At 42.7% G+C, this 144,179-nt stretch overlaps 1 protein-coding gene across 2 annotated transcripts; it reads right to left on the minus strand.

Moving 5' to 3' along the window:
* Nucleotides 1-6,505: 6,505 nt before the first annotated feature.
* Nucleotides 6,506-66,230, minus strand: LOC147449211 (uncharacterized). Of its 2 annotated transcripts, XM_086521752.1 has the most exons (3): nucleotides 65,096-66,224; nucleotides 64,488-64,886; nucleotides 6,506-7,050 (listed from the first exon to the last, which is right to left on the minus strand). In XM_086521752.1, exons 1-3 carry the CDS (start codon nucleotides 65,984-65,986, stop codon nucleotides 6,967-6,969), a joined length of 1,374 nt encoding a protein of 457 aa, XP_086377878.1. In that variant the 5' UTR covers nucleotides 65,987-66,224; the 3' UTR covers nucleotides 6,506-6,966. The 2 variants fall into 2 exon arrangements, with proteins under 2 accessions (XP_086377878.1, XP_086377877.1); XM_086521751.1 differs by lacking the exon at nucleotides 6,506-7,050 and having other exon boundaries at nucleotides 64,245-64,886; nucleotides 65,096-66,230.
* Nucleotides 66,231-144,179: the final 77,949 nt, after the last annotated feature.

Consider the following 144,179-nt stretch of genomic DNA (forward strand, 5'->3'; position numbering starts at 1 on the left):
GCTCGTCTTTATGCAAGTCACAATGAGGCTAAAATTGTATTGTTTTCGTAAAGAACTGGAGTCAAAGATAATGCATGAGGAAGATGACATGGAAACTTTCCTTGCTGGTATCAAGGATATTAATGAGCAACTTATTTTTGCATTTTTTATAGTTCCCTTGTGCAGATTGTTCTTGATGCTTTGTTAGATTCTTACCACACTTTTGCTAGTACTTGGAAACTTATGACCCAAGGAAATCCTGAAGTTGTCAAGTTTGATGCATTATGCACATTGTTGTTGCAAGAGTTACTGTTTAGAAAAAACAGGGCTAAAAAGCATACAATTGACATGCCTTTATTGCTACTCAAAGAAAAAGTGGTAACAGCAATGTAGTCACTTCTTATGGTTCTTCTACAAGTGGAAAGGCACATGTTCCTAATGCTTCTGCTGGAAGCACTTCGTTTGGAAATTTTGGTGAAAAGGGCAAAAGGAACGTGTGTTGCCATTTATGTAAAGACAATGATCACTTGATCAAGCAGTGTCCAAAATTGAAGGTAAAAGAGGCTAAGAAGAAAGAGGTTGGTTCCACTTCAAGTGTAGCTATTATAGAGTCTTCTATGAAAGAAGATTGTGATGCTAATGTAGATGCAGAATGGGCTTTTAGTGCAGAGTGCACTAATGATCCTTCTCTCCATGATGCATGTATGCCAGTAGTTGTAGATGCTCATGTGTGGTATTTTGACAGTGATGCTACAAAACACATTACCTCTCATCGTGACTTATTTACCTCTCTCGAGGTTGTCCCTCATAGGAATACAGTCACTTGTACTAACAATGCCTCTTATCCGGTCTAAGGAGTTGGAAAGATTTTGCTAACTGCTACGAATGGTAATTCTTTCACACTTGTTGATGCACTTTATGTACCTAGGATCAAAAAGAACCTTTTGTCTATATTTGCACTTGCTAGACTTGGTCTTGTTGTCAGATTTGTGGTGATAGATGTATTGTTCGTTATCTCAGTTTTGGGATGAAATTGTTGCATCTGGCATTTTATGCCATGGGCTATATAAGATCACTTTGTATGACAACTGTGGGCAGAATTTTGCAAATGCAATTGTGGATTCAAAGGTTGTTTCAGATGCAAAACTTTGGCTTGTACATTTTGGACATCTGAATTTTTCGAGTTTGCTGCGTTTGCAAAAATTTGATATGGTTGCTTCTTTGCCACCTCTTGAAGCACTTGTGAAGTATGTTTGTGAAGGCTGTATTTTGAATAAGATAAAGCATTCAAAGCTTTCAAAGGATGGTTCAATTAGGGCTACATGCAAGTTGTAGCTTGTGCATAATGATGTTTGTGATCCCATGCAAACTCCATCCTTGGCAATTACCTTTACTTCATGACTTTCATTGATGATTACTCTAGGCATGCATGGGTGTATCCGCTTAAAGCTAAGTCCGAAGTGTTTATGTGCCTCAAGAAATTTTTAGCTATGGGAAAATGTCTTTAAATGTACTATGGACACCCTTCGTTCAGATCGAGGAGGGGAGTATATGTCTCTTGAATTTAATGCATTTTTGGCTAGTCATGGGATAAAACACCAATGTACAATGCGTATACACCTCAACAAAATGGTGTTGTTGAAAGGAAAAACATGTCATTTACGAAAATAGCACGATGTATAGTCAAGAGTAAAGCTTTGCCACATTCGTTTTGGCTCGAGGCTATTATGTATGCTACTTATGTATTTAACATGTGTCCTATGAAAGCTTTGCAGTCTATGGCTCCATATGAAGCATGGCATGATAGAAACCCATCTATTGATCGCATGCGCATTTTTGGTTGTTCAGCTTATGCTATGGTGCCACAACTCAGCGTAAAAAATTGGATGATAAGGTTGTCAAATGAATTTTTTTTTGCTATAGTACCGAAAGCAAAGGTTACATATTGTACCATCCACAAACTAAGCGTATCTTGGTTTCACGGGATGTTGTATTTGTGAAAGATTTTGTTCATCCCTTCATATAGTAGAGACAGTAATGTATCTCACACTACATTTACGACAGTTTGTTGCCTCTTTTCAATGGGTGAAATTTGAATGTAAATTCGAATGAGGCAAATGTACAGCCTATAGGGGTCTTTGAAAATGTTACAGATCACCCTATTACTGATGCAAATGTACATGATATACTTGATGTGGAAAGGGTTGAGAATGAGGAGGCTAGAGGTATGCCAAAATGGCTAGTGCATACCTTGCGTGATAGTAAATTGGATGTACCTTTGTCTAGTTGTACTGGTTCAGGTTCTCACCATGTATCTTACGCATCAAATTGTCATGCTTTGTATCAAATCGTACTGGTTCAGGTTCTTGCCATGTATCTTACGCATCAAATTGTTATGATTTGGTTGTTTCCAATTTATGTGATGTTGAGGAACCTCTATCTTTTGATGAAGCACAAAATTCAAAAAAGTGGATGGTTGACATACAAATGGAATATAATGCACTTATAGAAAATGACACGTGGACTTTATGTGATTTGCCTCCTGGCAAAAAGGCCATTGGTACAAAGTGGATTGACAAGTTGAAATGCAAGCCGGATTGTAAGATTGCTCTCTATAAGCCTCAACTTGTTACAAAGAGTTATGCACAAAAAAAAGGCATAGATTCTTAATAGACTCTATAGCTTATTTTGAATAGGATGTACATCAATCAGATATTGTTATTGCTTTCTTGAATGGTGATATATTTAAGGAAGTTTATGTAACGCAACCTCGGGGTTATGTCTTTAAAGGGCGGGAAGATAAAGTGTGCAAATGTAAGAAAGCTTTGTATGGGTTGAAGCAATCTCCTCGTGCTTGGTATGAGAAAGCTAACACTCATTTGGTTAAATGAGGCTTTTGTAACAGTTCAACAAAAAGCACTTTGTATGTAAAGTGTGAGGGTGATGTACTTCTCATTGTTGTTCTATATGTGGATGATTTGTTGATCATTGGTGAGGCATATATTGCTGAATTTGAGGCTGATTTGAATGCTACTTTCAAGATGAAAGATTTGGGGCTGTTGCATCATTACTTGGGCATACAATTTAAGCAGCGTGATAGCGGTATTTCCTTGTGTCAGACAAGTAACATAGAGACATTGCTATGTAAGTTTGGACTTGAGGATTGCAAACATATTGCCACTCCCATGGAAACATGTTCAAAATTGAGTCTTCATGATGCTGGTGATCCTGCCGATGTCACTTCTCACAGGCCAGCCAATTTATGCAAACCCCTGGTCTACGCATTGGCAGGCTGTCAAGCAGATCTTTCGCTACGTCAGTGATACTTTATATCTTGAGTTGTTTTATCCCAAGGGGGGATCATTGCCGCCAGATTTACGTGCTTTTTCAAACTCAGATTGGGCTAGTTCTTTTGACACACGAGTGTCCACAATTGGTTTTTTTTTCATGCCTGACAATCCATGCATATCATGGTTGAGCAAGAAGCAACCTATTGTGGTCACTTCCAGTTGTAAGGTTGAGTATAGGGTAGTCTTCACAGCTACGGTTGAGTGTGTATGGCTCAGATGCCTTATGGCTGATTTGGGTGTTGGACAGGACACTGCCAACATCATCTATACTGGCAGCCAGAGCACATTGGCAGTTGCAAGGAACCCAATTTTTCATGCTCGCAAAAAGCACATTGAAATGCATTATCACTATGTTAGGGAGAGACTCTCAGCAGGAGAGATCAGCTTGGCTTGTGTGCCAACACAAAACAACCTTGCCAATCTTTTCGCAAAGGCATTGTCTCGTGAGAAGTTCATAGCTTTCCGCAAAGCTTTGGGCTTACTCCCCTTTGTGGACTGATCATGTCCTCAAAGCATGTCACTTCCCTATACTCTATATGCCAGCTCTCGTTCATCGCATCACTCCCAGAGGGGATTTGTTACCATCATATGTGGTAGTGATGCGTGTATAGTGATGTGTGTGAACACACTTAGGACCACCGAGGCATTCTTTCCCTCATCAGGAGACCTTTCCCCCCGTGCATTGTATATACGCCCATCACTCTAGGGGTAACTTATCTTTCCATTGCACACTAAGTTATACTAGTCTTTGTTGTGTGCCTTGAGCTTCTTTGTCGTCTTCAAGTTGTGTGTGTTTCCCGACAATTCTATTTCCAACGGCGCCCTCTCCATGTTGCGGACTTTGCCCAAGACCTGTAGCTCTGCATTTTGGCATCATCGCATGCTCTAACAGAGAGCCCCGAGAAAAACATCGTATCTCCCATTAGCACTAACATCCACCAACCTAAAACAACCATAACTTTTTGTTCACGACCTTGATTGATATTGTCACTTCCGACTAGCTCCATACATTGCATACCATCTTTGAGAAGCTTAGCGAGCTTAGAAAAACACATGATCGCACCTCAATGGCACGCTTACTGAGGCAAAAAGTGATATAGAACTCGCCCACGACAAAACTTTAACTACTCATATCTTGGCCATTTGAACTCCGATTGCTGATCCGAAAAGATCGACACGCTGCATAAATCAATCACTTCATGTCTATCAACTCTCCTACGCTATGACCACCATGTTGTAATGTTCAATTGGGCGAGAATCTGCAAAGCACCCTTTCCTTCAACTGGCGAATCCTGAGTTGTACACCTCCGATTGACATGCCGTTTGAACCAGCCTATAGAGCACTTGGAAAGCCACCTCTTGTAGAGCACTTAGAAAGTCACGTCCAGCACTTCCATTTCAACACTTCAAACCCTTTAATCACCTTTTGCAAGGCCCTATAACAGAGTATCTTGGTTCAAATAACCCCAACAAACATGCACATCTAGATCCATTTGTGCAACCTTGACCTTCATACTTGCTTTACCATCTTAGCATGCACCTGTAGCTACCCATGGCCTTTCTTTGCCTTCTTCATAGCACAGACTCACTTTAGTTGCACCATCATTGCCCAACCCCCATGCTCCATGAGAGGTTGCATCTCGCTAGAAACCTTACCTTTGTATTTGGCAAAAAACAACCTAGAGCTTTCTTGCCATTCCTTGACATAGCCATATTGGGCATATCCTACAATTAACCCTAATATCTCATACATAAAGTGACAATGGTAGCTATGGTGGTTCGTGTAGGATGAGATCACAATGTCCACTTGGTGTTGGGCGATTTCTTGCTGCGAGCAAGGCCACATAGTGCAAACATATATTTTGATAAAACGTGAGCCTTTTAATAAATAAGGTTTCTCTACAAGGATAATATGAGGACATTTGAGGTGAAATTCACGTTTCTGATTATCCTAGAAAAGAGGGCATGTTGTGACCATAAAGTGCCTACACTAAACTTTTGCATTGAGCTTATAACCCTCGACCTTTCATTTAACCTTGGTTAAGGTGCCTTACTACCACAAATGAAGCTCCATTTTGTCGTCCAAACTCCGAGGGCCAACTAGAATCCTAGCACCTGCCCCTCTCGATCGTTGCTCCATTAGAACCCAGACCAAGTGTCCACTGCCAGTCCTCAAATTTCCTCCTTGGGTCTGGCCATTATTATCCATTCAATTCCTGTTGAGAAGCTAGCTTGTATATTTATATGGTGATGGTGGAACATTGGGTCTAGGAGGGCTTGGGTTTAAACACAAGGTTCCTCTTTCAAACCATTGTAAGGTGATTGCCCTCTACTGCCCATTTTGACAGAATTCCGCAAGAAAACGGACAAGCATGCAACACATATAAGCACAAACCTGTCCATCACACACAAAAGCCCATATCATATCATATGGAATAGTGCATAATCACGCAGCCTTCAAGATTTCTGCTAGTTTGAAACCAGAACATTCTTGCCCAAATTCCTTGCACCCACTCTGAGGGGCCACCAAGTAGATTGCTGGGTATTACAAACACAAACACAGGTTTCAAACTTGCAATGTAGAGTACTTGTGCCACTTTCACCGCGTCGAGTTCCTAGGTCACTCTTTGGACACAGAAAATTATGGTCAAAAGTATTCGGATGTCCAATTCTAGACTACATGGTACCGCCACTTGATCACAAGGCCTATCTCCACTTCCAAATAGTAGCCATGTAACTAGGTGGTAAGACAAACCACGTACCATAGGCAATAGTGGTCGAGTTTGCATGACCACCACAATGGAAGCATGCTCTAAACAATGGAGACACTTCCACAGAATCCTTCTAATTGGGTGTCCGAGGATGAAACCCCCCATGACAAAAACACACCAAGTGAAACACGGGTGAACACAGGTGTCCCTTTCTATATGGAAAGTCCACAGAGCCTTAACCCACAAGTTACGACCTTCAAGTTATAAAGCCTGAAGGCTTAACTATAGATCAAACTGAATAATATTATACCTAGGCGTTACTAGTCCAGATTCGCCCCAAAAGGAAGTCATGAACTTATGATAAGTCATATACAAAACCCCAACCATCAGCCCCATCATGCAATTTTATCAACCAAACACTACAACCACCCAACTGCTGTAATCTCCTATGATTTGAAAAATTGCTGAACACAACAAACCCTACCCTTTGTACCAATACTATGTAGAAAATGTCACCATATCCACAATCTCAGGACAAATACAACTTCTTGAGATGGCACTGTATTGACAAGCCAAAAGTTTATGTTAGAAATGATGGTTTCCTACTTGTTTCCGGTCGTTGCTACTTGCCCTTCGCTAGATAGAAACAGACCTTGTATCCTTTGTTCTGCAGTGGTGGATTGGATCCACTACCCAAAACTAGCAGCTACTGTGGTAAACAAAGGTCGGTACATGGAATCAAGGAATCTTCCAATAAAGGCATCTTCAAGGACTCGTTCTATGACACGTTTCAATTTGATTATCAAAGCAGAGGGCCACTTCAGGTATGAACATGAAATTAGTAAGGGGTTGCTCCACACACCGGTTAAATCAGTTGTTACAAAACTCATCATTGGAAAAACACGAGTTCACAGGGTCACAGGAGGCTACTCCACAGCCGCATGGTTCACAATCAAATCTTGCAGCAGCTTCTCAACTTCTTGAGCCCGAATATTCGATGTCTTTGGAATCTGTACAACATCAAATTAAACGTGAGCACGATAAGCAGCAATAAATGCACCTGCCAGAAGAACAGATAAATGTTTTTCTACATTTTGATCCAATATCAGTAAAACATGGCCGAATAGCTTTTTTACACAACCTCGATTGATACTTGTTGTTGATAGTAATCATGAGGTTTCTGTAAAGTATATGATTCTGTCATACAATATACAATAGAGAGGGCGTGCAGCATGCCCTATTGTTTTTCATAGGTTCTGAAGAGATGTGACCTTTTTATTTGCTCGTATTAATGAGCCTCAATCGCATACACATACTTTGAATATGCTACCAACAACGATGAGGTAACTATGCCCTTGACTAATGAGAGATTGCTTCTCCTAGCATAAATAGGTTCTGCATCTACTTATCATCCCATAAAATCAGAGAGCTATTTTCAAATTTCTCCCCACATCCAAGTGAGAGAGTGAGAGAGTCGACGGGAAACGAGGGGGCCATGGGGCTAGCATGCTATGGCAGCTCTACCCTGCATTCCCCTTTTTTGTACTCTGCAGATCTCCTCACATGCCTTCAAGTTTTTATTTTCACAAAAACAGGGCTCTATTTCTATCACTGAAAATCCATAAGGATGCCCCAAGTAGGCCTGTCCCCACAGCAGCACAAAGCTGTATATGATGAGCAGCCCAGACACTGAAGCCATATGGGCAATCTAACAGCAGAAAACTGATACAATTGAAGTTACAAGGGCTGATAAGCTGAAAACTCGAAGAACCGCCATGGCAAAACCCCTCCTGAAATGCCCTGGCCACCTACAAAGGAGAAAGAGAGACTCTAGGCTCTAGCTGTCACAAACTGGTGACATGGCTGCTTTGTTCACACACCTGTGCCCTGCAGGAACCTGCCCCGTGTACACACCTGCCCTGCAGGAACGTGCCTCGCAGAAATGATGACACGTGGCAGCAGCGGACACCCCCGCAGATCGTGTCGGAAATCGAGGGCTGCTGATGTGGCAGGCAGCGTACGAAAAAAAGCAGCAGCGGCAGCTTTTTGGCTTGCTTTTTCTACGTAAAAAGGGCTGGAAAAATCCTACGCAAGGAATTGCTTTATTTTGGAATTGCATTATTTACCAAGGCTTGAGAGAAATTGCCAATATTTTTAAAGTGCTTTTGATTTACAGCTTTTGGGGCTCTACTTTTGGTATCCCTTGTAAAACCTTGATAAGTGTAGGCAAGCCTCCCACTTCTCAGAGCATCTGGACACAAGAGTCTGAGAGTGAGAGCCTCCCACTCCCTTGTACTTTGAGTTGCAGATTAATACAAAAAAAGGGGCGCCAATCTTTGGGGCCAATATCTCTAGGCATGGAACTCCGTCGGGCCGTGTCGAATCAATTGTGAACTGTGAACTGTTTTGAAGCGAAATTCCTGTCGATCGCGGTAGAATCTTGACTTGGAGTGTCCAAGTCAGTTACAATGGTATCAGAGCGCGGCCGATTTCTCTCCTACCGGGAAATCCGATCCTTTTCACACGGCACTTATGGATTCAGACAAAGATCAGTTGACTTCCTCTGCATCCGGAGATGCGGGAAGAGATCACGAAGAAGATTCACGCAAGGAGTACGGCCCGCCTCGGCCTACTCAGGCGGAGCTTGAAGAGATGGAGCGTCGACAATTGATCGACGATGCAACAAAGATGATGCTAAATTTTGCGAAGGACCCGAAATTTGCAAAATTTATGACTCATTCCTCTTTCGAGGAGGTGCATTCACAGTGGTGGCAAACCACAGAACCACCCCTCAAACCGGCACTCAAGAAACAACCTTCTCCAAGGATGTTTACAGAGCAAGAATTAGAAGAGGTGGTTGATACACGGATTTCTCAGCTTTTTGACACGCAGAACAAAGCCAAAAAGCACGACAAAGGCACGGGTTATTTGGGTCGTCTATGTACTTTTGCCTCAGCAAGAAAGCAGAAGAAGCATGTGCGATTTGAAGGAGTACCCAATTCTTCTTCTTCTTATTCTTCTGACAATACTTCTAGCTCCTTTGACTCGAGCGAAGAAGACAAAAAAGGGAAAAAGCGAAGCAAAAAGCAAAGCTTCGGAAAGGGCAAGAAAAAGGCAAAGAAGTGTAAGGTGCAGCAGAATGAATGTTGTTCTTTCTCGAGATGAGTGCTCCATAATATGCTCAAGGTTCCTTTTTGATCTTAGGGAAGGGAGAGCCTTCTGTTCTTAATGAGAGAGTGCAATGATCATAAACAAAGTGAATGGACACTGTGCGTGCAAGTGTATGAGATTGAGAGATAGAGAGAGAAGAGAAATACGACACCAAGGACGATGTAAAACCCTCCTCCGAAGGCCCCACTCTCGTTGGCGAAAGTGGTCTACGATTGATTGCACAAACTGGTACAAAGTGGATGCATGTGACTGATGCAAGTCTAGGCTAGGTCGATGTCGACGACGGGGATGACGAGACCGACGTTGTGGCTGAAATCTGATGCTCTTTATCTGCTGTCCAAAAACGCTGCTGGCTGAATTCTGCTACTGCTGAAAACACCAAGGAAAAACGCTGGGTTGCTGGTCTTTATCGCTAAAATTCTGCTGCTGTCGTGAGGCTGAAATGGCTATGGAAAGAGGGCGACAAAGGCCTGCTGAAAACGCCCAAGGGCTGAAATCTGTGGCGACAAAGGCTTGGATGGAAAACGCTAGGCCTGAGGAGTCTTCTAGCGATGCTGCTATGATGAAAAACGCTACTGCGGAGAGGGTATGGCGAGGGTGGCTGATGCTGAAAACGCCAAGGGCTGAAGTTCTCTGGCGCTAGTTGCTTCTGATGAAAACACTAGATATGGGGGATCGCTTGCTGTGAAGGAATCGCCCAAGGGGTGGGAGTCTTGCTGAGAGAGAGGGGGAGCTTGCTGCCGAGGGCATGTGTTCTCCTTGCTCATCTGCCAAATAGTGCTAGCCTTGGTTTGCTTATATATTATCTTACCCAATTTGCCCTACTCAGTTCCCAACAAAAGTCACTTAAAATAATAAGTGAAAATTGTCAAAAATAGGGAAAATAGGTAAAATACATTGGAAAATTCCCCTGAAGGATTCTGACGAGAATGCTTATGATCATGCTGTGTGCAACCAGAGGATATGCATCTATACTAAGTGCCTGGGCATGCACGGTCTGCGAACAGACTCACAAAAGTGCCAGTACACTTCTAATCTAGACTGATTGGACTGACGGAACCCTTGTTATGAAGTAGCTTGTCCACGAACACATAGGGTTGGATGTGTCATGTGACAAGAAGTTTAAATCTCGCCCAATTGTTGATAGTTCTATAGAGGACTCGTCTTCGGATAGTTCGGACTTTGGCGACAGCAACTTTTATGCAAAGAAGAAGAATTTCTATAAAGTCAACCAGTATGACTTTCTGGAGAATAAAAGCAAGAAAGTCCGAGAGTTTAAAGAAGGTGGACAGTCAATTGAATTTGACACGTTTTCTGGATATCGAGATGCTTCGAAGGCTTTGGCCTTCATACAGCAGTTTGACATAGCTTTCTCTGGAGGGCATTACTCAAAGCACTCCAAGATCCGGATGGCTACCTCTTACTTCAAAGGAAATGCTCGAACTTGGTGGTCCACGCTTCTATTGAACAAGCCAGTGCCAGTTAAATGGCTGAAATTTAAAAGGCTTTTTATTCCTTCTTGGCTGACTCGAGAGTACGAACGCGACATACAAACTGCTTGGAACCATCTTCGGATGACCGAGAAGGATACATTGGACGCATATTGCGAGAGATTCTGGAGCTCTTTTCTACCAGCCTCTTCATTTAAGAAGATATCATTCAAAGAACAGATTGAGCGGTTTACCTTGGGACTTCCTACAAAGATCCGAGATCGCTGCTTAGAGCAAAAGTCAGATTCCATTCAGGAACTGATGAGTCATGCATAACGGGGTTTTGCCATTCATTCAGGCAGTTTGACCTACCCCACAGATGAAATCATGACGCAAAGGACCGAACAGACTTCGAACAATGGAAGTAGAAAGAGGAAGAGCAACCCAGAAAAGAAAGAAAAGGATGCACGACCCAAGCTCACTCTTTGAGAGAGAGCTCTCTACATCAAAGAGAAGAAGTGCTTTGGATGTGGGGAAACTGAGCATATCTCCGCGAAATGCCCTAAAAAGGCACCGAAAGAACAGAACGACAAGGATGAAGACAGGCATGAGGGTTCGAAAGCAGTTGAGGAACGTGGACGGAAAGGCAAGATGAAAGCAGGACTGGTTCCAGATTGCATGGGTACTGACCCAAGCACGATTGACGAGAGTACAGAAATTTGTCGAGCATGGGGCAAAGTGAAAGACCAAGAAGCCGTGATCTTCTTTGATGGAGGAGCCAAGGCCAACTTCATTTCACCTAAATTGGCAACGCGGCTCGAGATCACACCCGATCCGATGGGACCACTAGCAGAGGCAGTTCTAGCAGCACCCAACAGGGACGTAGCCATTACACCTGTCATTGGCAAACTTCGGTTCCATTGTCAGAGGTATTTGGGGCATGAGGACTTCTACATAATGCCCTTGGAAGGTTGTGATGTCCTCTTGGGAATTCCTTGGTACCATAAGGACAACGACGTGGTCGACTATCGGGCGAGAAAAGAGACTTTGACTACAAAGAAGGGCCGAACCATTGTACTTGATGTAAAACTTAAGGACGAGTCTGTCCCTATTGTATCAGCTTCGGTCGTTTCAAAATGAATGAAATCCAGTCTGTTTGTTTACTCGATCTTTTTGAGAGAGTTGAATGATGAGAATAGGACAAATATGTCTGAACTTGATAAAGAAGGCCAAGATTTTCTCCACACTCATGCCGATTGCTTTTCAGAGGGTCTGCCAGGCGAGTTACCACCCGCTCGTCCCGAGGATCATACTATTGATCTGATACCAAGAAGCACACCAACGAACCGGCCACCTTACCATGTGAGCCGAGCCCAGAACGAAGAAATTTTGGACCAAGTGAAAGACCTCTTGGAAAAGAGTCTTGTCCAGCCTAGTACTTCACCGTACTGCTCTCCAGTGTTGTTGGTTTTGAAGAAAGACGGATCTTGGAGAATGTGCATCGATTACAAAGCTCTCAACAAAATCACCATCAAGAACAGATTTTTGATTTTTAGGATCGATGATATTCTTGACCGACTACAGGGATCCTCGTGTTTTAGCAGGATCGATTTGAAGTGTGGATGTCATCAAATCCGAATCGCGCCGGGAGATGTCTACAAGACAGCTTCTCGAACGACTTTTGGGTTATTTGAGTTTTTGGTGATGCCTTTTGGCCTAACCAATGCTCCAGCCACATTTAACCGGATGATGGACAAGATGTTTCGAGAGTACAGACTATTCGTTGGCACTTTCTTTGATGACATCATTGTTTTCTCCAAGGATGAGGCAGAACATAGAGAACATCTGCTACAGGTCTTTCAAGCATTACGAGATTACAAGTTGGTGATTAATGCAAAGAAAAGTGAATTTTTCCTACCCGAGATACACTTTTTGGGACACATTGTCTCAGGAGCAGGAGTGCAAATGGACCCGGCCAAGATAGAGATTATCCGTGATTGGCCCGATTTGAAGAATGTCCATGAAGTTAGAAGCTTCTTGGGCTTGTGTTCGTACTATAGGTGGTTCATTAGAAAGTTTGCAGAGGTTGCTTCCCCTCGAAAGGAGTCCCTTTCTCGTGGGGACCCATAGAGGTGACTGCCTTTCAGACATTGAAAGAGAAATTGACTACAGGACCCGTTTTGACTTTGCCGGATTTGCAGAAGTCATTTGAAGTATATTGTGATGCTTGTGGTCGTAGTCTGGGTACGGTCTTAATGCAAGAAGGCTATGGCATTGCCTACGAGAGCTGATTGTTTTCAAGGCCGGAATTGACAGCACAAATATATCAAAAAGAGCTTCTGGCGGTTATCCATGCTCTTACTCAGTGGCGACATTACCTACTCGGAGCCGATTTTACGGTCTTCACAGATCACCAGAGTTTACGCTACTTCTTGTCACAAAAGTAGCTATTGGAAAAGCAGATGCGGTGGGCGAACATCTTGTCACAGTTTCACTTCCAGATTGTCCATGTACAGGGACAGAAGAACTTGGTGGCAAATGCTGTCCCGGAAGCCGTTGGTTCTAGCTATTTCCGCAATACACCATAGAAGCTTCGAGGATATGGTCGAGCAGTATGTCACAAATACAGATTTAGCAGATGTATTCGGTTGAATACAGAATGGGAAGGTAGTAGCCGCATATTCCATTCAGGATGGCTACTTGATGAAGAAAACGATGTTGTGCGTCACACAATCGTTGAGGGAAAAGGTTATGACCGAATGCCACTGTCCACCTTTTACGGGTCACCGCGGTATTGATACCACCCTGAAAGGTGTGGAGAGATACTTCTTTTGGCCGAGACTCAAGAAGGACGTGGACGATTTTGTACGCAGTTGCTTGGTATGCCAGAAGGTCAAGTTTGACAGGCATAAAGCACAGGGATTGTTATAGCCTTTACCCATACCCATACCCACCCACCCCTGGGAAAGCAATGGATTTCATTTTTGATCTCGAACTGGAATTTCCAATAACATGATATTGATTTGTCCTTGACTTGTTTAAGTGCAGGAGCTGATAGACGAAATGACTGCAGCATTTTGATCTTAATGATCTCGATAGACATGGTTGCAACAGGGATTAGTCAATCGGGCATCTATGAGGTTCTGAGTGGATCTAGATGCGATTGCTAATTGTGCTGCCGATAAATCATGGTCTAAGATCCGAATGAATTTTGAATGTGATTTGTCATGTGATGTCATGTGATGTCAAGTGATGTCCTGTGATATCGTCTGATGTGACTGTCGATTGGTACATGTGCTAGATGTGTGTTCCTAGTCGTCGGTACTAACAGTCAGCGTCTGCTAAGACAGTTTATGGCTTCTGTTTCTTTGCAGGAGTAATTACAATGCTTTCAAGAGAGTAATATGTCACAAACTGGTGACGTGGCTGCCTTGTACATACACACCTGCCCTACAAAACCTGCCCCATGTCCACACCTGCCCCGCAGAAATGATGACACGTGGCAACAGTGGACACCCCAGCAGATCGCGCCCGAAATCACGGGCTGCTGACGTGGCAGGCAACGTACGGAAAAAAAACAACAGCAGCAGCTTTTTGGCTTGCTTTTTCTACGTAAAAAGGGCTAGAAAATCCTACGCAAGGAATTGCTTTATTGACCAAGGCTTTTGAGAGGAATTGCCATTATTTTTAAAGTGCTTTTGATTTACAGCTTTTGGGGCTCTGCTTTTGGCATCCCTTGTAAAACCTTATAAGTGTGGGCAAGCCTCCCACTTCTCAGAGCATCTGGACGCAGAGTTTGAGAGTGAGAGCCTCCCACTCCTTTGTACTTTGAGTTGCAGATTAATACAAAAAGAAATACTGAAAGGGGCGCCAGTCTTTGGGGCCGATATCTCTAGGCACGGAACTCCGCCGGGCCGTATCAAATCAATTGTGGATTGTGAACGGTTTCAAAGTGAAATTCTTGTCGTGTCGCGGTAGAATCTTAACTTGGAGTGTCCAAGTCAGTTACATTAGCATCCTTAAAAGATCTGCGTCCCAAACCCTCTGGAAAATTATCACGAAAGGAGGGGACAATCAAGAAGCTTGCAATTGGTGAGTGACTGCATCAGGTAATAGCCAACCACAATCAACGTAACCGCGAAACGTTTCAAGGCCGAAACGTTTCACTCTGAAACGCGGCGTTTCACCACGAAACGTTTCAGTCCAAAATGAGAGAAGAGTGAAACGTGAGACTGAAACGTGCGTTTAGCGGCTTTGAAACTAAAACTATGGTAACTTGTTGTTAGTGAAACGGCTAGTGTTTCACTTGGTGAGTGAAATGTTTCAAGGCCCGAAACGTTTCACCTACCCTTACCTGCCGAAACGCGTTTCACGGTGACGCTGACCACAATGTGGGCCAGAGAATCCAACCAGCATCGAACTGCCACTCAAAAACAAAGGATGTGAAGAGGCTATTGGTGAACCAAGGTCACAAAAGAAGAATGCATCAAAGGTAGCGGTATCAAGGCTCTCTGAAGTAAAGCACACCCTCGATGAGAACCTCATACCATACCAGTACACGAGCTCAAGGTGGCTGTTGAAGAACCACTAAGAAAAACCACCACAAGGGGGCACAACATGAACCAAGGAAACTGTCATGAGGCTGTGGCAACCACTAACCTTAGTTGCTGGTTTCTTTCCCTTGATTTTTATTTAATTTTTGGGACTCTCTTTTTGAAGTCACAAACGGCCAGACATCGCATGGCCAGTGTGAAATGGCCAACGACCAAGAGTTTCATTGAAGGACAGGTTGCCACAAGTTGGTTGGGTCAATTGGCACTGAAATCAGAGCAGTAGTAGCAGAATGGCTAGGCTCAGTTCAAAGTCATTTAGGCCCCACGCGACACCTATCAATTGGTGGGCACTAGGAAACTAAACGAAAAGAGTAAAGTGGACACATGGCAGTAGTAGACCAACAAGCAGAGCCCACACACTCGCTCCAAAAGCTCATCCCGAGAGGGGGTGTCACAAGACGGACATCATGTGCCAATGAAAAAGAACAAACTGAACGGACTTTTAGCACTGTAATAACAACTGAACTGAGAGAGAGAGAGAGAGAGAGAGAGATTAGAATAGAATACGTTTTGAACAAAAAAAGAAGCGCTAGAATAGAAAACGTTAGGAGATGTATTGTACGTGTTGCTAAATTGGCTTTATCTAACAGAAAAATAAATTCTAAATGAATTATTGGATTTATAAGTGAGAGGGTTTTCTCACTTGGAACACCAAGAAACTAATTCTAGATGAATTATTGGAATTTTAAATGAGAGGGTTTTTCTCACTGGAGACATCGGAGTACAGAGTATTCCTAGTGCGTCATTAAAAGTAATGACGGGAGCACTGAGAACAGGAATATTTGTAAGGCCACCAAGAACGGATAGTTCTTATGCATCACATCGGATGGGTGACAGGGAGCATCGGGAAGAAGTATCCGACCATCCGGGAACGGACATCTCTGATGCGTCATAGGATGGGTGAAATAGAGCATCGTGAAGGGGATTGTACCGTAAGTTCGGTAGGAAAGGACTAGGTGATGGGTATTCCTGATGCGTCACAAGGTGGGTGACGAGTGCATCGGAAAGGGGATATCCATGGTCGAGAGGAAATCCGAACTGGAAAGAGGAATACGCGTAAAGACGCAAGCACAAGAATAAAGATGGGTTCAGAGAAGCTTTTCTTAAAAAGCGAAATATTTTAACGAGTTTTCCGGGAAGAGCAAACGCTTTCCCACGAGGAATCTATGTTTGCATTGCATTCGTGCATGTGGTTGCATCCAGGGACGCCTGGGAAGTGTTGTGAAAGCATTGTTTTTAACTTATAAGGTTTTATTGAGTTTTTGGGCAGGTTCAGACCAATTTTAAAAATATGCCAGCTGTCCACTTAATAAGTGGGCAGCCACTTAGAAAATAAAGCAACAAACCAATCAGCGAATTCTCTCTCCCTATTTCGAGTAGAACAGGAAAAAAAAAAACGAAATTAAAATTTAAAAAAAAAAAAAAAACGGCCGCGATCTCTTCGCGAGCAGCTATTCGTGCTGTGGTGAAGGAGCTATAAAAGCTCCACATGCCCTCATTGAAGGGAGGTTGCGAGCGCCAGCAAGAGAAGACTCTGCCGCCAGAAGACGCGAGAGATCGCGAGACTAACAAGCACGGAAGTCGCTTTTCCCGCGCAAGAGCGACAGGTATCTATTGTGGATTCGCCATACGAATTGTTGTCATGTGTTTGCAGGTACTTCATCGCGAAGGAGAAGCGAGAAGGCTTCGGCCTACGCTTGGGAATTCCGGAAACGGAATTCAGAAATTGTCTGCGGAGTCTCAACTCCTAGTACAGACGGAAACAGGATTGAGAGCTTGTCTCTCGGATTTCCCTTACGGGAAGGAACGACCATCGAGTCAGAGATTTAGAACGGAGGGGTTTTCTCCCGTTCTTGTGCTTGTAAAAAGATTCTCCCTAATAAAGAATACTCTTTAAGGGGGGGGGACCAACCAATCTTTTGGTCCCAGTACTGTGTCGATCTTCTCTCTCTCTCTCTCTCTCTCTCTCTCTCTCTCTCTCTCTCTCTCTATTTATTTCTCTCTATATCCTTTGGCTTCAGTATTAAGTGATAAATTCTATTTACCCGAGTATATTTTATATTGTTATGCGCTCCCGTTTGTGACAGTACGTTTCAGTACGGGACATCCCGTATTCTAAATAAAGTACGCATATTATAGCTACTATGGATGACCATGTGCAGTTCTAAGAGTTTTATGCGCCCTTGCCAAGGCAAGAGTCTTTTGTACAAGAAACGGATTAGTAAATTGCTAATCCCCCAAAGGTATACACAGTCACATTGCGAAGGATTGCAATAACGGAGAGTTTTCTCACGTGAAAACTCCTCCAATTCTTATGTGTAAAGCAGCAGCGAGTTTCAAAACTCACTAAGTGGGGTGTGAAGACAAGATCACAATCAAATAGTCAAGATCGATGTTGCATGTCTCAGAGTGTGTGTGTGTGTGTGTGTGTGTGTGTGTGTGTGTGTGTGTGTGTGTGTGTGTGTGTGTGTGTGTGTGTGTGTGTGTGTGAGAGAGAGAGAGAGAGAGAGAGAGAGAGAGAGAGAGAGAGAATACTACAGAGTCAAGACACTTTGTGTGCAGCTATCCACAAGCGCAAGCATGTCAGCAACAATCGAGTGATCCCAAGGGTAAGACAAACAGTCCATTCGAAATTTCACAGTAGGGGAAAATTTGCACACAACATGTTTTTTTGGCACATTCTTTTACAAAGCAACGGAACATGTTTTTATGTCACACTAGACACTTCTAGAAGGCTTTCGCGATAATGTACTGGTCACAAAATTCTCTTTTCCTCCCACATGCACAACTTGCAAAATGTTTGTCCATCACGTGTTTTTCACATAGCTTAGTGTATGTAAGAGAGGATAGCACAAGGTCTAATGATCTATTTGGAAAACAAAAATAGCATCTAGCAAGTAAACATAGTTGCAAGGAGTTTGGAAAACGAAGAATGGAAACCGTCGGGAAATGGGAGAACCGGAGTTTTAGTCCCGAGAAGAAATGACGAAACACGAAATGAAAATTTAAGTGATGTTATAGAAAAGATATGCAAAACATTATCATTCATCCTTAACCTTTTATAAAGATGGCCATCCAAAGCGCGAAGAAAGCTAAATATCATCTAAAAAGCCCCACTCTGCTCTATCCACAACAACGAATTATCACAAGTCACATCGAAGCTTAACGCGTATTACACTTGCACCATCCATCTATCTGTGGGTGAATTCAACAAAAAGAGTACAAGTACTTGTTAACATCCATGAGAGAAGTTGGGGGGGGGGGGGGGGGGGGGGGGGGTTCGCTTTAGCACCAAGAGCAAGCCCTATATAAATTGCTCACGCAACAATATGCCCCAATTGTGTCTTCGTGAAAAATTTTCACGTGCAAACCCAATCATAGGTAATCTGAACAATTTTGGCTCTCAAAATGCAATTATAGGACTAAGAGTCAAAAAAAAAAACACCCTGAGAAACGAGATGAAACGGCAGAACGTTTCGGGGGGGACAGAAACAGAGTTTCGTGCAACCATGCAAGTAAAGCTTCCATCTAGAAAGCACATGGATAACCCCCAATAACTAATAAATTTATAAGTTCCTCTCTGCCCTAACAAATATCTACTTTTGGATGCAATTACTGAGCCATCTTGCATGAGGACTACATCAATGCTTCTACATACAACTACTAGGCTATCTTGCATGAAGATTGCACCAATGCTACTACTTTTGTATGTAACTACTCAACCATCTTGCATGAGGACTCCACCAATGTACTCCCACATGGATCACACAAATGACTTACTTAAGATCTATTAAAATAAGTACGAGGAGCCAAAGTCGACTTTTCTTTCAAAGTTTTGCAAGCGCTTAGTCAATCCATTGGAAAATAACCCCTTTTCTCTAAAGTATGACGTGTTTAAGCAATCTCTACATTATGACGAATGAATCTCTTGTAACAAGAACAAAATCGTAGAACGTTTCATGTGTTGTTCTTAAGTCCAACCATGTCTTGACTGATTCCATTTTAACAAGATCCATATGCAATTTGTCTTTTGAAATAATGTGCATGTTAAACACGAACTCTTCCAAAAGAATTCACACTTCTTTTTATTGATGAATAACCTATTGCTATGTATATACCTTCATAAGTTCAGAATAGTCCGAACTCACGAATTATAAGAGGGAATAAAGCACTCATAAAACTATAAAAGCAAGGGACACAAGAAAAGAAAAGAAAAACAAAAACAAATAAACAAACTAACTAAATCACTTTGTTTGCTACGAAACAAAACTAGATAAAACAAAACATTTAAAAAGGTTTTTAGAAAAGGCATGTGTAAAATAAGTTGACGCAACTTACTTGGCTTAAAACAAGTACTCAACTTTAAGCAAAAAAGGATAAGACATCTTAAAAACTTAATCCTAGAAATCAAACTCCACATTACAACTTCTAAAGGAACACAATCTTAAGTCCTCAAGTAAGTTAAATATGAAGTCGTAAAATGAATACTACTACAAACCTACAAAGAGCAAAGATCCAAACTTGACAATATGTAACCTCAACTTCGTTGCTTGTCCAAACAAGAAGAATAAGATTATCACCTTTATCATGCATAGCTTGGACAACAGCTATGACATCCCTACTCACGTCGTCAGTGCCCAAGAGTAGGTGCAGGTTTGTATAGAGGTCATTCATGCTTTGAACGTACTCTACAAAACCAACGAGTTGAGTTTCTATCACCCTCCAGAGGTGATGGGCATACTCAGCCATAATAAAGGCTAGCATTTGTCAAGCTATAGTAAAAATACTAGGAGCGCTAGAGATCAAAACAACAACATAATGTGTTATTAAGTCAAACAATAAGTGGGCTTTTTAGCTCCCCACTTCTATTGAATTTACTACTTAATATCTTGAACATTCCAAAGAAAGAAACATTAAAAATAAACTTACTACGATGCAAAAATGAACGAACGTTTTTCATGATTCTTTTGAATGAGTATCCTTTTTCAACTAGTAAAGAGATAAGATGGCAAGATTGAACAACAAAAGCAGATTTACAAGAACAAAGACGAGAAAATCTAAATAGTTGAGAGCAAATTACATCGTACTTAGCTACAAGAGAAATGTTTGAAGAAATGTAAGGCATACAGGAGATATTTAGATTGACATATTCTGGTTTAAGGCGCTTATCATAGATATCTACTTCTAATCCCAAGGGAGTCTAAAAAATTTTAAGGTCTAAAAAGGTGCAACAATCACTATTTGTGGCACAGTTAAGTTCAAAACTCCTTAGGATAAATTCCTCCACCTACAGAACTCGAATTCAAGTACATAAAATCTTGAAAAGAAGGAACACCAGGAACAAAAAGATCATCTACAAAGCGTCTCACATTACATAACTTGTGCAAAAATACTGAGCAAGTGTTAGCAAGGACAAAACGCTCCATAAAATCAAACTCATCAGTAAAAAGATAGAAATTACAAGAAAAACAGCACAATTGGTGTCCATAAGGATACTGTTTGCTAGAAAAGAGAGTCACCAACGGTTATATATAAATTGTCCAAAAGAAAATCTAACCAAGATATAATGTCAATGTCATCTACATTCCTGGTGAATCTCTTTCTTCCTTTGTCTACATCTACATTCTCTTTAGCCATAAGAAGTCAAAGTTCAAGGCTGACTTTTCTACTAGCAATGCTTTGTACATATCCTTCTCAAGCTTGTACGCAAAAACTTTTGAAATAAGAGGCTTGACTCTAAATTTAAGGTCCTCCAAATTTAGCTTCGTGTATAGCGTGGTAAAGTCAAAAGTTTGGAGACATAAAGGAGACGATTTCTCCTTAAGGCTTCTTGAAGAGTTCAAACACTTTATAACAGGAATTACACCTACTGAATCATTGAAAATCCAGCTTGAATCGGTAGGTATGTCTACTTCCTTTAGCATATTTTTTCACAATTCATTTGCGCTAGGTCAATTGGCTTTCAAACAATAACTAAGCCATTTGGAAACCTCGGTCAAAGAGGTGTTACAAGAAGCAGCTATAAATCTAGGCTTTATAGGGTTCGTGTGGAACTTCCAAACGGTATATAAAAAAGGTAATTTAGGCGGACACTTGAAACCAAAAGATAACCTCTTGCATCGAAAGATCACAATCATTGTAAATCTGAGAGTTTACTTCACCTAACAAGCATTCTAAATAGAACTTTTTGCACGTAACAAAGTTATTAGAGCACTTATCTATGTAGGAGATTACAGTGTAGTTATAAGAGCACTGTAGTCAAACGTTCCTTACGCTCCTCTTCCCTCTTGGAGTATCAACCATGTCGTCGAAGAATGCACCAACAAATCTCTGTGTAGAGAAACAATTCTATCCATCATCCTCTTAGAAGAAGGAGCGTTCGTAAGACCAAAAGGCATGACAAGAAACTCATAGACCCCAAGTGTTGTTCTAAACGTAATCTTATGTACATCTTCTCATTTGATGGGTATTTGTTGGTATCCACTTATAAAATATATCCTACTAAATATAGATGCTCCCTCCAAACGCTCAAGAATGTCATCAATCCATACCAATGGTATCCACTCTTTAAATATATCCTACTCAATATAGATGCTCCCTCTAAACGGTCAAGAATTTTGTCAATCCTTGGTATTGGAAACTTGTTCTTGATGATATTCTTGTTCAACCTGCGGTAATCTATGCACATATACCAAAAACAATCTGTTTTTAGTACTAGTAGCTCAAGTGAACAAAAGGAAGATCAAATTAACCGAATCAAACCCTTCTCTAAAATCCCATTCACCTCGCTCATAATCTCTTTTTACTAGCCTACACTAGTGACTAACCCTACATGGAGACCCCTGACACTAATTCTATGTTGTGATCATTCAACCTTTCACAAGGTAACTCCCATAGCAAAGACACAAAAAAGACAATCATGAAAGCATCAAGAAAGCTATCCTTTCCTTATCTAGCGAAGACAAAAGAGAATTAACTTAGTCTACAAACCAAGTAGACATAAATGAGGAGTGAGTGCATTAGAGAGTCGACCTCTGCCTCTCCGTGTCTCATAATTTAGTTCTCTTTCAGCTTAAGTATGTCTAGTCAATTCTAAAAAAATCATTAAAAAGCAGAAATCCATATGATGCTTTCTAAAATCCAGGTGGAAGCGGGAGGAGCCACCTGCCCCAGGGGAGTCGGGGGAACCGGGGGCGGCGTGATCTCTCTCAAACTCTCTCTCTCGAATCATGTCTCTTGAAACAGCGAAGGCGTTGGACGCCTATGAGTGCAGACTTCTCCCTTTCTCACACCCAAAGTGATAAGCAGTCTGAATAGTAGACAAGTTGAGCCCGCAGGGACAGTAGTAGAGAGAAGGGGTCTCTCTCTCTCTCTCTCTCTCTCTCTCTCTCTCTCTCTCTCTCTCTCTCTCTCTCTCTCTCTCTCTCTCTGAAAGGAGGCTTATTCTATTACTTGAAAATCTCCCAGAACGCCCAAATGCTGCCTATTTGAGAGCAAGTACATCACTGGTTACATAGCAGGCTTGTAAGCATCAAACAAAAGACTGTACAAACGAAGATACAAGTAGGCACATGGCCACACTAAGAAGACTGAGGCCAAAGGAAAAAACCTCTCCTATAGAGTAAAAAAAGCCATGCACGCTAAGTGGAGTGGAATGTCAATAGCCTCTGAAAGATAGGCACTTCAATCAAAAGCCGAGTCCTACAAATCAAGAACCAGTGCCACCAAAAGCCACCAACGGTGATATAAGGTGTAGCGGAAATGAATATTGAACTATGCTCAAGATGAGTGCTCCGAACTATAGTCTATGCTCAAGGTTCCTTTTACTTACAGAAGGGAGAGTGCAATGATCACAAACAAAGTGAATGACACTATGAATGAAGGTGCTGAGAGAGAGAGAGAGAGAGAGAGAGAGAGAGAGAGAGAGAGAGAGAGAGAGTCACGTGACACATCCAACCCTATGTGTCCGTGGACAAGCTACACAACGACAAGGGTTCAGTCAGTCCAATCAGTTTAGATTAGAAGTGATCTGGCACTTTTGTGAGTTTATTCGTAGACCGTGAATGCCCAGTCACTTAGTGTAGATGCATATCCTCCGGTTGCACACAGCATGATCATAAGCATTCCCATCAGAATCCTTCGGGGGAATTTTCCAGTGCATTTAGCCTATTTTACCTATTTTTGACATTTTTCACTTATTATTTTTGAGTGACTTTTGTTGGACAGTAGGTAGGGCAATTTTGCTAAGTTTATATATAAGCAAACTAGAGTTAGCACTATTTGGCAGAAGAGGCAACAGGAGCCAAGCTCAGCAGGCAACTTCTCAACAGGACCTTGGTGGTTTCCCTCCAAGCAAAGAACCCCATTTCCTCCAACAAGAATCCATCGCCATCCACAAACATCCCCAGAGTTTTGCATCAAGCATCATCGCCCAAGCAAGCCTCAACATTGGCGTTTTTGGCATCAGATCCTCCCGCAAGCAGATCACAGCAACTAGCGTTTTTGGACCAGCTGCCCTAGCGTTAAACGTTGCAGATTGCAGTGTTTTCAGCCACAGCAGCGCAGTGATTTGCAGAAGTAGAAGACCTTCAAGATCTGCCTAAAAAAGTGGCAGATTCAGCCCGGAAAGACCATCAGTTTTCAGCCTTTAGGAACCTCTGTTTTCAGCCCTAAACCTGCAGAATTTCAACGACAAAGACCCACAGAAATAGTCCCAAAAATCAGCGTTTTTGGACCCGCAGCAGCAGATTTCAGCCCATAGCGTTTTTGGACAGCAGTAGAAAGATTGCAGATTTCAGCCCTTAGGTCGGTTTCATCTTCACCGTCGTCATCGCCGACATAGCCTAGACTTGCATCAGTCTCATGCATACCATTTGTACCAGGTTGTGCAATCATAAGTAGACCACTCTGGCCGACGAGAGTGGGGCCTTCGGAGGAGTGTTTTACAACGTCTATGGTGTCGTATCTCTCTTCTCTCTCTATCTCTCAGTCTCATACACTTGCACGCACAGAGTCCATTCACTTTGTTTGTGATCATAGCATTCTCTCATTAAGAATGGAAGGCTCTACCTTCCATAAGAACAAAAGTAACCTTGAGCACAGTTTGGAGCATTCATCTTGAGCAAAGCGCAAACATTCATTCCGCTGCACCTAACAGAAGAATACGACACCAGACTGTTGTCAAACCCTCCTCCAAGGGCCCCAATCTCTATGGCGAGAGGTCTATGCTATTGATTGCACAAATCTGGTACAATGGTTTGGATGAAATGGAACGGCGACGAGACGGGCTGAAAACTGAAAACGCTAGGGGTGAAATCTGCTATCTACTGAATTCTGACACTCTGTCGGCGAAGACGGCGATGGCGACGACGTGACGACGATGCGCTAAAAACGCAGATGGTGAAATCTGTGAACAGCAGGCTGAAACTGAAAACGTTGGCTGACCTGACCGTGCGGGGAGGATCTGCTGCGGAAAGGTGAGATCTGCGAGGTTTGGGGTTGCTACTGTGGAGTCTAAGTGCTATAAATAGGAAATGCTGAGATTCTATCGCCAACTTGCAAAAGCACCAGGCTGATCTTGGAAATCTGCTAACGCCAGGCAATCTGCTGCAGAAACACCAAGGCTGATCAGTTGTAGAAAAACGCTGGCTGGTCTTGATGGCTGAAAACGCTAAGGAAATCTGCCGGTCTTGCTGAGAAGGTGCATTGCAAGTGTAGATACTTCTTCTGCCTCTTCTAGCTTTCTTATATCTCAACTTATCAAAAATTCCCTACCCAGTTTCCCAACAAAGTCACTTATTAATAATAAGTGAAAAATGGCTAAAATAGGGAAAATGGGTTCTGTGCACTATAAAATGCTCATGATGGGTTCTGACTGTAACGCTAATGATCATGCTGTGTGCAACCAGAGGATATGCAACTACTCTAAGTGTTTGGACATGCACGGCCTGCGCACAAGCTCACAAAGGTGCGAGAACACTTCCTAAGCTGACCTGACCCTAGAGCTGAAGTAGCTTGTCCACATACACATAGGGTTAGATAGTGACGTGACATCTCCTCCTTTTCAAAGTGAGGTACTGGTACCGAACTGTATGGCGTCGAGGGAGATCGTCAACAATGTCTGGAATCCTGGGAAGGACTCTTCGCTGGCCCACTCTGATGCGTGGGTCATGCGATACTTGAACTTCACAAAGGTCTGCAATGCTTGCTTCTTTGGACCGCGCCGAAAGCGACACAAAGTGATCTGTGGCTGCTTCAATACTCCAACTTCACCTATGGACGTAGGTCCACCTTCATCAAGAATCTTCGAGGAGGAAAATTCATGAAACCACTTCCAACACAAACTCATGAACATACCTATTCCATGTAGAGTGACTAGAAAAATACTACTCTTCCGAAGAGACTGTGCATGCAATGAAGATGAACAAAGTTACAGTGTGTCAAACCATTCACCAAAAACACGCAAAAAATGGGGTCGAAATCTTGACTTTCTGATCTAAATCTATCAACTATGGCAAAACATTACTTGGGCTCGCTACTGCTGCTCGCCCCCCCCTTGCTGCGCCATCGCTACCCCCCCCCCCCCCCACCCGCTGCCCCTACACTGTCCCCCCACCCCCTTCAACCCCTGCGCGTTGCCCCTCAGCCCACCCGCTGCCTCCCCCTATCTGCGCGCTGCCCCAAAGGCTGCCCGCAGCCCGTTGCCTTCCTCTCGCTTTGCCTTCCCCATTCCTTCCCCCCGCTCGCTGCTGCTTGTGCACCCGCACATTGCACAGCTGCCCTCTTCGTCCTCGCCATCCCCCCATCCCCCCCCCCTATCCTCTTCGCTCCCGAAGGCCCTCTGCACCTGGCTCGGCAGCACTTTCTCTTCAGAAAAAGTGCCTGGCTGACTTGTTTGCAGGTTTTTTCTTCACCGCCCGCTTCTTCGACTCAGCAGTAGACACAGATGGAGGCTCCAGCTTCACCACAGAGGGACTCGCCTGAAGCCCCCTCGCCCGACCCCGCTGAGCCCACCATTCGACTTGCTCTTTCGCCGACAGAGCAAGCGAGCCTTGCCGCAGAGGTAGAACGCTTGCAGGCGACTTCTGTCATCTGCAAGGTTCTCGGCACTCGTCCTAGCAGAGGAGAGCTGCGAGACCGTCTCCAGGCCCGCCTCCTCGCAGAGGTGGGCAAGATCTTGGATGTCCAGATTCTCGGACGGGGGCACTACCAGATTGAGTTGGAGACTTTCTAGATGGCCTCCAAGGTCATAGCTATGAGTCCATTGGCCATCCGAGCATCACGTGCCCACTTTCGACAGCGGCGACATGGTTTTGACCCGACTTCGGATGTGCTAGTAGAGGAGGCGGACATCCCCATCTCAGTCTGCTTTCCGGGTTTATGGAGGGAGTACCTTCCACTTCTCTCCAGGATTGGCTCCGCCATCGGGACTGTCCTGGAGACACCTTGTACGGCAGCATCAGTAGCTGCCAAGGCGGCTGGCATCCCTTCAGTTCGAGTTTTGGTCAGAGATACCCACACGCTCCCGAAGGTCATCCTTCTACCTCGGGTGAGTGGGGGTTGGTTTAGACAGAGTGTGGAGTACTCGGGTCTCCCGAACCGGTGCTTCATTTGCAGACAAATGGGCCACCTAGCGAAGGTCTGTCCACGGAGGAGACCACGACCCGCACCTCAGCCTTGGCCCCAGCCTGCCAAGGCTGGGCCGCAGCCATAGCCAGCGACATAGCTCACAGTTTCAGCGCCACCCTCCGAGCCTGGGGCTCCAACAGAGGAGGGGTGGCAGCAGGCCCGTGGCCGTCGACGCCAGGGGCCACAGCGACAGCCTGGCACTCAGAGTGGCCCTCAGGTGCCTACTCAGCAGCAGTGGGTTCCCACGGGGAACCGCTTTGGTCGTTTTGAGCAGGAGGAGCCCCCTACGCCAGCCTCCACCTCCGCTTAACCCTCGCCAGCCGCTTCGCCTTCCGATCTCCCCTCCTCCTCCTCATCCCCTGCCCCGCCCTCTACTCTCGTCCACTCCCCCCCCCCCCCCCCCCCCCCCCCCCCCCCCCTTCTCCCCCTCCTCCTGCTTCAGTACCACAGTCGACTCAGGAGACTGGTCCCTCGCCGGCGGCTAGGAGATCTCTTGGTAGCGCCTTTGCCACGAGTCGCCTAGCGAGAGAGGGTCAGCCCTTCATGCGGCCCCCTCTGCAGATTCAGACATCTTCTCTTGCAGCTATCCCTCGTGGTTTGACGAGCATTGACCTCCGACGCCGCTGGGATTTCTTTGATTACGGGTTCACTCGCTTTCTCGACGATTCCGCAGCAGACCACGAGGCAGCCTGCTTCAGAGTCCACGCTTTGTTTCTCGCCGCTAGGGGGACAGAGGCCTTGGACTCAGCAGTTGGTTTCTCCTTCCCCCTCTGTGGTAGGACTGAGACAGAGTGGTCCCTCGACTCAGTGGTGGGATGGTTGCATACACAGGTTCTTGAGTTCTCTCACCACATGGGAGAACTTGGCGTTACAGACTTGCTGCAGACTTTGTGGCCATTGGCCAAGTTTGCGGTGACACCCCCAGACTCAGCAGGATGTAGACACATTGTGGTGTACTTTTTTGCTGATACGCAGTGTTTGCCTTGCTATGTATACATCCATGAGGACTCCTAGACAGAGGAGGTTGCTTTACGCACGGCTCACTCTGCTTAGGCTTGGACCAGGCACTCACTGCAGTCTCGCCTATCTAGAGGACGCTCGGATGCGGATTACTCCCCATCCAAGCCAACCTCGAAGATAGCTCGTCTTGTTGCTGCGGCAGCATCTGTTCTCTCTCGCTCCCCATGAGGATCGTCTCGTGGAACGTGCAGGGACTAGGCGGGCCCCAGTTTCAGCGACAACGGGGCCGATTGCGTCAGGAGCTTCAGCGTTGACTTGTGGGAGGAGAGATTGATCTCCTTATGCTTCAGGAGTACCATTTGTCTGAGAGCCGCATTCGGCGATGTGGTCAGATTTTGCGTGGACGCTATGATACCTTTTGGTCAGCTGCTTTTGGACCTGGAGGCATCCAGGGAGGGGTATGTATGACTATTGCGGACTCATTGCAGCAGGCCATTGTGGGCAGAGGGATAATTGTGTCAGGCAGGGCTCAGTGGATTACTATGCAGGTTCAGGGTGGCCATGTGGGTTTCCTGAACATCTATGCGCCCAATGTGGCGAGTGCTCGTGCAGAGTTTTGGTCACAGATTGTTGAGTCTTTGCCACAAGCTGACCAATGGTGTGTAGGAGGGGACTTCAACATGTTGGAGGACCCTTTTGACAGGATCGGAGGCAGCCATGCTACTGTGCATGGAGTCGAGTTAGCAGCTTGGGAGAGGTTGTGTATGACTTTGAGGGTCTCGGATACATGGCAGCATTCTGGCTTTGTGACGCCTCCAGAGAGTCTTGCCTTCTCTAGATCGGACCACAGAGTGGGAGGAGTGAATCTATCGCGCATAAATCGCTTCTACACTAGTGACCACTTCAGTGACTTGGGGGGATCAGTGGGCATCCTGGCAGGGACATCCTTCTCGGACCATGCACCAGTGATCCTCACAGTGGCAGACAGGCAGAGGAGTGGGAGCACGATGCTTCGCATCCCAGAGCGGGTCTTGTTGGACTCAACACTCAGAGAGAGGGTCAAGGCTCTATGGACAGAGGGCAAGGACAGCCAGGCTCCACCTGCAGACAGAGTGGCCTCAGGCCTAGCTCGTCTTAGCCACTTCTTTCTCCAGGAGTCTCTGGCTCGACGGGCTACAGCGAGAGAGGAGGAGCAGCGTCTCAGACGAGGCATTGCTTCACTACAGAGGATGCAGGAGCAACATCCAGACAGTCCATGGTTGGAGGAGCAGTTACAGCAGGCTCGACAGGAGCTTGCTTGCACAGAGGAGAGGCGCCATGAGTTTGCCTTTCACCGACAAGCATCTCAGTGGACTCAGGTGGGTGACAGAGTGACAGGTGCTTTTTTTGAGACAGTGGGACCTCGGCACTCGCATGCCAAGGTCAATCAGTTGAGGAGACCAGACGGGTCAGTTGTTTGTGAGCCAGAGGATATACGTGCAGTTGCTACTGACTTTTACCGTGAGCTACTGTCGGCTGAGCCCGAGTCAGAGAGACAGGTTGCATGCAGGGAGCAGGTTTGGGCACAGATGCCTTGTCTTGTGACTGAGGAGATGCGCCAGAGGCTAGAGATACCTCTTCAGCTTGAGGAGCTGCACACGGCTCTTAGGGCCCTCCCTCGTGGTAGCTGTCCAGGTGAGGATGGGCTGACTCCCAGCTTCTTCTTAGAGTACTGGGACCTGCTTGGCCCAGATCTTTGTAGTGCCTTTCAGTACATTCTGCACACAGGAGTGATGCCGGATAGCATGAGTGAGGGCCTGATTTATCTCATTCCAAAGGAGCGTGGCTCCTTGGATGAGATTCGACAGTGGCGCCCCATCACCATTCTCAACTCAGCCTACAAAATTCTTGCCAAGGCTCTGAGTTTGAGGATTCAGCCACTTTTGGAGAGCCTTATACATGGGACTCAGACAGGTTTTGTCAAGGAACGCAATATTCTTGACAACATCTTCACTTTTTGGGAGGCTTCTGCCCTTGCACGGCTCCGTGGGGAGGACCTTGTGATTCTTCTTCTCGATTTTGAGAAGGCATACGACAGAGTTGACTGGGACTTTCTAGAGGGCATGCTACGCAGGATGGGCTTCTCAGATGCTTGGATCAGAGGGGTGTCAGCTTTGTACAGACAGGCTCACAGTCAGGTGCTGTTGGCAGGAGGTAGAGGTGAGCGCTTCATGCTCACACGTTCCGTCAGACAGGGCTGTCCTCTTGCCCCTTTTCTCTTTCTGTTCTATGCGGAGGCGATGAGCAGATTTTTGGTGTCACAGCAGGTTGGTTTGAGAGGCTTAGCACTCCCTATACGGGGAGATGAGCTTCTGGACGCTGAGTTTTCCGACGACTCAGCCTTGTACTTAGAGGGCCAGGAGGCCAATCTACACAGATGTGAGCAAGCTTTGGAGACCTTCTGCTGTGCATCGGGCGCATTGATCAACTGGAGAAAGACAGTGGCTTTCTCGGTTGGCAGTGCTCCTGTGCCAGATTGGATGCCAGGAGAGGGTTTTAGGTGGATTCCTCCAGGGACTGCAGTTCGGTACTTGGGTTGTCAGGTTGGTCTGGACTTGTCCCCCGAGCAGCAGATTGCTCCTCTTCTCCTGTCCATCAGGAGAAAGCTGTTACATTGGAGCTCAGCACGACTTTCGCTGGCTGGTAGAGTAGTAGTTGCCAACCAGGTGTTGTTGGCGACTATGTGGTACATCACTTCTTGCTGGATCTTCTCGAGTTCTTGTATCAGCCAAGTAGAGAGGCTAATCAGGAACTTCCTTTGGTCAGGTCGCGATACTCAGATTGCCCGAGCCAAGGTGGCTTGGTCGGTCATCACACTTCCTTGTTCTCAGGGAGGGCTTGGGATCATTGATCCTGCACAGCAGAGCAGAGCCCTTCTTGGGAAGTTTGTCGTCAGAGGACTTCTTCCAGGCGAGGAGCCCTGGAAGGAATTCTTGTTGCAGAGGCTTCGTGCCAGGGTGCCTCAGTCAGGAGGTCCTTGGCAACCTTCGACCAGATGGATCTTTTCAGAGCTACGCCGAGTTGGTTTGAGCAGGAGACTGGAGGACAGATTCGCTGTGAGTTTGCTTCGATCTTGGGAGCTCTTACGGCGTGGCCTAGAGCAGAGACAGCCGACATGCACGGAGGAGCGCCTACGGCAGCCCCTCGTCTGGAACCCCATGGTTAGCACTCAGACTCGCATAGTTACCCGGAACGGGAAATCGGAACGGGGAACGGGGAACGGGGAACGGCAACATGCATGATATGCCATTCCCTGTTTCGGATACTCACGTTTGAAACACGGAACGGGGATTCGGAACGGGAAATTGGGATGGGAATGGGGAACGGGGACCTGAAAATGGCCATTCCCTGTTACTATGACTCAGAGAGGCCACTTGGTTGGGAGTCGGCCTCATGTTTCTTGGGGTCCCATGGCGGCAGGTCCAGCGCGTTCTCTAGGTGACTGGCTAGAGTTCACAGGTTTGTCAGAGGAGGTGCAGGCTGTCCAGCTGCAGGGCATGAGAGGGGTGCAGGACATCTCAGAGTCAGTTCCAGCTGAGTGACTCACGCCTCTCGAGCCAGTAGCACCCCGGTGGATGGGAGCCTTCACACGACTGGAGGTTCTCATTTCAGTCAGGGCTTGCTCAGAGACTGTCCCAGCCCTGTTCTTCGAGCTTCAGGGTAGGGGACGATTACAACAAGTTGCAGTAGAGGCCCCGCAGGTAGCAGAGTGCTGTTTCCAGAGGATCCGAGTAGTGGGCATCTGTGGGAGGACTTGCGTCATAGACCCTGACCCAGCAACTCTTGAGACTGGACACTGGAGGCTATGGGCTTGGGAGTGTTGTCCACAGGCACGAGTACAGTGGGATCCTGGTGAGTGGCTATGGAGGGACCCCTTCTCTTCTGCCGACCGCCCAAGAGTCCCCTTCTTTCAATACACTGTTCAGCTTGGACTTCATATACTTGCAGCACAGAGAGAGGCCCGCCCCGCTGCAGCACGTCATTGGCAGGAGGAGGGCCTCACAGTCGAGTTCTTGGCAGCTTTTTGGCAGAGGCTGTGGGACTCCAGACAGCCGAGGCGAGTCCCCTTGTTCCAGTGGCTGGTTGCACACAGAGCCACAGCAGTAGGGAGCTGGTTGGTGCATAGTGGTCTCTCGGCCGCATGTGCAGCCTGTGACCAGTTGGTGGAGAGTCAGCGTCACTATCTTTGGGACTGTCCCTCGGCCCAGCAGGTGTGGCTACATGTTCTTCAGCTGATGCCTGCCCTCTCCACGGCTCGACAGTACACTTGGGGGGCAGCGGCTTGGTCCACCCTCACGGGCCCAGCACTTCAGTTTGAGCTATCTTCCACCAGCAGGATGGTAGTGATACAGGGGGGGCGACCTACACTCCAGCCTGCTACAAAGATTACTCCACAGGAGTGGTGCAGTGAGAGAGAGGAGTGTTGGGAGCTCATCGGCGGCCTAGCTCTCTGGTTCATCTGGCGGGCCCGCTGTTTCCGCATCTTTGAGGCTCGTCCTGTGCCACCAGCAGAGACTGTTCGTGACTTTTGGCTAGAGCTGATCCATACTCTCAGAGGACAGCTTGAGGTACTACAGGGCAGCTCCGACCGCATGCGGGAGCGCCGCGAGGCTTTTCTTCGACTCTGGCGCCCTGGGCCTTTCTACACCATAGTCCAGGGGGTGCTCAGATGGCACTACTGTCCACCTGTGTGGCTCTTCCCTCCTCCCATCTCTTGATTTAGCCTCATTGTATATATGTTGTTTTTTCATTGGGAGAGTCTCCCCATCATGCTTGTTGTAGCCCTCTCTCGCAGAGGTGGATGTAGCCCTATGGGCAGTTTTCATTAACTAATAGAAGGATCTTTTTCTCAAAAAAAAAAAAAAAACTATGGCAAAGCACAACGGAAATGCCGATGCTTGATGGTCAATCTTTCTTGTGCTCTTACTGAGACTGTGTCACATGCCAATGAAGAGACATGGAATGTGAATTCCTTGAATGCAAACTGTATTTCTTTTCGAGAGAAATCTGCATACATCCGTACTCATCGATGAGTGAATCATGTGCATCGTACAATACGACATGCGTGTGGAAAGGGAACACATAAAGACGGTGACGAAAATACAAAAAACCGTCACGAACGAAACACTCGAACAATGCGTGCTGACTAATCATGCAAACACACAATACTTCCAGAGTGGGTTCATTACACCTCGACTTTAGAGCCAAGATCGATCCTTCGTGACTGATCGAATCTACGATGAGGTTAGCTTCACTGGAAAAAACATCATTTAAACCATCACCCTTGTGAACAATCACATCTTTATCATGCAAATCATCATCCTTGTGAATAATCATATCTGTATCATGCAAAACATGTGTCTCGAGCTTTGGAAAAGAAAAGACTGAGAGAGTCTTCTTCTCCTGTTTCTTTTCAATCTTCACCTGCACATTAGAAATAAGAGGTAAAGAATGAACAACTTCCTTCCCACGAATGACAATGGGAGAGTCACTTTTGGCATTGAAAGTGAGAGTATTGCCTGCCTAATCAATGAGAGGGTTATACTCACGAAACCATCAAATGCCGAGAATCATATCACAACCTGAAAGAGGAGACACTACAAAGTTTCTGCAGAAGTGTCACGGGGACGTGGCAACTGTTAACTATGTCACGAGGACATGGCAACTGCTAACTTTAGTTGTTGGTTTCTTTCCAAGGGGTTTTGTTTTATTTTTGAGACCCTCTTCTTGAAGTAGCAAACGGTCAGACATTGCATGGCCAATGTGAACGGTAGTTTCACCCGCAGATGGTTAGTAGTCGGCACTGGAATTCGTATGGTAAGAGGATGTCTAGGCTCAGAGCAAGATCATATAGGTCCCCCCGTCGCACTTAGCAAGTTGGTGGATACTAGGAAGTGAACTCAATAAAGGCCTAAAGTCAAGGTGTGACTACCAACTAAAAGTATCCGATAGTTGGGCCACATTGCATTTTTGGATGCGGTCCCAATGAGGATAGATGGTCAGAAGACCAGTGGGAGCCCAACCGAAGCATCTCCTAAAATTTAGGAAACTGCTATTTTGGGCCGAGAAATGTGTTCGCGTCATTACCTTCGGTATGACTAGGGGAACATTTTACAACTCTGCCGCAGAGTAAACTGGGCAACCGGTCAGGATATTTTTAAGCGACGAACCCGAAACGGGAAAATGCTTGTAAATGCGCCGAGTGGCACATTTCTGTGCATTTGCCTCTCGAGGGAAAAATGGGCGCTGAATTTTAAGCTGGGAGAGAGCCTCTTTTGCATTCTGTCACAGGTTAAGAGCTATGGAGTGCTTCCTTTCCCTCTTATGTACACTGCGGTGCCAGGAGTGATGCCCTGCACGCTACGCACTGCCCTCTCTCTCCCCTACGAGCAGTATGTTATGCCCCACTAGTGTCTCTTAGCCTAGATTGTGCGGGGCAGCTTGTAGGAGATCACAGGTTTTATTCCCTCTCTTAAAGAATAAAGAAATACCGAAAGGGCCACCAATTTTGGGGCCTACAGGTTGTCGGCGTCTGCTCGGAGCATTCTAGCTCCCGAGCCGTGTGTGTACTTAGGTGTTAATCCTCATTACAGGTTACCTTTGCAAAGTGCTCTGTGTGTGTGTCTAAAGTAAAGAATTTCGGGTGAAAGCCAACGTCGACCGCCCCACGGGCCGGTTTCATGGTTCCGTTGCCGGGACATCAATCACTTTTTCCTTAAAGAGTGAGCCTGGATTGTTTTGGGTAAAGACACAAAGTGCAGGAACGCGGGGATTACACTATGGCCGACAAGGGGAAGGGAATTATGGAAGTGGGTTCCTCTTCAAAGAACAGGCAGGAGATTCCTATGGTTTTTGAGATTGGCGAGAGCTCACGGCCACGTCAGTTTGTACCTCCTGTCAACGTGAATGTCCCTCCAGTAGTACAGGGCTTTATGACTGGGCAACTTGAGGATGATGCGTTCAAGACTCAGTTAGTTGCCGCGGTGAATGTCTTTTCGCAGCTGGTGCAGAATCCGAGATTTATAGAATTCTTGCAAGCGCCACCAGTGCAACAGCAAAATAGGCAACCTACGCCGCGTACGGAGCTTGTTGATGCTCAAGCCGAGGTACTTCATGTGGCGCAGGAGGAAAGGGTACACTCGCATGTTGCGGAGTCGGGGGCTCCAAAGCAAGTTCCTCCCGTGCTTGAACAGGTAGCTAGAACGCCTATTCCACAAGTTCTGCCAGTTCAGCCCGCCACCTTTCAGAGCCAGCATGCTGTCTTGAATGAGAGGGAGCTGGATACCAGGCTATGCACTCAGTTTTTCCACCACCCACGGTACATCCTGGGTATTTCGGGGGTGGATCAGTGTTCCAAAGTATGGCTGGTTATGCGCCTGGAAGTCAGCCGTACATGCCAGGAACAGTCTTCGGGGGTATGCAAGGCATCATGCCAAACCCCATGTATGGTAGTATCGGCATACAGCAAGGTTTCCACTGCAACCAGGCCCAGTTTGGGGTGCCACAGGGTCATTTTGGCATGGCTGGTTTTTCTGGACAGCAGACAGATATCACACCTCTGACGCAAAATGTGAATGGCCAAGATGTGCCGATCATGCCTACTACAGTGCCGATGTTGCAGACCATTCCGTATGACAACTTGGGGGCACTAGAGAAGCCGAAGGCTTACAAAGAAGGTGGTGCAGCGGTAAAGTTCGGTACCTTCAGTGGTTTCGAGCATAAGACGAAGGCTCTTACTTTCCTCCAGCAGTTTGATACAACTTATGCGGGAGGGAATTTTACAGAGGCCTCGAAGGTCAGGAAAGCTGCCACTTTCTTTGTAACTAAGTCAGACTTTATAAATAATTAATTTATTTACGTGAAAAGAATTATCTAATTAGTTGTGTGCACATCAGAATAGATTTAGCAGTTCTGGGACCTCAGGTGCGCCCAAGTTTGGTCAATGCACCTCAGGGAGACCCTAGCAGAAAATACCCTGAAGCCCTAGCGATTGGGAAATCGGGTCTTCAATGAAGGGGTAGATAGTAGCCTCAGATTTCAGGCTCAGAAAATTACGCGCGCTAGTGCAAGCAAAAGAATGCGATGGGGTCCTTAGACTATTAACCCTAAGGCTTGATTATTTTACGACCTTAGGATAAGTTAGTTAAAAGTATTCTTAAGTGATTTTGCACTGGACCAAGTGGCCGGACAAGTGCAAACAGGTAATGCCAGAGCATTGCTGGTACGGCAATGCGCTAGGGAGGGAGCAGATAAAGTTTTCATTTGTTGCATCTATGTGTGCAATTGTGCACTTAATTGCACATTTCATTAACTAGCATAGGATTTTTAAAGTCAAAAGTTGAATGGTTTTTAAATTTTAAAGTAAGTGTGCCAAGTGGCACACTTTCCCATGCAATCTCTCTCTCTCTCTCTCTCTCTCTCTCTCTCTCTCTCTCTCTTCATGCTAGCACCCCCTCTTCTGGGAGGCTATAAGAGAGCAGCCCCTCCCCCTCTTGCCAGGTTGGCAGTGCACTACCCCTCCCAAGTTGACCATCCTCTACGCAGTGAAGCTCTCCATTGAAGCTTGAGAGCAGCACCTTGTGGTGTATGTGGAGCCTCTGAGCACCCATCACCTAGAACAAGGCCTCTCATGGTTGCTTGCAGCTTTGGGAGAAGTTTCATCACGTAAAGTAGTAGAAAACTCTCTTTCTCCCTTGTCTAGCTGCTGCAAATTCCCTGTTTTCAGCCCCTAATCACTTGTGTTAGGGTGAATTTCAGCAAAGTCTTAATAGAATCTCATTCCCCACTACCTACTCTACACATACACCAAGTTTGGAGCATTTCCATCGCGAAAAGGACCTCCAATTTGGCATTGGAACACGCTCAGGTAACAATTTCTAGTTATGTGCAAAAAATTACAGCAAGCGTGTGTGTGTGTGTGTGTTTTGCATGTTTCTGTGGTTGGTTAATTGCAGGAATGATTACGTCCAAAGTGGCATAGTTAGCGGAAGATAGACCCTCATTCGTGAGAGCTTCCGATGAGTTTTGTGGAAGGTAGACTCTCCCCTACGAGAGCTTCCCAAAATCTCGCAGAAGAGGATAGATCCTCTCAGTAGTCAAAGAGCAGTTCTTCTACTCTCTCAGTCGGAAGCAGAAAAAGGACAAGAAAGAATAGAGGACGGGCTTTCGCCCCGTTCCTGTGCTTGTAAAGATTCTCCCTTAGTAATAAAGATATTCTCTTTATGGGGGGGGACCAGCCCATCTTCTGGTCCCCAATGAAGTGTCAAGCTTTCTCTCTCTCTCTAATTCTCTTGAGTATTTGAAGTGCAATTAAACGTCAGTTTACGCTTCCGTATTTTGTGACAGTGGTATCAGAGCAAGGTCATCTCTCTCTTCCTTAAGGGATTGACGACTCTTGGCACTCTGCAAAAATGGGAGGACGCGAGATAGAGTTCTCTCTCCTTCAACAGCAGGTGGAAGAGTTGCAAAAAGCTCTCTCCCATCTAGAAGTCCAAAAGATTCTCCATACTCTTGAGAAAGGGAAGGAGAAAATGCCGATGGGATCGGGAGAAATCCCGCAGAACCCAAAGGCGCCAGAACCAAGGAAAGATCCTTTGATTGGAACCTCCCACATGCACGAGAGGCACAGGAAACCTCCAGAACGTCATGTGCGGTTTAAACCAAAGGTTCAAGAGCAGGACCCCCCTGATTCCCCTCAGTTCTCTTTCATGAAGGATCTGGATGACATCGTTGCTCCGAAAGACATGTTTCTTGACGATCCGTCGCAGCAAGAAGTGCATTCAAGGGAAAAGACTCATGTCCATAAGGAGTCTAAGCATAGAAAGAAGGAGCACCATAAGAAGAAGCACCACAAGCAAAAAACATTCAAGTCGGGAGACAAAGATGTGAAATTCGACACCTACAATGGGCGGCGTGATAATGACAAAGCGTTGGCTTTCATCCGCCAATTCGAAGTTGCATTTGCTGAAGGGAATTTTAAAGAAAGATCCAAGCTTCGCCATGTTAGTATGTACCTGAAAGGCACCGACAGCAGTTGGTGGTTAACCCTTATCCTGGAAGATCGCAAACCCCAAGATTGGACTGCTTTCAAGGAGGAGTTCTACGCGCAGTTCCTTCCTCCAGACTATGAGGAAGAGGTAAAGAAATAATGGGATCGACTTTCACAGTCGGAGAACGAAACTGTTCCACGCTATGTGGATAGGTTTTGGGACGTTCTGTTGAAAGTCACCCCATTCAAGAAGATTGACGATTCGGAGAAGATGCGCAAGTTTGAAGCAGGTTTGCATGAATTCTTGCAAAAGGCTATGAAGCTTTACCCTCGAGGTAACTTGCAGATACTTATGGAATCAGCCCGCATAGCTGATGGAATACATGACAAGGGTACTCCCAGGAAGATGGAGCAAAGCACTTACCATGCCAAGCAGAAGGCTCTCCACGAGCAATCTACCTCTACTTCTTCTTCTCAAAAGAAGAAAAGAACCGCCTCCGAAGCAGAAGCAAAGCCAAATCAGCCCAAGAAGGGAGATATCTCTCTCTTGCTGAGTTGCGAACTTACATTAGTGAAGGAAGATGCTTCAAGTGTGGACAAGTTGGTCATATGAAGGGTGACTGTCCTACCAAACCTCCACAACCACCCTCTTCCAATGCAGTCCCAGATGTACAGGGAAATACAACCAAGGATGAAAAAGAAAGAGCTCTTCTTAAAGCATGGGGTAGCATCAACAACCAACGGGCTCTCATTTTGTTTGACCCTGGCAGTACAGACAACTTCATCTCTACCAAGCTAGCTGATGACCTGAACTTGCAGCCCAATCGTTTTGGAGTTTCTATTCAAGCACAATCCGCTTTCAAAGGACAGAACTCAAACTCTACTCCAATCATAGGAAAGTTGAATCTAAAGGTCGACGACTACAAAGATCAAGAGTCTTTCTTACTAGCTTCACTTGAAGGATGCGATGTTATCTTGGGAATGCCTTGGCACTACAAGATGCATCCCATTCCGGACTATGTTCAGAAAACCTTATCCTTTGCTCATAAAGGAAAGGAGTATCTTGTACTTGCAGATGCAGGTGATTGGCGTATTCCTATCGCCAATCACATTGCCATCAAGAAAGAAATGAAAAAGTGTGTTTCAACGTACTTGATTTTTGCAAGAGAGAGAGATGTGTTTGTTTCACAACTTTCTTCCTCTTTAGAGAAAAAAAGACTTAAGTTATTAGAAAATTATAAAGATTGCTTTGCAGATGAACTTCCAAATGAACTCCCACCTTCGCGACCTGAGGATCATACAATTGATTTGATCCCAGGAAGTTCTCCTCCAAATCAGCCCCCTTATCGAGTTAGTCTAATGCAGCAAGAGGAAATTCTCAAGCAGGTTAACGAACTTTTGGAGAAGGGCTTAATAAGGCCTAGTACTTCTCCATATTGTTCACCTGTCTTGCTAGTACAGAAAAAGGATGGCACATTCTGCATGTGCATAGATTACAGATATCTAAACAAGATCACAATCAAGAATCGATTTCCAATCCCTCGGATTGACGACATTCTTGACAAGTTACAAGGAGCAAGTGTTTTTAGTCGTATAGACTTGAAGAGCGGTTATCATCAAATCCGCATAGCTCCTCAAGATGTGCATAAGACTTCATTCAGAACAACCTTCGGGTTGTATGAATTCTTAGTGATGCCTTTTGGACTCACTAATGCACCAGTCACATTCAACAGAATGATGGATAGAATCTTCCACTCATATAGAAGCTTCACATGCGTTTTCTTTGATGACATCTTAATCTTCTCAGAGACGAAAGACGAACACTATAAGCATCTCGCCTTAGTGTTTGAAGAATTACGCAAACACAAATTATTTGTGAATGCTAAGAAGAGTGAGTTCTTTCTGAAAGAAATCCACTATTTGGGCCATATAGTGTCTCACAATCAGGTGAGGATGGACCCTGATAAGATTCAAGCAGTTGTAGAATGGCCTACGCCAACTATAGTACATGATGTACGAAGTTTCCTTGGCCTCTGTTTCTATTATCGGCGTTTCATTCGAGCTTTTGCCGCGATAGCAAGTCCCCTCCATGACCTGACAAAGAAGCGGATCCCATTCCATTGGGGGTCTGGACAAAAACAAGCGTTCGAAAAGCTTAAGTATCTACTCAGACACGGACATGTTCTCACCGTCCCTGATCTTCGCAAACCTTTCGAGGTATACTGCGAAGCATCTGGAGACTGTGTAGGAGCAGTTTTGAACCAAGAGGGTCACGCGATAGCCTATGAAAGTCGGCGCCTTAAAGATGCAGAGTTGCATGTCTCCATATACGAGAGAGTTAATGGCAGTAATTCATGCTCTTTCCATTTGGAAACACTATCTATTAGGAGCTGATTTTATTATCAAGACAGATCATCAAAGTCTTCGCTACTTTCTCACACAGAGAAAGTTATCAGAAAAGTAGATGAGATGGGCCAACTTTCTTTCAATGTTCCATTTTCAGATTTTACACACTTCTAGAACGAAGAATGCAGTTGCAGATGCTCTCTCCAGGCGTCCAAAGATCAATGTACTAACAACAATTTATCATGAGGAACTAGAATCTCTCAGCGAGATGTATCCTCAAGATCCAGACTTCGCCACAATTTGGGCAGATCTTCAAGCTGGTCACTCAAGGCCACCTTATTCCATTAGAGATAATACACTCTATCATCAACAAGCAATATGCATAGCTCAGCCCTTACGACAGAAGGTGATGGATGAAGCACATAATTCTCCTTATGCCGGGCATCGGGGAATTGCTTCCACCACTAGTGCCCTCGAAAGGTATTTCTTTTGGCCAACACTCCGTGCGGACATTGAAAAACATATACGTGAGTGTTTAGTCTGCCAAAAAGTAAAATATGACAGACATAAAGTTTATGGCAAGCTTCAGCCGCTCCCTGTGCCTAACACGCCATGAGAAAGTATTGCCATGGATTTTATTACGGATCTACCTAGATCCAAGGTAGATCCAAGAATGGAAACGATGCAATTTGGACTATAGTAGACAGATTCAGTAAGCAAGCACATTTTCTTCCAGTAAAGAAGACGATCAAAGCTGATCACATGGCTAGAATATTTCTAGCTCAGACTTTTAAACAACATGGATTGCCAAAGACTATTGTCAGCGATAGAGATCCCCGCATGACTAGTCTATTTTGGCAGGCATTGTTCGAAAACTTGGGAACTAAGCTTGATTTTTCATCAGCTTATCATCCTCAAACAGATAGTCAAAGCGAAATCGCTAATGCCACTGTTTTAGATCTCCTCAAGTGCTATGTTTCGGAACGACAATCCGAATGGGAACAGTACTTACCAATAGTTGAGTTTGCGTATAATAATACCATGCATTCCTCAACTGGTAAAGCTCCCTTCGAAATTATTTATGGGAAGCCACTCTTACTTCCTATTATGGTGACCAAAGAAAACATCTTCGCCGTAGATGAATTTGTGCGCAATATTGATATTGCCCATCAACAAGTAAAGCAAGCGATTCTTCGTACTCAAGAGCAACAGAAGAGAAAAGCAGACAAGCACAGAAGGAATCTCAATCTTGAAAAAGGACAATATGTCCTGCTTCGGTTTGAGAAAGCTAGATTGAAAAAACGGGTCGGCAAAGGGAAAGTTGTCAAACTTTCCTATAGATTTTACGGCCCTTTCAAAATTACAGATAAAGTCAATGACGTGACTTTCAGATTGGATTTGCCTTCTAACTGGCGCATCCATAATGCTTTTCATGTCAGTCTCCTCCGACCATATGTTGGACCTCCTCCAGTGGCGACAGTACAAGAAGATCCTCCAAAAGTCGAAGAGACTGAGGAAATCCTTCAACCTAAACAGATAATACACCACTTGGAGAGACAACTCAAGTCGGGGAGTCTACATCAAAAGTATTTAGTCAAGTTCAAGAATTACACTCCTTTAGATGCAAAGTGGATGACTGAGTCCGATCTTAAGGACTACCCAGACATCTTGCACAGTTATGTTGACGCTCTACACTTGAGGTCAACTGTTTAGAACCAAGAGGGATGTAACTAAGTCAGACTTTCTAAATAATTAATTTATTTACGAGAAAAGAATTATCTAATTAGTTGTGTGCACATCAGAATAGATTTAGCAGTTCTGGGGCCTCAGGTGCGCCCAAGTTTGGGCCAGTGCACCTCAGGGAGACCCTAGCAGAAAATACCCTGAAGCCCTAGCGATTGGGAAATCGGATCTTCAATGAAGGGGTAGATAGTAGCCTCAGATTTCAGGCTCAGAAAATTACGCGCGCTAGTGCAAGCACAAGAATGAGATGGGGTCCTTAGACTATTAACCCTAAGGCTTGATTATTTTACGGCCTTAGGATAAGTTAGTTAAAAGTATTCTTAAGTGATTTTGCACTGGACCAAATGGCCGGACAAGTGCGAACAGGTAATGCCAGAGCATTGCTGGTACGGCAATGCGCTAGGGAGCAAATAAAGTTTTCATTTGTTGCATCTATGTGTGCAATTGTGCACTTAATTGCACATTTCATTACCTAGCATAGGATTTTTAAAGTCAAAAGTTGAATGGTTTTTAAATTTTAAAGTAAGTGTGCCAAGTGGCACACTTTTCACATGCAATCTCTCTCTCTCTCTCTCTCTCTCTCTCTCTCTCTCTCTCTCTCTCTCTTCATGCTAGCGCCCCCTCTTCTGGGAGGCTATAAGAGAGCAGCCCCTTCCCCTCTTGCCAGGTTGGCAGTGCACTACCCCCCCCCAAGTTGACCATCCTCTACGTAGTGAAGCTCTCCATTGAAGCTTGAGAGCAGCACCTTGTGGTGTATGTGGAGCCTCTAAGCACCCATCACCTAGAACAAGGCCTCTCATGGTTGCTTGCAGCTTTGGGATAAGTTTCATCACGTAAAGTAGTAGAAAACTCTCTTTCTCCCTTGTCTAGCTGCTGCAAATTCCCTGTTTTCAGCCCCTAATCACTTGTATTAGGGTGAATTTCAGCAAAGTCTTAATAGAATCTCATTCCCCACTACCTACTCTACACATACACCAAGTTTGGAGCATTTCCATCGCGAAAAGGACCTCCAATTTGGCATTGGAACACGCTCAGGTAACAATTTCTGGTTATGTGCAAAAAATTACAGCAAGCGTGTGTGTGTGTGTGTGTTTTGCATGTTTCTGTGGTTGGTTAATTGCAGGAATGATTACGTCCAAAGTGGCATAGTTAGCGGAAGATAGACCCTCATTCGTGAGAGCTTCAGATGAGTTTTGTGGAAGGTAGACTCTCCCCTACGAGAGCTTCCCAAAATCTCGCAGAAGAGGATAGATCCTCTCAGTAGTCAGAGAGCAGTTCTTCTACTCTCTCAGTCCGAAGCAGAAAAAGGACAAGAAAGAATAGAGGACGGGCTTTCGTCCCGTTCCTGTGCTTGTAAAGATTCTCCCTTAGTAATAAAGATATTCTCTTTATGGGGGGGGACCAGCCCATCTTCTGGTCCCCAATGAAGTGTCAAGCTTTCTCTCTCTCTCTCTAATTCTCGAGTATTTGAAGTGCAATTAAACGTCAGTTTACGCTTCCGTATTTTTGTGACATTCTTAAAGGACAATGCGCTTACATGGTGAACGACATTGTTAATGCAAGGACAGGCACCCGCCACTTGAATTTACTTCAAGCAAATGTTTGCATCTGCTTGGCTGTCAAATGAATTTGAAGCCGACGTCATGACAGATTGGCACCAGCTTACTTCAGCTTCGTGCAAGAGCTTGCTGGAGTACAATAGGAGGTTTCGTAAAGCGTTACTCTCAGTGACCTCCTACAAATTTGTGACATTGACAGGGCAGATAGAGAAGTATTGTTGTGGACTGCCTAAAGCGCTTCGCGATTACTGTACAAAGAACAGAGTGGCTACCCTTACTCAGCTTATGGAAGTTGCGAACACTGGTCTTGCCTTGTTGAAAGGAGAGGACAATGGATTTCCAAGCAGTGACAAAGGAGGGCAGCAAAAGAAAAATTCAACAAAGAAGCCCTTTGTGAAAACGGCTCCTGATGCGTCACAAGGGTCAGAAAAAGCCACCAAAGACAAGGATTCAGCCGGGACTTCTGGAGCGCAGGCAAAGAAACAAAGAAGGAAGCCTTTTGTGCGCAAGTCGCTCGAGGAAAAGAAGGTCCTAATGGCTCAGAACAAATGCTTTATATGCGAGCAGCCTGGTCACTTTTCTATCAATTGTCCACAAAGGAAAAGACCAGCTGACTCAGAGGATAAAGAAGACCAGAAAGGCAAGAAGCCTAAACCCACGGCAGGTTTAGTGCCAGACATGGTGGGTGACAGGCCCAACACAGATGCCAGTGAGTTATGCAGGGCATGGGGTAAAGTTAGGGATCAAACGGCACTCATCTTCTTTGATCCAGGTGCCAAAGCCAACTTTATCTCACCAGAGTTAGCTATGAAGCTGGGCATCAGAGCTGAAGAGATGGGGTACACAGCAGAGGCAGGGTTGGCATGTCCTGGCTAAACTACGTCTGCATATTCAATCGTATGTGGACACTGAAGAGTTTTACATCATGCCGCTGGAAGGTTGTGACGCCTTGTTGGGGATCCCGTGGATGTTCCGAGTGCATGGAGTCTTGGATGCCTACAACAAAAAGATCATTGTACAGCATAGGGGCAAAACTCACATCTTGGATATAAAGCTTAAAGGAGAGTCAGTCCCTATTGTATTTGCTTCTGCTATCACTTCTGTAATAAAGAATCATCTTTCTGTGTACTTGATTTTTGCACGTGATGTCTCAGATAGTGATCAGTCAAATTTATCTGTGTTAGATAAAGAAAGGTCAGCATTTTTGCAAAAGTTTAGTGACTGTTTTTCTGATTCATTACCGTCGCAATTGCCGCCAGAGAGACCTAAGGGCCATCCGATAGATTTGGTGCCAGGGTGTAGCGCACCAAATAGACCTCCCTACAGGGTTAGTGCGGCGCAGCAGAAAGAGATTATGGGCCAGGTTGAGGAGTTATTAGAGAAGGAGCTGATTCAGCCTAGTTCTTCACCCTTTTGCTCCCCAGTGCTCCTAGTGCAGAAGAAGGATAGCTCATGGCGTATGTGTATTGATTACCGTGCGTTGAATAAGAATACCATCAAGAATAGGTTCCCTATTCCTAGAATTGATGATATTCTCAATCGTTTAGAGGGTGATGCAATTTTCAACAAGATAGACCTTAAGAGTGGGTACCATCAGATTCGTATAAGGCCAGAGGATGTGCACAAGACTGCGTTTAGAACGACATTTGGTCTTTATGAGTTTCTAGTGATGTCGCTTGGCCTAACAAATGCTCCTGCCACGTTCAACAAAATGATGGACCGGATTTTCCGCTCGCATCAACAGTTTGTTGGAACGTTCTTCGATGACATGATAGTGTACTCGAGGAATGAAGAGGAGCATAGGCGTCACTTGACCATTGTGTTCAAAGAGCTGCACAGTCACAGGTTACTTGTCAATCCTAAGAAAAGTGAATTCTTCCTCGAAGAGATCCACTTTCATCGCCACATAGTCTCAAAGGATGGTGTTAGAATGGATCCCGCAAAGGTCGAAGCTATCAAGATATGGCCAGACTTGAAGACTGTGCACAATGTCAGAAGCTTCTTGGGATTGTGTTCCTACTATAGAAGGTTTATCATAAATTTTGCAAAGATAGCATCGTCTCTTCACGCTTTGCAAAAGAAAGAGGTCACTTTCAGATGGACCCAAAGAGAGATTTCAGCTTTTAGTCTCTTAAAGGAAAAGTTGACTTCAGATCTAGTGATTGTTTTGCCAGATCTTAGGAGTCATTTGTGCTCCAGTGTGACGCGTGTGGCAGTAGCATCGGAGCAGTGCTAATGCAAGATGGACGGGTAGTAGCTTATGAAAGCCGAATTTTGCAAGGGCCAGAGAGGACTATGCAAGTCTCTGAGAAAGAGCTCTTGGCCGTGATTCATGCGCTTTCTAGCTAGAAGCACTACCTCTTAGGTGCTGATTTTGTTGTCCAAACAGATCATCAGACCTTGCGATACTTCTTGACACAGTCAAAGTTATCCGAAAAGCATATGCGATGGGCAAACATTCTTTCCATGTTCCACTTCCAAATTATCCATGTGGAAGGCAAGAAGAATGTTGTGGCTGATGCATTATCAAGAAAGCCACAAATTTCAGTTGTGTCAATTCCTTATCATCATGAGTTAGATGACATGAAGGAACAGTATACTGCTGATGAAGATTTTGCAAGGATCTTTGAACAGTTACAAGAGGGGCAACATCACGAGCACTACCTCCTCAGAGATGGTTTTATGATGATGCATGGCAGACTTTGTCACTAGGCCACTACGACATAAGGTCATGGAAGAGAGTCATGTCCCACCGTATGCAGGACATCGTGGCATTGATGCAACAGTTAAAGCGGTAGAGACATTCTTCTATTGGCCTACCTTGAGAAGAGATGTCGATGCCTTTGTGCGAGCATGCATAGTTTGCCAAAAGGTCAAGTTTGACAGGCAAAAGGCACCAGGCTATGGACTTTATCTTTGATCTTCTAAGGACGCCAACAGGGAGTGATGGTATATGGACCATTATCTGCAGGTTCAACAAGCAGGCCCATTTTATCCCTGTCAAGAAGAAGATAAAATCTGATCAGATGGCACGCTTGTTCATGTACAATGTGTTTTAAGTACCATGGTATTCCACAATCGATTATCAGTGATCGTGATCCTCCCATGACCAGTTTGTTCTGGAGAGGTTGTTTTAGAACATGGGCACTACGCTCAAGTTCTCGTCTTCGTTTCATCCACAAACTGATGGACAGTCAGAAGAGGCTAATTCTACTGTCTTAGATCTGTTGAAATGCTATGTGTCAGATAATAAGGGCAAGTGGGAACAGTATTTGCCTATGCTTGAGTATGCGTACAATAATACCGTGCATTCGTCTACTGGCAAAGCACCTTTTGAGATTGTTGAAGGCGGTAAAAGATTCCTCCCATTTTGCATACAAAGGACAAGATCTTTGAGGCAAATCGATATGTTGAGAATATGGATGAGATGTATAAGAAGATTAAAGTTGCCTTGGAGAAGACTTAGGCAAAGCAGAAAAAGGCTGCTGATCGTCACCGTCGTGAATTGTTGTTATCACCTGGTGATTGGGTTCTGTTAAGGTTCGAAAAGGCAAGGTTAAAGAAGATGAAGGGCAAGGAACGGCTGTTTCCTAAGCTCAGCATGCGCTACTATGGGCCTTTTCAAGTGCTTGACAAGATCAGCGACGTGGCTTACAGGCTGAAATTGCCTGATGCGTGGAAGATTCATAATGCGTTTCACGTGAGTCTTCTAAGACCCTTCATGGGTGATGTGCCAGAAGATATACCAGATGAGGATCAGCCAGAAGTTGAGGAACTTGATGAGATCCTTGTACCTGAGCAAGTTTTGGCACATAAGGACAGAAAAGTTAAAGGCCAAGTTGCAAGACGCTATTTGGTGAAGTTCAAGAACTATCCGCCTATGGATGCAAAGTGGATGGAAGAGCATGAACTGTCAGAGTCACCAAATGTATTGCAAATTTACCTTGAAGCCTTTGGGTTACAGCCTACTTATGCCCCAACCCAAGGTGTGCAAAGGAGGGCTAATGATAGAGCTAGTACATCAAATGTACATATGAATTCAGTGTAATAGATGGAAATGACAAAAGTATGAACGCCTCATTAAGTCATTTGTATCTATATGTTATGATCTTTCTTGTGGATACATGCGATCATAAAAGAGTGTTAATAGCACAAGATCATCAGTGGTGTATTTATGGTATGCAATCGAGGACATTTGCGATTTCAAGAGGGGGGTATGTCACGGGAACGTGGCAATTGTTAACTATGTCACGAGGACGTGGCAACTGCTAACTTTAGTTGTTGGTTTCTTTCCAAGGGGTTTTGTTTTATTTTTGAGACCCTCTTCTTGAAGTAGCAAACGGTCGAACATTGCATGGCCAATGTGAACGGTAGTTTCACCCGCAGATGGGTAGTGGTCGGCACTGGAATTCGTATGGTAAGAGGATGTCTAGGCTCAAAGCAAGATCATATAGGTCCCCCCGTCGCACTTAGCAAGTTGGTGGATACTAGGAAGTGAACTCAATAAAGGCCTAAAGTCAAGGTGTGACTACCAACTGAAAGTATCCGATAGTTGGGCCACATTGCATTTTTGGATGCGGTCCCAATGAGGATAGATGGTCAGAAGACCAGTGGGAGCCCAACCGAAGCATCTCCTAAAATTTAGGGAACTGCTATTTTGGGCCGAGAAATGTGTTCGCATCATTACCTCCGGTATGACTAGGGGAACATTTTACAACTCTGCCGCGAAGTCAACTGGGCAACCGCTCGGGATATTTATAAGCGGTGAACCCGACACGGGAAAATGCTTGTAAATGCGCCGAGTGGCACATTTCTGTGCACTTGCCTCTCGAGGAAAAAATGGGCGCTGAATTTTAAGCTAGGAGAGAGCCTCTTTTGCATTCTGTCACAGGTTAAGAGCTATGGAGTGCTTCCTATCCCTCTTATGTACACTGCGGTGCCAGGAGTGATGCCCTGCACGCTACGCACTGCCCTCTCTCTCCCCTATGAGCAGTATGTTATGCCCCACTAGTGGGCTTTTCATTTGACCAATGTACAGTTATGTGGGTTCGTGCGTGATTGCCGAGGCAAGAGCCTCTTGCACAAGTACTAGATTAGCTAGCGGCTAATCCCCCGCAGGTACAGGTGAATTAGAAGAGATTTCACGCCAGAAATCTCGTCCAATTCAAAGGGCAAGTAGCCCTACAGCTGCGGGAGCTCAAGGTCTTGCTACAGATGCGACCGGCACGCGAAACGGAGCCCAAAACAGGGAATTACAGCCTGCTGTGTTTTTTTGCAGGTTTAGGGTTTCGGCCCTAGACGGACCCTAATACCCCTAGGAGGTTCGGGGAAGCAACGGGACCGCTGTACAGGTGAACTGGCGCATTTTCGGGGCAGAAAACAGAGAATTCAGCGTGCTGAAGATTCTCGCCAAGTTTTGCAAAGTGTTCGTATGTGTCGGGAAAGTCACCTATTGTGTGGGGATACTGACTGTGAAGCGTCCTAGTACAGTTATGCTGCCGAAATCGGGCCAGAATAGGTGTCTCTTAGCCTAGATTGTGCGGGGCAGCTTGTAGGAGATCACAGGTTTTATTCCCTCTCTTAAAGAATAAAGAAATACCGAAAGGGGCGCCAATTTTGGGGCCTACAAGTTGTCGGCGTCTGCTCAGAGCATTCTAGCTCCCGAGCCGTGTGTGTACTTAGGTGTTAATCCTCGTTACAAGTTACCTTTGCAAAGTGTTGTGTGTGTGTGTGTGTCTAAAGTAAAGAATTTCGGGTGAAAGCCAACGTCTACCGCCCCACGGGCCAGTTTCAGAAGGCAGCTTGTTGAATAGTGAAAAACACATGAAGGCACTCTCGTGTAATGAGAGAGTCCATACCGGGAGCAAAGCCTGACACCTCGAGAGGAGATGTCTTGCTAACCTCCAAGCGGGCTCGTCCAACAAGAGTGTCACCAATCACATCATGCATACTACCAGAATCAAACAAGACCACCATGTGTTGACCATTCACATGACCATAACACTTCATGAGACACTCATCAATAAGAGGGTCGTGAGAAACTTGGGACACACGACTGTTCTCATTAATGGCATTAACAGAGGATGGGGGTTTTGTGGGTTCTTTAGATTCGTTAGATTCAATCTTAGGACATGTTTTCTTTATATGACCCTTGACGTGACAATGATAACATCGACCGTCCTTAGAATAAATGAGTTGTTCTTCTACCGTGATGTATCCTCCTATGATTCCTTGTGCAACTTTTTCATCTAAGGTGAGCTTAGGTTTAGCAAGTGCGTTAGCTTTACCCTTAGATTCATTTTGAGTGTTCTTTTTCGAAGGAGTAGAGGAAGATTGGCTAGAAGAGGTACCGTTAGTACCCTTCTTGCCGTTATGAGGGTTCTGAGGAGTCTAAGAGGTACTTTGAGAAGACTTATTCTCCAAAGGCTTTCCCTTGTTGTGCTTCATCTCTTGGGAGAGAGCAATTGCTACCGCCTTGTTGAGATCCACGGGGTCGAAGACTTCAACATCAAATGTGATGTATTCGTCCAACCCAAAAAGGAATGCCTCTTTGCGCTCATCATCTGATTTACGTAATTGGGTGCCAAGCTGCAAAACACGATTAGAGAAAGACATAACTGACATACCACTTTGCTTGAGACCGCGCCAATCATCTTTCAATCGTGCTAGGTACTAAGGTGGCATAAACCGTGCCTTGAGCTCGTCTTGGAAGTCGGCCCAATTGAAGGAAAGGTGCGCGCCTTCTTTGGTTTCCTCTAGGTGCGCAGTCAATTGTGTCTCTTGCCATGCGTGATACCAATTAATGGCATCACCGGCAAGGTACATGGCTGTCGTCAAAACCTTGCTATTCCCTGTCTTCTTAGTTGTCGCAAAATAAGCATTAAATTGATGCAACCAAGAATGAATAACACTAGCATCCATCTTACCGTCATACTTCCAACTTCTCTGTGACAGGGTTGTTGGAGTCCGAATCTCTGCTTGTGCTACTTGATAAACTACCAACATCTTTGATTGGCTCGAGCTTCGAGGTAAGTACCTGTAGGATCAACTCTTGCACGTGTTGGTCTCTCTGCGTCTCACGCTCTAACTCCAAGGCTGCTCGTCTGTCTTCGCGCTCACGATCCAATTCTACCTTTCTTTCCTTGGCCGCCAAGCGCGCTTGCTGTCACGTGACACATCCCAACCCTATGTGTCCATGGACAAGCTACACCACAGCAGGGTTCAATCAGTCCAGTCAAGTCTAGATTAGCAGTGATCTGGCACTTTTGTGAGTCTATTCATAGACCGTGCATGCCCAGTCACTTAGCATAGATGCATATCCTCCGATTGCACACAGCATGATCATCAGTATTCCCTTCAGAATCCATCAGATTCAGTCAGGGGAATTTTCCAGTGCATTTAGCCTATTTTTCTATTTTTGATTATTTTCACTTATTATTTTTAAGTGACTTTCCAACAAAAGTAGGTAGGGCAATTTTGCTAAGTTAATATATAAGCAAACCCAAGTTAGCACTTTCTGGCAGAAGAGGCAGCAGGAGCTTCCCGCTCAACAAGCAACTTCTCAGCAGTACCCCCCTCTCAGCATCCCTAGCGTTTTCAACCCTAGGCCATCCTCTCCCATCACTTGGCGTTTCAGCAAATGCTTCATCGCCATCAACACAGAAGCCCTAGCGTTTTCATCTATGCATCATCGCCGCCATTCCAGACCAGCAGGAACCACTAACGCTAGGAAAGGGTATTAGCGTTTTTCATTTGCAGCAGACTTGTAGCAGATGCACTTAGCGTTTTTGTTTTCATCGGCAATTTCAACAAAGGACATCAGCGTTTTTTATTCTCAGCCCTTACCGCAGCAGATACACACAGTTTTCAGCCTATGACACAGTAGCATACCACCCCAAGTTGGTTGCAGATGTTCCCCCATTTTCAGCCATAAAAACGCAGCCAAAACAGTCATTTTCAGCCACCGAAACAGTCCCGAAAATCAGCAGATAGAAGATCCTAGATTTCAGCCATCAAGTCGTCGTCGTCATCACCGTCGTCGTCATCGCATAGTCCAAGTTGCATCAGTCCATTGCATTCGCATCAATCCATTGCATTCGCATTGTACACCTTTGTGCAATCAAAGTAGGCCACTCTCGCCGACGAGAGTGAGGCGTTCGGAGGAGGGTTTTACAACCTCTCGGGTGTCGTATCTCTTCTCTCTCCTTCTCTCATTCTCATTCTCTTGCACGCACAATATCCACTCACTTTGTTCGTGATCATAGCACTCTCCATAAGTCGGAAGGCTCTCTCCTTCCCTAAGAACTAAAAGGAACCTTGAGACATAAAGATCACTAATCTTGAGAAAATACAACATTCATTCCGCTGCACCTTACATTGGTATCAAAGCTTTGGAAGTGTTCTGCATTACTCAAGGAAAGAACCACAAGAACCACAAGAATTTTTTTGTTGGTTGCGATCACACGAACCGAAGTTTACTTGGGCGTGGCGATTCCTAATCGTGTTTTGTTGAAGAGTGACAGGAATCCCAAGAAAGGACTTGTCCAGCCTCCCCTTGTGTCTCTTTTCACTCATTGAGAACGGACCGTGCACTTAGCAACCGGCCAATCGACGTGAGGTGGGAAAAAGCAACCTTGGTGTGAGCGCAAGGCCGCCAAGGGGTGCGCCCGCAGAAAAGGGTAGAACTCAGGTGAAGAGAAGATCCTTCTCCAACGCGATTTGCAAGCGAAAGAAAACCTCAAGACCCTCAAGAACTCAAGAACCTCAAGAATCTCAAGAACCCAAGACCCTCAAGAACTCAAGAACCTCAAGAACCTCAAGAACCCAAGACCCTCAAGACTCAAGAACCTCAAGAACCCAAGTTCCTCGCGAACTTAAGAACCCAAGATCATAGTGCATGGTCGTCACCCGAAGCGGAATGGATACTTCGCATACAGGTGATGAGCATGAGAGAGGCGACGAAGACTCGTCCCCACCCGGAGATGATTTCTTCAACCCTCCCCCTTCGCCATCTACGCCACCAAGTGCACCAAACCCTATGGAGGAAATGGTCAAGCAGATGATGGCCATGATGGATAGACAAGAAGCAAATCGCCTTGCTCAGGAACGTGAGCGCGATGAAAGAAACCCTATGGAGGAAATGGTCAAGCAGATGATGGCCATGATGGATAGACAAGAAGACAATCGACTTCCTTTAGAACGCGAGCGCAACGAACGCAAAGAACGGAAACAACTAAGAAAGGGAGGTGGCAAGAAACGCGGCATTGGAGGCCGATCGTGCCGCTCATAGATTGGCTTTGGAGACCGAGCGTGAAGCTCAACGAGAGCTACGCACTCAAGAGTTGCTTGCCCAAGCACTAGCCTCGAAAACCGAACCACCCAAAGATCGTGGGAGTTCGTCAAGTGGCGCAAGCCACGATGCGGATTCCAACCATCCAGTCACAGAAAAGTTGACTTTCAGTAAGTATGACGGTAAGATGGATGCTACAGTTACTCATTCTTGGTTGCATCAATTTAATGCTTATTTCGCGACAACTAAGAAGACAAGAAATAGCAAAGTTTTGACGGCAGTTATGTACCTTGCCGGTGATGCCATTAATTGGTACCACGCATGGCAAGAGGCACAGCTAGCCGCGCACCTAGAGGCAGCCGACGATTTCACGCCCCTCTCTTTTAGTTGGGCTGATTTCCGAGACAAATCAGTCCAGTCAAGTCTAGATTAGCAGTGATCTGGCACTTTTGTGAGTCTATTCATAGACCGTGCATGCCCAGTCACTTAGCATAGATACATATCCTCCGGTTACACACAGCATGATCATCAGTATTCCCTTCAGAATCCATCAAATTCAGTCAGGGGAATTTTCCAGTACATTTAGCCTATTTTTCTATTTTTGGTTATTTTCACTTATTATTTTTAAGTGACTTTCCAACAAAAGTAGGTAGGGCAATTTTGCTAAGTTAATATATAAGCAAACCCAAGTTAGCACTTTCTGGCAGAAGAGGCAGCAGGAGCTTTCCGCTCAACAGGCAACTTCTCAGCAGTACCCCCTCTCTCAACATCCCTAGCGTTTTCAACACTAGGCCATCCTCTCCCATCACTTGGCGTTTCAACAAATGCTTCATCGCCATCAACACAGAAGCCCTAGCGTTTTCATCTATGCATCATCGCCGGCACTCCAAACCAGCAGGAACCACTAACGCTAGGAAAGGGTATTAGCGTTTTTCATTTGCAGCAGACTTGTAGCAGATGCACTTAGCGTTTTTGTTTTCATCAGCAATTTCAACAAAGAACATCAGCGTTTTTTATTCTCAGCCCTTACCGCAGCAGATACACACAGTTTTCAGCCTATGACACAGTAGCAGACCAGCCCCAAGTTGGTTGCAGATGTTCCCCCCATTTTCAGCCATAAAAACGCAGCCAAAACAGTCATTTTCAGCCACCGAAACAGTCCCGAAAATCAGCAGATAGAAGATCCCAGATTTCAGCCATCAAGTCGTCGTTGTCATCACTGTCGTCGTCATCGGCATAGTCCAAGTTGCATCAGGCTATTGCATTCGCATCAGTCCATTGCATTCGCATTGTACACCTTTGTGCAATCAAAGTAGACCACTCTCGCCGACGAGAGTGGGGCCTTCGGAGGAGGGTTTTACAACCTCTCGGGTGTCATATCTCTTCTCTCTCCTTCTCTCAGTTCTCTTCTCTCTCCTTCTCTCAGTCTCATTCTCTTGCACGCACAATCTCCACTCACTTTGTTCGTGATCATAGCACTCTCCATAAGTCGGAAGGCTCTCTCCTTCCCTAAGAACTAAAAGGAACCTTAAGCAATAAAGATCACTAATCTTGAGAAAATACAACATTCATTCCGCTGCACCTTACACTTGCTCACGCTCATAGTCCAAGGCTACCTTTCTTTCTTCGGCCACCAAGCGCGCTTGCTCGCGCTCACGCTCCAAGACTAACCGCCTTTCTTCGACCGCCAATCACGCTTGCTTGCGCTCACGCTCTAAGGCTGCCTTTCTTTCTACGCTCGCACTCCAAGGCAGCACGTTGCGCTTCTTGTTGTTGCTAAATTGGCTTTATCTGACAGAAAAATAATTCTAAATGAATTATTGGATTTATAAGTGAGAGGGTTTTCTCGCTTGGAACACAAAGGAAAAATAATTCTAAATAAATTATTGGAATTTTAAGTGAGAGGGTTTTTCTCACTGGAGACATCTGAGTACAGAGTATTCCTAGTGCGTCATTCAAAGTAATGACAAGAGCACTGTGAACGGGAATATCTGTAAGGCCACCAGGAACGGGTATTTCTGATACATCACATCGGATGGATGACACGGAGTATCGGAAAGAAGTATCTGACCATCCAGGAACGGACATCTCTAATGCGTCATAGGATGGGTGACAGAGCATCGTGAAGGGGATTGTACCGTACGTTCGGTAGGAAAGGACTAGGCGATGGGTATTCCTGATGCGTCACAAGGTGCGTGACGGGTGCATCGGAAAGGGGATATCCATAGTCGAGAGGAAATCCGAACTAGAAAAGAGGAATACGCGTAAAGACGCAAGCACAAGAATGAAGATGGGTTCTAAGAAGCTTTTCTTAAAAAGCGGAATATTTTAACGAGTTTTCCGGGAAGAGCAGACGCTTTCCCGCGAGGAATCTATGTTTGCATTGCATTCGTGCATGTGGTTGCATCCAAGGACGCCTGGGAAGTGTTGTGAAAGGCATGGTTTTTAACTTGTAAGGTTTTATTGAGTTTTTTAGCAGGTTCAGACCAATTTTAAAATATGCGGGCCGCCCACTTAATAAGTGGACAGCCACTTAGAAAATAAAGCAACAAAACCAGCCAACGAATTCTCTCTCCCTATTTTGGGTAGAACAACAAAAAAACCAAAAAAAAAAAAAAAACCAACCGCGATCTCTACGCGAGCCGCTATTCGTGCCGTGGCCAAGGAGCTATAAAAGCACCACATGCCCTCACTGAAAGAAGAGTTACCAACGTTAGCAAGAGAAGACTCTGCCGCCAGATAACGCAAGAGATTGCGAGGCTACGAAGCACACCACATGCCCTCACTGAAAGAAAAGTTACCAACGTCAGCAAGAGAAGAATCTGCCGCCAGATAACGCAAGAGATTGCCAGACTACGAAGCACGGAAGTCGCTTTTCCCGCGCAAGAGTGACAGGTATCTATGGTGGATTCGCCATACGAATTGTTGTCGCTTGTTTGAGTGTGTGTTTGCAAGTACTTCATCGCGAAGGAGAAGCGAGAAGGCTTCGGCCTACGCTTGGGAATTCCGAGAACGGAATTTGAAAATTGTCTGCGGAGTCTCGACTCCGAGTACAAACGGAAAAAGGATTGAGAGCTCGTCTCTCGGATTTCCCTTACGGGAAGGAACGACCATCGAGTCAGAGAATTAGAACGGAGGGGTTTTCTCCGATTCTTGTGCTTGTAAAAAGATTCTCCCTAATAAAGGATTCTCTCTAACGGGGGGACCAGCCCATCTTCTGGTCCCCAGTACTGTGTCGATCTTCTCACTCTCTCTCTCTCTCTCTATTTATTTCTCTCTATATCCTTTGGCTTCAGTATTAAGTGATAAATTCTATTTATCCAAGTATATTTTATATTGTTATGCGCTCCTGTTTGTGACACTTGTTGTTACATCATGTCCATCATCGTCTTGACCAAAGCCTCCATAGGATTTGGTGCAACCCTTGGCGTAGATAGGAAGGGAGGAAGGTTGGAAAAACCTTATGGTGGGGAAAATTCTTCACCACCACCTCCATGCTCATCACCTTCACGTAAAGTATCCATTCCGTTTCGGATGATAACCATACACTGAGATCTTGGGTACTTAGGTTCACGAGGAACTTGGGTGCTTGTGGTTCTTGAGGTTCTTGAGTCCTTGAAGTTCTTGAGTTCTTGAGGTTCTTTCTTTAGCTTGCAATCTGTGTTAGAGAAGGCTTTTCTCTTACCCGAGCTCTACTCTTCCCTGCGGGCGCACCCCTTGGCGGCCTTGCGCTCACACCAAGGTTGCTTTTTCCCACCTCACGTCGATTGGCCGGCCGCTAAGTGCACAGTCCACTCTCAATGAGTGAAAAGAGGAACAAGGGGAGGATGGACAAGACCTTCTTTCTTGGGTTACTTGTCACTCTTCAAAAACACAATTAGGAATCGACACGCCCAAGTGGACTTGGGTTACGTGCGACCGCAACAAGCAAAAAATTTCTTGTGGTTCTTTCCTTGAGTAATACAGAACACTGCCTAAGCTTAGATACCAATGTAAGGTGCAGCAGAAGTGAATGTTGAACTTTGCTCAAGATGAGTGCTCCGAACTATGCTCAAGGTTCCTTTTACTTACGGAAGGGAGAGCCTTCCATTCCTTTAGTGAGAGAGTGCAATGATTACAAACACAGTGAATGACACTGTGAATGAAGGTGTTGAGACTGAGAGAGAGAGAGAGAGAGAGAGAGAGAGAGAGAGAGAAGAAGAATACGACACCAAACTGTTGTCAAACCCTCCTCCAAGGGCCCCTCTCTCTATGGCGAGAGAGGTCTATGCTATTGATTGCACAAATCTGGTACAATGGTCTAGATGCAATGGACTTGCCGACGATGTAGACGACAATGATGACGGTGACGAGAAGGGCTGAACACAGAAAACGCTAGGGGTTGAAATCTGCAAATCTGCTATCTACTGAATTCTGACAGTGTGTCGGTGAGGACGGCGATGGCGACGACGCGACGACGATGCGCTGAAAACGCAGATGCTCAAATCCGCGAACATGTTATCATCACATCCAGCAAAAAAGCAAGGGCAAGGGCTCAATTGGAAGCATTTTTCCTGATCAAACGGTGGTTGATCCAAGCATGAATGACCGCTGACCTTACAACTGTCAACTGAAGGCAAACAAGCAGAAGACGTCCTAAGTTGCAAGCCGATGGCTGTGATCCCCTGGATACAGACATCCTCGATTTCTTCTGGGCTACCTTTTCAAAAATGTGAGTTGGAGTCTCCCTATAACAACGGTGGAAGCAATCGTGCAAGCAAAAACAGAGAACCACAACTTTATGCCAAATTTAGATATTGCAAAGAAAAGTGTGGAGACTAACACCACTCATTGATACTATAGATCCAAGGGCCACTATGACGGGCAAGCAAATATTTCTTTATTATAAAAAGTTGCACGATAAGATTAAATGATGAACGAGAACTACATATGGATGTCTGATGAGCTCACTCCAACAAAGTCGAAGAACAAAAGCAAGAACTCACACAAGTATATGAAGCACCATAAATGAAGTAAATGGACTAACCATTGTCATAGAGATAGATGTAGTGCCCACATGCATCGTTCACGTAGGCAATCGTGCGCTGTTGAACAGGTGACAACCAATTATGATATTGCCCACATGCAGACAGAGTTCATAGCTGATTATCCGATCACAGTAGCATTACAGAAGCGCGTATGGCTCCAGCTGGTCCATCCCAAGGTCATGTGTAAGGACATGGGTCCTATGGGCAAGGCCATCTACACGGCCAGACAGTGTGTACGGTAGGGGAAGGCTATAAGATAGCACGGTTGGGTAGGGACTAGCACACGCATTACCACCGCCCTTTCACTGGTATCCGAGCTATTTTTGGAAAGAGACGAAAAGCGGGTTGCATGTGCGTGCGACGCACTTCTTCTCTCCCACGTTCCACAGACGACGACGTCTCCGTCGTGCAGCAAAAAGAAGACAGGCACAGTTTCCTGTGCGAAGCACGCACGGACAGACAACGACAGCCGACACCCTCCACAGCGCACGACTAAGGCGGGCGACCAAGGCAAACTCGACCGACAACTCGACGGCACCGAGACTTCGAAGGCTTCCGTTGGCTGCGCACGTAGGAAGGCCCGCTTAACCCTTGCATGAAGGAGGGTTGAACCCACCCCATGAGGGTAAGAGACCAACACTTTACCATCAAGCTATTGACCCTTCTTGTGTAAAACAAGGAAGATAGCATACTTGTGTTGAAAGGAAAGCTAGACGGAAAGGGAAAGCTTCAAACTTCAAAGAAGTAGTTTCACCCTTCCTTTTCACTTCTCGAAGGAAGGCAAGTTTTCCTCCAAAAATTCTTTTTTCCTCAAAGAGGTAGCTTCAAAGTGAGCAAAAGCCTTCACAAAAACGACGAGTTTTTGTGAAGAGGCAACAAAGGTGTTCTTACGACGAACGGCACGTGAAGCGCTACAATTTCCGCAAGGCGAGGTTCGCATGCAACGCAAATCGCGGAGCATACAAAACACAAAGACTTCAATTTCACAAGGTACAAGTTGACATTTTTTCTCTCTTTACATTAATGTGTGTTCACCATGGCCAGTGAGGATATCCCACCTACACACACTTTTGATTTTGAGCACGTAGATCAAAATCAGGGCACCATGGGTGCTGCTGACGCTAATACGCATGATGATGAAGTTCTAGGAGTCATGGGCTTGTAGATATGGCTTCTTTCAAGACTTTGAAACATCGCCAAAGCGTACTTGAAAGCAACCTCTCTGCACTCAATGCAAATGTTACCAATCTTACGGAGTTACTTGTGAAATTTATGAATTCACAGACGACTCAAGGAGCCACCAGTGGCACGTTTAAGGGAACCAAGCTCGTACGACTCAAGAAGTCTAAGAGACAAGTGCTGCAGAAGATGCAGAAGGTAGCAATGCATTACTTAAGAATATCACCATTCCTGAGTTTCACGGGGAAGAGCGTGATCGCAACAAGGATACGGTCAATACGTTCTTACACAAATGGAGTGATATTCATAGATTGAGACACACCCCGGATATAAAGACGGCTATGGAAACAAGTCTCTCTTAAAGGCAAGGCCTATAAGTAGTGGACAACATTTCCAATAGATGCTCGTCCTCCGTCTTGGGCTACGTTTCAAGCTTCTTTCTCCAAAGAGTTTTTACACTCCAATGAAGAAGATAAGAACTAGTTAGCATGGGATACATGCCGCATGTCTGGCCTCTCTCTCACACGATACCTTTCGAAGTATCGAGAAATCATATTAAAACTAGAAGGTCTAGATGAATTCCAAAAGATACGCGGTTTTAATAGGGGTCTTGACAAAGACTATCGTCTTCATGTCAAGACCCAACATCCAAAAACTTTAGAAGAAGCCATCAATCATGCCCAAAGATATGATGATGACCAAAAGAGGAAAGGAAATGTTCCCTACTCTAAGAACACTTTTGCTAAGAGCAATGTGGCTAAGAGCCAATGGCGAGGTAGATCTCCCACACGTTCCAAGAGGAATAAGAGACAATCTACCTCTCCACGTCCAGAAGAGGCTAAGAAGCCTAAGCAATCACGAGATACTCCACGTGGATCTCTCAACACTGCTGATTTTGAGCGTGCAAAGAAACACAATTTGTGTTTTAGATGTCTTTCAGACCAACATAACAAGAAAGATTGTCCTCTTTTGCAAGGCAAAGAAAAGGCCATGCACACGGTGCAACGCCTCACATTAGATTCATCTCCTAAATATTGTGTTGTAGAAGTTCTTCATATGGAAGAAAAGCACGAGTGTTGTGTGTCTGCTTCAATGTGGCAGCCCACCTTTGGCCCCCATGATTTGATTCGCATGCATGGCACTATTAACGGACAACGTGTTCGTATTTTAGTGGATGATGGTGCAACTCATAACTTCTTGAACTATAAGCTAGTCCAGAAATTGAAGCTTACACAAACCCCCTGCTCTCACAAGTATGTGGTGGAGTAGATGTCTGGGAATGATAAAGAAGTATGGGACACGTAGTTCAAGGGGTTGAGCTTATTATTCAAGATCATACGATGACCCTTGAAGGCTTGACTTCCAAATTATGAAAATGGACCGTGCTGATGTAGTTTTAGGACGAGAGTGGCTGCATGGTTTAGGAAACACATTGCACACTAGTTATGAATGAACACAACTCCTTATCCTTTATGGCCAATGGTAAACATGTGCTTTTGCTTGGTGAGAAAAATATACCATCTGTACCTCTTATATATACAGCCGAGCTTTCTATTTTGCAGAAAGCAGATTTAATAGATGAAGTCTTTTTATGTTATTGCTTGTCTCCAAGTCTTGTGAATTCTCAAGAGCAAAGTGCGGTGAATTCTAGTAATGGTATGCAAAGTGCAATGAACTCTAATGGTAAGCAAAGTGCAATGAATTCTACTGATAAACAAAGTGTTAACAAATCTAACGAACAAAGTGCTCTCAATTTTAATTCTATAGAGCAACGTGCAATTGTTGTAAAACAAACATTAGAGGAATTACAAGATTCTCCATCCCAACATAACTCTAGTTTACTTTCTCCTTTTGCACGGCAAAAGCTGCTAACTCACTTACTCACGGAGTATACTGATGTGTTCTCAAGTGATTTACCACCAGGTTTACCCCCTATACGTGATATGCAGCATGGCATAGATGTCTTGCCAGGCACTAAACCGGTGAGTAAACCACCTTATCTTATGAGTGCTAAAGAAGCCAAGGAGGTTGAGAGTCAATTGGCTGACTACCTCGCTCGTGGTTTCATTAGACCTAGCACTTCGCCTTGGGCATCACCAATTCTATTGGTAAAAAAGAAAGATGGTACTATGCGCATGTGCGTAGATTAACGCGGATTAAATGCGATAACCATCAAGAACAAGTATCCTCTGCCTCGAGTGGATGAGTTGTTTGATCAACTTCACGGGGCAAGATACTATACAAAGATAGATCTTCGTTCAGGATACCACCGGGTGCATATCCTACGACAAGATATCTCCACAATTGCCTTTAGAACACGGTTTGGGCATTTTGAATTTTTGGTTATGCCTTTTGGTCTAACCAATGCTCCAGCTACATTTATGACACTCATGGATAGTGTCTTCCATCCCTAAAATTTGTTGTGGTTTTCCTTGATGACATTCTCATTTACAGTAAGACTGAAGATGAACACATAGAACACATACGATTAGTGTTCGAACAGCTACGAGCTCAAGCGTTGTATGCTAAGCAAAGCAAGTGCGATTACCTCGGTCATGTAATCTCTTATTCTGGCATCAAAATGAACATTGACAAGGTCGCTGCCATTCTTCGGTGGCCACATCCCAACACGGTTGAGGAGCTTCAAATATTTTTAGGCATGGCTAGATTTTATCGACAGTATATCCGTGATTATGCCAAAATTGTTGTTCCTATGACGGATCAACTTAAAGCAAAAGGTAAAACCTGAAGCCCAAAAACGTAGTTTCGAACAGCTCAAGGTAGCTATAGCCACTGCTCCCATCCTAGCAATCGTCGACCCACTTAAGCCGTTTGTGGTAGAGACTGATGCTAGTGATAAAGCAATTGGTGCGGTAGTTCTCCAGGAAGGAAGACCTATAGCCTTTGAAAGTAAAAAGTTAGATAGAGCTCAACAGAATTATTTTGTCTATGAGAGAGAGCTCTATGCCATAATTCACGCTTTAGGAAAGTGGCGACACTATTTATATGGTGCCGAGTTTGAAGTAGTTTTTGACAATGAGAGTATCAAATGGTTTACTACTCAAACGGAGTTGAAGGACTGTAAAGCTAGATGGGCCGAAATCCTTCAAGATTATGATTGTAAGCTACGATATCGCAAGGGGCGATATAATGTAGTAGCGGATGCACTAAGTCGGATGCCTCAGATTAATTCACTTGCTTTCATGAAAATAAAGAGTGGATTTTTAGAGTCATTACGTGGCAAGTGTGCACAAGATCAATCATATGCTAAAGTGTGGAGTGCAGTTTTAAAAAGGGATCCCTCACACTCACATCTCTGAACGGCCAGATCAACATGTCTCTGCACGCGCAGATAGAAACTCCAACACACAGAGCTCCACCCCTAACTCAGGAAGAGCTTAAGCGATGGAAGAATTTTTCCATTGATGATGGCTACTTACTCCACCAAGGTAGAGTATGTGTGCCAAAGGACTCAAACACTAAGCACCAAATCTTATTTGAGTGTCACGATAGTCATCCAGGTATTCGTAAGACGTATGCCTTAGTTCGACGGCAATTTTATGGGCCGGGCTTACATCATGATGTTCAAGAGTACGTACTAAACTGCCAACAGTGCCAAGTTAATAAGGCAGAGCGCCTCAAGGTAGGTGGCCTTTTACATCCTTTAGAGATTCCACAAGGTAAGTGGAAGAGTATCTCTATGGATTTTTTAGTAGGACTACCTACTACAAATCGTGGCCATGATGCCAGTTGGGTAATTGTAGACCGTCTCACAAAGATGGGTCGATTCATTCCCACTAAGACTACGGTTAAGACACCGGAATTAGCACAGCTATTTATAGAGCATATATATAAACTCTACGATCTTCCAGCTAGTTTCATTAGTGACAGAGATCGAAAGTTCGATAATCACTTCTGGAGAGCTGTGTTCCAAAAGTTGGAAACTAAACTTAATTGAAGTACGGCTGATCGTCCAGAAACGGATGGTCAAACCAAAAGAGTTTGAGGATATGCTACGAGCGTACGTTAGCAAGAAGCAAACTAATTGGGAAGACTACTTACCTTTATTGGAATTTACTTATAATAGTTCAAAGCATGTGACTACAGGGTTTAGTCCATTTATGCTTTTATATGGATTTCAACCTAGATCACCCGTTACGGTGGGGTTGGCTAAGGAGAAGATACAACAAGCAAAGGATTTTCTCCAAGACCATTTTGACATGCTTCAAGTTGCTCGACAGAATGTTAAGCAAGCTCAAGATCGATATAAGAAGTACGCAGATGAGCATTGTCGTCTTGCTACTTTTGAAGAAGAAGACAAGGTTTTCATCAAAGTTCCGGAGCATTCAGAAAGTCTGAAGACGGGAAAAGTTGATAAACTTTCACCACGCTATTGTAGACCGTTTACCATTCTCAAACGTATAGGTCAAGTGGCCTATAAGTTAGCTCTCCCAGAGCACTCACGAGTTCATCCTGTTTTTCATGTTAGCCGTTTACGAAAACAGCTAGGACAGAATGATAATGTCATAGACACAGGTGTGTTAGTTGACCTTATCGAACTGCCAAGCATTCCTCATGAGCCCGAAAAAAATTTGGATTCTCATGAGCTTCGCACCAAACATCATGTCAGACGACAAGTGTTGGTAAAATGGCTAGATAGACCTGAAGAAGGTTCCACATGGGGGAATGTCTCCGCACTTAAGAAACGTTTTCCTAAGTTCGTTTTCGTCCTCGAAAACGATTCTCCAAGTGGGGGGTAATGTAAGGACATGGGTCCTATGGGCAAGGCCACCGGCACGGCCGGACAGTGTGTACGCTAGGGGGAGGCTATAAGATAGCATGGTTGGGTGGAGACTAGCACATGCATTACCACTGCCCTTTCATCATGGCAGCTTTTGCAGGTCTGCTGCCCTCTGAGTGTCCTTCCCGCTATGCAAACGAGGTGAACCTTTGCTAAACATGCCGAAGGGGGGGGCACTCCATTACAGTACGACCGTTGCACATCCGGTACCTTGAAGACAAGAGTGTGGCGGGGCCCACTGATATGGCAGCTGCTTTTTTGCCAAACGCAGAAGAGGCGAACAGCTCCATGTGCACACCATAAGAGCCCTCATTGAAAACTTCTGAAGAGTAACGATGGAGCCTTAGAAGGGACTTTAGAGAAAATTTAGGTGGCGTGTTGTTAACTATAGCTAGTCCTATAAAAGAGCCTCATAAGTCAGTTTTTACTTTTCTTTCATGTGCCACCTATGGCACCCCATAACTGGCACATACTGAAAAAGATGTATCGGAATTATGTATTAGGCCGACTTCAGCCACCACAAGACATATGCACACAGCAGACAGGCATATTTCTGTGTGCAAATTATGAATAAAAGATAAGATGCTTGTTAGTGATATCTGCATTCTCAAATCTATTCCTACATAGATTCCAACGCTTGGATAAAACAGAAGAAGGCGCCAGCTAGAAGTTACCCTGGCATGAATGCAATGATGATCCATCTCATTGCCTGATGACAAAGTGACATTAAAGATGTCCAGCTCCTGCTCATGCAAGATCTGCAAAATTCCAGACCAAACACCCTTGCTCTTGCAACTGTTCAATGTGATGAATGCTTCCCGACCACAAAATCTCACAGCCACATCTGCTGATGATAAAATCTCGTCCTTAGCCTCATCACTAATGCCTGTAATAGTTGATGAGTTAGCTGCTTCTCCATCAGCACCACTTGTGTAATCTGTATTGTGATGATCTCCTTCCTGTTCTGTCAATGATGCTACAAGTTCAGCCTTCTGGGAGCCCAATACCTCCACTTGTTCACGAAGTATCTGAATGTAATCCATTGCATCTGTCAAAACCTTGCACCGATCCGTCTGCAAGAAAGTCAAAACATAAGCCCATCATCTTGGCGGTACACCCATAATCACCAGAAACAACAATAGCGCACTTCATAACAACAGTGCTAACCAAGAGTTCAGTCCGTTATGTACTCTAAGTGGTCATTAAAATAATTTGAAAGTGTGTGAAAACTTTCAAAGTAACAAGATCAAGTGCTTTGCCTTTAAAAGGCTACAACTTGTACCTTAGGTTTTGCCCCGGGTAATAGCGAAAGTAAAGTGGTGTAAAGATGGGTCATGCCCTTGCGCCTCTGCCTCTCAGAGTAAATGTGAATTTCCCTTCTTGACAGTGAATCTTTGTTAATAGGGTGCTCCTGAACTTCATGCAAGTTCCGCATCTTTTCAGGATGTTTTTCTACAGAATGCGAGCTGCAGCTCTTCTCCATACCGTCCTTGTACAAAGAACCACGTAGATTGTGACTATTCTCTGACGTTAAAGCCTCTTTCCCAATGAGATTAGGTCGTCGTGCCTTCTCTGATGGGGAGGAATCTTTGCTGTTGGTAAGGCGTTGTTGCAATTCATGTGCACCACTGCCACCGCTACTCCTCTCCAATTTCAAAGACTCGTCGGAGGGATGATAGATTGATGTGGTGAAAGGTGTTGGTGAGGTACCTTTCCGAAATAGAGTTAAAGACATGTCATCCTGCTGCGAAGAGCTTGGAGATGGCTTGCTGTGAACTTGCTGTAAGAGATGTGCAAATGAGCCTGGCAACCTAGGGTTGACCAGAGTGTTGTCCTGTGGAGATAGGCTTGGAGAGATCGCTTGTGCTTGTTGAGGGAGATCAGTGGCCCGCTGGTTGAGGAGATTTCGAAGAAGCTCCTGTTTATGGTCTTGAGAGTTGATCAGCTTGATGGGTGGGCGGGGACACACTTGAGGGGCTGAGGAAGGAACGTAGGGATAGTTCTGGTTGTTGAATGCACCGCAGGCAGGGCCTACGTCATCATTGAGAGCTGCTGCTGCTTCTAGTAATTGCAGAGGAGGAGAAGAATGTGTGAGCGTTATGTTGGGAGGCACTGCGGAAGATCTTTTCACAAGGGCATCCTCGGAGGGCCACCAGTCACGAAGCTGTCCCATAACAGAACTATCGGCCTGCTACTGCACCCAATAAACCCTAACACAGACAGACCCAATGCACCTGCATTGGAGAAATTTCTTTCACGGCAGAAGAGAAGAAGAAATGTTACCTGAGTACCTGATGAGCTAAAGGCGAGGCAGTGTGTGGGGAACACGCGCTTTAAGAAGTGTGTTTTTCGCTCTCTCTTTCTCTCTCTCTCTCTCTGTGCGGAAACGAGGGGTTGTTGGGGCAAGCACGGACCTTTCTAGTGTTCACTGAGTTAACATGAGTTTGTTGAACTCCGGGAAACACCTGTCTTTTATTAATGACGTGGATATTCTGTTTAGGCTACCCTGCAGGGTGGGATGGATGGGATCAATGGTCCGCATGTAATGGCAATCTTGTCGCTCATCTCGTGCAGCATTTTTAGAATCATAACCACAGGATCCTCATCTAAAACAAGATAAGCACGCATGCGTAATGGTTAGCGTGTTTAGCTCTCATCCCATTGGCAAGAGTTCAAATCATGGAGCATCTCAGGATCAGAACTGGCGTCTCGAGATTAGTTTTCTCGGCACTAATCTCAATAGTTCGAGATTAGTTTTATCGTGCGATGCTAAGATACCCCACGTCCCCGAAAATCCATCCTCCATCATCAATCCCATCCAACCCACCCCATGGTAGATAAAGTTAAGGATGGTCGGGGCACTGCGCAAATCGCAAGGTGTCCTTCCCTTTCAATCGATCACCAACTAGAATTAGGTAATTTTAGGTCATGTGAACTAGACTACATGAGAAAAAAACTAAAATGTAATGGCATAGTTGTAGTGGCATGTATACAATATGAAATAAAGGTATTCGCTTTTTTATACTTTAGTTGCATGAGCTTTAGTGTACACAGTGTGATATGTGGCCCTGGATGTGGCATCGTTGCATGTTTGCACATGCTTAATTAGGTTTGAGAATGTGCACGTGCTTAGTGTTTCATGGTAGCACACCTATCTCACTTACAAAATTCGATGTGGACAAAAACTGCCAAAAATAGTGATTAGCATGCACGCTCATTACAAATATGTTGAGAGATCATGCAAAGTGAAAAAATGATATTTAATGTAAAATCTAATCTCAAGGGAATTTTTACACAACTTTAGGGATTTTCTTAGCTTCTTTGGCCTTTTTACACTCGGAAAAGGTCATCTTTGGGCCAAAAATAGCTTATCTTGAGTCGATATGCATAAAATTTGACCCATCATCCAACGGGCCGTGTATGGAAGCAAGGGGGTGCTTACCTATGGCTTCAAAATCTACAAGCCTTTCCCTTTTGTGTATCCATTCCATCGTTTCTCTATAAAAGGAGTGCACTAGGCCTATGGTCTCTCTTCCTTATGTTTCTGAGCTTGTGGGGGTGTGAATTAGGGTTTTCTTTTTCAAAATTATATGTGGGTTTAAATATAAGGGCTCTTGATTCTCTCTAAAATCAAAATGAGGGCACATTGAGGGAGGAATCTTGAGTTTTCCTTTCAATGGATTGAAATTATAACTATGCAATTAGAAGCAAAGCCACAAGATTCCAAGAATAAGGTTGGGGTTTTGAATGGGTTTTGTGCTTATGTATGAGCAGAGCTTTCATGGCTCAACTTGAAGTGTTTTTCATTGTTTTCAGAGTAATTTGGTTCCTAACGCGAACTCGCTCACTATTATAGGCAGATTATAGAAGGGCTCTTTCATATACAAGGGCATGTATAGACTTGTCGGATGTGTACGAGGATGCTCCATGTTTGTTTCATCATGTTTAGCACACTGATTTATGCACAAGTTGTGTTTATGGTCACATAAGTGCATAAAAAACGCTTTTCGTTTCACGTTATGTAGGCTTTAGGAACACTGGTTTGGTCATATCTCTTAACGTGCTATGAATCAAGTTCAACCATTTGAACCAGATATTAAACACATTGTTTAAAACATTTTCTCTCATGGGCGTCGTGTGAAATTTTCACAAGAGCAAAAAGTTATGGTCAAAATACAGTTTGCTCCCCACACATGCAATATTTAGGACATGCTCCTTGGAGGATCACTATATAGATCCATCGGATAAACGAGCCCACTTAACCAAATCAAAACCTTGATTAAGCTTTTTGCTAAATTTATTTAGATCACTAATATCACTTCCTGAGTGCGAGTTATTAATCCTTCTTTATACGGTATTACAAACGCGTCTAGAGTTGTTACCAAGGGGGACTACCATAAAGCATCATGAGTTTGATAAGTGATTCACATATGTTTTATGGTTTGTTTTGGTGAGTTGATTTCAATTGTTTAAAGTCCATAAACTTATATAGGGATATATGGTTAGTCAACCTGAATTATATGGGCAAATATGAATAAAGTGGCTTTCTTTTCGTGTCACGGCTGTTTGCTTAAGTTTTATATGGGCAAAGGGAAGTGATAAGGTGTTATTCTATGTTATGGATCTCGGCTTGATGCATTGGTTTGAGACTGAATACTTTCATTTGCACTTTATTTATGCACCCAAAAATAGTAAAAAGTTGTTTTTTTGCATATAGGTGATGTTATGACATATGCTTGATCAAAAAAGTGGGGCTGTTTTGCATCATGGTTAAGTTGATGGGATGATGTCATATGATGTATGGAACCTCGTGGATGGATGTGGATGCCTCTGTGCATGTGTATACTGTTTTCCACCCTTCTTGGTAAAAAACTAGCTCTATGTGCTAGGGGGTGAGGTGTGGTCATAGTGCATCAAATATGCATGGTTAAACATTGTCAAAATAGGATTTTGAAGTCATGTTTAGTCACTGGTCGAATTTATTTTATGCTAAAAAACTTCATGTCTTAAGGGACATGTGTGTTGGTTCAGTTTGATTGTAGTGGATATGTTAAACTCCAAGTGTGGGAGTCGGTTTAGTAAGGAATATGGTTTATGGCTAAGGGTTGAGATCCCTCTTGGATTATGGTTATGATTTTGATTGTGGGAGCTGGTGTGACTCTTGGATCCTTTTTCTGGGATGTGGTTGTGTTGTCAAAATGATGTTGAAATTTTTGCAGCCATGTTATGTGCTAAAGTGGTTTTGCAGGATTGGATGTGCATCACCCTGAGTTGGGTGAGTGCTCACCCATGTGATGAGACTAGATTATGGTTTACGGTTTTGGATTGGATAATGAAGTGGCTTTGATTGTTTATGGTGAATGTGTAAGGTTAGAGACCCTGTATAGGTTGATTTCTTGCAAAAGATTCTTTGTGCATACGAAAAATACTATTGTGATTGGACCCATGTGTTATGTTTCTCATGGCAGCGTCACTACAAGATTATGATTACCCATATCGCTTAGCCTTAAATGAAAGGGTCGATGACATGGGCTTTGTTGGACTGGTTGTGTTGCCTAGATCTTCTTTTTTGTTAGGCTCGTCTACACGGTTAGTGTGTAGGGGGGTGAATGGCCTACACGGCTAATGCGTCAAGGATATTGCCTTAGCTTTTTCTAAATACTCAAAGTTGGGCATCAAAGAGACGTGGCATGTAACATTTAATGGCCTAGTAACTTGTGTGTAGCGGAAAATAGCATGAACATAGTGAGCATTTCATTAGAATAGATTCCTAATGAGATTAACAAGAGTGCTTGGGTGGAGAGCAGATAGCATGAACAATACTTCAAAAGAGAAAGAAATTAAGCAATTGACAACAGTTGAGGACCGGATTTGCATGGAGCAGGTCCCCCTCCCAAAAGGCTTTGTATTATGGTTTCTCCCATCAAGAGAGACATTTTACAATACAATTTCTTGTGTTCCCTCAATAGTAGCTAGTGCAATGAAGATGGAAACTTCATGCACTATGCAAAACACTTATCAAACACAACATCAATTCCTGCACGGTCTCGGACCCAAGACCTCACACACCTTCGAAGATGGTGAGAGCTAGCGGGGTATGAGAGTAGATTGAGAGGAAGAAGGAGTATTCTTATGAGAAAGATGTACATCTCCTCACATAATCTCTCATATTAGCATATCTTAGCTTAGTAATTAGCATGGTAGAGGAGATGAGCATGCATTGAAGCTTGGCTCTTGGTTGGATTTGCATCACAAAGCCAAGAGTTGTTGGTGTAGGCCTCCCTTCTCACAAGCTTGGAGTAGGTGATAAGCTTTCCATTAAAGCTTGAGAAGGAGAGAGCGTCTTCTTTACTTCACACATGAGCTAGTGTGAGTATGTAGGTGATAATGCCTTTGAAAAACCAGTCCCCCTCTCTCCCTTGGTCGACCCCTCTTGCTATTTGCTATTGCTAGCATTCTATTGGACCTCCCCAGGCTTAGCCAATGGTAATTAAGCAGCATAAGTGATAGCCTTCTGACATGTGTCCCCCTTTCCCTTTTGTGAGAGCTTTAGGTAATTATTTAATTCAACTAAACTCTCATTGGACTCCTTTGCCTCCTGGCCAATAGGAATCAGGCAAGCCATTGGGCTGTTGAATGCTCATTGGTCCCCTTGGGAGACTGTCCAATAGTCTTCTATAGAGCTTAATTCTTATTGGTTCTTTTATTAAGTGTTTTTAAATTAATTAAACTAGATCTACTCTAGCCTAATTCTCATTGGTCCACCTCCAAGGCCATCCAATAGGATTTGAATACACCTTGTGGGTATCTTGGCTAGGGAGCTGACATGCGTCCCTCATTCCCTTTGTGTAAAGGGAGCTTGTGTGTGTGTGTGTGACTTTCTCTCTCATCCCCTACAAGCAAGGCTCGCCCCCTCCTATGTAGGGATTGCTAAAGACTTTTAGGACACACACAAAGCATCCAATTCCCTTAATGTTTGACCTTTTGACACAACCTTTGAATTTTGGAACCTTAGCATTTTGGAAGTCTTAATGGGCTGAACCTTAGGGTCTTTTAAGCGCATTGTTACACATGGCTCTTTTACAGATGGCCCCCCCTTTGGATCCCTATTTTCCCTCCTTTGGATCCCTACTGTGGCCGGTCTGCTAGCTTAACCAATATTCTAGCTTTTTCTCCCCTGGAACTTCCCCATATTAAATTATCAGTTTAACATGAGAAAATCATTTAGGAGAATTAGATATTGATTATTATGACATTATCTCTCTCTTGAAATCATAGTCGTCCTCGACTATGGGGTAGAGAAGATAAAGCATATTCATTAGTCCTTTTCTTAGCGGGTAGAGGATCCATATGTTACCCTACGACATCATTCCACAATGGATGACTAGTCCATTTGGCGCTTAAGAGCCTGAGGCTGCCGCAAGCATGTCTACACAATAGTCCTATCATCTTCCCTAGTAGAGTGACAAGTTCTACTTGGTGTTTGGGAGACGTCGTCTCCGCAAACTTGATCTAAGCATGCATACTACTTCATTTTTGTGCACAATAAAGAAAAAAAGAGTCTTATAAGACAAAAATTTTGTTCATTTTTAACATTTGTACATTTGCTTACTCTTGGGAAGCATTGTAAGCATTGACAAGGTTTAGGTTATCCTTTAATTGTATGCCTTGCATCCATCTAGCATCTTCAAAAGGATAATTCTTAAACTTAATAAGATATCGTCGGATAGTCTTACTGCCTCTTAGTACCTTGTCTTCATGTCGGAGAATGGACTCGGACTGCAGCACCTCTTCTTGGTCCTCAATCTCCGGTGGGTCTTCAATAGTTGGTTCTTGAGGTGGCTCTCCTTTGTAAGGCTTTAGTAGGCTCACATGGAAAGCATTGTGTATGAGCCAATGGTTGGGCCACTTAAGTTGATAGGCCATCTCATTGATTGGCTTAAGAATTTGGAAGGGACCAATAGTACCTTTTTGCTAACTTAGCATATTACTTTTGGTGTCCCGTAGGATTCTTGCCTGTCGTGTGCCTTAATCGAGCCTTGGGAAATTTGAGTAAGACCCAATCATTTTCTTTAAAGGCTGGGCTCTTCTGTGCTTGTCAGCGCAACAGCCTTTTGCCTTGGTTGTGAGATAGAGATAGCATCCTTAATCTTTTTGAAAGATTCTTGTAGGTCTCGGCTATACTCATCTGCAGCAAAGATCTTCCCGTGTACCTTAAGTAGCAAGGGATTTTTTTATCTTCCCTCAATCACCTCAAAAGGTGCTTTTCCCGTGGAAGTATGTATAGTGTTATTGTAAGCATACTCCACTAAGGGTAAGTACTTCTCCCATTGGGATCTTTGATCTACTTCCGTTACATAGGCTTTTAGTAGATCGAGAATTGGTAGGTTAGCTATTTTACTTTGGCCATCCGTTTGCGGGTGATAGGCTGAAGAGAAGTTTAGCCTTGTTCCTAAATTCTCAAAGAGACCCTTCCAGAAATTACTGGTCATTATAGGATCTCTATCCGACACTATGGACATTGGCAAGCCATGGTACTTGAAGATCTGAAATGAAGAGGGTTGCCATTTGATGGGCTTTGATAGTCTTTTTGACATGTATAAAATGAGCTTGTTTACTAAACCTGTCTATTATCGTTCATATTCACGTATCCCCATGGATAGACTTAGGCAATCCAAAGATAAAATCCATGGATATGCTCTCCCATGGTGAATTAGGGATTGGCAAAGGTTGAAGCAATCCAAGTTGCTTCCCTCTATCAAACTTTGTCTTTTGGCATACCACACATTTAGAAACATACTCTTGTATGTTTGCTTTCATGGTAGGCCAATAGAAATATGTTTCAATGCCCTTTAGGGTAGACTGAATCCCTCTATGTCCTGCATAAGGAAGAGCATGAGATTCATACATTAATTTCTCACGTAGTGAGCTAATAACACATAGTCTATTGCCATAGAGAAGATAACCATCTTGTAAAGTAAATGGTTCCTCTTTCTTCCCTAGTGCAAGGGCTGAAATCACATTTCTAAAATCAGGATCAATAGCATACTCATCTATCATAGAAGATAGGTCAAAGAGAATAAAAGCATCATGTTCTCTTACCTTTCCCCAAGCATGGCATAGAGGAGTTCCTTTGTGGTGAGTTTCCTCCTCTTGGATTCCGACCAAGGTATTCTAGGAGAATCATGGCGGTTGTTCTTTTGGGGACAAGCGTGGTACGCATGCCCTTTTTCGTCGCACTTGAAACGCCGGTTATCCTTGCGATAACGCTCAAGCTCTTCAGGAAAGAGTTTATTTTTGCCTTTATAAACTCCCTTCTCTTTAGCTTTGTTGGAGTTGCCCTTAGGAGACTTTTGGACATTGTTCTTCCCCTTAGGCTCATTGGAACCCTTGTTTTCAGGGGGCTTAGAATTCCTCTTAGCCCCTCTTTGGAAATTGATTCGAGAGGCCACCATAGTATGATGTATTACCGCCGATATGGTGCGTGGCCTTTGGGAGTTGACATACTCCGCCATTTCTTCGGTTAAGCCCGCACAAAATTGCTGCTTTTGCTCTCCAAAATCCAACTTTTTGAAGACAATGGCTTTGAGTTGTAGGTCCCAAAACTTGTCTACATATTTGTGGATGGATTCATAGGGAGAGAGCTTCAAGCTTTGCCATTCCGTGAGTACTTTGTCTTTGGCATCGGTGGCCAAAAACTGTTTCATAATGGAAGCTCTTAAAGCTTTCCATGTTCGTGGAGCCTCACCGTTGGCCCGTAGGCTAGACCACCATTGTCTGGCGGACTTTTGAAAGTGCATAGCTACATTGCATAGCGTAGAGGACTCAGTGAAACCCTCATCTCCGAACGCCGCATTGAATTGTTGGATAAAGGCCAAGACTTTGTCTGTAGCACCAAAAGTGCCATCGTAGGTAAGGAAAGAGATGCTCTTCCCTCCTTCTTTGAACTTCTTGAGCTTGGATGGCCTCTTCCACGCGGCATAGGATTTCCTATGGCCTCTTCTTTTTTATGGTTCAAAGGTTGCACCATCACTTTATTAAGAAGATGAAGAATTTGAGGAAGATGGAGAAGAGGGTGACCTCTTTCTCGCCTTTCTCTTGCCTTGATCTTCGTTGTCTTCATTGTCTTGACCATCACTTTTTCTTCCCTTGATCTTCGTTGTCTTGACCATCTACTTACTCACATGCAATTAATAGTACCAACCATTTATAGCTAGCTTGAGGACCTCCCTTCTTGAGCAAAGAAAGAGAAACCTTGTGCTCTGATACCAATGTAACATTTAATGGCGTAGTAACTTGTGTGTAGCGGAAAATAGCATGAACATAGTGAGCATTTCATTAGAATAGATTCCTAATGAGATTAACAAGAGTGCTTGGGTGGAGAGAGCAACAAAAAGAATAACACCTAGTTAAATAGCATGAACAATACTTCAAAAGAGAGAGAAATTAAGCAATTGACAACAGTTGAGGACCGGATTTGCATGGAGCCGGTCCCCCCTCCAAAAGGCTTTGTATTATGGTTTCTCCCATCAAGAGAGACATTTTACAATACAATTTCTTGTGCTCCTTCAATACTAGCTAGTGTAATGAAGATGGAAACTTCATGCACTACGCAAAACACTTATCAAACACAACATCAATTCCCTCACGGTCTCAGACCCAAGACCTCACACAGCTTCGAAGATGGTGAGAGTTAGCGGGGTATGAGAGTAGATTGAGAGAAAGAAGGAGTATTCTTACAAGGAAGATGTACATCTCCTCACATAATCACTCATATTAGCATATCTTAGCTTAGTAATTAGCATGGTAGAGGAGATGAGCATGCATTGAAGCTTGGCTCTTGGAGTAGGTGATAAGCTTTCCATTAAAGCTTGAGAAGGAGAGAGAGTCTTCTTTACTTCACACATGAGCTAGTGTGAGAGTGTAGGTGATAATGCCTTTGAAAAATCACCCCCCCTCTCTCTCTTGGTCGATCCCTCTTGCTATTTGCTCTTGCTAGCATTCTATTGGACCTCCCCAGGCTTAGCCAATGGTAATTAAGCAGCATAAGTGATAGCCTTCCAACATGTGTCCCCCTTTACCTTTTGTGAGAGCTTTAGATAATTATTTAATTCAACTAAACCCTCATTGGACCCCTTTGCCTCCTGGCCAATAGGAATCAGGCAAGCCATTGGGCTGTTGAATGCTCATTGGTCCCCTTGGGAGACTGTCCAATAGTCTTCTAGAGAGCTTAATTCTTATTGGTTCTTTTATTAAGTGTTTTTAAATTAATTAAACTAGATTTACTCTAGCCTAATTCTGATTGGTCCACCTCCAATGCCATCCAATAGGATTTGAATACACCTTGTGGGCATCTAAGCTAGGGAGCTGACATGTGTCCCTCATTCCCTTTGTGTAAAGGGAGCTTGTGTGTGTGTGTGTGTGTGTGTGTGTGTGTGTGACTTTATCTCTCATCCCCTACAAGCAAGGCTCGCCCCCTCCTATTAGGGATTGCTGAAGACTTTTGGGACACACACAAAGGATCCAATTCCCCCAATGTTTGACCTTTGGACACAACCTTTGACTTTTGGAACCTTAGCATCTTGGAAGTCTTAATGGGTTGAACCTTAGGGTCTTTTAAGCCCATTGTTGCACACGGCTCTTTTACAGATGGCCCCCCCTTTGGATCCCTATTTTCCCTCCTTTGGATCCCTATTGTGGCTGGTCTGCTAGCTTAACCAATATTCTAGCTTTTTCTCCCCTGGCACTTCCCCATATTAAATGACCAGTTTAACATGAGAAAATCATTTAGGAGAATTAGATATTGATTATTATGACATGACACCCAAACCGGCATGGTTGGTATTGATTCCCTACCACTTGCTGGTATTTGGGATCCTTTCAAAGCTTGGGTTCTTGCTCCCTGTGAAGATAAACTCTCTTTGTCCATAGTAGAGCGGAAGTGGATGGGTGGACATCGATCCCTATATAGAGTCTGGTGCTCTGCTAGTCATATATATTTTGGATGTCATGGTATACCCAATCTTTGTTATTGCATTAATTCATGGTTGCCTATTTCATTTAGATGGAGCATTTAAAGATTCTCTTTTGTCATTCTCATGTATCTTTGCACACTCTATTTCACCCTCCACTCTTCTCTCTCTCTCTCTCTCTCTCTCTCTCTCTCTATACATACATACATATATATATATTCTCCCAATGCAGTGTACACATATATTCACCCTCCACCTTGTTATTTTTCTTGAGTACCCTTTCATTCATATCACCCATTCAAAGGTAGCACTAGTTTCCAGGTGCCTTTGATGCAGTCCGGCTCGTGGGTTAACTCCATGCTAGGTCGAACGTTGAGAATTGCCTCCCTCCCTCTGCAAATGCTTTCACAAATTTGATGTACATTGAAATTTTATAAAAGTGTAAATTCTATAATTTTTGCATAGACCCCTGGGGAGGGGTATCTCTCACATAGTATCATAGCTTAAGGTTATAGGGATAGCCTGAAGCCTGATACTAGTCGGGTTAGTCATGCATCATGCACCCACTCATGCATTCTGTTTGAGAAAAAATATTGTATTATGATGCATCTATGAATGACATTGGATAGTAACACCTGCTTGAATTGTCTTCTTGAGTGGATTTACATGTTGTTGAGTTCAAATGAATTGATTGGAGTGTCATACAAGTGTAATAGGTATTTCTTTGAATGTATCTTTTGTGGTTAACAATGGCTCCTAAGGTGATTCCTGGATGCTTTAGCAAGGGGAATGAGGTTTTGGCCATATTGTGCAACAATATGGCAACACGGTTATTGAGGGATGTAAGGAAACTATTTTATATTGAGATCGGGACCAAAGTCTTCGCAACACCATGAACCATTACTTGTTAAAAGAGTGTTGACCATAGTTACCTCACTTGCAACCAAGAGCCCTTCCTTATCCATATCGGTAATAGCCCAAAGGATTGGTTTGCTAACCTCGGGCTATGAATGTATTCACAAATGCTTAGAATTCCCAAAGGATTGGTTCGCTAACCTCATGCTACTCCAACTTAGAATGTGCTTAGGCCTAGGGGATATGATGTATTACATGGCAATGCATTCACAAATGCTTAGAATTGCCGAAGTTATCAAGAAGTTTGAAGCACTTGCAGCTATTATAGAGAAAAAAAACTAAAGAATAACTATAGACCACATTGTTGTATGAGAGGTCTAAGAGAGTTTCCAATAATGAGAGTTAAGAGAGTATTTAGAGAGTTAGCTCCAAAGCATGCATAATGTTGTAAGAAACCATAAAAATTAAATTTTGATGAATAAAGAGTGCAAATTCAATTTTTCTACCATGTATACTAAGTCTTCTCTCTCCTTGTCTCGTTTTTAGATGGATCCTTAACCATTTAAATGAATATCTAAGTGACTTTGCAAGAATTGTCTTTTTCAACTACGCAATTGGATTCAATGTTTGTTGGGGAGTTGAATTGATTTGTGCTTCAAAGGGGACTAGGGATTACTTTCTTCCGAACTCCAACGTAGCATGGAAATTGTATGTTGAAGCCCAACCGAACATCGAACCCAAGTACTTGCTAGGTACATGGTCAATCCACTCCTTCAAATCAAGGAAAAGCTTTAGGAAGGTGACATCCAAGTCCAAGGATATGTTCTTTACCTTAACCTATGCTCACTATTGGAAGTACCAAGCCGTGAAATCATTCTTGGCAAGAAACCACTTATACTAAACCAAAAGATATGGATTCTGTGAAAAGGTCATATTTAGGGTCTGGAAGAAGTCAAGTAGCATAAATCAACTCTATTATGTAGCTCAAGGCTCGTTTAGTAAAGTCTATGGCCCTATTCTTAAGTACAATCCTCACAATGGAACCATTAATCTCGATGCCTATGAGAAGCGAAGATGTGTTTGGGACTTTGCTCAGGCATATCCCATGGTGATGAACCCAAGTGAGAATTTTTAAAAGGGAGGATATCAATAAACACCATGTTCATGTAAACTGCATTCGTGCCTTACCACCAACAAATATCTCTCGTGGGAAAGAATGTTATAAGGAAGAAGATGTAAAATGGTTTATTGGACATTTACGCATTTATGTATCTTCTTAAAAATGCATGTAACCTTTTATCATTTATAATTGGGCAAAATTCAAATTTGAGTTGATTTGAATTGTTCTAATGTAGTAATCTTTGAGTTGTAATCTATGTTTCGTCAGTTCCTTACTAACTTGAGTGATGGGGGATGTGTGTGTGTAGATTACTAACATTTTACCTCGGGGAATATGGGTAAACATACTCTTGCGATTGATAGCTAAAGAGCATCTTCGGATGGGAGTTGAGGTGGAGCAACTTGTTATGACCAAACACAATGGGATGGAGAAGAAGAGATTATTATCCACAGAATGTGTTGTACCAAATATCTTTTGAGCATGGTATCATTACGTTGCAAGGAACCCGGAGTTGAGACCACCGTGACACAAAGCTACACTTGTGGGAAGCATTGCATGGGTACAATTCAAGATAGGGAAGAGATCATCATCACTAACCGATAGTTATGCATCAATGCCCACGAGCTCTGACAAAGGAGACATGGTTAGCTAGGACTATACTTCCTTAAATAATGGCATCGAAGTGCTTTGACATTATTATGTTTAATGTGTGGGGTCAAAAATGTTTACACAATGACACACATTTCTTTAGCCTAGTGCCCTAGAACTTATTCTTTGACCTATTTGGAAATTCCACAATACACAACCAACAGAATATAAAGATCCTCTACAATGTCTACAATAGACCCCGATGCTTAACAAATTGTGCAAGTATACAAAGTACCGATGGATAGGAGACACCTGATGAGTTTCCCCACAATTCTGCTTACTTCGATGATTCAATCATCTTTAAGAATGCAATGGTCCATCGTAACATGGGAGTGCATGTGACAAACTGCTCAATCACACACGAATGGTACGATTCGCATGCAGACGAAGTGATGTTTGCACCTACAATTTTGAGAGATCGATGGAAGAGCCCACTAGAAATACTTCCAGAATGGGATCACGATGATTCAGTAGTTGAAGGATGTCATAATGGTTATCATAGAGTACACAATGTTAGGACCATTAGAGATTATTGATAGCCATTGAAAGGCATTGTTGAACCACAAAGATTTGTGATGTAGATTTTCTTTCTTTCTCTCTCTTGTCGCTCTCTCAATTTTCTACTTTATTTCACTAAAAGAAACTTTAAGACGTAATAGGATGTATGTACTAAGAGTAATCTTGGTTGATATGGTGCCGTAGGTTAACATGCCTTCTAGTGGAAATGCAGTGGCTAAAAATTCCAATGTACCGATTGTGTCTCAACCAACAAGCATTGATAGAGACATCGATGCTATGCTTCACAAGTCTCAACCTGGGAACTTTAGCGTTGAAGGCAAAGATATGGGCAAAGTTCTTGAAAATTAGATTGATCATATGGATGATTTTTGATTTGACTCATTCATCTACAGAGAACAAGGATATTATTGCTAAGTTCAAATTAGAAAATACTGCCAAGCATTGGTGGAGAGATCATTGTACTCGGAACAATGTCAACCCTAATGCAACAACTTGGGATTATGGAAAGACAAAAAACAAAAACTATCAAAACAAGGTATATCATTTGGACCGTATAAATGAGTTTCTTGATTGTACTCAAGGAACCAGAGACTTAGAGTCATATTATTAACACTTATGGACCCTTATCAAGTATGCTCCATTGGGAATGACCCAAGAATCAAAGTGGCATGATTTGTGTCAAGGTTACACAATCAATTGAAAACTAATCTTCAAAGTCTTCGATTGACGAATTTTGCAGATGTTCTTGATGCGGATAAACCTATCGAACTCAAATTATCTAATAGTGGGAATCAAAAACCAGAGTATGCTCCTATTCGTGAGATCAAAAGGCCTCGTCTCGAAGATGAGTAGAGACCTATGAACTCACAACAAAAAGAAAGAACTCACTGCGTATGAAGGCTAGGCGAGATCATCTATGCTATACTTGCCTTTAAGTCATAATCCAAACCAAAATTTTAGGAGTTTTAGACCTAAAACATCTGCAGCTCAACATAACTTCACTCAACAAAACTTCAATCAAAATTAAAGTTCTCCTCAAAATCAAGGGAATTTTAGAACAAGAAACCCACCTTTTGTGCAAAATGGGCCACCCAATAAAAACAACAATAAAAAACTATAATAATGGAAATAACTTCAACCATTAACCTCATCCAGGAGGAGGAAGAAATCAACGACCTCAAGGAAGAGCTCAAGCCAACATAGCTCAAGGTACTAAAAGCGAAGGGAATCAAGCAAATGCATATGTTCATGCTATGATCAAACATCAAGGAGTGAATGAATAATTTTTTAGTAAATCAGACCTCAACAAAGTATCAAGGTAATTGTTTTACCTTATTGATTGATTATGGGAATGCGCATTATTTCATCCCTCCTAGATGCATTAGAAACCTCATTCTACATAAACACCCTGATACAAAGCTCACAGTGGAATTAACTACGGGTGTGAAAGCTAAATATTATACTTCAATGGGTCACTTGAATTTTGTATTGAATGGTCACAATGCTTCAACTCATTTTAGAGTGTTACTCATAGGAATCTATGATAGAATTTTAGGGATGGATTGGCTTAATGCCAATGATGCTCACTTACAGTGTAAACATGCTTCATTGGCGTTTGTAAATGAGCATAACTTCAGGGTTACCATTATCAAAAATCGGGGACAACCAAAAATTCAACTAGTGAACTTCACTAAATTAATGAAGAGCTATAGAAAGAATGAGATGATTTATGCAGTGAAGCTTAACCCAGCCAAGAAGAAGGCTGAAACGTCTAAAACAAGTGGCTGATGGAATTTGATGATATGCTTCTTGAAGAACTTTCATAGTTACCACCCAAGTGTGAAGTTGATCATGCAATAGAGCTTATCCGAGGAGCTCAACCAATTGTTCGTAGACCATACAAGATATCGGTGTCTGAGTCTACAAAATTCAAAGAGCAACTTAACTTCTTGAATAAGGCTTCATTCGAACCACTATTTTTCCATGGAGTACTCCTGTTCTTTTTATCGAAAGAAGGATGGTAGTTTATGTCTTTTTATAAAGAAATCAGGTAACAATCAATAATAAGTACAAAATCTATGCAAACTTGATGTCCCGGCCTCCCCTATGCTATCTGCGTGTACTACATCATCATGACTACTCATCACGTATAGATGTGTCCATGCCGACACTGGGATGGCTATGTCCTCTCACCCATAGGCATAACTGTGTGTCTTGGCACCAAACTCATCAGCCTCTAGCATGAGCATATCAAAGAACTCATGTCTGTCATCTCTGCCTGTGTCTCTAGGGAGTAGAAATGCTCTACCTCTGCCTGCACAAACTCTGACAACACCTGTTGTGTCTCACTAGAGCACTGCAGCTCTCCCTATGTCTCTACAGAGTCTATTGGCATGTCTTGCACAACTAAATGCTCTGTCTCGTGAGCATGGTGGAGCTCACCTGTGAAGGAGACACATCTTGTATCTTTCTCAATGCATGCCAACAACAAAAATGAGACCATGACGTCTCGAACCTCAAATACATGCATAGGATATACCAAGCCACTATGGGATCCTTTGGCAGTCACTAATGAACCGCAATGCATCTGGAAAGACTGCTCTCTAAATAGTGTCTGACACACAAAATCTACTAACCCTCACTGAGATCAAGCTTTGTCTCATTTGAGGAACATAGTGCACATGTCGTAGCGTATATGATGCACCATTGAGCAATGACAAACAAACATCTCTTGCACCTACAATGTCAAACATCGAACCATCGGCCAAGTATAGACAACCAAACCTCCCACTAGAGAAGGTGCTAAACCACTCATGATGTGGTGTGACATGGAAAACTGCATCCTCGTCTAGTAACCAACGGGGAAAAGTGTCACCTCTCAAAGACATGTAATCAGGAGGGAACGCTAAAGGCAAACGTGACATCATCGTCACTCTCATATGAAACCACTACTCTAGCATGTGTCAAAACCTCACACGTATCATGCATAGATCTCCGTTGCTGTCTCATACGTCGAAACAACGGCGCCTAATGTGCCATGTGTGACCACAATGCCAACATCGCATGTATCGGTAGCTACAAGACCGTCGTCTCTCACTAGTCAAGAACTTAGTGGGTGATTCTTTAAGCAGGAACAATATTGTAGCTATTGTGACAACCTCTACTACCTTTAATTGACCTTATTCGTGAAAGTATACCAATGTTTGATGAACTTGGATAATCACACAAAAAATCAAGAAAGACAAATTAAAGGCTTCCATTTTGAAAACAACGATCTCTACTTCAGAAATCATTTTTGTTTCCCAAATGATGGTGGAATCAAGCTTCAAATATTAGAAGAAGCTCACGATAAACCTATTGCAGGACATCCAGGTAACATTAAAGCTTATGCTACTATAAGGAAGAGTTTCTTTTGGCCAGGATTAAAACGTGATGTGTTGAGCTATGTTACAAGATGCTTGACATGTCAACGTATTAAGGCCGAGCGAATTCGATACCCTAGTAAGCTCCAAATTGTTGGAATTAGGGTTGTAGGAAAACACACACAGCTCGGAGAAGATGAAGGAAGCTCAAGGCACACAACAGAGATTTTATTACTTAGTATGCAATGGAAAGATAAGATAGCCCTAGAGTAATGGGCGTATATACAATGCACGGAGGAAAAAACCTCCTAGTGAAAGAAAAAATGCCCCAGCAATCCTAAGTGTGTTCACACACATCACTACCACATGTATATGGCAACTAAGCCCCCCTGGGAGTGATGTGGTGAACGAGAGCTAGCACGTAGAGTATGGGAAGTGCCATGCCCTGAGGACATGATTGATCCACAAAGGGGAGCAAGCCCAAAGCTTTGCGGAAAGCTTCAAACTTCTCACGAGACAATGCCTTTGTGAAAAGATCTGCAAGGTTGTCCATTGTTGGCACATAATCCAAGCTGATCTCTCCTGTTGAGAACCTGTCTTTGAGATAGTGGTAATGCACCTCAATGTGATTTGTGCGAGCATGGAAAATTGGTTTCCTTGCAACTATCAATGCGCTCTGACTGTCAATGTAGATAGTGTTGGCAGTGTCCTGTCCAACCCCCAAATCAACCATAAGGCATCTGAATCATACACACTCAATGATAGCTATGAAGACTGCCCTGTACATAGCCTCACAACTGGAAGTGACCACAATAGGCTGCTTCTTGCTCAATCATGATATGCATGAGCTGCCAAGCATGAAAGAAAAACCAGTTGTGGACACTCGTGTGTCAAAACAACAAGCCCAATATGAGTATGAAAAAGCATGTAAATCTGGCGGCAATGATCCCCCTTGGGATAAAACAAGCCAAGATGTAAAGTGCCACTCAAGTAGCAAAAAATCCTCTTGAAAACCTACCAATGCTTAGACCCTAGGCTATGCATGAATCTGTTGACCTATGACACTGCAAACTGAATATTTGGCCTGGGGCTGCATACATAAATGAGGCAGCCAACAACAATTTGGTAAAGAGTGACATCGGCATGATCATCAACATCATGAAGACTCAATTTACTTGTCTGACACAAGACAATACCACCACTCTTGAAAGTAGCATTTAAATCAGACTTAAATTTAGCAATATGTCTCTCATTTGGTCCAATGATCAACAAATCATCCATATAGAGAACCACAATGAGAAGTACATCACCCTCAGGCTTTACATACAATGTGCTTTCTGTTGGACTGTTACAAAAGCCTCGTTTGACCAAATGAGTACCATATTTCTCATACCAAGGACGAGGAGATTGCTTCAACCCATACAAAGCTTTCTTACATCTGCACACTTTATCCTCTTGTCCTTTCTTGACAAAACCGCAAGGTTGCGTTACATAAACTTGCTCAAATATGTCAGCATTCAAGAAAGTAGTAACAATGTCTGACTGATGTACATCCCAACCAAAGTGAGCTGCTAATGCACATAGAAAACGCACAGTAGTCATACGACAAGTGGGAGAAAAAGTCTCTTCATAATCTATGCCTTTTTGTTGTGCATAACCCTTTGCAACAAGTCGAGCCGTATAACGATCAATCTCACCATCCGGCTTGCGTTTCAACTTATAAACCCACTTCGTACCAATGGCCTTTTTGCCAAGAGGCAAATCACATAAGGTCCATATGTCATTTGCCATAAGTGCATCATATTCAGATTGCATGGCAGCCATCCAACTTTTTGAATTATGTGCTTCATCAAAAGACAGAGGTTCTTCAACATCATGTAAGCTAGACACAACCAAATCATAACAATTTGATGCATAAGATGCATGGGGAGAACCTGAACGAGTACGACTAGACAAAGGTGCATCCAATTTATTTTCAATTAAAGTATGCACCAACCATTTAGGCATACCTCTAGCCTGCTCATTCTCATCCCTTTCCTCATCAAGTACATCATGTACATCTACACCAGTAATAGGATAATCTGTAACATTTTCAGAATCCCCCATAGGCTGTACATTTTCTTCATCGAAATTTACATTCAAACTTCCACCACTGAAAAGAGGCAACAAAGTGTCATAAATGTTATGTGAGCTTACATTATTGTCTCAACAACAAGGGCTAAATAGACTCTTCCACAAACACAACATCCCCTGAGACCAAGATACACTTTGTTTGCAGATGATACAACTTGTAACCTTTGCTTTCAACACTATAACCAACAAAAATACATTTGACAACCATATCGTCCATTTTTCTTCGGTGCGTTTGTGGAACCAAAGCATATGCCAAACAACCAAAAACACGCATGTGCTCAATAGAAGGCTTTCTATCATGCCATGCTTCATATGGAGTCATGGACTACAAAGCTTTTGTAGGACACCTGTTAAGTACATAGGTGGCACACATGATGGCCTCAAGCCAAAACAAACGCAGCAAAGCTTGAATTTTGACCATACATTGTATAGTGGTGTTTTATTGCACGACTAGCCAGAAATCCATTAAATTCATGAGACATATATTCCCCCCCTCGATCAAAACAGAGGGTGCCCATAGTACATCTTGATACATTTTCAACCATAGCCAGAAATTGTTTAAAGCACAAAAACACTTTGCACTTCGCTTTAAGCGGATATACCCATGCATGCCTGGAGTAATCATCAATGCAAGTCACGAAGTATAGGTGATTTCCCAAGGATGGAGTTTGCATGGGCCCACAAACACCACTATGCACAAGCTGCAATCTGCATGTGGCCCTAACTGAACCATCCTTTAAAAACTTCGAACGCTGCATCTTACCCAAAATACAGCCTTCACAAACATGTTTGATAGGTGCTTCAAGAGGCGGCAAAAAAGCAACCATATCAGAATTCAGCAAATGCAACAAAGTGACAAAGCTCAGATGTCCAAAACTGCATGCCAAAGTTTTACATATGAAATAGCCTTAGAATCTATAAGTGCATTTGTAAATTCTACCCACAGTTGTCATACAAAGTGAGCTCGTACAGCCCACGACATAAAATGCAAGATGCAACAATTTCATCATTGAAACTGAGATCATGTTTATATGTTATCCACAAATTTGACTACAAGTCCAAGTCTAGCAAGTGCCGACACAGACAAAATATTCTTCTTGATTTCAAGTACATACAATGCATCAACAAGTGTGAAAGAACTGCCATTTGCAACAATAAGCACAATCTTTCCAACTCCCTTAACCGAATAAGAGGTATTGTTGACACAAGTGACAGAATTTCCATGAGGGACAGACTCAAGAGAGGTAAAGAAATCACGATGTGAGGTAATGTGCTTTGTAGCACCACTGTCAAAATACCACACATGTCAATCTGCAGCAACAACTGACAAACATGCATCATGGACGGAAGGATCATAAGTGCACTTTGCACTAAAAGCCCATTCTACATCAACGTCAGTATCACATTCTCCTTCTTAGACTCAACAATAGTTGCATTTGTAGTGGAACCATGTAGTGGATCCAACCTCTTTCTTCTTAGCCTCTTTTGCCTTCAACTTAGGATACTGCTTGATCAAGTGATCATTAGCTTTGCACTAATGGCAACACATCTTCTTTTTTCCCTTTTCACCAAAATTCGGAGACAAATTGCTGCCATTAGAAGCATTAGGAACATGTGATTTACCACTTGTAGAAGAACCATGAGAAGTGGCTACATTTCTGTTACCACCTTCTCTTTGAGCAACAATAAAGGCCTATTCAACTGCACGCTATCTAGTCCTACTTTTTATAGGAAGCGACTCTTGCAAAACAACAATGTGCATAATGCATCAAACTTGACAACTTATGGATTTTCTTGGGTCATGAGTCTCCAAGACTAGCAAAAGTCTGGTAAGAATTTGGCACAACATCAAGAACATTTTGCACAAGGGAGCTCTCAGAAACGACTTCACCAGAGCAGAAATAAGTTGCTCATTTATATCCTTGACACTAGCAAGGAAAGTGTCCATGTCATCTTCCTCATGCATAATCTTTGACTCTAGCTTTTTACACAACAATGCAATTTTAGCCTCATTGTGACTTGCATAAAGACCAGCCAGAATATCCCAAGCCTGTTTTGCAAATTTTGCTGAATGAATGTGAGGAGTAATAGTGCACTTCATAGACAACACAATCAATGCATCACCCTACACATCTTTTACATCCCAACCAGATTGCTCAATTGTAGGCAAAACAGCTCTGGCAGCAGCAATCTTGCCACCAAAACCTGCAACATCCTCAACATCACCTACATCCTCAAAACCAGGACGTACATCAATGTCGTGCACAATATTCTAGACACCCTTTGACACAAGGACATGTTGCATCTTATAAGCTCACATAGGGTAATTTTCCCCATCCGATCTATCCTCAACAACAAAACATCTTGAACACATCTGTGTTGTTGTCAGCCATGGTAAATGCTGCACCTGATGTGAAAACTTCCCAAAAAGAGGAGAAATGAAGCGGGAACAACACATTTTTTATAGCACAAACCGTAGAACACTGTAAGGGACATGTTATGCAGAAAACGTCATTGACAAAAAATCTATCCAAAATGACAAAATTGCATGGACAATACTGTCTGTAGTGGAAATAGAGGCCGAAATGAGCCCGAATAAAAAATTTGAGTAGACCTAGATCATCGAGCTTTCCCAAAATATTTTTCGACTTGCGAATGCTCAACAAAGCTCATAAAAATTGCAGAAAGTAAGCAGGTGACTACGCCCAGGAGGAGGCAATTTGCTCTGATATCAATTGTTAGAATTAGGGTTGCAAGAAAACACACATAGCTTGGAGAAGATGAAGGAAGCTCAAGGCACACAACAAAGAGTTTATTACTTAGTGTACAATGGAAAGATAAGATATCCCTAGAGTAATAGGCGTATATACAATGCACGGGGGAAAAAACCTCCTAGTGAGGGAAAAAATGCCCCATCGGTCCTAAGTGTGTTCACACACATCACTACCACATGTCTATGGTAGCACAAATAATCGATGCACTGCAAATGAGATGGGAATGCATATCTATGGATTTTATCATAGGACTTTCTACATCTCTAGGATGTGATCCTATTTTTGTGGTTGTTGATATGTTTACAAAAATGACTCATTTATTTCCTATCAAGACAACATTTACGGCTAAGGATATAGCTCAAGTTTTTATGAAAGGTGTCTTTATGTATCACGGTTTACCTCACCATATAATTTCAGATCGTGATGCAAAGCTCACTTCAAATTTTTGGAAAGTCTTATTTTCAACGACAGGAATCCAATTGGCCTTTAGTATTGCTTATCATCCTCAAACTAATGGGCAAAAAGAGAGAACCAATTAAATCATTGAGGATATGTTACAAGCTTATTGTATACATGAGTATAATTGTTACGAGACTAAGCACCCTCTTGTTGTAGTGGTTAGTTGCAATTGGGATAGTTGGCGTAATGGTTAATTATGTGTTGTCTAGTTATTTTTCTAATTGAGTTGATGATGATTTTGTAGAGTGGAATGCGGGGAGTTGACGAAGAGGCGCCAACTATTACTCTTGGCCATTTTATACTCGCATAGTATTCTAGATTTACATTCCAAAAAGCCACTATGGCTCTGTAAATAATTGTAGTGGGACCTCCCCCTATGGGTCATGCAAGAACTAATGAGCTTCACTCATTTACAAAAGCGAAGTGGTTGTAAAAGAGGGGCCTCAATTTTTGGCACCTTAAACTCACAAATAATATATTAAATACCAACTCCACAAGAGAGGTGCCGTGGAGTTTGGGGCTAGATTTAGGCCTTTCTCTTGCAGATTCTCTTCTCTACTCTCTTATGCTATGCTCTATTTTGCTGTGTACTCTCTGATCTAGTCTCTATCCCTAAAAATTCTCTTACACACTCTTCCAATCTTGTCTATGTCAATTTTATATTCTCTGTGTGTGTCTGTCATAGTCTAGGTGTGTGTGTGTGTGCTTGGAAATTGGGAAAAGAGGTGGACAAGTTGATGGTGATTTTTGTGAGCATGTGTTGAATAGTTTAAGCAACCTATCTCCCCCTCTTCCCCCAACAAGAATGAATGGACCAAATATTTATATTTGGTTGAATTTCGTGTAACTCTTCATTCCAACGTTCAATTGGAATGTCTTTTTTTCAAGCATTATATGGACAAGAGTGTCTTACTCCATTAAAATGGATAGACCCTTGAAAAGTAAATCTTTAAAAAATTGAACCAGAGCATCCTTGGGTCATAGATTAAGTATCCGAGCCTGCTTTTTATAAAAAAGCACAAAAAGCTCAAAGAAGCAAATCCTTTAAGACTGAACCAAACGTTCGTCTGACCTATTGAAACATGAAAACCTTGCTTTCCATTTTAAAACCTCATAACATTGTCAAGTGAGAATTCTAAACCAAGAATTCAAGAAGGAGACGTTGGATTTATTTTTCTTGTTTTTAAAAGAGACCCAAAATTCGGAGATCTTACATCCTCCCACGCTTGAAAAATTTAAGGTGTCCTAATATCAATATGAAATATGGATAATTATCTCATTTGAGGAGGTGTTTTGTGATGATCCGATTACGGAGAGGTTTGGTTCTTCTTTAAAGAATGGCTTCAGGGTATACTTCAAAAGTTCTATCATTCAAAAGCAGAGAATCATCAAGAATGTGATTTGGATCATGTACATATCTCTTGAGTAAGTTGGCGTGAAAAACATCACGTACCTTGATGCACGGTGGTAACAAGAGTTTATAAACTTGATCATTGATTCTTCTCTGTGGTGACAAAAGGTCCACACTAAGCTTCTTATATTTACCTATTGATAAAGAACTCCTTTTGGGTTTCACTCTCAAAATTACCATATCTCCTTCTTCAAAGAGTCGAATAGATCGTTGTCAGTATAACTCTTGTGTCTATCCTGAGCAGTTTTTATGTCTTGATATATGAGGTCCGTTTGCAATTGCATTTCATGCAACATATCTTTAGATGCTTGAAATCTTATGGACGCTTTTTATGCTATTTTTTTAGCTTTTCATTCTTTTTGTTGAAAAGCGAGTCCTCTTTCTTGTTCGAGTGGACAAGGAGAACCCATGGTTCAATTTTAGAAAATCTTGCTTTTTATGCTATTTTTAGCTTTTCGTAACTTTCAGCATTTTTGAAAAGCAACGTACTTTTTAGAATGACCTAAATATAAGAATATTATTTTTTGTCATTATTGCGTATAAAAACGACCATCGGATGAAGAAACAAGATTAAATGGAATTTTTACGATAATTATGTTTATGAAAAACGACACCGAAAATATGTCGGGATAGTATGAGATTCATAATTATTCCAGGGCATGACGGTGTAGCATAGTCTATTCACTATTACATTAGTTGTCGGGATATTGTCCAATAAATCAATTTTTGTTGTAAAAATTAAAGGAAAATAGGGGGTTTGGACCATCAAAAGTGAATCCTTGTTTTAGCAAAGTTCCCAAAAGCATAGCTCTATATCTCACCAGAGAGGGGGTGCTAGTAGCTGGCTTGGGACACACTCCAACTTGACGAAGTGCCTAGAAATTGGCCTGCATAGTGCTCAGTTTTCAGTGGCAACAGTTATGTCTACTATTGCACGACTATCTATACTACGTAATATACAGAGTGGTGCAAACTCTCCATAAGATCTCTCTTGTTTGCAAAAATAAAAAAAATAACTCTCTCTCTACTTGCTTACTATCATCTCTTCCCTTTTTACGGTGTGCGTGCTCTTCAACGACTTCGTGGTGGCGAAAACCTCTACATAGCTATCATGACCGCTCTCTTGAGGCAAAGCAAGAAGCCTTTTGAAAGCTGATAATCACTTCTAAATAACGGTAAGAAGCTCTAAACTGTATAGCCATCATCTCTTTCTCTCTCTCTCTTTTGTTTATGAGTAACTACCCTCCAATGGTTACTTTTTTGTATATGAGCGTATGTATGGACTTGTTGGATGTGTATGAGAATGCTCCATGCTTGTTTCATCATGTTTAGCATGTTGATTTATGCACATAGTGTGTTTATGGTCACATAGGTGCATAAAAAGCGCTTTTATTTCACGTTATGTAGACGAAAGGAACACTATTTTGGTCATATCTCTTAACCCGTTACAAATCAGGTCAAACCCTTTGAGCTAAAGATTAAACACATCATTTATAACATTTTCTCTCTTGGGTGTCATGTGAAAATTTAACACGAGCAAAGGTGTATGATCAAAATACAGCTTGTTGTCCATTGCACATTCAATATTTTGGACCCCAAGCTCCTTGGAGAACCACTATATAGATCCATTGCATAAATGAACCCACTTAACCAAATCAAACCTTGATTAAACTTACTGATAAATGTATTTAGATCATTGATATCACTTTTTGTGAGTGCGAGTTATTGATCGTTCCATGTACAGGGTTACCTACGTGTGTAGGGGTGCTACCAAGGGGGAGTACCATATAACATCGTGAGTTTGATGAGTGGTTCACATATGTCTTATGGTTTGTTTTGATGAGTTGATTTCAAGTGTTCGATGTCCATAAACTTATATGGGGGTATATGGTTAGTCAGCTTAAATTGTACAAGCAAATATAAATAAGGTGGCTTTCTTTTTGTGTCACAATTGTTGCATAAGTCTCATATGGGCAAAGAGAAGTGATAAGGTGTTATTCTATGTTATAGGGCTGAGCTTGATGCATTGGTTGAGGTTGAATACTTTCGTTTGCACGTTATGTATGCACCTAAAAATAACAAAAAAAAGTTTTAGGTGATGTTATGCAATATGCTTGATCAAAGTAGTGGGGCTGTTTTGCATCATGGTTAAGTTGATGGGGTGATGTCATATGATTTATGGAGCCTCATGGATGGATGTGGATGCCTCATGTGCATGTGTATACTGTTTTCCACCTTTATAGGTCAATACTAGCTCTGTGTTAGGGGAATGTGGTGCGGTCATAGTGTATCACTTATGCATGGTTAAACATTGTCAAAATAGGATTTTGAAGTCATGTTTAGTTGTTGGTCAGACTTATTTTATGCATAAAAAGTTCATGTCTTAAGGGTTATGTGTGTTGGCTCAGTTTGATTGTAGTGGATATGTCAAACTCCAAGTGTGGGAGTCGGTTTAGTGAGGAATATGGTTTATGGTCAAGGGCTGAGATCCTTCATGGATTACGGTTATGATTTCGATTGTGGAAGTTGGTGTGACTCTTGGATCCTTTTTCTAGGATGTGGTTGTGTTGTCAAAATTTTTGCAGCCATTTATGTGCTAAAGTAGTTGTGTAGGATTTGATGTGCATCACCGTGAGTTGGGTGGATTGGTCACCCATTGATTGGACTAGATTATGGTTTATGGTTCTAGATTGGAATATGAAGTGGTTTTGATTTTTTATGGTGGATGTGTAAGGGCAGAGGCCCTCTACAGTCTGATTGCAAAAGATTGTTTGTGCATATGGAAAGATTGGAATCATGTGTTATGTTTCTCATGGCGACGTTGCTACAAGATTAGTATCACCTATAGTGCTTAGCCTTAGATAAAAGCGTCGATGACATGGGCTTTGTCAGATCGGGTGTGTTGCCTATATCTTTTTGTTTGTTAGTCTCGTCTACATGGTTAGTGTGTTGAGGGTTGAATGACCTACACAGCTAATGCATCGGGGATCTTGCCTTGCCTTTGCCTAAATACTCGATGTTGGGCATTGAAGAGATGTGGCACCTAAACAGATATGGTTGGTGTTGATTCCTTACCGAGGTGTTCTGGATTGCTCCCTGTGAAGTCCAATTCTCTTTGTCCATAATAGAGCAGAAGTGGATGGGTGGACCGTTCGATCTCTATATAGAGGCTAGTGCTTTGCTAGTCATATATATTTTTGATGTTATGGTATACCTAGTTTTTGTTATTGCATTAATTCATAGTTTCATGTTTCATTTAGATGGGGCATTTAAAGATTCTCTTTTTTAATTCCCCTTTGTCTCTGCCACTCTATTTCACCCTCCACTCCTCTCTCTCTCTATCCTCGCAATGCAATGTACACATATATTTACCCTCCACCTTGTTATTTTTCTTGAGTATGCTTTTATTCATATCACCCATTCAGAGGTAGCACTAGTCGCTAGGTGCATCTGGATGTAGTCCGGCTCATGGATTAAACTCCATGCTAGGTTGGGCGTTGAGGACTCCTCGCCTATGCAAACGCTTCTGCAACTCTGATGTACAAGAAAATTGTATAAAAGTGTAAATTGTATATTTTTCACATAGACCCTTCAAGAGGGATATCTCTCAAATATTTCAAGCATTTGCATTGCTAATTCCGCAACAATAAGGTGCAGATAAGAGGGAAGTGTCTACCACAATTGCTTTTGCACTCCATGGTTGACAAAATGGATCAATTCAAAGGGAAAGATTTCTCCACGTACTTGCAACATTATGTAAAGAAAATGGAGCTAAATAAGATGCTTGTAGCTAGCATACTAGCTAGTTTTGAGCTTGTTGTGGTTCCATAAATTAAAGCATATGTAAGGGAGATAAAGAGGGACCTTAGGGAAGATTGGAAATAATCTACAAAATCTTTAAAGCAAGAGTACTTAATGGAAGTTTGAATGCGTTACAAAGAGGACTTTTTTAGAATGGGTTGCTCACCCAAAAGAAGGACTCTCTCTAATGGAGGTACTAAGGGAGTAGAGTGGCAATATACAAGGGATGTGCTCAATTATTGGCAATAGAACAAGGTACCTTAGATGGTGAGAAGACTGAACTGTTTCTACAAGCTACAGGCAAAGACCTTCAAGAGAAGTTGGAGCTACTTTTGACAAGGACACAAAACAAGGTCTAAAATTGGGTGGAAGGAGGTTTAAGAAGAGGTTTTGCTATGTGATGTATTCTATAGTCGGGGCATGCACTTATTCCACACGGCTAGGAGCCGTGGCCGGTCATGGGAGTCGCCTCATGTCTGTTACCATATACATGTGGTAGTGATGTGTGTGAACACACTAGGACCGCCGAGGCATTTTTTCCCTCTTTAGGAGGTTTTTTCCCCCGTGCATTGTATATACGCCCATCATTCTAGGGCTATCTATCTTTCCATTGCACACTAAGTAACACACTCTCTATTGTGTGCCTTGACCTTCCTTCGTCTTCTCCAAGCTGTGTGTGTTTCTCTGCAACCCTAATTCCAACAATTGGTATCAGAGCAGGTCACGTCCTCCCGGGCTTAGTCGCCAGCTGCTCCAGCACACGCCTGCTCACTTTTTCCGATTTCAGTGAGCTTTGGCGAGCGTTCACAGGTCGACAAATATTTTGGGATAGCTCGAAGAGCTTGGTCTGCTCAGAATTTTCATTTGGGCTCATTTCGGCCTCCGTTTCCACTACAGGCAGTACTGCACAGGCTATTTCGTCATTTTGTGCAGATTTTCTGTCAGTGCCGTTTTCTGCATAACAGGTGCCTTATAGTCTTCTACGGTTTGTGCTATATAGCACAAGTTGTTCCCGCTCCATTTCTCCTATTTTCGGGTAGTTTTCACATCAGGTGCAGCATTTACCATGGCTGACAACAACAACACAGATGTGTTCAAGATGTTTGCTGCTGGGGACAGGTTGGATGGGGACAACTACCCTATGTGGGCTTATATGATGAAACATGTTCTTGTGTCAAAAGGTGTGTGGAACATTGTGCAGGGCATTGATGTACGTCCTGGTTCTGAAGATGTAGGCGATGTTGAGGATGTTGCAGGTCTTGCTGCAAGGATTGCAGTTGTTAGAGTTGTTTTGCCTACAGCAGAACAAGCTCGTTGGGATGTTAAGGATGCGCAGGCTCATGCATTGATTGCGTTGTCTGTGAAGCGCACCATTATTCCTCACATCCGTTCAGCAAAATCTGCAAAACAGGCTTGGGATATTCTAGCAGGTCTTTATGCAAGCCGCAATGAGGCTAAAATTGCTTTGCTGCATAAAGAGCTAGAGTCGAAGATTATGCATGAGGAAGATGATATGGACACTTTCCTTGCTAGTGTCAAGGATATCAATGAGCAACTCATTTCTGCAGGTGAAGTCATTTCGGACAGTTCCCTTGTGCAGACTGTTCTTGATGCCTTACCAGATTCGTACCAGACTTTTGCTAGTACTTGGAGACTGATGACCCAAGGAAATCCTGAAGTTGTCAAGTTTGATGCATTATGCACATTGCTGTTGCAAGAGTCACTTTCTAGAAAAAACAGGACTAGGCAGCGTGCAGTTGAACAGGCTTTTATTGCTTCTCAAAGAAAGGGTGGTAACAGTAATGCAGCCACTTCTTATGGTTCTGCTGCGAGTGGCAAAATTTCTGTTCCTAATGCTTCTGCTGGTAGCACTTCGTCTGGCAATTCTGGTGATAAGGGCAAAAAGAAGATGCGTTGCCATTATTGTAAAGCCAATGATCACTTGATCAAGTCGTGTCCTAAGTTGAAGGCCAAAGAGGCTAAGAAGAAAGAGGGTGGTTCCACTGCAAATGCTGGTTCCACTACAAATGCAGCCATTGTTGAGTCTTCTGTGAAAGGAGATTGTGATGCTGATGTTGATGCAGAATGGGCTTTTAGCGCAGAGTGCACTTACAATCCTGCTGTCCATGATGCATGCTTGTCAGTTGCTGCAGATTCACATGTGTGGTATTTCGACAGTGGTGCTACAAAGCACATTACCTCACATCGTGAATTGTTTACCTCTCTCGAGTCTGTCCCTCATGGGAATTCAGTCACTTGTGCCAACAACGCCTCTTCTCCAGTTCAGGGAGTTGGAAAGATTGTGCTCACTGCTGCTAATGGCAGTTCCTTCACACTTGTTGATGCACTTTATGTACCTGGGATCAAGAAGAATCTCTTGTCTGTATCCGCACTTGCTAGACTTGGACTTGTAGTCAAATTTGTGGATGACAGATGTACAGTTCATGATCTCAGTTTTGGTGATGAAATTGTTGCATCTGGGCTTTTGTGCCGTGGGCTGTATAAGCTCACTTTGTATGACAAGTGTGGACAAAAGTTTGCAAATGCTGTTGCAGATTGAAGGGCTATTTCAGATGCAAAACTTTGGCATGCACGTTTTGGTCATCTGAATTTTGCGAGTTTGCTGCGTTTGCAGAAATCTGATATGGTTGCTTCTTTGCCGCCTCTTGAAGCACCATCAAACATGTTTGTGAAGGCTGTATTCTGGGTAAAATGCAGCGTTCTAAGTTTCCAAAGGATGGTTCAGTTAGGGCCACATGCAGGTTGCAGCTTGTGCATAGTGATGTTTGTGGGCCCATGCAAACTCCGTCCTTGGGCAATTACCTGTACTTCGTGACTTTCATTGATGATTACTCCAGGCATGCATGGGTATTTCCGCTTAAAGCGAAGTCCGAAGTTTTTATGTGCTTCAATTTTTTTTTGGCTATGGCTGAAAATGTCTCAAAATGTACTATGGGCACCCTCCGTTCCGATCGAGGGGGGGAGTATATGTCTCATGAATTTAATGCATTTCTGGCTAGTCGTGGGATAAAACACCAATGTACAGTGCCTTATACACCTCAGCAAAATGGTGTTGCTGAGAGGAAAAACAGGTCACTAACGGAAATGGCACGATGAATGGTCAAAAGTCAAGCTTTGCCGCATTCTTTTTGGCTTGAGGCCATCATTTGTGCCACTTATGTACTTAACAGGTGTCCTACGAAAGCTTTGCAGTCTATTACTCCATATGAAGCATGGCATGATAGAAAGCCTTCTATTGAGCACATGCGTGTTTTTGGCTGTTTGGCATATGCTTTGGTGCCACAAGTGCAGCGCAGAAAATTGGATGATAAGGCTGTCAAATGTATTTTTGTTGGTTATAGTGCTGAAAGCAAAGGTTACAGGTTGTATCATCCGCAAACAAAACGTATTCTGGTTTCACGGGATGTAGTGTTTGTGGAAGATTCTGTTCAGCCCTTGCTGTCATGTACTAGAGACAGTAATGTAAGCTCACAGGACATTTATGACACTTTGTTGCCTCTTTTCAGTGGTGGAAATACGAATGTAAGTTCCAATGAGGCAAATGTACAACCTATGGGGGTTTCTGAAAATGTTTTAGAACAGCCTATTACTGATGCAGATGTACATGATGTACTTGATGAGGAAAGGGCTGAAAATGAGCAGGCTAGAGGTATGCCAAAATGGCTGGTGCACACTTTGCGTGACAGTAAATTGGATGCACCTTTATCTAGTCGTACTCGTTCAGGCTCTCGCCATGCATCTTATGCATCAGATTGTTATGCTTTGGCTGTGTCTAGTTTACATGATGTTGAGGAGCCTCTGTCTTTTGATGAAGCACAAAATTCAAAAAATTGGATTGCTGCCATGAAATTAGAATATGATGCACTTATAGAGAATGACACATGGACTTTATGTGATTTGCCTCCTGGCAAAAAGGCCATTGGTACGAAGTGGGTTTACAAGTTGAAACGCAAGCCGGATGGTGAGATCGATCGCCATAAGGCTCGACTTGTTGCAAAGGGTTATGCACAACAAAAAGGCATAGATTATGAAGAGACTTTTGCTCCCACTTGTCGTATGACTACTGTACGTTTTCTATGTGCATTGGCAACTCATTTTGGTTGGGATGTACATCAATCAGACATTGTTACTGCTTTCTTGAATGGTGACATATTTGAGGAAGTTTATGTAACGCAGCCTCGCGGTTTTGTCATAAAAGGACAAGAGGACAAAGTGTGCAAATGTAAGAAGGCTTTGTATGGGTTGAAGCAATCTCCTCGTGTTTGGTATGAGAAAGCTGACACTCATTTGGTTAAACGAGGCTTTCGTAACAGTCCAACAGAAAGCACATTGTATGTAAAGCGTGAGGATGATGTATTTCTCATTGTGGTTCTTTATGTTGATGATTTGCTGATCACTAGACCAAATGAGAGACATATTGCTGAATTTAAGGCTGATTTGAATGCTACTTTCAAGATGAAAGATTTGGGGCTGTTGCATCATTACTTGGGTATACAGTTTAAGAAGTGTGATGGTGGTATTGCCTTGTGTCAGAAAAGTTACATAGAGACATTGCTATGTAAGTTTGGACTTGAGGATTGCAAACCTATTGCCACTCCCATGGAAACAGGTTTGAAGTTGAGTCTACATGATGCTGGCGATCCTGCTGATGTCACTCTTTACCAAACTGCTGTTGGCTGCATCATTTATGTATGCAACACGAGGCCAGATATTCAGTTTGCAGTCTCGCAGGTCAGCAGATTTATGCATAGGCCAGGGTCTAAGCATTGGCAGGCTGTCAAGAGGATTTTCCGCTACCTTAGTGGCACTTTACATCTTGGCTTGTTTTATCCCAAGGGGGGATCATTGCCGCCAGACTTACATGCTTTTTCGGATTCAGATTGGGCTGGTTGTTTTGACACGCGAGTGTCCACAAGTGGTTTTTGTTTCATGCTTGGCAGTTCATGTATATCATGGTTGAGCAAGAAGCAACCTATTGTGGCCACTTTGAGTTGTGAGACTGAGTACAGGGCAGTCTTCACAGCTACGGTTGAGTGTGTATGGCTGAGACGCCTTATGGCTGACTTGGGTGTTGGACAAGACACTGCCAACACTATCTACACTGACAGTCAGAGCGCATTGGCAGTTGCAAGGAACCCAGTTTTTCATGCTCGCACAAAGCACATTGAGGTGCATTACCACTATGTCAGGGAGAGGCTCTCCGCAGGAGAGATCAACTTGGCTTATGTGCCAACACAGGACACCCTTGCAGATCTTTTCACAAAGGCATTGTCTCGTGAGAAGCTTGAAGCTTTCCGCAAAGCTTTGGGCTTACTCCCCTTTGTGGACTGATCCTGTCCTCAGGGCATGGCACTTCCCTTTACTCATGTGCCAGCTCTCGTTCACCGCATCACTCCAGGGGGGATTTGTTACCATATACATGTGGTAGTGATGTGTGTGAACACACTAGGACCGCCGGGGCATTTTTTCCCTCTTTAGGAGGTTATTTCTCCCGTGCATTGTATATGCGCCCATCATTCTAGGGCTATCTATCTTTCCATTGCACACTAAGTAACACACTCTCTATTGTGTGGCTTGAGCTTCCTTCGTCTTCTCCAAGCTGTGTGTGTTTCTCTGCAACCCTAATTCCAACAATGTCAAGGGATAAAGGCCTAGTGGCAAATCAAGGGAGGATTTTCCATGCAAGGGGGCGGTGCAGACAAGCCATGAAAGGGGAGCGGAGGTGCCATGCAAGTGTTTGTGTCTCCCCTAGCACCAATTGGATCTCTCTCTCTCTCTCTCTCTCTCTCTTGCCATAGCCTACTTATGGACAACTCATAGCCTGCTTGACAGATCTCCAACACTTGCTTGCCAACATGTCATAGCCTACCCGTTGCAATGGTATTAAAGCATGTTATATCCCTTAGCCATTCACTCACTGCTCATCACTCATTTGCATCTCTATGCACCACTGCTTATTGATAAGCTATGTGATTGATATTAGCTTTGCTTACGTTGCTATAAGACTTTCCATCTAAGTTGTGAGTCTTGTCTGAGTGGAATGCTCACACAAGAGAGCGCAACATGCAATGCACATAGGCACAATTATTTTCCAAGACAAAGTGCAAGAAGGATAACCATTCCCCAATGAATCAGATGATAGTGAATAAGGGTGGTTTTTGTTTAATTCCAAAATTAAAAGGAAATGGTTCACACCCCCCCACCGTTTGATTGTTCTACTACGACCACTCTTCTATGGATCTGGCAAAGTGTGATGGGTCAAATAAAGTTGCTTGCATCATCTAATAAAGCGTGCGATGATAGTGCATAGGGTAGAAAGCATAGAATTACAATTATAAATTTTCCTTGCTGCTCTTGATGGTCTCAAGGATCGATGACAAAATTAACTGAGTGTATGCAAAAGGGTAAGCAGCTGATGACCCAACATTTTGTGCCAGTTGATCCAAACATGCCCTCCACCTCCAGGGATGGTGGAACCATGTTTAAAGATGCTATTATACCTTCTCTTGATACAAAGTAGAGACTTAAAGAAAACCTTGTTCTCAAAGATATGAAATCCCCTCAATCTAATGGTGAAGAAAGAAACAAAGATGCTATCTAAACTTTCCTCAAGAAATGTCAAGATTTACATAGATAAAAAATACCCCACCTTAGCATCATCCACTTGAGGCTAGTCTGCCATTGGGGCTAAAGCTTACATTGCAGTGTACAGAGAAATAATCCTTAGGCTTCAGGGGATAGATGACTTTCACAAAACAAGAGGGTTTATACAGGGATTAGATAGACACTTCAAGCGAGAGGTAAAAATAAGCGCACCTCAAACTTTGGAAGAGGCAATTAAATTTGCACAAATTTATGAAGATAATACTCGCTTGACAGCTTCTAATTCCACTCAAACTGAGACCAAGTCCATAAATACAAGGGTATCACGGCCTTTTCAAAAGGGGAAGAGGAAATTTTCATTTAATAACGAGGGTAAACCACTATTTATAAAGAGAGTTTCATGAGGACCTAGGTTGAATCAAGAGGATTTTGCAAAGGCTAAGAAAGAAAACTTGTGCTTCACTTGTTTGTCACTTGACCATTCTCAATGGAATTGTCCAAAGAACAAAAGTTAAAAAGAGGATGAAAAGGATAAGGGTCTTGAAAGAGTCATAAAGATATACAAATCCATGTTTCCAAACAATTTTGATAAATGGTAATGAAAAGTATAATTCCATAGAAAGTGTTGCATGAAGACAAAGAACATCATTGTTGTTTGTCAACCAACATGCAAAAATTGAGTTTTGGTCCACATGAGCTACCCAAGTAATTCTCCACAGGCTTTGCCAATTTTATTGGTGAATAAAAAGATGGTTCTATGCGACTTTGTGTCGACTATAGAGCATTAAATAATATCACAATTAAGAACAGGTTCCCGATGCCTAAAATGGAAGATCTTTTTGATCAACTAGAGGGAGCCAGTATTTTAGATCAACTTATGGTCTCGCTGTCATCAAGTTAGAATAAGGGTTAAAGATGTTGGAAAAAACAACCTTTAGGTGTATTATGAGTTTTTGGTAATGCCTTTTGGGTTTACCAATTCACCAACTATTTTTATGAAGTTGATGAATAGCCCTATCTAGGCAAATTTATAGTAGCCTTCTTGATGATATCCTAATCTATAGTCATACTTAAGACGAGCGTTTATAGCACCTTAGAAAAATGTTCCAATTGCTCAAAGAAAAGTCTCTTTATGCAAAGGAATCCAAATGTGAATTCTTTGGTAAAGAAGTGAAATATCTTGGTCATATCAATCTAAAGCAATGATCATGATGGATCTAGAAAAGGTTCAAGCTATTTTGTAGTGGTTTGAACCTAAGAACCTAGAAGAGCTGCATAAATGTTTGGATTTTATTGTAGATTCATTAAGGATTATGCCAAGATAGCAATCGCCATGACTGACCAACTCAAAGGAAAGGGAAAAAACTTTTAGTAAGGGGAAAACCGAAAGAAAAGTATGCAAAAATTAAAGGTAGCAATAGCTACATCTCTAATTTTATATATAGTGGGTCTTGATAAACCCGTTGTGGTTGAAACAAATGCTAGTAATTTTGCGATAGATGTGGTTCTAACTCAAGAGGGTCGACCAATAGCATTTGAAAGTAAAAAGTTAGACCATGCACAACAAAATTACTCAGTATATGAGAGGGAGTTGTATGCTATTGTACATGCATTGAAGAAATGGAAGCACTATTTATACAATGCTAAGGTTATGATGGTGTTTGATCAGGAAAGCATTGAGTGGCTTTCCAAACAAACTGTTACCATATACATGTGGCAGTGATGTGTGTGACGTCTGGGCATTTTTTCCCTATGTAGGAGGTTTTCCCCCCCCCCAGCATTGTATATATGCCCATCACTCTAGGGCTATCTATCTTTCCATTGCACACTAAGTAATACACTCTCTATTGTGTGCCTTGAGCTTCCTTCGTCTTCTCCAAGCTGTGTGCGTTTCTCTGCAACCCTAATTCCAACAATTGGTATCAGAGTAGGTTGCGTCCTCCCAGGCTTAGTCAACAGCTGCTCCAGCACGCGCCTACTCACTTTCTCCAATTACAGTGAGGTTTGGCGAGCATTCGCAGGTCGACAAATATCTCGGGGTAGCTCATAGAGCTTGGTCTGCTAAGATTTTTGATTCGGGCTCATTTCGGCCTCCATTTCCACTACAGACAGTACTGCACAGGCTATTTCATCATTTTGTGCAGAATTTTTGTCAGTGTCATTTTCTGCATAACAGGTGCCTTATAGTCTTCCGCAATTTCTGCATATAGCACGTGTTGTTCTCGCTCCGTTTCTCCTATTTTCGGGCAGTTTTCACATCCGGTGCAGCATTTACCATGGCTGACAACAACAACACAAATGTGTTCAAGATGTTTGTTGTTGAGGATAGGTTGGATGGGGACAACTACCCTATGTGGGCTTATATGATGCAACATGTTCTTGTGTTAAAGGGTGTCTAGAACATTGTGCAGGGCATTGATGTACGTCCTGGTTCTGAGGATGTAGGCGATGTTGAGGATGTTGCAGGTCTTGCTGCAAGGATTGCTGCTGTTAGAGTTGTTTTGCCTATGGTAGAACAAGCTCGTTGGGATGTAAAAGATGCGCAGGCTCATGCATTGATTGTGTTGTCTGTGAAGCGCACCATTGTTCCTCACATCCATTCAGCAAAATATGCAAAACAGGCTTAGGATATTCTAGCAGGTCTTTATGCAAGCCGCAATGAGGCTAAAATTGCTTTGTTGCGGAAAGAGCTGGAGTCGAAGATCATCCATGAGGAAGATGATATGGACACTTTCCTTGCTAGTGTCAAGGATATCAGTGAGCAACTTATTTCTGTAGGTGAAGTCATTTCAGACAATTCCCTTGTGCACACTGTTCTTGATGCCTTACCAAATTCCTACCAGACTTTTGCTAGTACTTGGAGACCGATGACCCAAGGAAATCCTGAAGTTGTCAAGTTTGATGCATTATGCACATTGCTATTGCAAGAGTCACTTCCTAGAAAAAACAGGACTAGGCAGCGTGCAGTTGAACAGGCTTTTATTGCTTCTCAAAGAAAGGGTGGTAACAGTAATGCAACCACTTCTTATGGTTCTGTTGCGAGTAAAAAAAATTCTGTTCCTAATGCTTTTGCTAGCAGAAATTCGTCTGGAAATTTTGGTTATAAGGGCAAAAAGAAGATGCGTTGCCATTATTGTAAAGCTAATGATCACTTGATCAAGTCATGTCCTAAGTTGAAGGCCAAAGAGGCTAAGAAGAAAGAGGGTGGTTCCACTGCAAATGCTGGTTCCACTACAAATGCAGCGTCTTTTGTGAAAGGAGACTGTAATGCTGATGTTGATGCAGAATGGGCTTTTAGCGTAGAGTGCACTTACAATCCTACTGTCCATGATGCATGCTTGTCAATTGTTGCAGATTCACATGTGTGGTATTTCGACAGTGGTGCTACAAAGCACATTACCTCACATCATGAATTGTTTACCTCTCTGGAGTCTGTCCCTCATGGGAATTCGGTCACTAATGGCAACAATGCCTCTTATCCGATTCAGGGAGTTGGAAAGATTGTGCTTACTGCTGCAAATTGTTGTTCCTTCACACTTGTTGATGCACTTTATGTACCTGGGATCAAGAAGAATCTCTTGTCTGTATCTGCACTTGCTAGACTTGGACTTGTAGTGAAATTTGTGGATGACAGATGTACAGTTCATGATCTCAGTTTTGGTGATGAAATTGTTGCATCTGGCCTTTTGTGCCGTGGGCTGTATAAGCTCACCTTGTATGAAAAGTGTGGATAAAATTTTGCAAATGCTGTTGCAGATTCAAGGGCTATTTCAGATGCAAAACTTTGGCATGCCCGTTTTGGTCATCAAAATTTTGCCAGTTTGCTGCGTTTGCAGAAATCTGATATGGTTGCTTATTTGCCACCTCTTTCAGCACCTGTCAAACATGTTTGTGAAGGCTGTATTTTGGGTAAGATGCAGCGTTCTAAGTTTCTAAAGGATGGTTAAGTTCGGGCCACATGCAGGTTGCAGCTTCTGCATAGTGATGTTTGTGGGCCCATGCATAGTGATGTTTGTGGGCCCATGCAAACTCCATCCTTGGGAAACTACCTTTACTTCGTGACTTTCATTGATGATTACTCCAGGCATGCATGGGTATTTCCGCTTAAAGCGAAGTCCGAAGTTTTTATGTGCTTCAAACAATTTCTGGTTATGGCTGAAAATGTCTCGAAATGTACTATGGGCCTCGATTCCGATCGAGGGGGGGAGTATTGTCTCATGAATTTAATGCATTTCTGGCTAGTCGTGGGATAAAACACCAATGTACAGTGCCTTATACACCTTAGCAAAATGGTGTTGCTGAGAGGAAAAACAGGTCACTGACGAAAATGGCACGATGTATGGTCAAAAGTCAAGCTTTTTCGCATTCTTTTTGGCTTGAGGCCATCATGTGTGCCACTTATGTACTTAACAGGTGTCCTACGAAAGCTTTTGTAGTCTATTACTCCATATGAAGCATGGCATGATAGAAAGCCTTCTATTGAGCACATGCGTGTTTTTGGCTGTTTGGCATATGCTTTGGTGCCACAAACACAACGCAAAAAATTGGATGATAAAGCTGTCAAATGTATTTTTGTTGGTTATAGTATTGACAGCAAAGGTTAAAGGTTATATCATCTGCAAACAAAGTGTATTGTGGTTTCACGGGATGTAGTGTTTGTGGAAGATTATGTTCAGCCCTTGCTGTCATGTACTAGAGACAATAATTTAAGCTCACAGGACATTTATGGCACTTTGTTGCCTCTTTTCAGTGATAAAAATACGAATGTAATTTCCAATGAGGCAAATGTACAGCCTATGGGGGTTTCTGAAAATGTTACAAATCAGCCTATTACTGATGCAGATATACATGATGTACTTGATGAGGAAAGGGCTGAATATGAGGAGGCTAGAGGTATGCCAAAATGGCTGGTGCACACTTTGTGTGAAAGTAAATTGCATGCACCTTTGTCTAGTCGGACTCGTTCAGGCTCTCGCCATGCATCTTATGCATCAGATTGTTATGCTTTGGCTGTGTCTAGCTTACATGATGTTGAGGAGCCTCTGTCTTTTGATGAAGCACAGAATTCAGAAAATTGGATGGCTGCCATGCAATCAGAATATGATGCAATTATAGAAAATGACACATGGACTTTATGTGATTTGCCTCTTGGAAAAAAGGCCATTGGTACGAAGTGGGTTTACAAGTTGAAACGCAAGCCGGATGGTGAGATCGATCGCCATAAGGCTCGACTTGCTGCAAAGGGTTATGCACAGCAAAAAGACATAGATTATGAAGAGACTTTTGCTCCCACTTGTCGTATGACTACTGTGCGTTTTCTATGTGCATTGGCATCTCATTTTGGTTGGGATGTACATCAATCAGACATTGTTACTGCTTTCTTGAATGGTGACATATTTGAGGAAGTTTATGTAACGCAGCCTCGCGGTTTTGTCATAAAAGGACAAGAGGACAAAGTGTGAAGATGTAAGAAGGATTTGTATGGGTTGAAACAATCTCCTCGTGCTTGGTATGAGAAAGCTGACACTCATTTGGTAAAACAAGGCTTTCGTAATAGTCCAACAGAAAGCACATTGTATGTAAAGCGTGAGGGTGATGTACTTCTCATTGTGGTTCTTTATGTCAATGATTTGCTGATCACTGGACCAAATGAGAGACATATTGCTGAATTTAAGGCTGATTTGAACGCTACTTTCAAGATGAAAGATTTGGGGCTGTTGCATCATTACTTGGGTATACAGTTTAAGCAGTGTGATGGTGGTATTGCCTTGTGTCAGAAAAGTTACATAGAGACATTGCTATGTAAGTTTGGACTTGAGGATTGCAAACCTATTGCGACTCCCATGGAAACATGTTTGAAGTTGAGTCTACATGATGCTAGCGATCCTGCTGATGTCACTCTTTACCAAACTACTGTTGGCTGCCTCATTTATGTATGCAACACGAGGCCGGATATTCAGTTTGCAGTCTCACAGGTCAGCAGATTTATGCATAGCCCAGGCTCTAAGCATTGGCAAGCTGTCAAGAAGATTTTCCGCTACCTTAGTGGCACTTTACATCTTGGCTTGTTTTATCCCAAGGGGGGCTCATTGCTGCCAGACTTACATGCTTTTTCGGATTCAGATTGGGCTGGTTGTTTTGACACGCGAGTGTCCACAAGTGGTTTTTGTTTCATGCTTGGCAGTTCATGTATATCATAGTTGAGCAAGAAGCAACCTATTGTGGCCACTTCGAGTTGTGAGGCTGAGTACAGGGCAGTCTTCACAGGTACGGTTGAGTGTGTATGGCTCAGACGCCTTATGGCTGATTTGGGTGTTGGACAGGACATTGCCAACACTATCTACACTGACAGTCAGAGCGCATTGGCAGTTGCGAGGAACCCAGTTTTTCATGCTTGCACAAAGCACATTGAGGTGCATTACCATTATGTCAGGGAGAGGCTCTCAGTAGGAGAGACCAGCTTGGCTTATGTGCCAACACAGGACAACCTTGCAGATCTTTTCACAAAGGCATTGTCTCGTGAGAAGCTTGAAGCTTTCCGCAAAGCTTTGGGCTTACTCCCCTTTGTGGACTGATCATGTCCTCAGGGCATGGCACTTCCGTTTACTCATGTGCTGTTACCATATACGTGTGGTAGTGATGTGTGTGAACACACTAGGACCGCCGAGGCATTTTTTTCCCTCTTTAGGAGGTTTTTTCCCCCGTGCATTGTATATACGCCCATCACTCTAGGGCTATCTATCTTTCCATTGCACACTAAGTAACATACTCTCTATTGTGTGCCTTGAGCTTCCTTCGTCTTCTCCAAGTTGTGTGTGTTTTTTTGCAACCCTAATTCCAACAATTGGTATCAGAGCAGGTCACGTCCTCTCGGGCTTAGTCGCCAGCTGCTCCAGCACACGTCTGCTCACTTTCTTCGATTTCAGTGAGCTTTGGCGAGCATTCGCAGGTCAACAAATATTTTGGGATTGCTCGATGAGCTCGGTCTGCTCAGAATTTTGATTTGGGCTCATTTCGGCCTCCGTTTCCACTACGGGCAGTACTGCACAGGCTATTTCGTCATTTTGTGCAGATTTTCTGTCAGTACCGTTTTCTGCATAACAAGTGCCTTATAGTCTTCTACGGTTTGTGCTATATAGCACAAGTTGTTCCCGCTCCATTTCTCCTGTTTTCGGGCCGTTTTCACATCAGGTGCAGCATTTACCATGGCTGACAACAACAACACAGATGTGTTCAAGATGTTTGCTGCTGAGGACAGATTGGATGGGGACAACTACCCTATGTGGGCTTATATGACGCAACATGTTCTTGTGTCAAAAGGTGTTTGGAACATTGTGCAGGGCATTGATGTACAGTGGCTAGTCGTGGGATAAAACACCAATGTACAGTGCCTTATACACCTCAGCAAAATGGTGTTGCTGAGAGGAAAAACAGGTCACTAACGGAAATGGCACGATGAATGGTCAAAAGTCAAGCTTTGCCGCATTCTTTTTGGCTTGAGGCCATCATGTGTGCCACTTATGTACTTAACAGGTGTTCTACGAAAGCTTTGCAGTCTATTACTCCATATGAAGCATGGCATGATAGAAAGCCTTCTATTGAGCACATGCGTGTTTTTGGCTGTTTGGCATATGCTTTGGTGCCACAAGTGCAGCGCAGAAAATTGGATGATAAGGCTGTCAAATGTATTTTTGTTGGTTATAGTGCTGAAAGCAAAGGTTACAGGTTGTATCATCCGCAAACAAAACGTATTCTGGTTTCACGGGATGTAGTGTTTGTGGAAGATTCTGTTCAGCCCTTGCTGTCATGTACTAGAGACAGTAATGTAAGCTCACAGGACATTTATGACACTTTGTTGCCTCTTTTCAGTGGTGGAAATACGAATGTAAGTTCCAATGAGGCAAATGTACAGCCTATGGGGGTTTCTGAAAATGTTTTAGAACAGCCTATTACTGATGCAGATGTACATGATGTACTTGATGAGGAAAGGGCTGAAAATGAGCAGGCTAGAGGTATGCCAAAATGGCTGGTGCACACTTTGCGTGACAGTAAATTGGATGCACCTTTATCTAGTCGTACTCGTTCAGGCTCTCGCCATGCATCTTATGCATCAGATTGTTATGCTTTGGCTGTGTCTAGTTTACATGATGTTGAGGAGCCTCTGTCTTTTGATGAAGCACAAAATTCAAAAAATTGGATTGCTGCCATGAAATTAGAATATGATGCACTTATAGAGAATGACACATGGACTTTATGTGATTTGCCTCCTGGCAAAAAGGCCATTGGTACGAAGTGGGTTTACAAGTTGAAACGCAAGCCGGATGGTGAGATCGATCGCCATAAGGCTCGACTTGTTGCAAAGGGTTATGCACAACAAAAAGGCATAGATTATGAAGAGACTTTTGCTCCCACTTGTCGTATGACTACTGTGCGTTTTCTATGTGCATTGGCAGCTCATTTTGGTTGGGATGTACATCAATCAGACATTGTTACTGCTTTCTTGAATGGTGACATATTTGAGGAAGTTTATGTAACGCAGCCTCGCGGTTTTGTCATAAAAGGACAAGAGGACAAAGTGTGCAAATGTAAGAAGGCTTTGTATGGGTTGAAGCAATCTCCTCGGGCTTGGTATGAGAAAGCTGACACTCATTTGGTTAAACGAGGCTTTCGTAACAGTCCAACAGAAAGCACATTGTATGTAAAGCGTGAGGATGATGTATTTCTCATTGTGGTTCTTTATGTTGATGATTTGCTGATCACTGGACCAAATGAGAGACATATTGCTGAATTTAAGGCTGATTTGAATGCTACTTTCAAGATGAAAGATTTGGGGCTGTTGCATCATTACTTGGGCATACAGTTTAAGCAGTGTGATGGTGGTATTGCCTTGTGTCAGAAAAGTTACATAGAGACATTGCTATGTAAGTTTGGACTTGAGGATTGCAAACCTATTGCCACTCCCATGGAAACAGGTTTGAAGTTGAGTCTACATGATGCTGGCGATCCTGCTGATGTCACTCTTTACCAAACTACTGTTGGCTGCCTCATTTATGTATGCAACACGAGGCCAGATATTCAGTTTGCAATCTCGCAGGTCAGCAGATTTATGCATAGCCCAGGGTCTAAGCATTGGCAGGCTGTCAAGAGGATTTTCCGCTACCTTAGTGGCACTTTACATCTTGGCTTGTTTTATCCCAAGGGGGGATCATTGCCGCCAGACTTACATGCTTTTTCGGACTCAGATTGGGCTGGTTGTTTTGACACGCGAGTGTCCACAAGTGGTTTTTGTTTCATGCTTGGCAGTTCATGTATATCATGGTTGAGCAAGAAGCAACCTACTGTGGCCACTTCGAGTTGTGAGGCTGAGTACAGGGCAGTCTTCACAGCTATGGTTGAGTGTGTATGGCTCAGACGCCTTATGGCTGACTTGGGTGTTGGACAGGACACTGCCAACACTATCTACACTGACAGTCAGAGCGCATTGGCAGTTGCGAGGAACCCAGTTTTTCATGCTCGCACAAAGCACATTGAGGTGCATTACCACTATGTCAGGGAGAGGCTCTCAGCAGGAGAGATCAGCTTGGCTTATGTGCCAACACAGGACAACCTTGCAGATCTTTTCACAAAGGCATTGTCTCGTGAGAAGCTTGAAGCTTTCCGCAAAGCTTTGGGCTTACTCCCCTTTGTGGACTGATCCTGTCCTCAGGGCATGGCACTTCCCTTTACTCATGTGCCAGCTCTCGTTCACCGCATCACTCCAGGGGGGATTTGTTACCATATACGTGTGGTAGTGATGTGTGTGAACACACTAGGACCGCCGGGGCATTTTTTTCCCTCTTTAGGAGGTTTTTTCCCCCGTGCATTGTATATACGCCCATCACTCTAGGGCTATCTATCTTTCCATTGCACACTAAGTAACATACTCTCTATTGTGTGCCTTGAGCTTCCTTCGTCTTCTCCAAGCTGTGTGTGTTTTTCTGCAACCCTAATTCCAACATGTGGCAGCTCTCGTTCACCGCATCACTCCAGGGGGGATTTGTTACCATATACATGTGGTAGTGATGTGTGTGACACCGGGGCATTTTTCCCCTCTTTAGGAGGGCCCACGAACATTGTATATACGCCCATCACTCTAGGGCTATCTATCTTTCCATTGCACACTAAGTAATACACTCTCTATTGTGTGCCTTGAGCTTCCTTCGTCTTCTCCAAGCTGTGTGCATTTCTCTGCAACCCTAATTCCAACACAAACAAAATTGAAAGGTCATAAGGCCAGATGGGTTGAACTCTTACAAGAGTTTGATTATGAGCTTAGGTATCACAAAGGGAAATATAATGTGGTAGTAGATTCCCTTAGCAGGATGACCATGATAAATGAATTGGGTTCTAATTGATTCAATAGTGATCTACTTGAATCATTAAGAGAGAAATTTCAAGTTGATCCTGCATATTCCAAGATATGGGAAAACCATCTAGAAAGGGGATCCAGAAGGTGAGGTTTCCAATGAGAATCAAGCATCAACATGTGCCTTAGAAGAATTCAAGTGGAAGAATTTTACCATAGATGATGGCTATTTACTCTACAAAGGTAGAGCATGTGTCTCAAAAGATGAAGAGACTAGGCACCATATAAATCTATGAGTGTCATGATAGTCCAAGTGCGGGACACCTAGGTGTAAACAAAACTCGTAGTCTTGTTAAAAGACCATTTTATTGGTCTGGAATGTATAAGGACGTCCTAAAATATGTGGTCAAATGTACCAAATGCTACATCAATAAAGCTTAAAGGCTTAAGATGGGAGGACTACTCCATCCATTAGACATTCCTTCAGGGAAATGGGAGAGTATCTCCATGGATTTTATAATCGGTTTACCTCTAGAACACAGAGGGGGCACGACTCTATCTGGATAATAGTGGATAGATTAACCAAAATGACTAGGTTTATTCCAACCAAATCTGATGTTAAAGCTCCCAAATTGGCTAGATTATTTGTAGAAAATCTCTATTGATTATATGGTTTACTAGCAGACATTGTGTCAAAGAGAGAGACAAGAAGTTTAATAGCCATTTTTGGAGAGCTATGTTTAAGAGTTTGGAAACTAAACTAAGCATGAGCACAACTGACAATCCTCAAACAGATGGTCAAAATGAAAGGGTTAATAGAGGATATGCTACAAGCATTTGTAAGTAACAACAAACTAATTGGAAGGAGTATTTACCTATAGTAGAGTTTGCATATAATAGTGACAAGCACTCTTCCATTGGATATAGTCCATTTATGTTAATGTATGGGTTTCAGCCTAAAGCTCCTCATGCAATTGGACTACAAAAGGAAAAAGTTCAGAAAGCTAAAGATTTTTTAGAAGATATGAATTAAATGCTTAAAAGATAGCATTAAAAGGGCTCAAGATAGATCAAAGACATATACTAATTTGTATAATAGGCCTCTTACCTTTGAGGAAAGGAGCAAGTTTATTTGAAAGTCCCTAAAAATTCTAAAACCATGAAGATGGGACCATGTCCAAAACTATCACCAAAGTATTATGGACTTTACACAATACTAAAGAAGGCTGGAGATATGGCTTACAAACTCCAATTACCAGATACAAGTGGCATACATCCATATTCCACGCTAGCAAACACAAAGGAAGTTGGTTCAATCTGATAATCTTCTTCAAGATGATCAGATTGCGGAACTCATAGACACTCAATCTCTTCCACATGAGCCATATAAAATACCAGACACTAGAGAAGAAAGAACTAGAAATACAATTTATAAAGAGTGTTTAGTTAAGTGGAAAGATTGTGCTGAGGAGACTTCAACATGGAGCGAGAAAGCATTATTTGAAAAACGTTTCCCAATCTTAGGATAGGATACACCCCCCTTGAGAAGAATTTTCATCCTCAGAAATTTCATTGGAAGGAATAATCATGCACTCATTCCATGTGGCTAGGGGTCGTGGCCAGTCATGGGAACCACCCTTATGTATAGATAAAGGCCAGGTGGCAAATCAAGGGAGGATTTTCCATGCAAGGGGGTGGCGCAGACGAGCCAGGGGAGCAGAGGTACCACACGCACGTGCGTGCGCGTGTTTGTTTGTTCCCTACCAATAAGTAGATCTCTCTCTCTCTCGTTCTCTCTCTTACCATAGCCTACTTGCCAATAGGTCATAGCCTGCTCAATGCACACTACTTATTAAGAGACAATGTATTAGAGACAAGATGGTGGTATATAGTGTGACCGTTGTCTCTAGCCCACTTGTGAGCACAATAAAGTCAACTATTGTGAATTAAGTGAGCTTCTCAAAGGGATGCGTGAAATGAAGCTCAAACTAGCAAGACTAGAAGAAAAGGAACAATCATCACACGACAAACATTTTAGAGTAAACAAGGCTTCATGGATAGAGGTATATGATGCAATAGTAGGATCATGGTAGGAGAGATTATGATAGCTTGAATGATTCTCTACACGATCTGAAAGAGATAGAGAGCCACAAAGATCATGAGAGTGTGGACATGAGTACCCCTTAGAGCGGAGTGCTACACATACCACGAGAGAGAAGAGGAAAAGAGAGCAGAAGGTAGACACATGACACTGGGTGCAATTTTGGCCCGTGCAAGAGTGAGTATTTTCCTCTTGCACATATTTATTTATAAATTTCTTCAATGATAAAATGATTACAAACTCTCCGACCTGACATAAAATGACCATTGCTTATAAAAAGATCTCTCCTTCGCATAGGCCATAATTCACTTATACTTTTGTCACTTGTCATCTACAATAAATAAATATTTAACAATTTTCATTACATACCTCTTCATTAAAGAAGCAACTACCCTCACTTGCTATGCTATGAATATGCAAGTCATGCTTGTCAAAAATAGTGATTAGAATAAAACGATCATGTATCAAAATAAAAACTTAAATAGAATAATTTATTTATGCCTTTCTTCATACACATATTGCATATTTTGGTGTCCCATACCACAAGAATAAGGAGTATATATCATATCCAAATGAATCAAGAGATCATTGGTCACATTCATCATTTAATAATCAATTCCTATTTGTTCCAAGTCCACCTCCATAAACATCATCAGTATCAAATTATTATAAAAACAATCTAGACCATATAATTTAAATCAGTTAACAAAATCACAAAGGGCATCAATCACTACAATATGATTTTGTGATTGTTGTTGCCTAAATTAGAGAATCTACACTAATGCTACCTAAATCAATAGATTTTCACTTATATATCTGTTGTTTGTGGTTGTCTCGAGGTGGTTGTGCTACCTAAATCAAATCTGCATTATTGTTAGCTGGTATTGCGTAAACCAACCAACTATCAAATCTACACTAAGATGAGTATTTGCACACTACCTAAATCGGTAAATCTATGTGCAAGTGACCAATGGATTAGGCAAGGTATAAAGAACAATACATTTACTACCTATTTGACACAAACTTTAGTAGACTGGAGTAGTGAAGTGTGTACCAAGTGCTATTAAGTATTGCAAATGACCTTAGCTTATGTAATTAGCTGTATAGATTTATGACAAAACAGTTCAAGAGTAACAATCGAATACAATCCATAATTCCTTTGTCTCCTATAGCTTAAGCAAGCATTGCTTGAGTTTTCATTCTCTCCAACGAGTTCTTGAATTTGAGCTTTGAGGGGTGTAAGCCTTGCTTCTTGGCGATCATTGGATCGTTTCTTGGTGTAGCAGCCACCACGAGGAAGCTCTTACATGGGATCGCGGTGCCAAAGGAAGACATTGTGGCTTTCTTTACTACCTTTAAAAAATAAACAGAGTCTAAGCGGGATTGTTGGTGATTTCTCAAACCTTCAAAGGTTTGAATGATTGGAGTTCAAGTCACTGTTTGAGTTTTAGTGAGTTTGAGGCTTGGATATGGGGGTTGAACCATCTTGGTTATGACTAAGGACACAACTAATGTGAGTGGCTTACAACACCGCAAGCAACACAAGAGGCCTAAAAACCCAAGTTGGAGGTGCAGGTTTGCAGGTAGGCAGAGGGATTGGTTTCGTAGGCGGTGTGAAGTGTAATCTCATCTTTGGATTTCTTGACTACAAACATATCCTCCATGTACAAGATAGAATGATGAGAGAAGCATCATTCAACCTCCTTGTGTACAAGCAGTGATCCTCTTGGCTCCTTATATAACCATGGGATTGAATGTACTTATCAAACTTGTTGTACCACTACCTTGATCCTTGCTTTAGTCCATAATACAAAGATTTTTTGAGTCTACACATCAGTTTTGCACTTCTTGGCTTCTGAGGCTTTATCTCAAAACCTTTTGGCTGCATCATATAGACACTTTCTTCAACATTCCCGTGAAGAAATTCCATCTTCATATCCATTTGGACCAATTCCATGTCTTCTTTGGCTACTAAACCAAGCACAAGACGCATTGTAGTCATCTTGACCACTGGAGAGTAAATCTCATCAAAATATTTTCTTTTCTTCCTTGAATCCTTTAGCAACTAATCTAGCTTTATGCTTAGGCTCGGGATCTTTTACTCTGTACTTCTTTACTAAACTAGGGTCCAGTTGGTATGGTGGTAGCTCTTGCAGCTTCTCCTTTTGCAAGGCCCTCTTCTTGGCCTTCTCTGCAGCTTGCATGGCTCCTGTTAAGTGAATAGAGTGTCAAAGTTAGCAAATTTGGTAGATTCTTATCTAAAATGTTCTTCAGTTTGAATTGCTGACAAATTGAGTCCAATTTGCTTCAAATCAATTTTTGAACATGCATAGATGCATACAAATATGTAAAGATCAAAATCATGAAGTCCAAACAAAAAATTGCAATAAAAGTAAATAATTGTGATTATTTACAGCTGAGTAATTTTGTCAACTTTTTGCAAATTTGACATTATAGGCTTGAAGTATATATCAATTAGAGACTTTGAGTGAAATATGGGCTGATTTGGGTGCACAGGGTGAGAATGGTGTTAGATTTAGGCTTTAGGTCTCTAAAACAGTAGATGTAAGGAATTTTGAGATTTTGAGCTCCAAATTTGTTCAAACTTGGTTAGTGGGCTTAGGACATCATGTACTTTGGTACCATGATGGCAAATTTGCAAAATTTTCCCATTTTGGCCAAAAAGTAAATAATCACGATTATTAACTTTTTCATAAAAAATGAACATTTTTTGGTGCAACTTGGTTCTATGCATGGTGTAGACCCTGTGTATGTGATATGAGGTGATTTGGATAAAAAAATGTGACTCATAACTCAAAATTTGGCTTGCAAGGACTTCTTTGCGTTTTTTGGCAATTTTTCAAGTTATAATTGATCATTTTGGCTCATACTTGAAATTTGGCATGTAATAGGTGTGTACAAGTGATAGGTGAGATGGTGATACCATTTTCAAGCCAAAATATTACAAAAGTAAATAATTGCGATTATTTACAGCAGTCAACTTTTTCTTGCAAAACTTGAAAATTTTGACCTAAACATATTCTATACACTTAAAACAAGTCCTAAATTGAATTTGGTAAAGTTTTGTGTTGCCAGCATCACTTCGTGCCTTGTCAACTCTGAAATCATGGATTTTTGTGACTACATGGCCTGTGGAGTTGGTAAGTCACTTTTGAGGCTATAGACTTGTCCGCTACATAGTCCTGAAGCAACTCATCCAATTTTGGCCCATTTGGAGTCAGTTTGACTTCGCATGTCAAATTTGACGCTTTGTAGCCTTCAAGCTATTTTCTACTTTTCGAGGGCTTAGCTTGATTGATTTTATGAAAGCTGTCGGTGGAGTCAGAATCCAATTTTGTCAACTGCGAAAAACCTAGCTTTTCTACTTGGGACCCCCTCAACCCTTGCTGAATGGTCACTTGATGATATAGAAGTGTTCTATTATGTTAAGGCATGCTACAGTTCAAGTCTCTTATGGTTTGGTTGAGCTGACAGGCCGCTATGGTCGATTTTTGGTCGTAGGTCTTCGTGCGTTGCTCGGATTCTAGGGTTTTTTCCAAGGGTTTAGACTAGCTACCGGCCATACAAAATGAATCATTGATAAGTATAGAACTTACCCCTCATGTCTCGTGTGAGACGGCGCTAAAAACAGGCAACTGTAGACTCCAAAAAATGCGTGCGAAGAAGGCCGTAAAGCTCTCTCTCCAAAGGCAACAAGTGGAAATGAGGTGATTTTAGCCTACCTTGGGTATCTGTACTGGGACTTCCCGAACCATTTTTCCCCAAACTCCCTTGTTAGTCCTACTAGGGTGTGAAATCTATGTTAGACTTAAAAATTTCCCAATCGGATTCTTGTAGTTCATTCTGTAAGAATTCTGCAAAAGTAGGTCTGGCCGCCTAATTTAGGCTTCCCGCTTCCATATGCCGATATGACTGAAATTTTTTGTGCATGTCTGCCTTGTCTTTTTGATTATCCGCATGTCTTCAATTTTTCCATATGAGCTCTATTCGTTATTAATTTTTGACCTATTTATTAAAAAAGTCAAAGAAAATAACAAAATGCACTAAAAAAGCAAAGTGAAAATCCAATAATTAAGAAAATCCATTGAAAAACACAACTTCATTGTTTTTTGTTGGATTTCTTGATTTTTAAGTCTCCATATCACTAAAAATATACACTATTTACACTCATCGGGACAATTGTATCTATGCATAGCCTTGGTTGGCCCTATGGTGCTTTGAAGATCAATGAAGTTCAATTCATTATGCTATGCAAGAGTTGGGTCTTGAGTTATTAACTCAAGGGTTTCTGATGTCGAGGCTTTTTGATGCGGTCTTTGAAAGAGCAAATCTTGTAGCTTGTGTGCTCTTTTCTTTATTGTACCGTCAGGATGCTTTAGCACGCGGATTTCTTGAGCTGTTGGCATCAACAATGGTTTTTGCTGAGCTTTTTTTCACCATTGATATCTTCTTTGTGCAGAATGGTGTGGTTGAGTCTGCTGAGACTTAACTCTCCATTGCTTGATCGGTTTCCTAGTTTGCGGAGAAGATAAGTGCTCCTTTTCTTCCAAATCCATTTTGTGTTAGGTTCCCTTGTTCAGAGGTGTTCCTCTTTGTATTTTTGAACCTTGGAACCGTCTTTGGTATTGTCGATGATGTTTTGGGCACCCAAATTTGAATTGGCTTTTGCTTAAGCTGTGCTTTTGGTACCCAAATTTGCCTGACTCCTTGCATGCTACTTCTGGCATTTGCTTGTCGATAGGATGGAGAAGATTGATTGCCCGTGATTTACTCTGCTGGTAACCTACTTTCCATTTGTCTTTGCTTGGTGCAATTGGAATAATGAGTTGTCCGCCTTTAAGTGATAGCTTGAGCTGATTTGTATCCCAATTTGGTACTACCCAAGAATCATTGTCTCATTCATGTGTTCATCTGGTAAGCATACAAATTGATGAGGACATGAAGATCCACGTACTATCACATAAGTTGACTACTCCCAATGTTGGTGTTGGGTTCTTGTTGCATCCTTTGATAGTCGCTATTCCTGCTGTCAAGGACTGACTTGTTGCTTTCTTATATGTGGAATAATTGACTACATTTACTCGAGCTCCTGTATCAACCAATGCATTTGTGCTAAAATTGTTGATCTGTACTTTGATGCGAAGGTCCATTCCATCTAACCATTCATCATCTGTCGATACGGCATCTTTCTGCAATTCCCATTGTCGATCATCTATTCCCATAGTGTTGATGGGAATCGGTATTTGTTGATTCTTGAGAGCAGCTTTCCTTTTGAGTACTCGAAGCCGAGCTTCCTCCTGGGCTTCATCAATAACCTGCTATCATTGTATCTTCCTTTGCTTAGCTGCATGCATCCTTTCTAGCAATTCATTGGTTAGTGACAAATTGTACTTCTTTAAACGACATTCACTAATCCAATTAGCCATTGGTTCACCATCTAGGGTTGATAACTTAACTGCTCCACTTGGAGATACATCTTCAATGATAAACAGTCCGTTTCTCTTTTTATTAATCTTGGGAATATGTTACTTAAGGAAATAGACCAAAACTAAGTCCCCTTTTTTGAAGATTTTTGTAATTAGATGGGAGTCAAAAAACTGTTTTTGTTTCTGCTTTCGTGCATAGATGTGAGCTACAACAGTTAGCCTTTGCTCATCTAGCTTCTCTAACTTTTCAAGTCTCTCTGACAATTCATACCCAGTCTACTCAAGATCCTTAACTACCCTTAATGTCGGCAATAGAAACTCTATTGGCATTATGGCATCAAGACCATAAACAAGGTTAAAGGGTGTAGCATTTAAAGCTGTTTTGAATGAAACTCGATAAGCCCATAGAGCTGCATGGAGATTTATTTCCCAGTCTATCCTTCCTGAACTAACCACTTTAGTCAATATCGAGCTAAGAATTTTATTCATATGCTCAGCTTGTCCATTTGCTTGTGGGTGATAGGGAGCTGATTTGTCATGGATGACCATAAATTCATTAAGCAGATACTCAATTACCTCATTGAGGAAATGAGTTCCCCTATCACTGACTATTTCTATTGGCAGTCCATATCGCCTCGGCCCCGTTGGTCATATAGTCCGTATAGCTACAATGATACATTGAGCTTGGGTTCTATAAGCAGGTGAATGTATTGTCCCAACAAAATCTATACCCCATTTTTCGAAAGCTCTAGCCCCCATCATTGATCTTAAGGGCATGCTATCTACACGTGTTGGAATTTTTGCTCGTTGACAAGCATCACATCTACAAACATATTCTTTAGCATCTGGCAAAAGTGTTGGCCACCATATGCTTGCCATTAAGATTGCTCTTGCAGTGGTTTCCCTAGAAAAGTGACCTCCAGCTAGTCCAGCATGGGCTTGTTCTAGAATTGGAATATATTCGTCTTCATTTGCACAAAGACGCAAATGTTAGTCCTTACCTCTTTGATACAATTGATTTCCAATAAGAGCATAGTTTCTTGCTTCTGTTTCAATTGCTCTTTAACAACGCTTACGCATATCCTCAGGAAATGTTCGGCTCGATAAGTAAGTAACTAGATAGTTACTCCACTTAGGAACATGCGACATTTGGAACAATGTTACATGAGGGATGGGTGGTTGTTTTTGACATTGTGGATATCCTTTACAAAAGAATGAACATCACTCCTCATAGTTGGCCAAAATACTCCAAGTCTCAAGATCCTTCGCAGAGTTTGTTCTTCCGTAAAGTGAAGTCCTACTATTGTAATATATGTTTGACTTAGGTAATGGGTTTTCCCTTCAAGATTAATGCATGAGCAATATTCCATCTCGATTTCTTTTGTACAACCTTCTAGCTAGCAATTGATACATAGCCGATTGCTCAATTAATCCGATTATAATAGGAAGTGATATTTGCGAATCCACTTGATCGATGGTCATCAATGATACCATATTTTTCGACCATCGAGGTATCATTCCACGGAGAACAAATAGGCATCTAGTAGATCATCGTCTACTCCTTTAGGTGGTTTCCCTGAAACAATCCTAGATAAATGATCTACTCTTTGATGAGTAGTGCCCTTTTTTACAACCACAGTGAAATCAAATTCCAGAAGAATGATGAACCATCTCACTATTCTTCCTGTGTTGCATGGCTTGTTGACCAAGTATAATAATGCTTGGTGGTCCACAAAGAACACAAATTTGTTGGCTAATAGGTAATGTCTATACTTTTTTACGGCATAGATCATTCCTAATCCTTCCCTTTCAGTGGTGGTATAATTGTTTTTTGTCATATTCAATTGTCGGCTAGCATAAGAAATAGGAAAATCAATTTTCCCATCTCCTGGTTGAGCTAGTATACACCCGATGGCAAAATTGGAAGCATCTACATGTATGTGGAATATCTTATTCCAATCCAGTGCTTTCAATATTGGAGCTGAAGTGAGAGCTTGCTTAAGCTTCATGAAGGATTCTTCACACTCATCAGTCCATTACAAGTGTGTAATCAAGCTATACATGGGTTTTGCAATTATAGCGTACATATAAATGAACCGTCTGTAATATCCACAATGCCCCATGAAGGCTTGAACCCCCTTGACTCTTGTCGGTGTAGGAAAATCAACAATAGCATGAATTTTGTCCATATCAGTAGCTATTCCATTTTTTTAAGACACTATATGTCCAAGAATTTTTCCTTGTCTACCCATGAATGTGCACTTTTCAGGATTTAGACAAATCCTATAAAGTCTACATTTTTAGAATACCTTCTTGAGGTGTTCAAAATAATCAGCTTGGATTGATGAATGTATGCATAGATAATCCATATATACTTCCAAGAACTTCCTAGGATATTATTTAAAAGCATGGCTCATCAATCTTTAAAAGGTGGCATGAGCATTAGTTAACCCAAAAGGCATAACCCGATAGGCAAAAATACCCCATTCCGTTGCAAAAGCGGTTTTATGCTGATCTTTTGGGTCAACCAAATGTTGATCGTTTCTCGAAAAGCCATCTAAAAAGCTGTAAGCTTCTTTACCTGCAACTCGTTCTAAAACATGCTCAGTGATTGGAAGAGGAAAGATGTCTCTAATGGTAGCTGCATTCACTTTCTTGAGGTTGACACACACTCGTAATTTTCCATTTTTCTTGGATACTACCAGAATTGGAGACACCCAGTCTGTGTGTTCAATTTCATAAATGAATTTGGCTTCCTTTAGTTTTTTAATCTCTTCTTTGATCTTCTTGACAAATGTTTCATTGTATGTGTATGGCCTTTGTCTACTTGGTTTTGCATCATCTCTCATGGGTATGGTATGTTGACATATTTCTGGACCCTTGAGATCCTTGTAAGACCAAGCAAATATATCTCGATATTCTTTCAGTAAGCTTCACAAAAGCCCTTCTTCTTCTTCAACAAGGTCATTTGCAATGTAGGCTGGTCTAGGCTCTTCTCCTAGTTCGGCTAGTTCTATCTTTTTTGCGTTTTCAGGCCCTTCGTAGGACTCACCCTGTTTTCGTAGTTCCCTAACAGGTTGTTTGACTATGATTTTTTGATCTTGGAGAGTATATTTCTTGTAATGGGATGGAACACTCATTACATCTTTACCATCCTCTTCAGTGGTTTCCATTTCAGTCATATATATCTCCTTTATATTTTTTTTTTCCGCTCAACTCGTGTCATGGTTGACTCCTTGTCCTGTTTTTTTGGCTTTGCTTGAGTTTCCTTTCTTGTTCTTCTCAATGTTTTTGAGATTTCTTGATTTTCAGTTGAAGGATATTTGACAATGGTTTTGTCCTTGACACAATCATGTGCATCTATCTGCATCAGGAACTGTGTTCTACTGGAGACTGATGGCATAGATCTAGCTTTCAAATTTCTAGTGTCTCTTTTTCGTATATACCATTTCTGTCTTCTTGATTTCTGGTTTGGAAAGTAAAAAAAACTTTTCCTTCCCTCCTTTCATGAGTAGCTTAGCTCTCACATGTTCTTTTTCCGATCTTGAATCATCTGAGGTAGTTGAGTGTTCTTCTAACTCATTTATTGCATTGTAGTAGAGGACTGAAAAGACTTGTTGAGCTTTCATCAAATCCTTGGGTTCCTCAATTTCATTTTCAATGTGGAGGGTCGAAATCATTTGTATAGAAATTATGTCATAGCCGTCCTCATTGCAAAATTGAGTAGGCACAGACGTATTCACACATACATCCATTATCCCTAAAATTTGAGTCCACTCAAATGGCTCAAACAAATGCTCTGGAAAGAGTTCATCTACATATGCTTCGTCTGTACAATCCCTTTCTGAGATACATTCTTCTCGTTTTAAGCTCCCATTTTTTGAAGCTCCACACATCCAAATAGGAGTGTCTTTGTTCAACCAAGATGGAAGCTTAGTTTCAACTGAAGAGACTGAATCGAATTCTTGTATGGGTGTTTTCATGACATCTCTATAAGTGTGATCTTTTAGATTAACCCTTGTTATTGATTCCACTTGCTTCAACTACAGATAATTGTTTCCCTTTGTTGTCCATTTCGTGTTTCAATTTTTCCAAAATTTTTGCGATTAGCCACGTTATCCCCACCTTCTCTAGGGTTTTCTGTAGATCATTCCATAAATATGGTCTGATTTTTAACAGTTCTCCCAAATTAAGAGTGCATTGGATGGGTGTAGACATGATTGAATGAATGTTGTCTACTTCTAGGGTTTGTTCCGATCTTTTTACTTGAGTGGTCTTACACACTATGGATTCATCTTCGTTATCTCCCAAGTAAGAGGGTAATGTTTTCAAGCTCAATGGTTTAGATATTCCTGAAGCTTTAGATCCGCAATCCCCATACAAGGATTGCACATCCATGTCCATATAAGGAGGTAGGTTGTCTAACCAAACTTCCTTTACTGGAGCTGACTTCAGAGTTAAGCTTCCATCATTGATCTCTCTAACTTTTTCCCATAAGTTTCCTGGCCAGTCTTCTTCTACGAATGGAATTTCATCTAAGGCATCTTCGCTGTTTGGCACTATAAGTTCTGGCTTTTTGTTTCAAGGTGGGGTTCTACCACCACTTTGGATTTTTCTTTATTGTCTCTTATCACAAGCTCTTCAGGTTTTGCCATACTTTTGAGCTTGGTTTTTTGTTTTTCTAGCATCTCTTGCGTGATTCTTACCAAATTTTGATAAGCTTCAAGCTTAGCTACTTCCATGTCTGGAGAAGGATAGTTTTTCCATTTGTTTTCCATGTTTTGGTATGCTTTAAGTCCTGCTTGGTAGGCTTCCAAGGCTGCGTTAATAGGCTCAAAAATTTTGTCAACCAAAATTGATCCTCCAGATTTCATGGTGGTTTCCTTGATTTCACTTCTAGTTTCTTTCACCTTTTCTTGGAATAGCTTCTTTGCTTTCTCCTTGATTTCAACTTTTTGTTTCAGTTTTCTCATCTCATACCTTTTGTTTCTGCTTCGTTTGGTCTTTTGAGACAGAATTTTTGTATTTTCTGAATCATCAGAGGAGTTATGTTTCTTTTTCTTAGCCTGGGCTTTGGTGATTACCTTGATTGGAACAATCGGTTCGCTCTTAGATGAGCTACTAGGTATCACTTGGACTGCGTTCACTACTGTTTTACCCTTGTTTAAAGAATTTTTTGGACAATCTTTCGGAAAGTGTCTTCCCTTTTTGCAACATTGTATGCAATAAGCTTTAACTTGCTTGAGGTTCTTCTCAGGCTCTGGGCATTCATTTTTCCAATGATCATCTACACCACAGTTATGACAGTTTCTAGTTTTGGGCTTAACCATGTGTCTTACCATAGGAGGTCTGACACCTTGATTAGGTACATAGTACATTGGTGCAAGCCCTGGTGTAGCATAAGTCATAGGTTCTTCCATTGGTGGTGGATGTGAATTATACCAATCTCCTTCTACCATTACTGTAGATGGACTAGGCTCATCACATGGTGTAACACGCACTAGTGCTTGTTCATCTATGACGCCCTCTAGATGCATGTACTTTATAGGCACTGCATTATGTCCTGGATATGGAGGTTGTTGACCAACACGGGTTGAGGTCTTTCCATATCCATCGGTGGTCTTTGAGCTGGGGCCATGCTAGGTTGATATCTATACATGGGTTGTCCTTGTGGCCTCATAGGCACGAACTGAACATTCCCATCATACTTTGTGAAGGTGCCGCGGGAAGCGTATCCGAGTGCAAGTGCGCAAGCAGAGAGAGAGAGAGAGAGAGAGAGAGAGAGAGAGAGAGAGAGAGAGAGAGAGAGAGAGAGAGAGAGAGAGAGAGAGAGAGAGACTTGCTTTGGGTGGAGCGCGCAACAACGTTATCGTGTTGCAGCTCCTTATTCTGTTGTATTAAAGAATAAGTATATACAAGTGCAAGAGCAGAGAGAGAGAGACCTGCTTTGGGTGGAGCACACAACAACGTTATCGTGTTGCAGCTCCTTATTCTGTTGTATTAAAGAATAATTATATACTAGTTATGTTAGTAGATGGGTTAGTAGTAAGTGGGATGTCCGGCCAGTTGGCCTGAATCCCAACAAACTCCCACTTGAAGGCCAACGCAGCCCAAGTGACCTGGTATGTACAACCGTGAAGCAATCTAGTGGCTTCAACCTATACCTATCAACTCACTGCAATGTGTAAACTGCTCCAAAGCTAAGCCTTTTGTCAAAGCATCTGCTGGGTTGTCATCAGTGTGTACCTTGACCAAATCAATGAGCTTTTTGGCCAAGAAACCTCTCACAAGATGATACCTAACTTCAATGTGTTTCGAAATGGAGTGAAACACGGGATTCCTTGCTAATGCAAGAGCACTCTGAGTATCACAATATATCACTGGAGTCTCATCAATGCCAAGATTTCTGGCCAAGCGAGATAACCATATAACCTCTTTACTTGCATTCGACAATGCAACGTACTCTGCTTCCGTAGTGGAAGACGACGTACAATCTTGAAGACATGACCTCCAAGATATTGTTGCTCTAGCAAATATGAAGACATAGCCAGATGTTGATCTTCTATTGTCGACACAACCCGCATAGTCTGCATCCGCATAACCCACGATGGATGCATCACTATTCCCAAAGCTTAAACACCTGCCGACCGTACCTTTGAGGTACCTAAGAATGTGCTTCACTGCTTCCCAATGCTTGCTGCCAGGATTTTCCATATATCGGCTCACCACTCCCACTGCAGAAGCAATGTCTGGTCTTGTGGCCACCATAGCATACATGAGACTGCCCACTGCCAAAGAATATGGTACCTTAGCCATTTTAGCTCGCTCAACATCGGATTTGGGTGCGGTGCATCTTCCTTGCTGAGTTTCAAGAATGCCTGCATTGGGGTACTCAATGCTTTCTTCCCCTGAACAATCTGATGCATAAGAGGCATGGTGAGAACCTCAACGAGTACAACTAGACAAAGGTGTATCCAATTACTGTCACGCAAAGTGTGCACCAACCATTTTGGCATACCTCTAGCCTGCTCATTTTCAGCCCTTTCCTCATCAAGTACATCATGTATATCTACATCAGTACTAAGTTGATCTGTAACAGTTTAGAAACCCCCATAGGCTGTACATTTGCCTCATTGGAATTTACATTTGTACTTCCACCACTGAAAAGAGGCACCAAAGTGTCATAAATGTCCTGTGAGCTTACATTACTGTCTCTAGTACATGACAACAAAGGCTGAACAGAATCTTTCACAAACACAACATCAGGTGAGACCAAAATACGCTTTGTTTGCGGATGGTACAACCTGTAACCTTTGGTTTTAGCACTATAACCGACAAAAATACATTTGACAGCAATATCATCCAATTTTTTGCGCTGCACTTGTGGCACTAAACCATAAGCCAAACAAACAAAAACACGCATGTGCTCAATAGATGGCTTTCTATCATGCCATGCTTCATATGGAGTCATAGACTGCAACACTTTTGTAGGACACTTGTTGAGTACATAAGTGGCACACATGACAGCCTCGAGCCACAACAAATGTGGTAAAGCTTGACTCTTGACCATACATCTTGGATTTTTTGTAAGAGACCTGGTTTTTGTCTCCGCAACACCATTTTGCCGAGGTGTATGCAACACTGTACATTGGTGTTTTATCCCACGACTAGCTAGAAATGCATTAAATTTCATGAGACATATACTCCCCCCCTCGATTGGAATGAAGGGTGCCCATAGTACATTTTGAGACATTTTCAACCATAGCAAGAAATTGCTTGAAGCACATGGACACTTCGGACTTAGGCTTTCAAAGGATATACCCATGCATGCCTAGAGTAGTCATCAATGAAAGTCACGAAGTGAAAGTAATTTCCCAAGGACAGAGTTTGCATAGGCCCACAAACATCACTATGCACAAGTTGCAATCTGCATGTAGCACAAACTGACCCACCCTTTGGAAACTTAGCATGCTGCATTTTACCCAAAATATAGCCTTCACAAACATATTTGATAGGTGCTTCAAGAGGCGGCAAAGAAGCAACCATATCAGATGTTTGCAAACGTAACAAACTGGCAAAATTCACATGCCCAACATGCCATGCCACCATTTTTGCATCTAAAACAGCCCTTGAATCTACAACTGGATTTGCAAAATTTTGTCCACACTTGTCATACAAAGTGAGCTTATATAGCCCACGGCACAAAAGGCCAGATGCAACAATTTCATCACCAAAACTGAGATCATGAACTGTACATCTGTCATCCAAGATGATCTCTTCTGTTGAGAGCCTCTCCCTGACATAGTGGTAATGCACCTCAATGTGCTTTGTGCGAGCATGAAGAAATGGGTTCCTCGCAACTGCCAATGTGCTCTGACTGTCAGTGTAGATAGTGCTGGCAGTGTCCTGTCCAACACCCAAATCAGCCATAAGGCATTTGATCCATACACACTCAACCGCACCTATGAAGACTGCCCTGTACTCAGCCTCACAACTTGAAGTGGCCATAGTAGGTTGCTTCTTGCTCAACCATGATATACATGAACTGTCAAGCATGAAACAAAAACCACTTGTGGACATTCGCGTGTCAAAACAACCAACCCAATCTGAGTCTAAAAAAACATGTAAGTCTGGCGGGAATGATCCCCCCTTGGGATAAAACAAGCCAAGATGTAAAGTGCCACTCAAGTAGCAGAAAATCCTCTTGACAACCTGCCAATGCTTAGACCCTGGGCTATGCATAAATTTGTTGATGTCTGAGACTGCAAACTGAATATCCAGCCTCATGTTGCATAAAGTTTGCATAAAGAGTGACATCAGCAGGATCACCAACATCATGTAGACTCAACTTCAAACCTGTTTCCATGGGAGTGGCAACAAGTTTTCAATCCTCAAGTCCAAACTTACATAGCAATGGCTCTATGTAACTTTTTTGACACAAGGCAATACCACCATCACACTGCTTAAAATGTATACCCAAGTAATGATGCAACAACCAAAAATCTTTCATCTTGAAAGTAGCATTCGAATCAGCCTTAAATTCAGCAATATGTGCCTCATTGGGACCAGTGATCGGTAAATCATCTACATAATGAACAACAATGATAAGTACACGACCCTCACGCTTGACATACAATGTGCTTTCTGTTGGACTGTTATGAGAGTCTCGTTTGACCAAATGAGTGTCAGCTTTCTCATACCAAGCACGAGGAGATTGCTTCAACCCATACAAAGCCTTCCTACATCTTCACACTTTGTCCTCTTGTCCTTTCTTGACAAAACCGTGAGGCTGCATTACATAGACTTCCTCAAAAATGTCACCATTCAAGAAAGCAGTAACAATATCAGATTGATGTACATCTCAACCAAAATGAGTTGCCACTGCACTTAGAAAATGAACAATAGTCATACGACAAATGAGAGAAAATTTTTCTTCATTATCTATGCCTTTTTGCTGCGCATAGCCTTTTGCAACAAGTCGAGCCTTATGGCGAACCTCATCATCCGGCTTGCATTCCAACTTGTAAATCCACTTTGTACCAATGGCCTTTTTGCCAGGAGGCAAATCACATAAAGTCTACGTGTCATTTTCTATAAGCACATCATATTCTGATTGCATGGCAGCTATCCAATTTTGTGAATTCTGTGCTTGATCAAAAGATAGAGGTTCCTCAACATCATGTAAGCTAGACATAGCCAAAGCATAACAATCTGATGCATAAGGGGCATGGCGAGAACGTGAACAAGTACAACTAGACAAAGGTGCATCCAATTTACTATCACGCAAAGTGTACACTAGCCATTTTGGCATACCTCTAGCCTGTTCATTTTCAGCCCTTTCCTCATCAAGTACATCATGTACATCTGCATCAATAATAGGCTGATCTGTAACATTTAGAAACCCCCATAGGCTGTTTTTTTGCCTCATTGGAATTTACATTCGTACTTCCACCACTAAAAAGAGGCAACAAAGTGTCATAAATGTCCTGTGAGCTTACATTACTATCTCTAGTACATGACAACAAAGGCTGAATAGAATCTTCCACAAACACAACATCAGGTGAGACCAAAATACGCTTTTTTTGCGGATGGTACAACCTGTACCTTTGCTTTGAGCAGTATAACAACAAAAATATATTTGACAGCAAATCATCCAATTTTTCGCGTTGCACTTGTGGCACTAAACCATAAGCCAAACATCCAAAAACACGCATATGCTCAATAGATGGCTTTCTATCATGCCATGCCTCATATGGAGTCATAGACTGCAACGCTTTTGTAGGAGACCTGTTGAGTACATAAGTGGCATACATGACAGCCTTGAGCCAAAACGAATGTGGTAAAGCTTAACTCTTGACCATACATCCATTTTCGTAAGAGACCTGTTTTTCCTCTCAACAGCAGCACCATTTTGCTGAGGTGTATACGACACTGTACATTGGTGTTTTACCCCATGACTAGCCACAAAAGCATTAAATTTATGAGACATATACTCCCCTCCTCGATCGGAACAGAGGGTGCCCATAGTACATTTTGAGACATTTTCAGCCATAGCAAGAAATTGCTTGAAGCACATGAACACTTTGGACTTAAGCTTTCAACAGATATACCCATGCATGCCTAGAGTACTCATCAATGAAAGTCACGAAGTATAAGTAATTTCCCAGGGATGGAGTTTGCATAGGCCCACAAACATCACTATGCACAAGTTGCAATCTGCATGTAGCACAAACTGACGCATCCTTTGGAAACTTAGCATGCTACATTTTACCCAAAATACAGCCTTCACAAACATGTTTGATAGGTGCTTCAAGAGGCGGCAAAGAAGCAACCATATCAGATTTTTGGAAACGCAGCAAACTGACAAAATTCAAATGCCCAAAACGTGCATGTCACAATTTTGCATTTGAAACAACCCTTGAATCTACAACTGCATTTGCAAAATTTTGTCCACACTTGTCATACAAAGTGAGCTTATACAGCTTACGGACAAAAGTCCAGATGCAACAATTTCATCACCAAATCTGAGATCATGAACTGTACATCTATCATCCACAAATTTGACTACAAGTCCAAGTCTAGCAAGTGCAGATACAAACAAAAGATTCTTCTTGATCCCAGGTATATAAAGTGCATCAACAAGTGTGAAAGAACTACCATTTGCAGCACTAAGCACGATCTTTCCAACTCCCTGAAACGGATAAGAGGCATTGTTGGCACAAGTGACTGAATTCCCATGAGGGACAGACTTGAGAGAGGTGAATAATTCACGATGTGAGGTAATGTGCTTTATAGCACCACTGCCGAAATACCACACATGTGAATCTGCACTAACTGACATGCATGCATCATGGACAAGAGGATTGTAAGTGCACTCTGCACTAAAAGCCCATTTTGCATCAACATCAGCATCACAGTCTCCTTTCATAGAAGACTCAACAACAACTACATTTGTAGTGGAACTAGCATTTGCAGTGGAACCACGATCTTTCTTCTTAGCCTCTTCGGCCTTCAACTTAGGACACTACTTGATCAAGTGATCATTAGATTTACAATAATGGCAACACATCTTCTTTTTGCCCTTATCACGAGAATTTCCAAAGGAATTGCTACCAACAGAAGCATTAGGAACAAGTGATTTTCCACTCGCAGAAGAACCATAAGATGTGCCTGCATTGTTGTTACCACCCTTTCTTTGAGAAGCAATAAAAGCCTATTCAATTGCACACTCTTTAATCCTATTTTTTCTGGAAAGTGACTCTTACAACAGCAATGTGCACAATGCATCAAACTTGACGACTTCAAGATTTCCTTGGGTCATAAGTCTCTAAGTACTAGCAAAAGTTTGGTAAGAATCTGGTAAGGCATCAAGAACAGTCTGCACAAGGGAACTGTCAAAAATGACTTCACCTGCAAAAATAAGTTTCTCATTGATATCCTTGACACCAGCAAGGAAAGTATCCATATCATCTTCCTCATGCATAATATTTGACTCCAACTCTTTATGAAGCAATGCAATTTTTTCCTCATTGCGGCTTGCATAAAGACCAAAGAGAATATCCCAAGCCTGTTTTGCAGATTTTGTTGAACAATGTGAGGAGTAATGGTGTGCTTTACAGACAACACAATCAATGCAGGAGATTGCAATAATTGGCACTAACAGAAATTTTGCACAAAAGGATGAAATTGCCTGTGCAGACCTGGCTGTAGTGGAAACGGAGGTCGAAATGAGCTTGAATGAAAAATCTGAGCAGACTGATCTCTACGAGGACACTCAAAATTTTTGTCGATCTACGCTTGCCAAAGCTCATTGAAATTGGAGAAAGTGAGGAGGCATTGTTGGAGCTGCTAGTGACCAAGCCCAGGAGGACGCAACCTCCTATGATACCAATTGTTGGAATTAGGGTTGCAGGAAAACACACACAGCTTGGAGAAGATGAAGGAAGCTCAAGGCACACAACAGAGAGTATATTACTTAATGTGCAATGGAAATATAGATAGCCCTAGAGTGATGGGCGTATATACAATGCACGGGGGAAAAACCTCCTAAAGAGGGAAAAAATGCCCCGGCAGTCCTAAGTGTGTTCACACACATCACTACCACATGTATATGGTAACACACACTTATATTAGGAGGTACATAACTTATGACAATGGATTTACCCTTCTCTCTTTGCAACAAACAACAATGCTCTTTCATGTGTCCTTTCTTATGAAAATGGTGGCATTCAATGTTCCTTGTGTCACATCCACGACTCTTGCTACACGCATTCTTGCATGTGAGACTGCAGGGTAGACAGCCATGCGAATAACCTCCCAACCATCCCATATATAGGCCCTTGGCCCTCTTCGATATATAGACCCCTTTACTACATGTGTGTCTGGCACGTTGCCTGGGCCGTGCCCGCCTAGTCATACCCTTGGCATGACATTACTCTCCCCTTGGAGAAGTTTTTTTGTCCTTGAAAACACAAGTGGTGGTATCTTCATAAGAACACTAATGTTTTCCACCGTGGCATCCCTCATGGATCCAACGGTTCGTTGGATCAGAACCTGGTTCAATGGTAGGTTCAATGAAATCAAGATAACATCTTGATATTTCCACATTGTTGTCTCTGTGCAACCGTCTTGATTAACCGACCCATAACCAACATAGGGTGGAACTCCATTTAGAACTCACTTGAGTATGCTAAACTTTATCACAACTAATAGGTGTCTAAATGCATACCTAGGTTTCAAAATTTCTGAAGATACTGGAACGTGCAATAAGACCTCTTCTCAACTTTCCATGAAAGTAACATGCTGATATACTTATCAACACCAACCAAGTCCTCGACTTGCTGTTGTTTCTTGTCAGTAGTCAACCTCATCCAAACTGATGATCAAGGTTGATAACCTGAGAGTAATAGGCAAAGACTAAAACTAGTCGCAACATGCCTTTCGTCATGCAAAACAAACTCCCAACCAGAAAAGTAACCGATCCGGTTGTGTCGCTTCTTGCTAAGGTATGCACTTAGCATTTCCTTTAGTGTGGTTAACTAATGTATGTGCTTAGCATATTCTTAGCACTAAATAGAATGCTTGTAAGCTACCCATCCAACGCGGGATGAATAGCAGAGAATAAGAGTGAGGTGCTTTCCCCAATCAATTACAGACAGTCTTCCATGGCTGATGATAATCTACGACTCACCAAGTGAGGCTCCAGTCGTATACTTGATGTGAATCTGATCAAAGTAAACTCATAGAGTTTAGATCATCCAATCACAAACACCCATACTAAACCATTATCGTGTATGGACGGGTGTGAACTCATAGTAAATCTACAAGAGAGATTGCACTTGCAGTGCAAAAGGGTGCAGAAAGAATAAATTCTAGAAAATTGCATGCCGCTCCAAATACATCTGTGTTAAACACGAGGGCCCATAACACCTAGTGTACATGCATTTAACACAAACATATTCGAGCCGCAATTCCATGACGGACTTTCCATGGTACGTACGGGAAAACCATGCAACGAAAGTTGGACCATAACAGAATGGAAAACTCAGTCACACCTAGATACCAACCATGAGACATTCTCATTAATATAGCACACTTGGGCTATTTACAGAAACAACCATCCATTACGTGGTGGTTTCACATCACTTGTAATCGCTCTGATACCAATGTGAGACTGTAGGGTAAACAGACATGCGAATAACCTCCCAACCATCCTATATATAGGCTCTTGGCCCTCTTCCATATATAGACCCCTTTACTACATATGTGTCCGGCACGTTGCCAGGGCCGTGCCCGCCTAGTCCTACCCTTGGCATGACATTGCAATTCTAAGAATGATTGCGATTGTAGCTGCGATTGTGACCTCTCCATCTTTGGTTGTTTCTTGGGAAACTTTCACTAGCCATATATGCATTAACATGCCCACTAGTGTCAAGAGACTAATGTCAAATCTCTTCCTTGAGGAAAATACTAGTAACATCACTGAAAACAAACTTTCCCTTAGGGACAAAGTTACTAGTGGTAGTGTTAAATGTATCCGATGATGCATGCAAAGATCATAGTAAGAAAATGGCTTTCATTTCATAATCAAAAGTAAGCCCCTTTGATGTAAGTTGTGTAATTGTTGGAATTAGGGTTGCAAGGAAACGCACACAGCTTAGAGAAGATGAAGGAAGCTGAAGGCACACAATAGAGAGTGTGCTACTTAGTGTGCAATGGAAAGATAGATAGCCCAAAGAGTGATGGGCGTATATACAATGCACGGGGGAAAAAACCTCCTAAAGAGGGGAAAAATGCCCCGGCGGTCCTAGTGTGTTCACACACATCACTACCACATGTATATGATAACAAATCCCTCCTGTAGTGATGCGGTGAACGAGAGCTGGCAAATGAGTAAAGGGAAGTGCCTTGCCTTGAGGACATGATCAGTCCACAAAGGGGAGTAAGCCCAAAGATTTGCAAAAAGCTTCAAGATTCTCACGAGACAAAGCCTTTGTGAAAAGATCTGCAAGGTTGTCCTGTGTTGGCACATAAGCCAAGCTGATCTCTCATAGAGCCTCTCCCTGACATAGTGGTAATGCACCTCAATGTGCTTGACATACAATGTGCTTTCTGTTGGACTGTTTACAAAAGCCTTGTTTGACCAAATGAGTGTCAGCTTTCTCATACCAAGCACGAGGAGATTGCTTCAGCCCATACAAAGCCTTCTTACATGTGCACACTTTGTCCTCTTGTCCTTTCTTTACAAACTGGGAGGTTGTGTTACACAAACTTCCTGAAATATGTCACCATTCAAGAAAGCATTAGCAATGTCTGATTGATGTACATCCCAACCAAAATGAGCTGCCAATGCACATAGAAAATGCACAGTAGTCATACGACAAGTGGGAGCAAAAGTCTCTTCATAATCTATGCCTTTTTGTTGTGCATAACCCTTTGCAACAAGTCGAGCCTTATGGCAATCGATCTCACCATCCGGCTTGCATTTTAACTTGCAAACCCACTTTGTACCAATGAAATTTTTGCAAGGAGGAAAATCACATAAATTCCATGTGTCATTTTCTATAAATCCATCATATTCTGATTGCATGGCAGCCATCCAATTTTTTAATTTCTGTGCTTCATCAAAAGACAGAGGTTCCTCAGCATCATGTAAGCTAGACACAGCCAAAACATAATAATCGGATGCATAAGATGCATGGCAAGAGCCTGAACGAGTATGACTAGACAAAGGTGATCCAATTTACTGTCATGCAAAGTATGCACCAGCTCTATTAAGTACATAAGTGGCACACATGATGGTCTCAAGCTAAAAAGAATGCGGCAAAGCTTGACTTTTGACCATACATTGTGCCATTTCTGTAAGTGACTGCTTTTTTCTCTCAGCAACACCATTTTGTTGAGGCGTATAAGGCACTATTCCTTGGTGTTTTATCCCATGACTAGCCAGAAATGCATTAAATTCGTAGACATATACTCCCTCCCTCGATCGAAGAGGGTGCCCATAGTACATTTTGAAACATTTTCTGCCATAGCCAGAAATTGTTTGAAGCACATAAAAACTTCGGACTTCGCTTTAAGCGGAAATACCCATGCGTGCCTGGAGTAATCATCAATGAAAGTCACGAAGTACAGGTAATTTCCCAAGGACGGAGTTTGCATGGGCCCACAATCATCACTATGCACAACCTGCAACCTGCATGTGGCCCTAATTGAACCATCCTTTGGGAACTTAGAACACTGCATTTTGAAGGAGTACAAGCGGAAGTGCGACACGAGAGAGAGTGCGAGAAGAAGAGCACGACGATATGGTGAACTCGCTCTATTGTAATGTGTAGAGCATAGTGAGTTCTTATTAGGTTTTAACAAAAGAATATGTGTACATACCTGGCGGCCCGCCCACTTACCTGGGCGACCACATTGGGCTTTATACCCCAACAACCTCCCACTTAAAGTCCAATGTGGTACTTTAAGTGTGAGAGAAGCTACTATACAAGCTAATATACAAGAGATGTAGAGAAGTGATGTACTACCCTACACCTAACTGCTTGCGAAAATGCGCAAAGCTCTCTGAGGGAAGTCCTTTTGTAAGTAGATCAGCAGGATTTTCTGTGGTGTGAACTTTGACAAGCTAAAGTTGCTTATCCTCAAGCATTTCCCTGATGAAATGATACTTCACATCCACATGCTTTGTCTTTGAGTGATAACCTGGATTGCGAGCCAATTGTATATAGCACTTTGACTATCACAATATAACACAGGCATCTCTTCTTTGATTCCCAAATCTGTTACTAGTTGATTAAGCCAAATTGATTCTTTGCATGCCTCTGATGCTGCAACATATTCGGCCTCTGTAGTAGACTGAGTAACACAATCTTGTAATCTAGAACGCCATGATACTGCTCCACCAGCCAATGTAAAGACATACCCTGACGTAGACCTTCGGTTGTCTAAGTCACCTGCATAATCTGAGTCTGTAAAACCCTTTACACTTAGCTCCTGACTCCCATAGCATATACGCATACTCTTTGTAGCTTTCAGGTATCTCAATATTCCTTTCACTGCCTCCCAATGTTTCTTGCCTGGGTTTGACATGTATCGACTTACTACTCCCACTGCAAATGCAATGTCTGGGCGAGTAGCAATCATTGCATACATCAAACTACCCACTGCAGACGCATATGGAATCTTATTCATTTCAGTCTGTTCTTCTTCAGACACAGGACAATCTTGTTTGCTAAGTTTCACATATGGTGGCAATGGAACACTCGGTGCCTTTCCCTTCTCCATATTGAAACGTTGCAAAACCTTGTCAATATACTCTGTTTGAGATAACCAAATCAACTTCTTTGATCTGTCTCTCTCAATGCGCATACCAAGTATATGACTTGCCTCACCCATGTCTTTCATGTCAAACGATTTTGCCATCTTTGACTTCAAAGCTGAAATTTCTTCCAAGTGCTTGCCAGCAATCAACATGTCATCCACATACAATATAAGGATCAGCCAACTACCATCCTTAGCCTTCTTTGTATATAGACAGTGATCGAACTCACTACGTTTGTAGCCTTGAGAAAGCATAAACTTGTTGTATTTATGGTACCATGCCCTCGGTGATTGTTTTAAGCCATAAAGACTCTTTAACAACTGGCATACCCAATCTTCCTTGCCTTTCTCAACAAACCCTTCTGGCTGCTGCATGTAAATTTCCACATCTAGATCACCATGCAAGAACGCTGTCTTGACATCCATTTGGTGCAACACCAAATCTAATATGGCAACCAATGCAAGAAAGCATCTCAATGTAGTCATCTTGACCACCGGAGAGAAGACTTCATCAAAGTCAATGCCTTGTTCTTGCTTAAAGCCCTTGGCAACAAGCCTTGCTTTGTACTTTGGCTGACTATCATGAGCGGTGATCTTATACCTGTAAACCCATTTACAAGGTAGAGCCTTTTTGCCCTGTGGTAATTTAACTAGCTTCCATGTCTTGTTTTTATGCAGAGCTGTCATCTCTGACTGCATGGCCAATTGCCAATTCCCGGAGTCCTTCATTTGCAATGCTTCCTTGTAACATGAAGGCTCATTGCAATCAGTCAACATGACATAGTTCATAGATGGAACCTATCAGAAGGTCGCATGACACATCCAAATCTATGCACAATAGGTGGCTCAGGCTCAGCCACAACCTGTGGTTCCACTCTATCCTGTCCTTGCTCCTCTTGAGCCCTGACATTTTGTCTTGCACGTGCAGGTCCATCTTCTTGGAAGACAACTCTTCTAATCTCCTCAACCCTCTCTGGTTTAGAATGATATTTGGATTCATTAAAGTGAACATCATTGCTGCGGACAACCTTTCTGGATTCGGGATCCCAAAGTCTATACCCCATCTCACCAGAATTACCATAGCCTAGAAAGATGCACTTTCTACTCTTTGGCTCAAGTTTGTTCCTAAATTCCTTTGGAACGTGAGTATATGCCTCACAGCCAAAGACTCTGAGATGCTTGTATGAGGGCATTTTGCCTGACCATACCATCTCTGGCACTGAATCCTTCTGCAAAACCTTGCTAGGAGATCTATTTACAAGATGAACAGCTGTTGATACAGCTTCAGCCCAAAACACATTTGGCAGCTGTGCATTAGACAACACACTTCTGACCTTCTCTTGTATGGTCCTATTCATCCTCTCAGCAACACCATTTTGAGGAGGATTGTAAGGAGCAGTAAGTTCACGTTTTATACCTTTTGACTCACAAAAGTCCTGAAAGGCCTTTGAAACATACTCTCCACCATTGTCAGTGCAAAAGCATTTAAGCTTCTTGCCACTCTGATTCTCCACAAGTGTCACAAACGTTTTGAAAACACTAAACGCTTCATCCTTGTGCTTGAGAAAGTAAACCCATACTTTCCTCGAGTAATCATCTATAAATTTCATAAAGTAAGAAGCTCCCCCTAGAGATAGGTTAGGCATAGGTCCACACAAATCACTATGAACAAGTGCCAACTGTGTATCTCTTCTACTGCTTCTATGCTTATGTGGCTATTGTGTTTGCTTACCATACAGACAATGTTCACAGAATTCAAAATCATTAAATGAAAAACCACGCAAATAACCAGAATGAGACAAGAGTTCCATTCCCTTCTTGGACATATGTTCTAACCGGCTATGCCACAAAGAAACGTTCGGCTGCTCGGTTACATTGATTACATTTTTAGAGACATTTGATACATAAATCATGTAAAGTCCTTCAGACTTTACTCCATGTGCTACTGTCATAGAACCCTTGGATATCTTCCACATGTTCTGTCCAAAAGTGGTGACGTAGCCAGCATCATCAAGTAAATCTGTGCTGATCAAGCTCTTTGTAATTGCGGGAACATGTCTCACATTCTTCAGCGTGAAAGAAGAGCCATTCTGAAACTTCAATTGAACATCTCCAACACCTAAGATCTCACATGTCTGCCCATTGCCTAGCCGAACATGATCTTTAGTGGGCACATAAGAGGTAAACCACTCCTTGTTTGGAGACACATGAAGTGATGCCCCTGAGTCTATAATCCAGTCACTCAGTGCATTTCCATCAGATGCTGTAAGAAGAGCTGAGTCCATTGTATTCTTCAAGAAGTAGATGTCTCATGACACTAGACTGTCATCCACTGCAACAGTGTTTGTCACATTTATTTCTTGAATCTTCACTGAGGACTTGTTCTTCTCACCATGGTCTTCAGCTTTCTCTTTGCCTTTTTTTGCTTTCCATTCTCTGCAGTCTCTTTTCATGTGACCCTTCTTGCCACAATGGTAGCATTCTATGTCACTCTTGCCTTTAGCACTGCGGGACTTGCTACGAGACTGATTCCTCTTTCCACCTTTGTACTTTTCTTTCGTCCTTCCCCTGACAACTAAGGCTGTTCCTTTGCCTTTGTCCATTGTCTTTCTATTGGTTTCTTTAGTAAGCTGACTTCCTTCTACACCTGCTATGTTCAAACCATCTGGAGGTGCAGAATTACTCAAAGCTGTGCGAAAAGTGTCCCAACTTTCCGGCAATGTGATCAACAGGAACATAGCTCTAACAGGTTCATCAAACTTGACACCTTGAGCTGACAACTAACTATAGATTGTGTTGAATTCATTCAGATGATTGGACATAGGTGTCCCTTCTTTCATCTTCAAGTCAACAAGCTTCTTAAGCCAGTATACCTGTGAAGCTGCACTCTGCTTCTCATAAAGATCACTCAGCTTTAACCATGCTTGATAAGCCGACATCTCGTCTTCTACATTGAAGTAAACGCTTTCTGCCAAAGTCAGCATAATGGTAGAAAGTGCCAATTCATCCATTTCGTTCCATTCATCTTCGTCCATATCTTCTGGTTTTATCTCCTTGAGCTTTATAGGTTTTATCTGCTTCTTTTGTACCAACACGTGCCAAATCTGCTTCTTCCACAATGGGAAATTGGTTCCATCCAGCTTCTTGATATTGTAAAGAGCAGTGTCCTGTGATCCAGCCATAGCTACGCTTCACAATGGTTTACTTTCCTGGGAAAAATTCGGCAGAGTTTCCCCTGTAAACTGACCTCTGAACCAATATCAACCTGTCAAATGAACCAAGAAAGTTTCAGATTCTGCATAAATTTCGGCAGAGTCTCCTTTGTAAAATGGCTATAGTGTACTAAAAAACAGACTAAAAGACAACTCAAAAAACACTGTCTCTCTGACACTGTAAGCTGCGGGTAAACCTGTCCTGCACCTGTACTGTCTCTCACTGTCCTGTCACTGTCCTGTAAGCATAGACTGTGACAATGCCTCAACAGTAGTAAAGCAAAGATGCAATCCCAACTGTCTAACTCACAGTCAATACATCCTAGCTGCCTATCTAAGGGTGCTCGAGGGATCGCTCCAAGACCTGTATCACCGAAAGGATCTCAACATTCGAGAATCCCCCAGCTCAATAAAACCTCACTCAACCCTCAACAAAGGCTGCAGTAAATCTGACAGTACATAGACTTCCCACAAAGTCATACATCCACAAATTTCCCACTATATGTTGTAACCGCTACGGCGGTTGTTTGCTGCGTGACTCACAGCCAGCAAACCCTCAACAAACATACATCATCTCTGACAATACATTCCATGTGGAAGTACCTGCAATGTCAGGATGAAATCTGGAATATCAAGCAGCAAACACAAGCTACCTGATGAACTAGTGGATGTCACCTACAGTCTGTGTGTAGATGCGCCCGTGTCGTATGTGACACGCCTCCAAGAACTGTGAGCCGTCCTTCGATGTGTAGACAGCCACAAATCAACACTCTGGGAGTGTCGATATCCTCAGCACCTGCAGTCGTAGGCCGAAAACCCCAAATTTACAGAGTCGGATCTGCACCTATCGAGACCACGTAGTCGAAAATGGCCTGCGCAGACCTTTGTCAAAGCCGAACGGTGGCCGAGATGACCTCACAATGAAATTTTGAGAACACCAAGCCCTTTGGGCTTTCCCACAGGATTTGGGGCCGTGTCTTCGCCTGTCGAATTTCACTCCAATCTGAGCTGGTGACTCTAGCCTCCTGCAGTGCTACCCCGAGCCTTGATCTGAGCTCTGATACCAGTTGAAGGAGTACGAGCGGAAGTACGACGCGAGAGAGAGTGCGAGAAGAAGAGCACGACGATATGGTGAACTCGCTCTATTGTAATGTGTAGAGCATAGTGAGTTCTTATTAGGTTTTAACAAAAGAATATGTGTACATACCTGGCGGCCCGCCCACTTACCTGGGCGACCACATTGGGCTTTATACCCCAACACATTTTACCCAGAATACAGCTTTCACAAACATGTTTGGGACAGGTGCTTCAAGAGGTAGCAAAGAAGCAACCATATTAGATTTCTGCAAACGCAGCAAACTGGCAAAATTCAGATGCCCAAAACATGCATGCTAAAGTTTTTCATTTGAAATAGCCCTTGAATCAGCAACTGCATGAATTTGCAAAATTTTGTCCACACTTGTCATACAAAGTGAGCTTATATAGCCCACGGCACAAAAGGCCAGATTCAAAAATTTCATTCACCAGAGCTATGTTCATGAATTGTACATCTGTCATCCACAAATTTCACTACAAGTCCAAGTCTAGCAAGTGCGGATAGAGACAAGAGATTCTTCTTGATCCCAGGTACATAAAGTGCATCAACAAGTGTGCAATAGTAAGCACAATCCCAACTCCTGAATCGGATAAGAGGAATTGTTGGCACAAATGATTAAATTCCCATGAGGGATAAACTCAAGAGAGGTGAACAATTCACGATGTGAGGTAATGTGCTTTGTAGCACCACTATCAAAATACCTCACATGTGAATCTGCAACAATTGACATGCATGCATCATGGACAATAGGATTGTAAGTGCAGTCTGCACTAAAAGCCCATTGTACATCAACATCAGCAACACACTTTCCTTTCACAGAAGACTCAACAATGACTGCCTTTATAGTGGAACCAGCATTTGCATTGGAACCACCCTCTTTCTTCTTAGCCTCTTTGGCCTTCAACTTAGGATAGTGCTTGATCAAGTGATCATTAGCTTTACAATAATGGCAACGTATCTTCTTTTTGCCCTTATCACCAGCATTTCCAGAAGAATTGCTGCCAGCACAAGAATTAGGAACATAAGTTTTGCCACTCGCAGCAGAACCATGAGAAGTGGTTGCATTGCTGTTACCACCCTTTCTTTGAGAAGCAATAAAAGCATGTTCAACTGCACGTTGCCTAGTATTGTTTTTTCTGGAAAGCAACTCTTGCAATAGCAATGTGCATAATGCATCAAACTTGACAACTTCAGGATTTCCTTGGGTCATTAGTCTCCAAGTACTAGCAAAAGTCTGGTAAGAATCTGGTAAGGCATCAAGAACAGTCTGCACAAGGGAACTCTCAAAAATGACTTCACCTGCAAAAATAAGTTTCTCATTGATATCCCTGATACTAGTGAGGAAAGTGTCCATATCATCTTCCTCATGCATAATCTTCGATTTAAGCTCTTTATGGGGCAATGCAATTTTAGCCTCATTGCGACTTGCATAAAGACCTGCTAGAATGTCCCAAGCCTGTTTTGCAGATTTTGTTGAACGAATGTGAGGAACAATCGCATGTTCCACAGACAATGCAATCAATGCATGAGCCTATGCATCCTTTACATCCCAACGAGCTTGTTCTGCCGTAGGCAAAACAACTCTAATAGCAGCAATCTTGTAGCAAGACCTCCAACATCCTCAACATCGCCTACATCCTCAGACACAAGACGTACATCAATGCCCTACACAATATTCTAGATGCCCTTTGACACAAGAACATGTTGCATCATGTAAGCCCACATATGGTAATTGTCCCATCCAATCTGACCTCAACAACAAACATCTTGAACACATCTCTATTGTTGTCAGCCATGATAAATGTTGCACCTGATGTGAAAACTGCCCGAAAAGAGGAGAAACAAAGCCGGAACAACACGTGCTATATATCACAAACCGTAGAAGACTGTAAGGCACTTGTTCTGCAAAAAACGGCACTGACAAAAATTTTGCACAAAATGACGTAATAGCCTGTGTAGTACTACCTGTAGTGAAAATGGAGGCCAAAATGAGCCCGAATAAAAAATCTGAGCAGACTGAGCTCTACGAGTCCACCCGAAATTTTTGTCAACCTGCAAACACTTGCCAAAGCTCACTGAAATTGGAGAAAATGAGTAGGCGTGTGCTGGAGCTGCTAGCGACTAAGCCCGAGAGGATGCAACCTGCTCTGATACCAATTGTTGGAATTAGTGTTGCAAAGAAATGCACATAGCTTGGAGAAGACAAAGGAAGCTCAAGGCACACAATAGAGAGTGTGTTACTTAGTGTGCAATGGAAAGACAGATAGCCCGAAGAGTGATGGGTGTATATACAATGCATGGGGGAAAAAACCTCCTAAAGAGGGAAAAAATGCCTCGGCGGTCCTAGTGTGTTCACATGCATCACTACCACATGTATATGGTAACAGTAATAAGATATTGAACCCATTTAAGCGTGAACTGATAGGCTCCCCTCTTTCTTATTCAAACGCATGAGCTTTTTTATGAGAAAACTTTGACTCTCCCAAGTTGAGTATAATGACTCCCATAATTTCTTTGCAGAAGTGTTGCCCATAATTGTAAACAAAGTTGGAATGAGCTGGATATGTTTAGACAACTATTCCAAGTTGGTACTTAGAGTTAGAGATTTCAGATTCAAAGAATTTAGATAGCACTCTAGACTACTGGAAGACAGAACTGGAAAAATTGAAATGACAAGACACTATAATTGAAACTAGAACTAGAATTGTATTTAGAATGGTCAGTGTACAATTGGTGAGCATTAAGGATACCAATAAATGGCTTTGGAATTACAAAAAGAGAGAGATTGCGACAATACAAGATGATTATAAAGTGATACAAAAGTCACAAGAGTCAAAGCCTAAGAGTCAAGCATCTAAGATTCCAAGTGTCTCAAAATAAGAGTCCTCAAAGATGTATATTGGGTCCTATTTATAGGCAATCAAGCTGGTATCTAACTAACTGTGCACTATCAGTTACTATGGTAACTCATTGGTTACTACTCTAGAAGCTTCAGATGTCCGCCAATCTTGCTAGAGGTAGTTCCCACCTTCTACATTCCTCCTCTCCTTTCTTGAACTTTGGTATATACCAAAATTTCCAGATAATGATTCTCAGATTGTTTGCCAATTGCCCAAGAACGGTTTCAATAATTTTTCCCAGTTGCCTGTTGTCAGTTGCTTGTTGTATCTCTTGTATTTGGGCATCAAGCCCTCCTATGGTGCTTGCTGCTGAAACCATCGAATCTACTTCATCTTGCAAAAGGTTAGTAGTAGAACACCAATTAACTCACCCACTGTCTGTGCATTCTTCCTCTTAGATGGTGTGTGTGATGCCTCCGAGGTAATGGTTCCAACATTTTCCTTATGAATTAGTCTAACAGTGCCTCTTGCTCCAGCTGATCCTTCTTGGAAGTCTTCCTTTCCACTTCATAGGGCATCATAGCATCCCAAGTCTTGGTCTTAGCATCATACAAAGTGCAATTGCCTCTCATTAGGCGAGTCCTAGCGAGTTTGTGACAATAGGAAGCAGTGTGCATCCATCCTTGATGTAATGGCTGGTTGCATTTAATGTGAGCTTTGAACAAGATCATAGCCATTCATTTGAATGGAGATTCAGAGCTTGCCTTGCTAGCTAGTTCCTACTCTGGAATTTTACAGGCCTCGATTGTCAGCTGGAACAGTCAGTTTGTGATCCGAATGAGCCTTTTGATGTGAATTTTCCATTGGGCAATTGAAAGCTAAAACCTGCGGAGGTCACCTAATAATTCACTGGACACAGTCTTCTAAAGTGCGTCTTGTAGTACTTTATTCCATGCCAACCATTCCATGGTTTCCTGTTCATACCAATTTCTGAGCCCATCAGCTATCTGAAGATATCTCTGATGATCTGCTAGCTCACTGTGAGGAGGATAGAGAGTTGGAAAGAAGCAAGGCAATTCAGATTCTTTGATCGGAATGGCACATATAGCAGTGCTAGATAATGAGGAACAAACTCTATAAAATTTAAAACCATCTTATTCTCCTTTTGCATCATTTTTCCTCTAACCCGTTCTAGAGTGAAAAAGGGTCTTTAGATGTGTTTCTTGTTCCCATAGAGTCATTTTGGTTTTGGTTCCTCTAATGCTGGCTTCATTTCTCTATAATAAGTCTTTAACCCTCAAATCTAGAACACCCCTGGCACTTTGCATCTGTACAAGTATCTCCTTCAACTGTTGCCAAATATCTGTCATGCATTTGTATGTCGGCATATTACCTAATAACATTTCCACTTGAAACCCTAGTGACTTAAAGTCTACTGTGGTTAAGTCTATAGTAGCTATATTAACCTTTCTGTCATCATTGATGAGGTCCCATTTAGAATTCTTTTGAGTACTTGTACACATGCAATATGTGCAATAATTGAAAAACTGCTTGGTTGTGATAACTAGCTAACTTCCAGTGTACAACCATCCGTCTTGCTCCGAAATAAAGCATTTGGAATCTCTCCATATCCGAGTAGACTGAATCACCATCCAAAAATTTCTTGGTCTAAAGATTCTATCTCTACACAATTTTTTGCTCAGTAGCTCACTGGAGTAATTGTGGTCAGATGCATAGTCAGTGTCTACTAAGATAGCCTTCCCTTTATTTTGACTATGATCTCCTTGGATGTCATAAAGTCTAATATCCACCTATCCTAAATGATTTTCTCATATTGAACTGATCATTTTATGTGGGAAAATGAATGGGAACAAAAGTTAGAATATAGATATGTGCTTTTAGACTTATCTCAACATGGGACCAAAGGGAGAGGAAGCTACATCTCCTTGAGGGTCCAAAATGGAGATGGTCTATCAAAGAGCAATGAGCAGATTAGGGTTAGCTTCATTAAAGACCTCCAAAGGTTAGTGTTAAAAAGTCTTTAGACCTAGGACCTTAACGTATTTTAGACCTTAGGCAAGCTAGGCTTGTGCTTGAGGTGCTTGTCGTGCTTAATGACTAAGGTGCTTGAGACGCTTATCATGCTTAATGACTAATATTCTTGAGGTATTTGTCGTGCTTAATGAATAAGGTTCTTGAGGTGCTTGTCGTGCTTAATGACTAAGGAGCTTGAGGTGCTTGTAACGCTTGATGCCTAAGGTGCTTGTCATGCTTAATGACTAAGGTGCTTGTGCTTAGGCAAGCTAGGCTTGTGCTTGAGAT

Source organism: Adiantum capillus-veneris, chromosome 10 (genome assembly GCF_014529385.1).
Source record: "Adiantum capillus-veneris isolate H3 chromosome 10, ASM1452938v2, whole genome shotgun sequence".
Lineage (NCBI taxonomy): Eukaryota > Viridiplantae > Streptophyta > Polypodiopsida > Polypodiales > Pteridaceae > Adiantum > Adiantum capillus-veneris.

Bases quoted from the DNA above. Each gene is read 5' to 3' on its own strand.
- LOC147449211 (XM_086521751.1), bottom strand. From the start codon at position 65,986: ATGGGACAGCTTCGTGACTGGTGGCCCTCCGAGGATGCCCTTGTGAAA. The intron at 64,887-65,095 runs GTACAAGTTGTA...ACTTTCTTGCAG, and splicing joins TACCCGGGGCAAAACCTAAG to ACGGATCGGTGCAAGGTTTT.